The sequence below is a fragment of the Lynx canadensis genome, chromosome B3 (assembly GCF_007474595.2).
Source record: "Lynx canadensis isolate LIC74 chromosome B3, mLynCan4.pri.v2, whole genome shotgun sequence".
NCBI lineage: Eukaryota > Metazoa > Chordata > Mammalia > Carnivora > Felidae > Lynx > Lynx canadensis.
Genome location: NC_044308.2, coordinates 106,756,616 through 106,900,794, shown reverse-complemented (window position 1 = coordinate 106,900,794; position 144,179 = coordinate 106,756,616). Strand labels below are relative to the sequence as shown.

Here is a 144,179-nt window from a genome sequence, read left to right as displayed (position 1 = left end):
AGTGTGGTGAACAGAATAATGGCTCCACCAAAATGTTGACCTCTAATCCCTGGAACGTGCAAATATGTTATGTTACATGGCAAAAGGAACTTTGCAAATGTTATTAAATTAAGAATATTGAGAGGGCGCCTGGGTGGCTCAGTCAGTTGAGCGACCGTCATGACCTCGTGGTATGTGAGTTCGAGCCCCGCGTCGGGCTCTGTGCTGACAGCTCAGAGCCTGGAGCCTGCTTCTGATTCTGTGTCTCCCTCTCTCTCTCTCTGCCCCTCACCCACTCATGCTCTGTCTCTCTCTGTCAAAAATAAATAAACATTAAAAAAAAAAAAAGAATATGGAGGTGGGGGGGTGCCTGTGTTGCTCAGTTGGCTGAGCGTCTGACTCTTCATTTTGGCTCAGGCTGTGATCTCACAGTTCGTGGATTCAAGCTCTACATAGGACTCCTCACTGGCAATGCAAGTCTGCTCAGGATTCTCTCTCTGCTCCCCACCCCAATTCAACAGATAAACTTTAAAAAAAAAAAAAAGGATATTGAGGTAGGAAGATTATCATGGATAGCCTGAGGTCTAGTGTAATCATAAGTGTCCTTGTAGGAGTGAATCAGGAGGAGCAGAGTCAGAGAAGGATGTGATGATGGAAGCAGAAGTCAGAATGATATGAAGAAAGGGTCACGCGTATCTCTAGAAGAGGGAAAAGGCAAGCAAACGGATTCCTCCCTAGAGCTTCCAGAAGGAACATGGTGCTGTAGGGAGATCTTACAATTTCTGATCTCCAGAACTGTAAGATAATACATTTATACTGTTTGAAGCCACTGAGTTTCTGATAATTTGCAATAGTAAAGCAAATTTGCAATTTGTAAAGCAGCAACAGGAAGCTAGTGCATATACTTTACTTCTTTCGGATCTAAATTTGCTTCTTATTGTAATCAGGCCATATTTTCAAATCTAATTAAATAATGGCATTTTATTACAGAAAACCAGCTGACTATCAAAATCATTTGGAAAACTTTTAAGAAATACATTTCCCTAAGCGTCATCCCCAGGGATTCTAAGGTGGGAATTATTGCTACAGAATGAGTATGGCTAGAAGGGAGAGCCCCCTTTAATGGGGTGGGTGGTTAAAGTGTAAATGGCAACTTTAAGTGCATTTATGGTTAAGATATATTTTTAATGAGACTTTTATGATCAGACCAATTATTTTTTAAACCTATTTTTTAATCCTAGGTTTCCTTTTCCAGCATTCAAAGATTTCCCTTCTGATGATCTCTGATGAATGAACTTGGCTGCAAGCATTGCAGAGAGAACCTGATTGCAATCCAGTGATGGTAAAACAAAACAAAAACAAAAACCAAAAACCCTTTATGGGACTGAATAGGTACTGACACAGATATACCAGCACCACAGTGGGTAGAAGATTGTATTAGTGCCCTGGGGCTCCCATAATAAAGTACCACAAACTGGCTGGCTTATTGTATTACAGTTTGAGGGCCACAGTCCAAAATCAAGATGTCCGCAGGACCATGCTCCCTCTGAAAGCACGAGGGAGGCATCTGTTCTGGGTCTCTTTCCTAGCTTTGATAGCTTGGTTTGTGGCAGCATAGCTAAAATCTTCACATGGCATTCTCACTGTGTGTGTCTGTCTCCAAATTCCCCCTCTTTATAAGGACACCAGTCATACTGGAATAGAGGCCCACCCTACTTCAGCATGACCTCAGCTTAAGTCCTTACATCTGCAAAGACCCTATTTCCATAGAAGGTCATATTTTACAGTACTGAGGGCTAGGACTTCAACATATGAATTTGGGCAGAACACAGTTTGACTCAAAACAGGGATGTAGGTCCTGGGAGACTGAAAACAAGGCTTGTCAAGGAGATGGTGGGGTAGTAACAGCTGCCTTTTTTTCTCACAGAGACTCTCAGAGTAGGTGCTCTTCTCTCTCGCTCAGAGATGATGAAACAGAGACTGAGGAGGACTAGGCAATTTCCCTGAGTTCGCACAGTTAGGGGCAGAGCTGGGTGCCTGCCCAGGCTTATCTGGCTCCAGAGCCCAAGCTTTCAATCACTCTGCCACCTCCAGGAATAATCACGAGAGCAAAAGCCCTGGTTTGTAGGCCTAGTCCTGCCACAAAATAACATGAGACATGTAATGAATCATTTAACTTCTCTAGGGCTTAATTTTCTCTCCTGTAAAATGAGCCTAATAATAATATATGGGGAAGTACAAGTGCTTCATAAACTGTAAAGCACCCTGCCATTGTAATAAGTGTTATTAAGAGCAGCATCAGCATAAGGCAAAGACAATTAACATGTTCTCAGTGGAGAATGAGGATAGATTTCTCTTCCCTGGGTTTTTAGACTCTGTATTGCTTTTATGACCCTCCACCTTTCCTATGTGGGCCTCTCCCTCAGTCCATATACCTATCGTCTCATCTTTCTCTTAATTCAGACCTCCTGCCTTGAGTGAACAAATGAATTCCAGGCTCCTTTTTGTTTTGTTTTAATGAAGTTTCCTAAATTAAAATCATTGTTTCATTGAGACAGTTCTTTGGGTAGCTGAGAAAAAAATATAGTGTCTCAGTTCAGGCTGTTAAAACAAAAGTACCATGGACCCGGTGGCTAATAAACAACAGAAATTTATTACTCACAGTCCTGGAGGTTGGGAAGTCCAAGATCAAGGTGCCAGCAGATTAGGTATCTGGTGAGGCCTGCTTCCTGGTTCAGAGATGGCTGGCTTATTCCTGTTTCCTCACATGGTAGAAAGGATGGGGGAGCTCTCTGGAGTCCCATTTATAGGGGCAATAATCCCATTCATAAAGCTTCCACTTTCATGAGCTAATCTCTTCCTAATACCATTACTTTGGGGCTTAGGATTTCAAAATATGAATTTGAGGGGGATACAAGCATTCAGTCTATAGCCTACAGAAAATGGGGTATTAGATCTCTTCAGAAGCTTGTTAAATTCTCCCCCATTCTTTGCCAGTTGAATATCTACTATCAAACTGCAAAAGGGAAACACAACTAAACAAAAGACCAATTTACCCATTTGATAATTTCAGGTAAATCTATTTTGTTTCCTTATTTAGCTTTTGTTCGCTTTTTTGGATATCAGCAAAACAATACATGTTCATTATAGAGGATTATAAGTTACCCAATACAGGAGTGCCTGGGTAGCTCAGTCAGTTGAGCATACAACTCTTGATTTCATCTCAGGTCATGATCCCAGAATCATGGGATCTGGCCCCACTGCATCCATGCTGAGCGCGGAACCTGCCTAAGATTCTCTCTCCCCCTCTGCTCTACTGCCCTGCTCTCTCTCTCTCTCTCTAAAATAAAAAAAATAATGAAATATAAATTAAAAAAAAGAAGTTACCCAATACATACAAAGAAAACTTAACCAATAATCTTATATCCAAAAGAAAGAAGCCATTAACATTGTGGTTATTTGTGAAAAACTGGACTTTTACCGAACATTTTGCTTTTTAAACTTAGTATTATGAGTATTTATACATCTGTTAATATTCTTTAAGAACACAATTTTTAATCACTATATAATATTCCACACATATTTTCCCTATTGTAGAGAGATTGTATTCAGATTGTTTCCATGTTTTTGCTCCTCTCAACAGGGCACAGAAGGAAATCCTTTACTTAAATGTGCACATCTAGTTATTTACCTAAGATATGTCCTGAAAGTGAAATGATAAGGTTGGAAAGCTTTACAGTATATAACACTGTATCAGTCAAACAACAGACACTACTGTGAGATTTGATTGCAAGGTGTTGGGCAGCCCACAGATTTGTCAGGAAAGTTAGAACCTAAGGCTTAGGTAATGGGCAGCAATGGAGGAAGGCTGGGCAGCCGGAGCCCCAGCCAATGGCTCACTACTGACCCAGTGCAGCAAGGATTCCTCTGCTACTGCCACTGAGGCAGAATGGGAGCCTGCACTTGCTGCCACTACTGGCCCTGGGCCTGGACATCAGACACCATGCTGGCATCACTACCTCGGCAGCTCCCGGAAACTGGATGTTGCTGTGGCAGCCAGAAAGAGTTCTGCTCTCTTCCAGTTTCTAGGCATGACAAGCAACAGATGCACAATCTTGGGTCATTACATCTGAGTGCCCAAGCCTAGAGGCTGGGAATGAGAGTAGCTGGTGTGTGTACCTCTCATAGGAAGGGATGGGCCATGCCTCCCAAGACTCACAAGGTGGGAGAGCCCACTCACTGCCGGTTTGATAGGCAAAAATTAGTATCTTCATCTTAACTTTAATTTGTAGTTATTTGTTTGCTGGAGATGACGGATCTTTTGGATAGAACTATTGGTGGTTTGTATTTTTCTTTTGTTAACTCCTTAATCATACCTTTTGATGCTTTTTCTGTAAGAATATTTCTGTTGGGGTATATATATCTGTCTTTTTTGTGAGTACTACTTTTAGTGGTAAGACCATGAACACATTGAGAGCCAAATCTGTTTTATCTTTTCCCCAATTTGACCTTTCACTTCACTTAGGAATTTATAATTTTAGAAAAAGTTACATCTACCGCCTTTTCTCATTAGGACTTCTTACTTTGCTTTTAAACTTAGGCCTTCCCTAATCAGGAGTTAGGTAAATATTCACCTATATCTTCTGGCTAATGCAAATAAATCTAATTTTTAAATCTTCAGGTGAACTGGTCAGACTGCCGTAAAGTTGCAGAAGGGAGATCTACATCCTAGAATAGGGGAGGAATCCCCCAATATTCGGTAGAGGTAACACAGGAGGGGTGTTCTTTTTCCCTTCTGACTCCTGAGGGCATGTGAAAGCCTACTGTACAAACTGTAGTTAGAAGTAGATAGGTTAGTTAATAGTGCATTCTACCATGACCTTACTTTGGTGAGTTTCCATGTTGTTAGAAAGTGAAAAAATGAAGTGGCTTCTTATTCAGAGTAGTGGAGTTTTACTTTTTTTTAAGGTATACTATTGTATAACTATCTGACATTTGAGTCTCCATAGCAGAAACTCCCTTTATCCCCAGACTATATGTGTATGCCCTCAGCATGGTGGGATGGATGTAGGAAAATACTGAAGAAGATTTGGAGAACATTAATGCTGCCAGACAAAGACAGTGAGATATTTAATAATTACTTGTTATTGACTGGAAGAAGTGGCTCCTGAATCCTTTCCATTTTGTTGTTGGTATTGCAAGAGCCAGTAACTGGCTCAGTGTGAAGAACTGAAGGTGGGTAAGTCTGGGGAAATGCAGCAGAGAGCCCTCCAGAAGGTCAGCAGAAGAATCCAAAACTCCACAGGGAACAGGTGCATCTTTAGAGTTCTGAGAAACAGGCACAAGAACTAATAGCCAGAGGATTCACTTCAGGAACGGGGTGGGCGTAGCTGTTTTAATCGCCTCCACTTCACCCCATCAGTAAGGGGAGGATTCCCGCCCTGGGATTATGGGCATGGCTGTGACACCTGACACTGAACAGACGAGATCAACAGCAGTTTATAGGTCATATATACTTAGCTTGGGGGAGGAGGATACTCCATGCCACACAGAGTCACATGAGGGTTGCACTTGAAGTTAGGGTGAACAAGTGGGGGCTGTGGGAAGCAAACTTTGTAGTATCAAGACAGTGAGGTGCCCCCTGGCTCCCAAGAAGGATGTGATTGGCTTGTTTGAGTAATTCTGTGGGCTGACAGGGAACTGAATCCTGCACACGATGAATGATAAACAGGTGGTGTGCCTGGTCCCCATGATGAAGAGGGCTGTTTGGCTAAGAGACATCTGCATGAAGAGACAAGGGATGGGAACTTGCAGTTAGGCCACCCGGGAGCCTCTGGACTTTATAACATGCTAAAGCAGCAAATAATATTGAGCCTCCATTTCAAGCCTGACACAATAGCGCTTCAGGAGATTGGTTGGTGTGGGCTCTAGTGGTTAGAAGGAGAGAAAGTCAAATCCTGGGCAAAAGTTACTTTATGCCTTCAGAAATCAGGGATCTCAACACCAAATGGCACAAGCAAGACAGATTATTAGGACAGGTTGGGAGTCAAAGCTTTGAGCTATGAAGGATCCCACCCATGGTGGCAGTCACGAGACTGCTTGTTGTCCCAAAGCAGTGCCTGGTGCTGTGAGTAGTGAAGACAATGCCTATGTGTAACTTAATCTGCTCTCCATAAAACATACGTTATCTTTCAGCCAAAAGTGAGCATGTTGCTCTGTGAGAAAAGGAGAAGGCAAAGTCTCTCTCTGGAGACCCACATGTCACTCAAGTGATGGCAACAACAGAAAACAACCAGACAAACTTCTGGGGGCTTCCCAGGGATATTTTGTCATAGTCTGACATAAGGTACAGGGGTGGTACTTTCCACAGAAGCCAGCCCTATCTTGGACCTGGAGTTAGGAGCATAAAGTACAAGGTCCACAATATTCAATGTTCCATGAAGTATTTGATGAGCACTTACCAAACACCCAGAATTCCACATTGGTTGCATAGGATAGAATCCCTTCCCTCAAGGAGCTCCTAATCTGCTCAGTGGCATAACAAAATTTTTATATGAAATGACAACATTAAAAAGTGTATAAATATGTTGAAGAGCATGGGGCAAAATGCTATAATAAAACTCAGAAAATTTTCCTTATAATTGTATTGCTTGTATTCTATACTTTAAATAGCTTACCATACAAAAGACATCATATGGTGAAACACTTTCTTGACCTGTGAGCTGAATCTCTTATGTACCTACAAACTAATAGTGGCTAAAGTTTCTTCATGCCTTAGAATGTGTCCGTTTTAGTCCAAGTATTTACAGGCACCAGTTAAGTAGGGTTCGGTAGAGAAGTCTCCTCACTCACTTTGCACTTTGTTCCAAGTACACTGTTTGACAGCCCTTAAGCCTGACAGTGTTCAGTCTCTCCAACCCTTCAGCCAACCTTGCTGTGGCCATTTTTCTTGCTCCCACTGAGACACTTCGGAGATACCTAGGGGAGACAATTAGAGGAATACATTGAGATTTGGTCATTTTGGATGTTAAGTTGGATAAATCTAGAAGGTATAAGTCACTTGGAGACTTTCCTAATATATTGTTTCTTGTTCCAGACAAATTCCTATCCAAGGGTAGAGTTTGAGTCAGACTGGGTAGGGTTCTGTCCTTGCCATCCATAGAACTTGATCATATCAATAGCCCCAGAGAATTCTGCCCCAACTCCAGGTCATTCTTGATCCTTAGGTCAGTGGTGAGCAGTCTTGCCTGTCCTGCAGTCACCTGTGGGCCTGTAAATATATAAGCCCAGCTCCTATCCTCAGAGATTCTGATTTAATCTGGGACTTGTGCTACAAAATCCGTGTCAGGGTTGAGACGAAGACCAGGCATCTGCTTTAATGTAAAGGGAAAACTTCAAACAGCTATAACTGATCAATAATATGATCCTTTCTGTGAACTCATTGTTACTGGAAGTTTCCCAGCAGAGGCCAAATTTATGAACAATTACTTCTCTGTCTCCATCATAAAACATAACTATACCCTAAAGCACCTTTTTACATTGTCTCATTGATCTGCACAAATGCACTGTGGGAGAGGTGTCATCATTATTCTCATTTTACAAATGAGAAAAGTGAGATGCAGGGAGCGTAAATTATTTTTAATATCATGAAGACAGAACTATTGTGAAGATAATTCCTGATCTACTACCCCTCATGGCCTCAATTCTGAAGACACACCCTGGCTCAGGGAGATGGCTGATAACCCAGACCACCTGTCAGCCCATTCAGGAACCCTTAGGTCTAACTGGAGGTTAGAGTGGGTAGAGGTAGGGTCACCAGAGCCAGAGATTACACAGCTGCAGACTTTCTTTGCTAGACCCTTCTGCTTACTCATCTGGGGCCCTTGATTTCTTCTGCTTGGTAGTCACTGAGGAAATAATTACCACCATTTATTAAGGACTTACCATGTATCCAGGATTTTGTGAGCTGATTTATATGTGCTCATTTAATCATTGCAACAGTCCCAGCAGGAAGGTATTAGATCCATTTTAAGATGTAGAAACTGAGGCTGAATGTCTTGCCCAGGATCACATAGCAAGACCATGAATCAAATTCAGATCTATTTGTTGTGAAAGACTGTGCCCTACAAAGAGGTCCCTCTTTGGGTGGCAAGGTTCCAAAGGGCAGTAGGATCTACAGGAGTTAGCTGCACCTTCAGAGTCTCCCACTATCTCCCTATGGAAGACAGTGGGTATTCACATGGCTAGCCCAAGGGAGCATCCTGAAGGCTAGCCTCAAAGATGACATTTCATTGGGATATCTCCAACTGGGACCATTATTAGATTTAAGGAGCCCTAGGATTCCTGGAATTTAACTGCCTTTAGGGTTATAGCTGGTACAAGGCACAATGTACTCAGTTGGAAAGCATAGTGTATGTGTGCACACCCAAGCACGTGCATGCACACACACGATTACATGATATAGAGGATGTCAGGAGCATGGGGTTCTGGCCCTGTCTGCCACTGTACATTTAAGAAAGTCCAGAGAGGAAGTAGATCAGACCTAGGGATTTTTGAGGACACGGTTTTACTTATCAGATAAAGCTTTAAGTCTAAAAATCCTAAAACCAACTCCTCCTTGCCTCACCATCCAACCTCAAGCACTTTTTGGCAGCCATGAATCTCCTCAGGCATATTCACATCACCAAAAACTTTCTCTAAGGGCTCTGGGGCTTCCCAGAGGGGGTCTGGGGTCTGCAGCACTGGCATGGAGGTCCGTGAGATGACACAAGGCTTCTGCTCCTGGGGCATTTAAAGGCCACTGCCACCTTTCAGGGTCAGAGCCATGGGAGCATCAAGACCTCCGAAGGGCACCCTGGTCTTCCTTTCTGAGCTTGGGTGTACAGCCTACTTTAAAGCATTAAATGGAAAATTGTGTCCACTTTTGGCACTCACAGTTATACTCTGAGTCCTGAAAGGTGCCTTTTGGTGTCCCACTCCAGTGCTAACACTTAATGTGACATGTGTGTGTCATATCCTCGGGCTGTGCCCTCCCCAGGGCACAGAAGCATTTAGGAACTAGGTGCTCTGGAGAGGCTATGCATGACGGTACAGGCAGCTGTCTCCAGGGCGTTGTTAGATTAGCACAAGGCTTTGGACTCAGACAGACTTGAGTTTAAATCCTGACTCTGACCCAAGTGACTGTATGTTCTTGGGAAGGTCACATGCTTCTCTGACCTTTGTTTCCTCCTCTGGAAAATGAGGGCATTGATGCCTGTTGTGCAGTTACCTGATAGAGCCTCTGCCTGGAACCTGGCAAGTGCCGAGTGGCACAGAGGTGGTGTGATTTTAGTGGCACTGGGAAGGACCCTCAGGCCCAAACAAATCCTTTCCCAACCAACTTCCTCACTAGATCTGGCCTCCACCCCCTCCACCTCCAACAGGGGGAAAGCTCTCACTCTGCTTCTTGAAGGGCACCATGCTTTCTCCTAATGCCAGATATTTGTCCCTGTGTTCCCTGTTCCTAGAATCTTGTTCTTCTTGTACTTCCTACCTGTTCATCTGGTTAGTATCTTCCTTCAGATGTCTTCAGTCATTGGCTCAGCCACATCCTCACCTGAGTGATTATATTAGTAAGGTGGGGGAAGACATACATTGTTTAAAGAATATAAGCTTCATAACGGTGCCTGTTTTACTCACTGGTGCCCAGCATACACTGTGCCTCAGTGACTGTTGGCTGAAAGAATGACAGAGGTATTTGTTTAACCTAAAGAAACACGTTTCTCACAAGGCTAGTTCCCTCTAAAATAATGTTATTCAGAGGGCACAAAAAAGACCATGGTCAGATAAGTTGGGACACTGTGGACAAAACAAAGTTAGACAGGTTCCTTCTCTGTGGGACTTCTCAATACTCCAGTATGATAATGTGTATTGTGAATTTCTGTTAGGAGAAGGGTCAAAACCAAACAAGGAGCTACATTTGTCATTTACACCCCACTGTGAATGAGTTTAATCAAAACCTGGCCTGGGAGTGAGTGAGTAAGTGATGAAGTAGAAGAAGTTGTGGACTCTGAAGATGAGGAACTCTGCCTCTCTGCCGCCTGCTCCCAAAGTCAGAGCCCATGGGCTCCTGGGAGCAAAATCAAGTCAAGTCTTATACATCAGAGGTAAGGGAACTATTCCCAACTCCCCCTTCACATCTGAATCTTGGCCTAGCAATCTCAGCCAGGACCTGAGTTTTCTTTATTTCTGTCCTTACCAAAAGACTTCTTTCTTACATCAGCTATGGAGGGATTTTATCTGTTTGTCATCTTCAATAAAAAGTGACTCCGGCAACGTGGTGTAAGGTTGATGTGTCCCAAGAAACAGACCTGCTCTCTGTCTGGTTTTGTTTTCTTTTATTGCTTTTGAAATCTCACATTCCTCTTTTCATTGCTGGCTTGGGCTACAGGGCAGTACTGGTTTCACTCAAATGGAATATCTATTTGGAGCTGATTGAAAAAACAAAGCTGGCTAAAAGAAGGGTCAGGCCAGTCCTAAAGACAATTGCAAAAGAAATAAAAGGGCGACATATAAACCAGACGGGTATCCAAAACTTGGTTGGTTTCTATATTCCCAATACTGACTTCTGGGAAACTGTGTTTGAGCACGAGCGTGGGGCCAGGCCTGAAACCTCACAATGGAGGCAGCGTGTGAATGAGGTTGAATAGAACAGAACTGAAATGCCTGCTCTGATTCTTAGCGCTCCCAACACATCCCCACAGTGACAGGGATAGTATTGAGAAGCACAGCAAAACTGCTAGTAGGAAGGGTTTGTCTCCAGCCCTTCTTCTCCACATCTAGCCGGGGGACTCAGCCTGCTTCCTCACTAAAGGTTCCATTGCTGCTTCCTACCCCGGCCAGCTGGAGGATCCCACTTATTTCCATCCCATTCATTCAAGGTCCTGGTCCTGCTTTTAAACTAATGGTTTAAAAATGTGACTTCCTCCTATGTAAAGTAGTTGGATTTTAACAAGGGTCTTCTGGCTGACACCAGACAGTGGGAAGTCAGGCACTGGGTGGATCCTTCAGGGTAGATTGTCCTTCAGTTCCCTTCGAGGGCTGCACAGAGGCAGCTGTCTGCTCTGGCTTGGTAAACCTGGCACAGTTACAGGTCTCTGCTGTGCGGCAAAGGTGGGTGAAAGGGCGGCAGTGCACCAAGTGGGACCGAGAATAGAAAACAGCGCATGGAGGTGGTATTTTGTCCATGGATTGGGGATTACTATCCTAAGCAGCCAGGATTTTTCCAGTAGGGTTTTACACAATAAAATAAACGTGTTCTGCACTTTTAGTGTTTAAATAAACATGAAGGATTTATTTCTAGCCATAATGTAAATTGGTGATGTGGAAAGTTATGGAAAGAGAATGCATGCTAAAACTTCAGACCTCCTGGTTTCTGTCACTGCTCTGTGTGCTTAAACAACACTGATATCTACATAAACAACTTACCTCTTATATAATATCTGTAAGATATTTTATTCTAAGAATTTATCCCTTTTTTAAAAAAGATACTGTTAATGTGAACAAAGTTTATGGAAACCAGCATGAGTAAACCAAGGGCAAAGTGCAATATCTATCTATCTATCTATCTATCTATCTATCTATCTATCTATCTAATTTTTTCCTGCCAGTGGAGTTTCTGATTTCCTATAATTTGTGTTTAAAATTATAATTGGACACTGTGACCCAAGATATACATTCCTAAAATATACCCTGGAATAGTGGCTTTCTAACCATTTTTTACTTTGACCTGCAATAATAAATCTATTTTAACTTGTAATCCAACACACACACACACACACACACACACACACACACACTAAAAGTTTAATGAAACAAAGCTTACATTTACTTGTTACATGCAATGTACTCTAGTATTTTATTTTATTCTCTTCTATTTATTTTTCTTTCTTCTTTTTTAAAAAAAATATTATTACTACCCACCAGCAGATTGGGACCCCCAGTTTGAAAACACTGCCTTAGAGAAACTCTTCATACATATGTAAAAATGTTCACAGGAGGACAGTTCAAAGTAGCAAAAAATGTAAGAAAAGTAATCTGGCTGATGATAAACATTGTGGATAGAGTAGTGAAAGGGGTAAAACTTGGATTGTGGCATTAGGAAAAGACTTTCTGAGGAAATGACATTTAAATTTAGACTAGAAGGCAAAGCCTGGAAAAGAGCATTATACACTGAGCAGGCCTTGAATAGCAAAGAACTTGGCACTCTCAAGGAACTCTGTCAAGCAGAGACAGAGGCTAATGTGGTTGGGTCACAGTGAGCCAAGTGGAGAGACATATGATGAGATTGGGATGGTAGGAGGGAGATAAATTAGGTAGTGCTTTATAGGCAACATCAAAGGTAGTAGACTTTTTTACAGAGAACAAACTGATGGTTGCCAAAGTGGGGTGGAGAGTGGGAGGCTGGGCAAAATGGGTGACAGGAAAGGGAGATACAGGCTTCCAGTTATGGAATCACTAAGTCACAGGAATAAAAGGCATACCATAAGGAATACAGTGATATTGTAATAGCGATGTAACTGGACAGATGGTAGCTATACTTGTGGTGAACATAGCATAATGTATAAACTTGCCAAATCACTATGTTGTACACCTGAAACTAATGTCACATTGTGTATCAACTATACTAAAAAAAATACATTTATGGTGATGAGCACTGAGTAATGTATAAGATTGCTGAATCATTGTATTGCACACCTGAGACTAACATAACACTGTATATTAGTTATACTTGAATAAAAAATAAAGAAAAAAGAAACAAACATAGCAGAGTTTTATCCAAGTACAACGGGTAGCCATTGAAGGGCTATTTCAAAATGGGAAATGACATGATTAACTTTATCTCTTCAGTCATTGCCTGGCTCTTTTGTGAAGAACGGATTAGAGAAAAGATTAAGGAAAACCAGGTAAGAAGCTATAGTAAAAGTCTTTGGTGGCTTAGATTGTTGCTAAAGTGGAAACAACTAGAAGTGAATTGATACAGGGGTGATTTTAGAGGTAAAATTGATAGGACTTGATGATGGCTTATTTGGGATTGAAATTGGGGTTGAAGGAGAAAGAGGTGAGATAGGATTAGGGCTATGTCAGGGATGATGCACTCAGTATTCTAGCAAGACCATCTGCAGAAATGAAGATGTCATTTATTGATGTTTACATCAATACCAAAGGGGGAAGCACATTTGAGTGAGTAAAGATTAAGAGTCTGGTTTTGTAAATCATACGTCTGAGGTGCCTGCGAGCCGCCCAAATAGAGTCAAGTTAGCAATCACTTATGCAAAGGTGGAGCTCAGCAAAAAGATTGGACTGGAGATACACATTTGAACGTCAACTGCCCATACACATGAGATCATTCTGGGCTGACAGAACAGAGCACAAGAAGAGGAGAAAGACAGGGAGAGAGCCACAAGGAGGGCCAATATTCAGAAGCAGTTTGAGAAGGAGGAATCAGAACAGGAGTCTGAGATGCCATGGCCACAGGGTGCAGGAAGCCAGGAGGGTGTGGTCTGATAGGAGACAAATGAGAATGGTTTAAGAACTGGTCAGTAATCAACAGTGTCGAATGCTGCTAAGAAGTTAAATATAAGACTGAGAAGTATCTGTTGGATTTAGTGACATAATTGTCACAACTGTAAGAGCTGCTTTTATAGATTGGTGGTGTCCAAGAAGAAAAGGAAGCAGAGATGGTGAGTGCAGTAAGTCTTGTGAGGCTTGGCTGGAAAGAAGAGCAATACAAAGAATACAGGCAGGGGAGCTGGTGTCATCAAGGGAGGTATTTTTTGTTTGTTGTTTGCTTGAGGTGGAACATAGAAGAATGCAGAGTAAGAGGCTAAAGATGCAAAACAGAGAGGGTAACTACCAGGGCAAGGTCCTCAGTGGCAGGCAAACCACATGTGGCTGAATGGCCTTCACTCAGAGGAAAGACGTCTCTTCCACTGTGGGAAAAGGAGAGAAAGAGTGTGTGGGGGTCCAGGAAATTCTGTGGGATTGATGGTTGGGAGGCACAGTCTGATGAATGCAATATTCTCTGTGAGAAATGAATTAAGAGGGGGAGTCAGTTTGGGACGCTTTGGTTGCAAATGACAGAATACCCAACCAAAAGCCGCTTCAACAAATAAAGGTTTAGTTTTCTCCCTTCACATAAAGTCCAGGGCTGAGCAGTTAGAATTGTTTGAAATGAATACCTTAATGTGAGAGGATGGAGATAGCTTTACATCCTCATTTGCATTTAATGAACTTACTGTCCTAAACTTGTACCTGAATAGAAATTCTACTTTCCACAGTACAGTTAAATCTGTTTTGTGCAAATTTACAGAAAATAAGAGAGAAAGAGGAGCAGAAGATAATGGGCCCTTGTACATTCAGGCTTACAAAGGATCAGTAATGATTGTTGTCAACAGGACTGCCTAGGAATGGCGCTCTCCGGGGTTGTACAACGTTGTAGCAATAGGTGTGAAGTGCATACTAGAATCCACTGCATGTTTCTGTTGGGATAGTCCAAAACATGTGCAACGATGGTAGGTCTAAATAAACTAGTAAGTAAGTGTTTGATGCTGATAGCCAGTTGGAGATGTTCACTTAAGGAAAAGATGAATGTGGATTTACAACACTCAATAATCTTTGGGTAAATAGTAGTGAAGATGTTTTCCTACTAGTCTGGACAGATATATAACATTAACTTTGATTCATGTTTCTTTTACTCTAAGCTGTATTGCTTACCTGTGAGAGGTCAGTATAGAACTTTTCACCTCTTCCTCCCTGAAATCCAACAAAATATACAACTGAGGACCATCTGTAGACACAGATAAAAGGAAAGTATTCATCTGATGCTTTTTCACTACTGTGAATGGTGAAGATTCAGAGACTAGCTTTCCCGCAGATTGGTACTGGCCAGCATGCTTTTTACAATCTTGAATACATGAATCCAAGATAGAGAAATCCTGGAATCTTGCCACAGATAGAACAAGGTACACCGCCTTCAACATTTCTTATACATTATTAAATGAAAATTGTCATCCCTCCAACTGTCACACTCTATATCACAATTCAGAATATTTTGATATGGGTCAAATGCCCCATTTCTAAACTTATGCATCACTTCTAATGGAAACATGTTATAAAGACATGAATTCCTATCATGAATTTATGGTGCCTTGATTAAAGAAAGCTTCTCTGATAACATTTCAGACTTACTGCATTAGAGCTTGCAGCACTGCACAATGTCTCAAAGTAAGACTTTAAAGCAGTGAAATGCATGAATTTCTTTTTTATTTCTTTTTTCAAATTTTTTAATGTTTATTTATTTTTGAGAGAGAGAGAGAGAGAGAGAGAGAGCACGAACAGAGGAGGAGCAGAGAGAGAGGGAGACACAGAATCTGAAATAGGCTCCAGGCTCTGAGCTGTCAGCACAGAGCCCGACATGGGGCTCGAACTCACAAACTGTGAGATCATGACCTGAGCCGAAGTCAGACGCTCAACCAACTGAGGCACCCAGGGGCTCCATGAGTTTCTTTTATAAAGTCAAAGAAGGAATTGCCAGAGGGAGGTAAGAATAGAGGACCAACAGGACATTTTCAGGTGGATCAGTGCAGAGAAATTTACACAAGGTAATTGAGGATCAAAGCTCATCTTCCCTCGGAAAGGCTTTGTGTTCCCCTGAAGGTTCACATAACAGGCTAAAAACTGCTGGCTTAGCCCAAATGTGATTCCATGTCACTGAAACAAAACCAGGATTTCATAAATAAGGACAAATCAACAATGTTTGCAACAGGTGATCTTCTGAGACTGAGGGAGTCAGAGAAATAGTAGTTGGGAAGAACAGGAACTCAAACTTTCTAGAGAACAAAAGTAAGATTGCTGGGCCATGTAGACTACCCACTGAAATCTGTAATTGAGATTTTACTGTGATACTAACCTGAATTGGTTTTTTGACTTTTGTGACAATACTCAGTTGCTCAGGCATCGACACAGGGGAGGTGGATGGTGAAGTTCATCCAGGACTGGGGGCCTGTAAGTAGATTCTATGAAAGAAGAGGTTGAGTAAACCTAGCATATTTGCAACAGGGTAATTATAATGATGAGCCCAGGAATCTAAGCTGGTATGGGGGAAGGGAGGGCAAAAGTACAAACAAAAACAAAACAAAACACCCCAAAAAAACCAAGGCGCAAGGATCCATGGATCTAAAAGCTCAATAAAGCCAAGCGAGAAAGCTGGAGGGGTGAGATCATGAATAAGAAATGGGATGTTTGAAACTGTGATTTGTGAGGTGATGAATGTTTGGCGGTAGCAAGTGCAGGGTGTAACCAAGGGTGGCTGTGGAGGAATGGAGATAATCAGGAATCAGGAGGTAAAGGAACTGAGATGTAGGGATACTGGGTAGGTCACGCCCTTGCATAATGAGATCTTCAAGGGTAATGGTGGGAGCCATGTAGACAGGAAATTCCTTCATTTGGTGGGAGCAAGAAGCAAAGAGGTGATCAGCAGAGTGTTATTACAAGGTGGGTAGGGCATGTCTGTACAGTGTGAACCAAAGAGCAGAGGTGTGTGTTTTTTTCATTTATTCATTTTGAGAAAGAGAGAGAGAGAGAGAGAGAGAGAGAGAGAGAGAGAGAGAGGAAGAGGCAGAGAGAGAGAGGGAGAGAGAGAATCCCAAGCAGGCTTCTCACTGACAGCATATAAGATCATGACCTGAGTCAAAACCAAGAGTTGGATGCTCAACCAACTGAGCCACCAGGCACCCTGAGAAGTTTTCGTAAGAGTGTAGGATGAAGGGGAATAGTGTGAAAGTGTCTCTGGAGAGCGAGAATACTTCCACTTCCTAACTCTGAGGGGTCTGGTGTTCATCAGATCGCATGAGCTCTTTGTATGCTAACCAGGATTCCACTTGCTCTCCTACAGTTGAAGCAACTTTGTGATTGTTTATAGTTCTCCTGAGTGCTCTCATGGGGTTAACCCTGAAACTTTGCATACCCCACATTGAGAAATAAAACCAAAGTGGAAAAGATGCAGTTGATCCTTGAAAAACACAGGATGCTTGAACTGCAGGGTCCACTTATATGCAGATATTTTTCAGTAAATATATGTACAGTACTGTAAATATATTTTCTCTTCCTTATGGTTTTTTTTCATTATTTTCACAGTTTATTTATTTATTTTGAGACAGAGAGAGCATGAAAGAGCAGGGGATGGGCAGAGAGAGAGGAAGAGAGAATCCCAAGCAGGCTCTGCATTGTCAGCGCACAGCCTGATTCTGGGCTCAGTCCCACGAACCATGAGATCATGACCTGAGCTGAGATCAAGAGTCAGACGTTGGGGCGCCTGGGTGGCGCAGTCGGTTAAGCGTCCGACTTCAGCCAGGTCACGATCTCGCGGTCCGTGAGTCCGAGCCCCGCATCAGGCTCTGGGCTGATGGCTCAGAGCCTGGAGCCTGTTTCCGATTCTGTGTCTCCCTCTCTCTCTGCCCCTCCCCCGTTCATGCTCTGTCTCTCTCTGTCCCAAAAATAAAATAAAACGTTGAAAAAAAAAATTAAAAAAAAAAAAAAAAGAGACGCTTAACTGATTAAGCCACCCAGGCACCTCCCCACCTTATGAATTTCTTAATAATATTTTCTTTTCTCTACTTTACTTTTTTGTAAGAAAAGAGTATATAACATACAAAATAAGTGTTAATTGGTTATTGTTATTGGTATTGGTAAGGCTTCCAATCAATAGTAGGCTGTTAGTAGTTATGTTTTGGGGAGTCAAAAGTTATATGTGGATTTTCTGCTATTCAGGGATCAGTGTCCTTAACCCCTGTGTTGTTCAAGAGTTGACTATATTTAAAAATTCATATTTTCCAAATGCATGGTTGCTTATTTTATAGAGAAAACAATGAGAAGTTCCCAACATTTTTCAATTTTCAGCCACTGTTTTGATACCCTTTTTTCCCGGGTTTAGGTAAGATGTAGGCCTTCTCACTCTGTAGAAAAATATTGAAATATATGTATTTTCTCAAATTCTACCAACAGAATAATTTTGGATTCCATGGACCATACCTACTTTTCCTGTACTTACATGAACATAGTGCCAGGCACAGAGTCAATGGCTAACAAAATATAGTCCTTCTCCCTCCAAGGAGATTAATATGAAAAGAAAGATAGTGTAAACTGCCATTAGATACCACATTCATTCATTTATCCATCCATACATTGACTTATCCGTCATTTATCTATTCATCCACTCATTAGCAAACATTAGTAAGCATCCAATTTGGGTGTAACCCTGCCTTAGCAACTTTGACCATTGTGTACCTGTGGAGATCCATAAACTATAATTATGGGTCTGATCAGTAATTTCTGGTATTCTTTAAAGTAAAAAGTACATTTTATTAATACTTGACATTTGATAAGAGGCATGCATGTGACCACAAAAATGCTCTAAGAGGCAGTATAATGTGGCTAAGAGCTGAATTTTGAAGTCAGATAGATTTGGCAAACTTCAGGCAAGTTTAATCTCTGTGCTCTTCAATTTCCTCATCTGTAGATTGGGAATAACACTTATCTCACAGAGGTGTTGGAACTGAACACGGTAATATCCATATAGTGCTTAGGAAATGACGTGATGCCACTGAAAAATAATTATTATGCCAAATAGAAACAGACAAGACTGTACGTCAGCACTCCATCACTTCCTCCTTGCCTTCCTTACTGTAAAATTCAATAACAACCATTTTGAAAAGAAAGGGTATGAAAACACAAGTATGCACACAAATCTGTGAACCTACAGGCAGAGTGGAGCGCCCACTCTGAACCAAGGGGTTCTTGTAGCTTTTGTGACAAAAGGCTATCTTCATTTTACCAAGGAATGAGCTGTTGAGAGCACTAGTCATAAAATCCAGGTGTCTAACAGAATTTGAGTTACTTTGGTGAGATTCTTTACCTGGGGCTGAGAAAGCCACTGGTTCAGATCTAGCAGTGTCAGAATTTTGCCATGTGTCAATTAGCAGGTGCTTCAGTAGAAGCCATTGTGGCTTCACCTGATAATGATAGCAATGAGTGGAGGTTGTTAATTCCTCCATAATGTAGATTAATTAATGCATGTGCTTCCTATTGAACAGAGCTTTTTAACTGCCTGCACATTGGAATGGCTGTGGAGGTGTTAAAATGTTCTGGTGCCAGGTTCTCACCCCCAGAGATTCTATTAACTGATCTGGGATGCAACCTGGGCATAGGGATTTTTTTAAGGTGCCCAAGTGACTCTAACGAACAGGTGGTGTAGAGAATCCTGGCCCCGGAGCTTAAGCTTCAACTTAGGTCACAGAAGAGTTCCCATCTACATTGTGAGAAGCAGATGGTTCCTGCACACACACACACACACACGCACGCACGCACACACACACACACACACACACACACACACACACACACTCTCAAGCCACCTGCTATCCTTGCAACCTCACCAAGAAACCACAGATTTCATGTTTGGTTAGCAAGGTGGCAGAGTGCAAGACTAAGCTTTTCTATCTTGTTGTTTAGCACCCCGGAGCAGAGCTCAATGCATTATATCATTCTTAGGCTTTTTTCCTGGGCTACAATTATGAAAGTGCCACAGGCAACAGTGCCATGGGCTCTCATCATATGAAAAGTCACCAGAGTCTGTTCACAGGCTATGGTGAAGACAGGACATCATGTGGATTGCAAGGTCCAGATTAGGCTGGAGAGAGGAGTGTATGCTTGCTTAGGTCATGAATGGGAACCACTTACTTTGCTCAGAGCTGGTCACAGTTGTTTCTATGGTTTACACTGTGGAAAGCTGCTGATGCTCATGAGGGTAAACAATTGCTACAGTGGAGGCTTCAGATAATTGTGTGTGTAGAAATCTCTTGGGAGACTTGTTAGTGTGCAGATTCTTGGGCCTTGGTCCCTTTCCCATTCTGATTCATTAGGTCTGGGACAGGGTCAAGGAATCTGTATTGTAACAGGTGCCATAGGTAGTTTTCATGCAGGTGGTCCAGGATCCACTGATATTTGAGGACCATAAGCAAATTGGTTGTCAATTATATTTAACAAATCAAAAATACGAAGTTGCATTGAAGGCGCATATAGTCTAGTTGCTGTTAGAAGATGTGTGTATATGCATGTAAGAAACAAGGACCTTATAAGAGGAGATAGGATATTTACTGCTATTCAGAGATGCAAACCAAGCATGTGGGAACTGAAACAAAACAGATGTCACATTTGGCTGAGAGGATCAGCAAAAACTTCATGAAGGAGGTAGTACTGAATTGGACTTGGAAGTATAGATAGGCATTCTGTAGGTGGCAATGGGATAGAGCAGAGAAGAATATTATTGTACTGGAGATGTCAAGTATTTCCTGCCTACCCATAGTCCCTTCTAAGGAGACCTGGTGCACCCACAGCCCTAGCTGATTGGACAGTAGATCTCACCCTCTGATCAGAGTTGATTGGACCAAGTATTGCCATCTGATTAGGGTGAGCCCACTTATAGGCTTGCTGCCTATCTGCCTTTGATATGGCCTGCTCACAAAAATGTGCTCTTCTCTTGGGAATAGGGGACTGGGAAACTGAGAGACTGAGTGACTAAAAAGAAAGGTTATGTCCAGGTAAGTTGTTTGGAGTTATTGGGAATTGTTTTGGGGCATAAAAAAACCCAATTTGTGTTTTGGAGGACTTTCAAAATTGCTATTCAGTATATTAAAGTATACAACTTTATTTATTTTTTTTTTTAATTTTTTTTTTTCCAACGTTTATTTATTTTTGGGACAGAGAGAGACAGAGCATGAACGGGGGAGGAGCAGAGAGAGAGGGAGACACAGAATCGGAAACAGGCTCCAGGCTCTGAGCCATCAGCCCAGAGCCTGACGCGGGGCTCGAACTCACGGACCGTGAGATCGTGACCTGGCTGAAGTCGGACGCTTAACCGACTGCGCCACCCAGGCGCCCCTATACAACTTTATTAAACTAGGTTTAGTGAAATATAATGAAGTGGAATGGAGGATGGATTAATGATGGCAGGACAATTAGGAGGTTACTTTGACCATATAAGGAAAAATTAATAATAACAGCTAGCATTTATCTAGCATTTATTAGATTCTAGGCACAGTACTTGACAAGTATTATTTCATTTAATCCCAACAACAGCCTTATTAGGTAAACATTATTGGTATTCCCATTTGAAGTGGGAAATGAGGCTCAGATGAGCTAAGCAACTTGCCCAAGGTTATGGCTTATAAGTAGTGGAGGCAGAACCAGAGTCTGAACTTCATATGCCTAATTACAGAACCTCTGCTTTGAACCAGTACTCTATGCTCCCCACTTGGCAAAGTGAGGGGCTTATGGCAATGGTGACAATGGGCATGGAAAGAAGAGCATGATGACTGGAGGCAGCATCTACTGCAGCATTGGCATCTATACAATCATGGAATGTTGGGGTGGAAACAGATCTTAGAGATCATTTAGTACCATAGCCTTTCTATAGACAATGCTTTGAAAAGGAGAACATTTCTTCTCCTGTGAGTTCATCAGGCTACAGGCAAAGTTTTAACATGGGAATTAATGTCAAGGAGAAGGGAGAAGAAAGAATCAACAATACTTCCAAAGTTTGGCATCCAGATGGCGAGAGAACAGAGGCAGGATCAGGTCGCGATGCTGAGTTTGAGGTACTGATGGAACACAAAGATGAAGATGTCCCATAGACCATAGGCTAAGTTTAAAGATTGGCTGAAGTCATAAGAGAGGGTGAGATCATTAGAGAGACCTTAAATAGAGAAATGAAAGTCAAGACAGAATGAGAGACAATGAGGGAAATAAAATAATCCACGAAAAAGTATAGAGAAGGAATAGTAAGAGAGATAGGAGGACATTCAGAGAGTATATAGTAACTAAAGACAATATAAAAGAAGTTTCAGGAGGGAGAGGAGCCAGTTTCAAATGCTACAAAGGGCTAAGGGAGGATGCAACTCAGAAGGGGTCTTTGCATGATGAGGACATCTTTATCAGTCAGGGTTCGTGGTGGCAAGCAATACAAACCAACTCTGGCTAACTTCAGAAAAGGGTGCGTTGGAAGAATATTGGATAACTCAAAACAGTAAGAATGAAGAACCAGACTAAGAACACTGGCAGGAACCAAAGAAGCTGAGAATTAAGGAACATGATTAGGGTCTTGCCCAAGGAAAGGTCTCGTGAAAAATTGCCATAGGCTCCCGCACTCTGAGGTATTCACTGCATTTAGCCAGAAAGTTCAACCTCACCCTTGCTTCTATGAGTAATTTCTAACTGACCCTGTCATTGCTTCATTCTTTCCGAAATCAAAGTTCCTTTTGCCTTTTTGGCCAATTCTATTGGCCAGACCTAGATTATATACTCTCATTCCCATAAGGAGAAGGATAAGTCTGATCCTCTTCAACTTGCATAAAGGGTCAAAGAAGTCTGTATCTACTAAGCTTCATGAATGGGAGAGTTGTCACATATGAAGGTAGTTCTGTGCTGGATATCCGCAAATGGCCATCACATCACTTGGAACATTTGAGACCATGGTTGCAGAAAAGGCTTTAGTGGCAAAGACTGGTTAAAGAGTGAATGAATACTAGGGTGCCTGGGTGGCTCAGTCGATTAAGCCTCTGACTCTTGATCTCAGCTCAGGTCTTGACCTCAGGGATGTGAGTTCAAGCCCAGCATTGGGCTCTGTGCTGGGTGTGAAGCTTACTTAAAAAAAAAAAAAAAAAAAAAAAAAGAGTGAATGGATACTAAAACAGTTTTAGCTATAGTATAAACTATTCCCCCAAAAAATGAAAACAAAGGAAGAAACCCTTTAGAATGGGAAAGCCAGAGATAATTTGTCAGTAAGGAAGGAGGCTTTCATAGAGACAGAGAAGTGATATAGGTCTCATTTGCCACTGGCTTTTCAGCACCTATGACAGGAAGAAGGAAGGTAGGAGAGGGAGCAAGAAGAGAGAGAAAGAGATGCAAGAGAACAAAGATGTACACATATACAGAGCCTGCTGGGGAGGAGAGAAGATCCGGTTGGTTCTAGGCACATATTTGTTGGGTTCCTATCACTTTCATTTGTAACTTTCTTTTGTAGCCACATCCCAACACTGTCATGGAAATCGCAGCTCTAATCCCTGACCCTGACTCACATATTTTCTGTTTCTTTTTCTTTTCCCACTGATTTTACAACAGGCACCATGGCCTGATTCTCAGCCTAGTCCAGCACAGCCTGCAGTCGCGAACTAAGGGTAAGGCATTCTAATTTGCTCTGACGTTTTGCTGCTGCTCTTTGAGTGGGTTAATAGATCTGCCTTAGTGCCATTTACATGGTCTTGGTTGGTCATAATCTCCAACTCTCATTTGTTAAGTCCAGCTAGGTTTAAAAGTTCAGTAGGCATTGATGAAGAAAGTACAGCTAAGTGGCCCTGGAAGAGATTGTATACAAGACTTTGATCTCTTTATACAGTGTTCAACATAAAGGGAAAGGGTAGTCCTTTGTTGTCAGTAGCCCCTTCCCAGATTCTCTCTTGCGATCCAAAATAATCAAGCCTAAAAATGTACACTTTTTCTACCTAATTCATTTTCACCAAAATGTTCATAAGATTTAATTACATGACAATGAACACCAAGAACATAGAGCCTCACTCCTTTGTTATGGCTGTCTTTTCATGGAAACTTTTCATTTGCTAGTATCTTGAGGTCTGATGATCCTAGAAAGATTTCTTTAAGATCTAAAGAATAAAAGATGCTCCAAATATGAGAATCTGTGAGTTCCCTATTAGCCTAACACACATTTCTCTCAATTGTGAAATGGAATCAGAAACAACAGGGCAGGAGAGGAAGTTAAGATGGCCAAGTAGTAGGGGGACCCCGTTCCTGCCTCATCCCTTGAACACACAGCTGGATTAACATCAAATCATTTTGAACACCTAGGAAATCCATCTGAGGATTAAGAGAACAATCTGCACAATTAGAGGGAGAGAACATGGCCCGTATGAGGTGTGGAGAAGCGGACTGGGGGAGAGAAAAGCCGTGGTACCACAGAGAGGGGAGAGAGAGAGAAAGAGAGAGGAGAGAGAGCAATGTGTCAGGTTTGTGCAAGAAAAATTCTTCCCCAAAACCATTGACTGGAGGATCAAGAAGAACTGACTATTGCAAGTTTTCACAAGTAAGTAGTGGAGCTCAAATTCTAAGGTTTTAGAAGTCTGCACCATTCTCCAGAGTAGAGCCAAGCAGTTGTAGTGGTGCTCCTATGGAGAAGGAGGGAGGAGGCCCGGAAGTGGACAGTGTGGTGTGGGGATCCCTTAGGTCACACTGGGAGAGAACGTTCCCCTTCCTGGAATACATTTGGAAGAGGGTATATTGCCTCTCCAAGGACAAAAGACCTGGTGGGCACCACTGAGCAGCCATTCATCAGCAAGGGACAGAGGTGTGTGCAGAGGGCAGATAAACTGGTCGCTGCTTTTCACTGTGCTTCACTATAAACTCCAAGCACCTGCACGGCCATGTGACTGCTTTTTTGGGACAAAACTGCATGAGACACAGTGTGCCAAGGCTCTCCTATGGAGGAATGGAGCAGGTCTGTGCTGTGCCAGGTCCTTTAAGATTTGGAGTTTTGAATCCAAGCCACTTGTCAGAGATAAAACACAGAAGAACTGTGGCACCAGCCGTGTTGATGGCCTGGGCACAGATAGGGTGAAGGCAGAGATCTGATAGAAGCCTGGGACATTAGAGGTGATACTGTTCGGTTTTTTTTGTGAGGGATTCCTGAACAGCAGCTGGCACGAAGTCCCCGCTCCAGGGATGAGACAACTAGGTGATACCATTTCCACCCCACCTCCCCTCCCTGCCCCCCCCCCCCCCCAGCATGGTCTGACTTCAGTGTAGCAACACAGTGCCCCCAGTGGAGGTTAAAGCTGCTTAAACCAAACTCCACCCCTCTGTGCCCTGCAGGAGCAACTTTACTAGGGCAGGTCTGACGAGAGCCCAGGACCTCTCCCCCAGAAGACCAGTGCAGGCCCCCTGCACACACCAAGTCTACTGATCACAGAGTGCTCCAAAGCATCAGCTTCAGTTCTGGTGGAAATAGGACCAGGTTTGTTTTTTTTTTTTTCTCCCCTTTGGAATCAGGCTTATAGTTTTTTGTTTGTTTTAATTTCCCTTCCTTTTTTTTTTTTGGATCAGGCTTTCTTTCTTTCTTTCTTTCTTTCTTTCTTCTTTGGAATCAGGCTTATAGTTTTTTGTCTGTTTGGTCTTTTTGTTCCTTTTCCTTTGTCTTTTTCTTGGATCAGCACCCCCCCCCCCTTTTAAATCAGGCTTATTTTAACAAACAAAGCAAAGCACACCTAGTTAAAGGTCTAAACATTCCCCACTGCAAGCAAGGAGGAACTCTGCAGAGGACTGACCTGTGGGAAAGAGCTGGCAACACACAACAGCAGAGTACACACAGCATATACCGGAAACACTCCTTGAAGTGCCAGGCTCTGGACAGTATAAGACCCCTTCTTAATATAGCATTACTCTTCGGGACAGGAAACATAACAAACTCTCATAACCTGCAAAAGACAGAAACCTAGACAAAGTGACAAGGCAGAGGAATTCCCCCCAAAAGAAAGATCAAGAAGAAATCACAGCCACGGATTTACTCAAAACAGATATAAGAAATATATCTGAACAAGAATTTATTTATTTTTTAAAGTTTTATTTATTTATTTGACAGAGAAATAACAGGGGAGGGTCAGAGAGAGAGGGAGAGAGAGAATCCCAAGCAGGTTCAACACCAGCAAGCAGCACAGAGTCCGACACAGGGCTTGTACTCATGAACTGTGAAATTATGACCTAAGCTGAAACCAAGAGTCAGACACTTAACCAACTGAGCCATCCAGGCACCCCATAAACAAAAATTTAGAAAAATAGTCATAAGAATACTAGCTAGACTTGAAAGAAACATAGATGACACCAGAGAAACCCTTGCTATAGAGATAAAAACCTAAAAGCTAGTCAGACCAAAATAAAAAATGCTATAGCTGAGATGCAAAACTGACTGGATGTAATCACAACTAAGATGGAAGAAGCAGAAAAACAAATAGGTGATATAAAAGATAAAATTATGGGAAATAATGAAGCTGAAAATAAGAGGGAAAGAGGGGCACCTGGGTGGCTCAGTCAGTTAAGCTTCCGACTTTGGCTTAGGTCATGATCTCACGGTTCGTGAGTCTGAGCCCCATGTTGGGCTCTGTGCTGACAGCATGAAGCCTGGAGCCTGCTTCGAATTCTGTGTCTCCCTCTCTCTCTGCCCCACCCTTGCTCACACTCTGTCTCTCTCTCTCTCAAAAATAAATAAACATTAAAAAAAAAAAGAAAAGAAAATGAGGGAAAGAATGATTAGATCACAAATGTAGATTAGGGAACTCAGCCACTCCACAAAGCACAATAATACTCCTATCATAGGAGTCCCAGAAGAAGAAGAACAGGAAAAGTGGGTAGAAGGTTTATTTGAACAAATTATAGCTGAGAACTTCCCTAATCTGGGGAAGGAAACAGGCATTCAAGTCCAAGGGGCACAGAGAACTCCCCTCAAAATCAACAAAAACAGGTCAACACCAAAACATATCATACTGAAACTTGCAAACTACAAAGATAAAGAGAGAATTCTGAAAGTGAGGAGGGACAAAAGGTCCTTAACCTACAAGGGTAGACACATAAGACACAGAAACTTGGCAGGCCAGAAAGGAGTGGCATGATATGGTCAATCTGCTAAATGGGAAAAATATGCAGCCAAGAATACTTTATCCAGCAAGGCGGTCATTCAGACTAGAAGGAGAGATAAAGAGTTTCCAAGACAAGCAAAAACTAAAGGAGCTCTGCAAGAAATATAAAGGGGACCTTTTGAATGGGAAAAAGAGACCAAAAGCAACAAAGACTAGAAAGGAACAGAGACAATGTACAGGAATAGCAACTTAACATGTAATGCAATGGCACTAAATTTATATCTATCAGTAATTACTTTGAATGTAAATGGACTAAAGACTCCAATCAAAAAACACAGAGTTTCAGAATGGATAAAAAAAAACAAGACCTATCGATATGTTGCTTAAAAGACATTCATTTTAGAAACAAAGACACCTCTAGATTTAAAGTGAGGGGATGGTGAACCATTTATGATGCTAATGGACATCAAAAGAAAGTTGAAATAGCCATACTTATATTAGACAAGCTAGATTTTAAACCAAAGACTGTTACAAGAGATGAAGAAGGGCACTATATCATAATAAAGTGGTCTATCCAACAAGAAGATCCGACAATTATAAATATGCCCCAAATTGGGAGCAGACAAATATATAAATAAATTAATAACAAACTTAAAGAAACTCATTGATAATAATACAATAATAGTAGGGGACTTTAACATCTCACTTATTGCAATGGGCAGATCATCTAAACAGAAGATCAACAAGGAAACAATGGCTTTTGAACCACACTGGACCAGATGGACTTAACAGATATATTCAGAGCATTTCACCCTATAGCAGCAGAATACACATTCTTTTTGAGTGGACATGGAACATTCTTAAGTAGATCACATACTGGGTCACAAATCAGGCCTCAACCAGTACAAAAAGACTGAGATCATACCATGCATATTTTCAGACCACAATGCCATGAAACCTGAAGTCAACACAAGAAAAAATTTGGAAAGACCACAAATACGTGGAAGTTAAAGAACATCCTATTAATGAATGAGTGGGTTAACCAGGAAATTAAGGAAATATAAAAATACATGCAAGCAATGAAAATGAAAACATGACAGTCCAAAACCTTTGGGATACAGCAAAGGCAGTCAAAACAGGAAAGTATATGTTAATACATGCATTCCTTAAGAAGGAAGAAAAGTCTCAAGTACACAACCTAACCTTACACCTAAAGGAGCTGGAAAAAGTACAAATAAGGCCTAAACCCATCAGGAGAAAAGAAATAATAAGGATTAGAAATTAAAAAATTAGAAATAAATGATATAGAAATTAAAAAAAAAACAGTAGAACGGATCAATGAAACTAGGAGCTGGTTCTTTGAAAGAATTAACACAATTGAGAAACACCTAGCCAGATTGATCAAAGAGAAAAGAGAAAGGACTCAATTAAATGAAATCATGAGTGAAAGAGGAGAGGTCACAACCAACACCTCAGAAATACGAACAATTATAAGAGAATATTATGAGCAATTATATGCCAACAAATTGGGCAATCTAGAAGAAATGGATAAATTCCTAGAAACATATAAACTACCAACACTGAAACAGGAAGAAATAGAAAATTTGAACAGACCCATAACCAGCAAAGAAATTGAATCAGTAAGCAAAACTCTCCCAACAAACAAGAGTCCTGGGCCAGATGGCTTCCCAGGGGAATTCTACCAAACATGTGAAGAAGAGTTAATACCTATTCTTCTGAAACTGTTCCAAAAAATAAAAATGGAAGGAAAACTTCCAAACTCACTCTACGAGGCTAGCATTACCTTCATTCCAAAACCAGACAAAGACCCCACTAAAAAGAATTACAGACCAATATTCCTGATGCACATGGATATGCAAAAATTATCAAGATACTAGAAAATCAAATCCAACAGTACATTAAAAGAATTATTCACTATGATCAAGTGGGATCTATTCCTGGGCTGCAGGGGTGCTTCAATATCCACAAATCAACCTAATACACCACATTAATAAAAGAAAGGTTAAGGACCATATGATCATTTCAATAGATGCAGAAAAAGCATTTGACAAAACACATCATCCTTTCTTGATAAAAACCCCCAAGAAAGTAGGGATAGAAGGAACATACCTCAAGATCATAAAGGCCATATGCAAAAGGCCCACAACTAATATCATCCTGAACGGGGAAAAACAGAGTCTTTCCCTGAAGGTCAGGAACCAGATAGGGATGACCACTCTCACCACTGTTACTCAACATAGTGGTGGAAGTCCTAGCCTCAGCAATCAGACAACAAAAAGAAATCAAAGGCATCTAAATAGGCAAGGAAAAAGTCAAACTTTCACTCTTCACAAGACGACATGATACTTTATGCAGAAAATCTGAAAGACTCCACCAAAAATTGCTAGAAATGATACATGAATTCAGCAAAGTTGCAGGACATAAAATCAATGTACAGAAATCTGTTGCATTTCTATACACCCATGATGAAGCAGCAGAAAGAGAAATCAAGGAATCAATCCCATTTACAATTGCACCAAAAACATAAAATACCTAGGAACAAAGCTAACCAAAGAGGTAAAAGATCTGTACTCTGAAAACTATAGAACACATGAAAAAATATTAACACTATTCATTATCAGGGAAATACAAATGAAAACTACAAAGAGAACTACCCCATACCTGTCAGAATGGCTAAAACTAACAACTAAGGAAACAACAGATGTCCATGAGTATGTGGAGAAAGAGGAACCCTCTTCACTGTTGGTGAAAATGCAAACTGGTGCAATCACTCTGGAAAACAGTGTGGAGGTGCCTTGAAAGCTAAAGATAGAATTACCCTACAAGCCAGCAATTGTACCACTAGGTATTTACACAAAGGATACAAAAATACTAATTTGAAGGGGCACATGCACCCCAATGTTTATAGCAGCATCATCAACAATAGCCAAATTATGAAAAGAGCCTAAATGCCCATCAAATGATGAATGAATAAAGAAGTGGTGTATATATGAATATTACTCAGCTAACAAAAAGAGTAAAATCTTACCATTTGCAATGATGTGGATGGAACTAGAGTGTATTATGCTAAATGAAATAAGTCCGTCAGAAAAAGACAAATACCATATGATTTCACTCATATGTGAAATTTAAGAAACAAAACAAATGAGGGGCACCTGAGTGGCTCAGTCCAGTTGGGCATTCGACATCAGCTCGGGTCATATCTCGCAGTCCATGGGTTCCAGCCCTGTGTCAGACTCTGTGCTGACAGCTTGGAGCCAGGAGCCTGCTTCGGATTCTGTGTCTCCCTCTCTCTCTCTGCCCCTCCCCTGTTCTTGCTCTGTCTCTTTCTGTCTCAAAAATAAATAAAAACATTTAAAAAAATAAAAAATAAATTTAAAAAAATTAAAAAAAAGAAACAAAAGTGAATATAGAGGAAGGGAAGGAAAAATGAAATAAGATAAAAACAGAGAGGGAGGCAAACCATAAGAGACTCTTAATTATAGAGAACAAACTGAGGGTTGCTGGAGAGGAGGTAGGTGGGGGGATGGGCTAAATGGGTGATGGGCATTAAGGAAGGATGAGCACTGGGTGTTATACATACGTGATGAAACACTAAATTCTACTTCTGAACAAAAAAAAAAAAAAGAGAGAGGGGAGAGAAATTTAGGGACATGTCCAAATTTTACATAAGGACAACCCAGAAAGATATATTAACCAATGTAATCACTTCCAATTATATAAAGAAAGCTAAATTGGTTACAATAAAAGATGTTCTGTGAAAAAATAAAATGTTTTACAAGATAAAAATAAGAAATTTAAGATACTTGAATTTTACATAAAGACAACTCAAAAAGACATATTGACCAATGTAATTGCTTCCATATTATATAAAGAAAGCTAAATTGGTTACAATAAAAGATGTTCTGTGAAAAAAAAAAAAGAATGCTTTACAAGATACAAAAAAAAAGAAACAATAGAGCAAGTTTTAAAATGATTTCTGAACAAAGCTGAATACCACGAAAAGACATAGTAAAGGAAAAGACATGGTAAAGCAAGTGGTGGAGGTATTAAAAGGTACAATAAAATATAATATAGCTCATATACATCCATTTAGTGTCCTACATAGTGTCACTTAGCTCAGCAACTCTTTTCTTAGGAAATTAATACCTTGGGAGCAATTAGTGTGAGGATAATATATAATGGAAAGAGATTGCAATGATCTCAGTGTCCCATCTGTTCCGTTTGTTGAATAAATCATATGCAGCAGAAAATATAGTGGGATACTATGGAGCCAATAATTGGGGTGCTACATTTATTGACACAAAGAAGTGTCCACAATAACATGTTAAGTAAAAATTCAAAACGGTATCTCACTAAAGGGAACCCTCTTGTACCATTGGTGGGAATGCAAACTGGTGCAGTCCCTCTGGAAAACAATGTAGAGAAAGGTTCCTCAAAAAATTAAACACAGGACTACCCTACAACCCAGCAATAGCACTACTAGGAATTTATCCAAAGGACACAGGAGTGCTGATTCATAGGGGAACAGGTACTCTAATGTTTGTAGCAAAGCTTTCAGCAGTAGCCAAATTATGGAAAGAGCCCAAATGTCCATCAACTGATGAATGGATAAAGAAAATGTGGTTTATATATACAATGGAATACTACTTGGTAATGAGAAAGAATGATATGCCATTTGCAGCAACGTGGAAAGTATTATGGAAGGTATTATGCTGAGTGAAATAAGTCAGTCAGAGAAAGACAGATATCATGTTTTCACTCGTATGTGGATCTTGAGAAACCTAACAGAAGACCATGGGGGAAGAGAAGGGGAAAAAATAGTTACAGAGAGGGAGGGAGGCAAACCATAAGAGACTCTTAAATACAGAGAACAATTTGAGGTTTGATGGGGTGGTGTGGGAGAGGGGAAAATGGGTGATGGACATTGAGGAGGGCACTTGTTGGGATGAGCACTGGGTGCGATGACATGGGAATCTACCCCAAAAACCAAGAGCACAATTTACTCACTGTATGTTAGCCAATTTGACTATAAAATATATTTAAAATCAATCAATCAATCAATAATAAAAGAATTAAAGAAATTAAAAAAAACCAAAATGGTATCTCACTGTTCTGCCATTGGCAAAGTTTGGAAGGCACACTGCAGTGTAGCAGGGTGAGAGGAGAAGCTCACTCTCTTCTTTCTCTACATCACTGATTTTTTACAATAAGCACCCATTGCTTTTATAATCAGCATACCCATTAAACTATTCCACTCATACCTCCCATAAAACACAAAGCAATGAAAAATATTTGTGTGAGCTAGTAAGAATTTACATAAAAGGAATGCTATTGAAGCCCCCACCTTTTTCCCCTGGTATTGGATTTCAAGGTCAGCATCATTGTGGCAGTGACAAATGGGGGAAGGTTTGGTAGAGGCCATGATGTTGCAAGAACTTTGTTGGAGAAATTCACAGCCGTGAGGATTTGAGGAAAGTCTACAATGCTGTCTCCTTTTATGGTGTTGTATGTGTATGCTTGCGTGCCGTTGGACATAGCTTCTCATGCAGCATTTCCAACGAACCTCAGAGCTTCTGAGTGAATGTCAAGGGTGTGGACTCCTTTCACAGTCCCTTCCTGACTCCCCAATCCCCAGAGGAAGTCCTCCTTTTAGAATGCTCAGCTGCACCCAGCTACAGTCCTGGGAAAACTTTGAGGAAAGGAGTCTCTCCCCACCTCCTGCCTCTCCATGGGACCCTCTTCCACCTTCCAATCTCCTTCTGTCACTTCTGTCACTTGAGGCTACTGGCCAACTGCCTCTTTTTTAACTGTGGTCTCCCACCACCCAATCACTACTCTTAACAGCCTTCCTTCTCTCCAGGCTCCAGAAGAACATTGCCTTCTATTTCCATCTCCCCTTTGGACTGTGACAACTTCTATTATGTCAGGGCTAGTTTTAGGAGGAATTGGAATCACACCACAGTATAGATAATAAATACCCTGACAAATATTATATCACCAGGGGCTATTCACACCTTAGAGAGTTAACCTGGAGCAATGAATCTGTAATAGTGGAATTTTAGACAGAGTTACAAACTAATAAGGAAGATAATTTTAGTGATGGCTAAGCTAGTTAGCATCAATAGAAGTACTAATAGTTTGCTGTCTCCTGTTTTCTCCTTTGTTGAGGTTCAGAACTCTTAGTTCTATTTTATAATGTAAAGAAAATTTCCTTCATCACTCTAAAGGAAAATATATTTTGCTATAGAATATGCATACGAAGCTGCTTTGAACCATGTTTTTAGTCACTGTGGTATCTCAGGCTTATTACCTCATAGTATTTCCAGTTTAAAGCAAAAAAAAAAAAAAACAAAAACAAAATCAAGATAATATTCACCCTAGCTATACTGTTTGACAGAGAGTGAGCTCTGGAGCCAAACTGCCTGGATTTAGTGGGCATGTTATATGCAACAGCTAGTTTAGCCACATACTAGCTATGTGACCTTGGGCAAGTTTACTTAACCTCTCCATGCTTCTACTTCCTCTTCTATAAAACACAGACACTGAACATACCCACCTTATAGGGTCACTGCTAACATTAAATGAGTTGATGTGTGTAAAAATACTTGGAACAGTGTCTGGCACAAAACACTCAATAGATGTTCTCTATTATAATTTAGCAGTTGGAGAAGTGGAAGGACAGGTCATAATCTACATATACGTTTAGTTGGATGCTCACATCAGCAAAAAAAATGTGTCAAATATATTGTTGAAAATAGTCAGGAAATATTAAAAGAACAGTAATAAAATGAGAGCTTGCATTTCTTTTTTTTTTTTTAATTTTTTTTTTTCAACGTTTATTTATTTTTGGGACAGAGAGAGACAGAGCATGAACGGGGGAGGGGCAGAGAGAGAAGGAGACACAGAATCGGAAACAGGCTCCAGGCTCTGAGCCATCAGCCCAGAGCCTGACGCGGGGCTCAAACTCACAGACCGCAAGATCGTGACCTGGCTGAAGTCGGACGCTTAACGGACTGCGCCACCCAGGCGCCCCGAGAGCTTGCATTTCCAGGCATTATAATATACAAGTGCAATCAATCAATGCAATCAAGAAAACAAAGTGAGACTATTCCAACAGTAAACACAACAATGAACAGAATAGAAACCTTTGAAAGCAATATCAAAACACATAAAAGTTTGGTACTTGACAAAAATGACATTTAAAATTTGAATTTGAAGAAAAGATAAGCCCCCCAATAAATAGTGGTGAGAAAAATGGTGAACAATTAAGAAAAGGTGTCATATCTGTATCTATCTATCTATATGTATTTTTTAAGAGGGAGAGAGAGCACAAGCAGGGGAGAGGGGCAGAGAGAGAGAGAGAATCCAAAAGAGGTTCCACACTCTGCACAGAGCCCGACATGGGGCTTGATCGCACAACCCTGGGATTATGACCTGAGCCAAAATCAAGAGTCAGACACTCAATTGACTGAGGCACCCAGGTGCCCCATATTTTTTAAAATTTACACCAAAATTCAGGCGGATTAAAAAAATTAAATATAAAAACAAAGTGAAAATATAAAAAGATGAAAAATAAATATAGATGATAAACTATTAACCGGCCATCAAGGTGAGAAGGGACTTTATAAGCTTGAAATTAAAAGGAAGAAGCTACTAAGAAACATCTTGATTTGAATACAAAAAATGTGAAAGCTCACTTACAGTAAGGAAATACAGTGCCTACTGAAACAGAAAAATGAATAAAGGACACGGGAAGTCAATTCCCAAAAGTAGAATTGTAATGGCTAATATATAAAAAAAAAATTAATTGAACTAACATTTAAAGGAAACAAAGTTTCAAAATGAGATACTATATTTCTCTTAAAAATTTTATAAAAAATTATCGACTTAAAAATATTGTTTTTAATGCTTATTTATTTTTGAGACAGAGAGAGAGAGAGAGAGAGAGACAGAGCATGAGTGGGGGAGGGGCAGAGAGAAAGACACACACAGAAACTGAAGCAGGCTCCAGCCTCTGAGCTGTCAGCACAGAGCCTGACGCGGGGCTCAAACCCACGAACTGTGAGATCATGACCTGGGATGAAGTCAGACGCTTAATGGACTGAGTCACCCAGGTGCCCCCCAAATTATCAACTTTTAATAAATTATAATTCTTATTATCTGTGAAGATTTGGGAATAAATATTTTACTGTTTATAGGAGTGTATTTTGCTACAACTTTTTTCTGGAGCATTTTATTTTATTTTTTTTACTTATTTTATTTTTTAAAGTTTATTTATTTATTTATTTTGAGAGAGAGAAAGAGAGAGAGCGAGAGAGCATGAGTGGGAAGGGGCAGAGAGAGGGAGAGAGAGAATCCAAAGCAGGAATCACACTGTCAGTGCAGAGCCCAACACACGGCTCGATCTCATGAAATGTGAGATTTCAACCTGAGCCGAAATCAAGAGTTAGATGCTTAACCAACTGACCCACCAAGACCCCACTTTGGAGCATTTTAGTGATAAGTGTTAAAGGTCTTAAAAATGCTCATACTCTTTGAGCAGTAATTCTACTTCCTAAAACTTATCTGAGGGAAATAATCAGGGATGTGACCAAAGGGTTATCCTCAAAGATATTCATTGAACATTTCTCATCAGAGAGAAAAATAGAATAAAACCAGAGATTGGGTAAATAGACTGTAGTTTTTCTATATGAAGGAATTATATGCAGTCATTAAAAATAATTTTATAGGAAACTATATAATGATACAGAAAACTTCTCACAGTATATTAAGTGAAAATACTAGCTTATAAAACAAAGTGACACCAATGTTTTTAAAAGACTTCTTCAAAGGCTGGAAGGATTACTTTAAAGTCTTAATAGTTGTTTATTTGCAGGTGATAAAATTGAGGATTCTTTTATTTTTCTTCACACTTTTTCTTTATTTTCTGTATATTTCTATACTAAGAGTGTGCATATTATATATAATCATGAAATGTTAATTGAGGTAATTGTATGCCCATGTGCAATTGTAAGAAATAACACAAGAAGATCCCAGATACCCTTTATACAGTTTCCCCCAAAGGTAACATTTTGTAAAAAATAATATCACAACCAGAATATTGACATTGATGCAATCCACTGATCTTGTACAGATTTCTTATTTCATTGTACTTGTGTGTATGAGTGTGTGTGTTGGGAGGGGGTTCTACACAATTTTATCACATCTGTAGGTCATGTGTCCACCATTATAGTCAAGATACAGAACAGTTCCTTTATAGTAAGAAGCATCCTTCCTGTTCTCTTTTATGCCCACACCTACCTCCCTCTCCTCCCACCCTCCCTCTTGATCCCTAATCCTGAAAACCACTGATCTGTTCTCTACTTCTAAAATTTCATATTAAATAGGGCAAATAAATGTTTCAACTTGTCAAATAATTTAAAATATGGAAAGTTAAATAAATGGAATGTTAAGTGTTCAAAATGTTAAAGTATATTAAATATTGAAATATTAGATGTTAACATTTAAATGTTAAGTAAATAGAATAATACAGTACGTAACCTTTTAGGACTGGCTTTTTTTCACTGAGCATAATTCCCTGGAGAGTAATCCAAATTGCTGCATGTACTAATAGTGTCTCATTCTTGTTCTCTTTTTATTTTCCTGCTGAGTAGTATTTATGGTATGGCTGTGTCACCATTTAACTATTTGTCCGTTGAAGGAAATTTGGGGCTATTATGAAAAACATTTGAAATGAACATTTGTCAACTATGAACATTTGTGTACAGGTTTTCATTTGGACATAAGTTTTCATTTCTCTGGGATAAATATCCAAGGGTGCAATTGCTGCATCATCTGGTTTTTGTGTGTTTAGTTTTCTGAGAAACTACCAAACTGTTTTCCAGAATGGCTGTACCATTTCACATTCTCATCATCAATGTAAGAGTGATTTCATTTCTCCACATTCCTTGCCAGCATTTAGTTTTGTCACTAATTTTCACTTTCACTATTCCAATAGGTATGTAGTCACATCTCATTGTGGTTTTAATTTGAATTTTCCTGGGAGCTCCTGATGGTGAACACTTTTTCATGTACTTAGTTATCATCTTCAGTGAAATATCTGTTCAAGACTTTGGCCATCTTCTTGGATTATTTAGGGTGCTTTTTTTAGTGTTGAGTTTTCATTTTTTTTATATATTCTAGATACCACTCCTTTGTTGGATATGTGGTTTGCAAATATTGTCTCTCCGTCTGTAGCTTGTTTATCTTATTCACACTGTCTTTCACAGAGCAAACATTTCCTTTCCCTTCCTTTCCCTTCCCTTCCCTTCCCTTCCCTTCCCTTCCCTTCCCTTCCCTTCCCTTCTCTCTCTCTCTCTCTCTCTCTCTCTCTGCTGCCCCTCCCTTCCTTCCTTTTTTCCTATGATTGTCCAATTGATTTAAAAGCCTATCTAAAGAGCATTTGAGAAATTAGGTATTTTTGACAATGCTAAGATTGTTGAGTTATATACAAAAGCAGTTAGTGTCCAAAGAGCCACATATAATTTTGGGGGTTACCTGTTCCACAAGACAGAAATTATTTGCATCTCTATTAGACAAGAATCTAGAAGTTCATCTCTACTCCTACAGAGTTGCACATCACCTAGACAATAGTTAAGTCAAGCTCAGCATTACAATGCAAGAGCATCGAGTAATCTCTTTTGCTTCTTCTCAAGTTTAGTAGCGTGCCAGGAACACAAAATTAAACTAGAGCCTGTGAAAACTAGAACCATTTAAAACTCAGGTTTGAGTTTTAAATGATAGATTTCAAATGCACAAGTAATCGATACAAACTTCTGGTTCTTGGTAGCATGTTTGGTTTGGGGCAGACCATCCATGCAATCAATTGATTGGTCAAATTGTTAGGTATTTTGCTTTCCAAGTCAGTTGGAAGAAGGCTTAATAGACTTAACTTACATCTTCTTGGGCAGCAGTTCATAACCAAGGCAGTGATTCAGGTGGCCTCACTGGTCATGGCAAAATGTAGGGACAACTCTTTACTCCTCATTACTCTCCCATTCTAGGTTCCATTTAAAAGTGTTGGAATCCTGCCTCCAGGCTAAGAGTCCCTGAAACGCTTTCCCCTTCATCTCAAAGAGCTTCTATGAGTCACAAGCCCTCTGGGGACTGGCCAGTTAATAAACATGCCCGTTTTCATGACTCTTCATGACAGTGATGGACACCCTAATTACAGATCCAGAAGCTGCAACCTCAGCGTCTCTGTGGCAGAAGGTCCTGGCCTGAACTAAAAGGGGACTCCTCCCAGTGCACCAGACTCTAGGACCTGCAGAGAACTCTCATTTCCACACAACATACACAAAGGAAGGAATGTAAAACACAAATGTACCACTATCTAATGCAAAATTATGAAGTGATCATCTGCAAACACCATCCAGTCAAGAAAGAACACTTCCAGGCCTGAAGCCACAGTGTGCCTCTTTCTAAGCACAACTACTTCTCCCCTTCCCTTCCCAGAGGCAGCTACTATCTTGACATCTGAGTTAATCATCTCCTTACCTTACTTTATAGTTTTACCAATTTTCTATGCATCCCTAAATAGCACAGTTTAATTTTGTCTGCTTTTAAACTTATGAATGGAGTCATACCATGAATCTTGCCTCTTTTATTCATTGTTATGCTTATGAGCTTTGTTTGTCTGATTGAGTCTAAAAGTAGTTTGTATACAGTCACTATCTAAAAGTAGATACTATTATGTACTATTATATAGTATCATGTGATTACACCATATATTTACCCATTTTTAAGAATCTATTCTGCTATTAATGAACACTTAAATTGTCTTCAGTTTTTGGTGAATAGAAATAGTGCTACCATAAATATTCTTGTATGTATCTACTGGTGCATGTGTGCCAATCATCTCGCCACGGTAAACACCTAGGAGAGGAATTTCTGGGTCACGGTTGAGCACATCATTTCTCCATGTGAACAGGTGTGTTTTTAAAGTTTGGGTGGAAAGACCTATGTGGCTGGTGATTTCTTAGAGTGTGCCTTTTACCTTTGGTCCTGTGGATCCACACACACCAAAAGTAGCTAAAGCCCACGTTGAGTCTAATTCTGCCGGAAGACAATAGGTATCAAAGTCATCTTCACCGAGAAGGTGGCTGTATTGCCATAATACCACTGAAACATTGCCAAAGAAAGGATATTATTTTGACCACAAGACGATTTTGTAAGGCATAAAAATATTTGTTGCATTGAATGACATCAGCAGAAAACAAGAACAAAATATTTATTGACAATTCTGTCACTCAATAAATCACATTGTTTTTCTGTGTTTCCTTCCAAACCTGGCTCAATTTACTAATTCAACTGTAGTCACTACATAGATATACTTGTTTTTTGCTCTATTCCCTAATAAAGATATCATGAGCATTTTTTTTCCTACTGTGCTACATAAGTTCCTAAAAATTATTTTACTTTATTTACTGTGTCATTTTCTGCTAATAGTGGCAGGTCTAGGGGAGATAGCTGGGGAAGATTTTAGTGCCCCCAATCCCATTAAATATTCCCCACAAGCAACCCCAAATAAATATTCAGTCTAAGGGAAAAGAGCAAGCTCTCTGTCTAAATGCAGCTTCAAGCCCCCTGGCCTCCCTCCAACAAAATTATATATCCTAAACCCTTACATGTGGAAATTCTGGCATTCTACTGAGTGTGAAGGGCATGCCATAACTGACTTAAATGTTCCCCATGGGGCACAATTTCCTTTCAAGGTGGCGATCTTCAAATTGTTTCTAATGCCTTGAAATTTTAAATTGTGTCCATTCATACAGCCATTTTCCTTCCTTTAGATTATTTTCTTAGCATAAATTTTTAGAAGAAGGTTAATGAGTCAGAGATGAAGATTTTTTTCTGGATCTTGATATATATAATACCAAAGCACTTTACAAAAGTGATGTTTCAGTTCATATTTGCACCAAGGATGTATGAATGTATATAGTATATTAATCAGCATTCTTAGCTGTAAACTAAGGAATTTATTGGTTCAGAGGGTAAGTCTGGAGGCTCCACAGTCATGAAGGAGTGGAGTTTACCCACACCACACTGTAGGGCTGTTCCAGAGAAGATTGTGTTGTTATCAGGAGACACCACGCCAGTTTACCTGCTGAGTCTGGGCAGCAGCTAGGTACCAGAGCCCTCAAATCTGGACACCTCTGCTATCATCTCTCAGGAAATGAATTCTGCGCATCATGTACTTCCTCCTATTTCCCTCTTCTTATCAAGCTCTTAATTGGATATATTTGTAGGTTACATGTCTATATCCTTGCTGAAAAGGAACTTGGGAAAATGAGTTCTGTATTATAAGAGACGGGACTTATAATTTGACAACTTTCCCAAATATAAGTTTGTTTTAAAAAAATACAGGTGGCCGCAAACATGAGACATGTCTGCCTCCTTTTCCATAGCAGTGAGCATTCAATAGATAATTGAACTGCTTTTGCTAATTAGATATAAAATGGTATTTTTTGCAGCAGGGGAGGGGTGTACCTGGATGGCTCAGTTGGTTGAGCATATGACTCTTGTTTTTGGCTAAGGTCATGATCTCATGGTTCGTGGGTTCCAGCCCCACTTCAGGCTCCATGCTGACAGTGAGGACCCTGGCTGGGATTCTCTCCTCCCTCTCTCTCTCTGCCCCTTCCACTCTATTTCTCAAAATAAAGAAATAAACTTAAAAAATAGTTCTTTTTTCATTTATCTGATTATTAAAATTTCCTTTCAAGTTTCTATGTACCAATTTTATATCCACTCACAGAAACTATAAGTCCATCTTCTTCATCTATTAGAAATATTAGAAATATTTCTATCAGAAATATCTGTGAATATATTTATTAATATTTATTTATATTTACCCTAACTGTGTAGGAACTTTGATATATCATAGAGATTAAACTTAGTTGTCAACATTTTGGTCTTTCAACATCTAAATGTCAAAATCATTTCTATGCCGGGTGAAGGTCAGGTAGGCCCAGTTTGTCTGGTCTTTATGCCCTTTCATTGCCATGATATCATTTATTCTAAGAAGCAGTGGGCTGGTCTCTTGACATATGCCCAGAGAATTCCCAGTAACCCAAAAAAGGGAAGACGAAAAAGAATAAAACAAATATTTATTTTGTGCCTTTGCACGTGTCATGACTCCAGTTATTTGTAAAGTATGAGAATATTATGCCTATAAGTGGCTGACATAGATACTCAGATAGATACTGAAATAGAATGAACAAAAGAGACAGACATGACCTTGACATTTTTTTCCATCTTCATCATGCTTGATGAAACAGGCAAGGGAAATATTTATTATGTCTAATCTTTCATCCAGAGGATCGTTAGTTTACAAACACTGACCTCAAACTGAACCCAAGCCTTAACTGTACACTCCAGAAATGCCCATTTTACATATGGGGGAGAAACAGCTAAGGTATTTTATTAAGGCTATAAATACTTTACCAAAAGAGTCGTAAGTTGGATATTTCTCATTTTTTGTCCCTTATTGTTACTATCTCATACTCCCTCTATACAGAACTGTACAACTGCCAAGTCACATTTTCAAGAGCCATGACATTAGGCAGCATTCTTTGGTGCACTAGGCCACGCCCTTTTCTCCTCCACCAACAAAAGTACAAAAAGTGTAGGTTACCTCATAGGCCACTGGGCAAATGCCTAAATCCTTCTGGATCAATCTGCCCATGCTTTCTGATGCATACGGATTTGCCCTTGCTAATGCTGCCTGTGATTATAAATATCTGTGGAAGCACTTTGATGGATGAATGGCACTTTCCACTACTTGGTGAATTGTGTGCTCTCATGGATAATAAAAATAAATACAACCAACATGATTGCATTTCAGAGAAGGGGTGTAGAGCAAGGAACAACCAATCAAAAGTATGTAAAGCACCAAATTATGCCCCTGAGGAGTCATCTTGCATATCCTTGGTTCTGTTTCCATGGTAGTAAGGATTGCTTGGGATATTCAAAGGCAATTTAAATGCATTTAGGCCACAGCTTACAAGGGGATAATCTTAGGAAAATCAGAAGTGAGTAAACATTAACAGCTAGGAAGAGAAGCAGTATTAAGAACAATGTTCCATCTTGCTTGCTTTTTTATTTAGTGAAAAATAAAAAATTTTTGACATCTGGAAATTATCTCTGCTTCTAACTTGGGTTTAGGATGACTCATTTCAAGAAAGTGCCACAATTTCCATATGCTAGCACAGAGACATTTGAGGCTGCTTGTTTTTTAAATTTAACTTTTAGGTTCAAAGGTATGAATTTGCATTATTCTCCCTGGGCCAGCCTCAGGAGGGTGCAGCCCAGGTACAGAAGGATCCCCCCATCTGAAAATACAACTCCACCTTGACATGTCAGCACTGCAGATTCATTTCTTTACACTCTGTTGACTTTTCAGCCTTTCAGAGTCTCCAAGGGGAATTCAAAGGCCCCTTGGAAAAGGAAGCTTAGATGGGCAACCTTAAACATCACCAACTGTGATCTGCTAACACCCTGGTAAGAACTTGAAAAGGGGGCTCAAGTTGAACATAGAAAAAGTAAGAAGAGACAGAAAGAAGGAAGTTCAGGTAAGAAAGACAAGACACCTATTTCTTAATTTTCCCCTAGGGCATGGTTTGTTTGCATTAATGGGACAGAAGCCTCGTGTTTCTCTATTTATTTTATACTTTTGGTTAATAAATATTTGCATAGCACTTGCTAGATCTTAGACACCATTCTATGCACTTTATTATTTTTTAATGTTTACTTGTTTGTTTATTTATTTTGAGGGAGAGAGAGAGTGCATGCACACGCACAGGGCAGGGGCAGAGAGGAAATCCCAAGCAGGCTCCACACTGAGTGTGGATCCATTCCACAACTGTGGGAGATCATGACCTGAGCTGAAATCAAGGTCATCCAGGACCTACAGAGCCATCCAGGCGTGCCTATGCACTTTATAAATAATAATTCATTTATTCCTCATGAGCACCTTAACAAGTAGGCACTTTTGATTATTTCCATTGGCTAGGTGAGGAAACAGGCACAAAGCTGAGGTAAGGGTCCCAAGGGTCTCCCAAGAGCCAGTAAGTGGAGAGTTGAGATTCTGGGTCCTGGTCCACATAGGGCTCCAGAGTCCCCACTCTTTTTTTTTTTTTTTTTTTAATTTACGTCCAAATTAGTTAGCATATCCTGTAACAATGATTTCAGGAGTAGATTCCTTAATTCCCCTTACCCATTTAGCCCATCCCCCTCCTACAACCCCTCTGGTAACCCTCAGTTTGTTCTCCATATTTATGAGTCTCTTCTGTTTTGTCCCCCTCCCTGTTTTTATATTATTTTTGCTTCCCTTCCCTTATGCTCATCTGTTTTGTTTCTTAAAGTCCTCATATGAGTGAAGTCATATATATGATTTTTGTCTTTTTCTAATTTCACTTAGCAGAATACCCTCCAGTTCCACCCATGTAGTTGCAAATGGCAAGATTTCATTCTTTTTGATTGCCAAGTAATACTCCATTGTATATATATACCACATCTTCTTTATCCATTCATCCATCGATGGACATTTGTCCAGAGTCCCCACTCTTAACCACTCCACAATACATATACATACCATAAAGGTTTTCAATTGTCTTCGAAAGCTTTGTTATTAGGGGATGTGAGTCAGGAGAGAGGTCAATTTAATGTAACAGCTAGCCCCCAGAATTCAGTGTTCAAGTGGAGAATGTATAATGCTTACTGAGGACTCAGGACAGAAGAGTCTTGAAATTTGATTCCTCAGCCTGCTTTGTGTAACATTTAGAAAGCTACAGCAACTCCTGCCTCTATATTCATCTTTGAATGGAGATTTTGATGTTGATCAGATAAGAGTTCTAATTTTCATATAAAAGAGAGGTTGAACTCCCCCATGGGGCAATTGGGCATTAGCTTGATAGCCTGTGAAGGTAACCACTTTTTGTTCATTTGAAAGCAGAGAATAATGGGATGGGAGAAAAAAGTAGGGGATTCAGATTATTTTGTGGAATCTGAAACTTCTCTTAGCATCATGGGAATTTTCTTGGTCTGTGCTGTGAAGGTAGTATGACCCTCCCCTCTCTAAGAGGGATGTGAGTTACTCACTATTTCCAATGGTACAATTGCTTCATTATGTCCACACCCACAGTTTTCTGTTTACAGTCAAAGAAAAGGCCCATTGTTGATTCCAAATCACCACCTGAAAACAAGCATATCATAATTCACCTAAAAATCTTAGACTGTTCTGGGGAACAGTATATTTTACGACACTGGAAAGGAATTTTTGATCACACTTTACTTAAGAAAATGGTATTGAATCTTTCTAGGTATTAAAAAGACTGAGATATTTAAATGTCTTAAATCTTTGAAGGATTTCCAAATAATCCTCATAACCCTCAAGACTTGTGTTTTACTTTTTAAAATGTTATGTGTCTTTGTATATTAAGAGTTTATCCGTAGAAAGCTGGGTTTCTGGCCTTTGAGAGCTACAGAGGACTGAAGTGGTTGTAAGCCATTGTTCAGAGACCACTGCATTCCAACGTCTCAATGGAGAGTGATTTTGGTCCTCCAAGGGACATTTTCTTTGGCTGTAAACAGAAAACTGGTGCTGGGATGTTTTTATAGGCATTTTGTGGGTTGAGGGTAGCATGCTACTAAATATCCTACAATGTGCCAGAGAGTAACCTACAACAAAGAATTATCTAGATGAGAGTGTTCATAGTGCTGAGATTGAGAAACCCTGCAATGGAGATTTTTCAAACCTTATTTGTAGGGCTTTTCATATAGATCCTTCATTTTATATTACTTGCCTTATAAGCCCCTGTATATGTAGCTAGTCAATCCATCTTGGAACTTACCAGCTTGCGATGGTGGCCAGGACCATCAGGGACTCAATATTCACAGAAGATCAGAGAAGTTCTACTTCAGGGCTTAAGCTTCCAAACCCACGAAAAACAATTTTGTGAGGTTGCCCAAGAGCCTAACTTTCGTTTATAGTTTAGAAAAAAAATATTTGCAAAGTTGTAGTCTTGGAATGAATTTTTTTTTAATTTTTAATGTTTATTTATTTTTGAGAGACAGAGAGAGAGAGACAGAGAGAGAGAGAGAGAGAGAGAGAGAGACAAAGTGTGAGTGGGGGAGGGGCAGAGAGAGAGGAAGACACAGAATCCGAAACAGGCTCCAGGCTCTGAGCTGTCAGCACAGAGCCCAACGTGGGGCTCAAACCCATGAACCGTGAGATTATGATCAGAGCCAAAGTTGGACCCTTAACCAACTGAGCCACCCAGGCGCCCCTAGTCTTGGAATGAACTTTTGTACCTGTTTGAAAACTGGGTAGTGCCTTGATCGCATTTCTCAGCTCACATTTGCATTGTTTGCATTGTTCAACTTCATGCTCTTTAGCTCCTGGGAATACTACAGAATAAGTTACTGATACTAGGATGTTCTGTTGGCAGAGTACAAAGTATCATGGAGCGGTGGTACGATAATGGACTTTGGATCCAAGTGTCATTACTTATGTGGTCATCCTGGCTCTAATCCTCAGTATATTCATCTGAAGATAACCAACTTTTACAGATTTGTTTGAACGACACGAAGTGGTTTATCCAAATCATGTATTCCAGTGTCTGGCACATAGTAGATATTCAGTTAATACTAACTCTCTTCTCCCCACCTATTTTTCTTTTTTAAAAATTTTTATTTATTTATTTTGAGAGTGAGCAGAGGAGGGGCAGAGAGCGAGGGAGAGAGAGAGAGAGAGAGAGAGAGAGAGAGAGAGAGAGAGAGAGAATCCCAAGCAGGTTCCACTGTCAGCATGAAGTCCAACATGGGGCTCGATCTCATGAACTGTGAGATCATGACCTGAGCCAAAATCAAGAGTTGGACGCTTAACTGACTGAGCCACTCAGGAGCCCCAACCCTCATTTATTTTTCTTAGGGAGAGCTCTTCCCTTCCTTTCCTAGCTCATCAAAATTAAATGACCAGCCATTTCAAATGGAGCTTTGTGTCCCCTCTGGGTAGACACAGCCCTCAGGGGGTGACTACAGGGCTTGATAAGCAGACAGTATCCTTATGCAACACAGACTCAAACCAGCATGCCCCACTTGGCTAATGGAGTGTGAGCTGAATTTCAGGCCTCACCTGCCCCTCAGCCAGCTCCCTGTGCAGGGAACAACTTAAAGTACATACATTCTCCTTTTTAGAACTGCCCTCCCTGCAAGGAGCACAGATTTTCCTTTGCCCCTGATTCAGTAAGCACAGCTGGGTCAAGGCCCAAGGGTGGGCTTCTGGGGGCAAACTTGTCTCACTCTGTGTTGGACAGGTATGAGGCAGGTGCCTGCTCGGCAAATCTTGCCTAACTTCCAGAGTCTAGAAATCTAAATTTGAGGGGAAGGACTAGGAAGCCTGATTTTGGCTAGTCGGGCCACATGACATTCTCTATCTGACTCCTAACTCTATTGTTCCATAGAAGAAAGGAGTAAGATGAGCATTTTAGAAACTCCAACAACATATTAATTCATGAATCCATTTTAACATTTATTACACAGATGTTTTTCAGCATGTTCCTATGGCAGGTGCAATGCTGGAACTTGGGGGTAAAACTCTGAATAAGACACAGTCTCTGCTCTAAAAGTACCCATAGCCCAGTGGGGAAGAGAAATGAGTCACCACAATGTGGGGTAACTAGTTCTTTACTAGATGTACATATGGGGAGTTTGGAAACATGGGACAAGATCAAGAACTTAACTCAGCCTGAGAGGAGCAGAGAAATCCAGGCTTTTCTCAGGAGAAGTGACATCTGAACTGATTCTCGCAGGCAGAAAAGGAATTTTTAAAGCACATGTGAAGGAGAAGGGCATTCAGGGTGATGTTCAAGTGTCTGACTTGGATAACGAGGTGAATAATGGTAGCCATACTTAGGAAAGAAAAGAGAGAGGGAGAAGAGTTTTAGACATGTTGCTTGGAAATGATGGCCTGTGTGTCACCTGGAGTTGTCTCGTAACTGGGTGGATATAGGAGTTTGGAAGGAAAATAATGTTTTTATTGAAACCTAATGTGTGCCAGATACTGTGTTAAGTGATTTGCATGCTTCATTTCATTCAGTTTTTGTCAGACTCTGTGAGTTACACATTATTGTCTCGACCTTACAGGTAAGGAGAACAAGGCCTTGAGTTGGAACGGCAGAGCTGGAACTTGAATCCAGGTTGTCTCTGCCAAAGCCCGTGCTCTTTTCAGGGTCTCTGGGAGAGATAGTGGAGGTTGGGATTGGAGAGTTTGGGTTGGGAATCTTTAACCCAGAAATGATAGCTCATTCTGCATTGGCATATGTTTTATTAAGACTGCATCTAGGTGTTCTTGTAATTTATGGCATAGGTATTCCTTTTTTTTCCCTTTTTCTTTACTTTTTTTTTTTTTTTGCTTTGTAAGTGCTACTCAAGTAGTAATATATATTTTTTTAATGTTTATTTATTTGAGAGAGAGTGTGTGTGTGTGTGTGTGAGCTGACAAAGGCAGAGAGAGAGGGAGACAGAGAATCCCAAGCAGGCTCACTGCTGTCAGCACAGAATTAAATGCGGGGCTCGAACTTATGAACTGTGAGATCATGACCTGACCCGAAATCAAGACTTGGATGCTTAACCGACTGAGCCACCCAGGTGCCCCTCAAGTAGTAATATCTTTTAATTACCGTTTATTTTTTCTTGCCTTATAAGTCAAAATTTGGGCTGGATTTCAGTCAGTTTTAATGCTATTACTATGACAGGTATAACAGCTTGCTGGCTGACTTGCAACCAACCACAATTTAATCTTCTCTGAAAGGAACCTACATTTTCACAGCGGGAGTACTGATCATTATAGTTGAGTAAACTAACTCAGCTTAAATTTTGTCTGAAGAAGATAAAAAGTTTATCCCCTGAGCTAGAATTAGCATACACATTAGAAGAACTGCAGCTGGTGATGTCACAAAGAAAGCATTTCCTCGAGTTTATTTTGGGGGTTGCCAAAGTAAGAAATTTACCCATTTATTCTGATGAGAATTTATTTTCTGCCTCTCCCTCTCCATCTCCCCTTGATCTTTCTGTCTCTCTGGCTTTTTCTTTCTTTGTTGTTAATGTATTTGAATTCATTTTTTAAACGTATAATTCTCAAAAGTAGAAAAAGAAGACTTTTTTGGAGGAACTTTTTATCTAACCATTTTAATAGGCATGGAAGAATATCCTAGTTTCCATTCATTTTTTCATCGAAATTCAGAAAAAAATATCAAAAATCCTATTTAAGTCATTTTGTGCACAATTATTGAGTAATGAACACAGATCATCCAGTAGAGGGCAGCGCTGACCTATTCATGGATGCCTTCAATAGAAGATGCAACATTTACTACATAATAAAAGCCTTAAAATGTTTTATAATTTTTTTTTATGTTTTATTTTTGAGAGCGAGAGAGAGAAAGCGCAAGCAGGGGAAGAGAGAGAGGGAGACACAGAAGCCAAAGCAGGCTCCAGGTTCTGAGCTGTCAGCACAGAGCCTGACATGGGACTCGAACCATAAGATCATAACCTGAGCTGAAGTCTGACGCTCAACCGACTAAGCCACCCAGGTGCCCCAAGCCTTAAAATGTTTTAATTGACGTATAGTTAACACACAATATTGTATTAGTTTCAGGTGTCCAACACAGTGATTGGACAAATCTATCCCTTATGCTGTGCTCACAAGTGTAGCTACCACCTATCACTGTAGACTGCTATTACAATATCATTGACTAACCTGTGCCTTTTATTCCTGTGACTTATTCACTCCATAACTGGAAGCCTGAATCTCCCACTCTCCTTCATCCATTTTGCCCATCCCCTCCCCCTCCTCTGGCAACCATCAGTTTGTTCTCTGTGTTTATGGGTTTGTTTCTGCTTTTTGTTTATTCATTTCTTTATTTTGCTTTTTAATTTTTTAAAAGGAAGCCTCTGACAGACAATAGGTAGTTTTACCTAAGATGCTTTGAATTCAGCAAAAGTGCCTTTGGTACAAAGGAGAAGCATGGTCATCAGTTTTGCTGTCTAAACATCCAAGTTTCTGTGCTTCCTCAGCCTGAGTACGGATGATGAGTTACCTTTCTGAGTGCAGAGCCAAGATCAAGGTAGTATAGGCACCATGCCCCACTCTCCCAGGCCCAGTACCCATCACTGTTCCTTTATGGACTCTAGTTTCGGGTTTGTGCTGGGGATGGTTCAGAGTATCAGTGGTGTCTGCTCTCCCTAACTGGTCCTCAGGCTGGTCTGTGGCTCCTATGGAGAGAAGGGTTTGAGGTTGGTAGGACCTGGTGGGGTTACACAAGCCTCTGTAAGTAAGATCACATGCTATTTTTTTTTCTGTCTCATTTCACTTAGTATATTGCCTGCAAGTTCCATTCATGTTGTCACAAGTGGTAAGATTTTATTCTTCTTATGGCCAAATAATATTCCATTCTATGTGTATATCACATTTTCTTGATCCATTTATCCATCAATAGACACTTAGGTTTCTTCAAAGTCTAGGCTATTATAAATCATGCTGAAATGAACATGGGAATGCATATATCTTTTCAAGTTAGTGTTTTTGCTTCCTTTGTATAAATACTCAGAAGTGGAATTGCTGGCTCATATGGTAGTTCCATTATTAATTTTTTGAGGAAACTCCATGCTGTTTTCCATATTGGCTACACTGACTTACATACAACCAACAATGCACAAGGGTTTCCTTTTCTCCACATCCTTGTCAACATTTATTATTTTTTGCCTTTTTGACAATAGCCATTCTAATAGGTGTAAGGTGACACCTCATTGTGGTTTGGTATTTCCCTGATGATTAGTGATGTTGAGCATCTGTTCACCCATATGTTGAAAGATGTTGAGCATCTTTTCACCTTTCATCTGTACCTGTTGGACACCTGTATGTCTTCTCTGGAAATATCTATTCAGATCCTCTGCCTATTTTTAGTTGGATATTTGTTTTGTTTTGTTTTGTTGTGGTTGAGTTATAGTAGTTCTTTATATATTTTGGATATTGTCTCCTTTTCAGGTAACATGATTTGCAAACGTTTTCTCCCATTTGGTATGTTACCTTTCATTTGTTCATGGTTTACTTTGCTGTGCAAAAGAATTTTAGTTTGATGTAGTCTCATTTGTTTATTTCTGCTTTTGTTGCCTTTGCTTCTGGTGTCAAATCCAAAAACCCATTGCCAAGGCCTATGTCAAGGAGCTTACTGCCTGTTTTCTTCTTGGAATTTTATGGTTTCAGGTCTTACATTCAAGTCTTTCATCCATTTTGAGTTAATTTTTGTGTATGGAGTGAGATAGTGGTTAGTTTTGTTCTTTTGCATGTAGCTGTCCAATTTTCCTGACATTAATTGAAGAGATTGTTCTTTCCCTTTTGCATATTCTTGGCTCTTTTGTCATAAATTAATTGATTATATATGTGTGAGTTTTTTTCTGGGGACTCTATTCTGTTCTATTGATCTATGTGTCTGTTTTTATGCCATACCATACTGGTTTGTTTAAAATGGCTTTGTAATATAGTTTGAAATCAGGAAGCATGATGCCTACAGCTTTGCTCTTTTTCTCAAAAGGCCTTCAGCTATTCAGGGTCTTTTGTGGTTTTATACAAATTTTAGGATTGTTTGTTCTATTTCTGTGAAAAATGGCTTTGCAATTTTAATAGGGAAAATTCTACTAAAATTTTAAGGAAGAATTAACACCAATCCTTCTGAAACTCTTCCCAAAAAATGAAAAGAAGGGAATCCTTCCTAACTTATTTTATAAGGCCACTAGTACATTGAACAAAGCCAGAGAAAGAAACCATAAGAAAAGAAACGATAGGCAAATATTTTTTATGAATACTGATGCAAAAATCCTTAACAAAATACTAGGAAACCAAATCCAACAGCATATTATGAAGATTATACCCCATAATCAAGTGAGGTTTATCCCAAGAATGTTTAACATAACAAAGCCAATCAATGTAACACACTGCATTAATAAACTGATAGGGAAAAAAACCCCCATGATCATCTTAGTTGATGCAGAAAAAGCATTTAACAAATTCAACATCATTTTATGATAAAAAACACTCAGAAAACTTGGATTAAAAGGAAACTTCCTCAGGGCGCCTGGGTGGCTCAGTCAGTTAAATGTCCGACTTTGACTCAGGTCATGATTTCGCAGTTCCATGAGTTTGAATCCCACATCGGGGTCTCTGCTGTCAACGTGGAACCTGCTTTGGACCCTCTGTCTCCCTCTCTCTGCCCTTCCCCCACTCACGTGTGGGCTCTCTCTCCCTCAAAAATAAACATTAGAAACATTTTTTTTAAAGGAAACTTCCTCAACATGACAAAGGGCATTTATGAAAAATCCATAGCTAACACCATAATCAATGCTGAAATACTGAAAGCTTTCCCTCTAACCTTAGGACCAAGACAAGAAAGCCTGCTTTCACTATAGCTATTCAATTTTGTACTGCAATTGCTAGAGCAGTAAAACAGGAAAAAGAAATAAGAGCCATCCAAATTGAAAAGGAAGAAGTAAAACTTTCTATTCACAGATGATATGATCCATTTCTCCAAGAATCCACAAGACACTATTAGTGCTAATAAATACAGCAAAATTTAAAAATACAAAATCAACATGCAAAAATCCTTAAATTTATATAGAATTGTGAATTGCCTGGAGTAGCCAAAACAGTTGAAATGAAAAAAGGTCTTGTGTAGTTTATAACAGATTAAGAACAGAAGGCTAAAAAATGGTAAGGCTGTTGGAGCTGGTCACAAAGACTTGAACTAAACAAATACCACTTATATGCTTGCTATATGACAATAGATACCAGGCATTGGAGAGACAACAGCCCCTGTCCCCAAAGAATCTGTGTCAGGGGTTGGCAAACAATAACTTGGGGGACAAATCCAAACTTACCTTTTTTTTCAATGAGGTGAAATTCACAATTTTAAAAAATTAGTAAGTTTTATTTTTTTAAGGATAGTTTTAGGCTGACAACAAGATTGAGCAGAAGGTATAGAGAGTTTCCATCCATGCTTTGTTTCACGCATGTACAACATCCCCCACTATCAACATCCTGCAGCAGTAGGTACATTTGTTACAATCAATGAACCTACTAGCACATCATTATCACCCAAAGTCCATAGTTTGCAGTAGGGTTTACTTTTGCCATTGTACATTCGATGCGCTGTGACAAATGTATAACAGAATATATCTATGATTATGATATCATACAGAGTATTTTTACTGCCCTAAAAATTCTGTGTTCTGCCTGTTTTTACCTACCCCCACACCCTCAAACCCAGACAACCGATGATATTTTTACTTATAGTTTTGCCTTTTCCGAATGTCATATAGTTGGAATTATACAGTATGTAACCCTTTCAGATTGGCTTCTTTCACTTAATGATATGCATTTAAGTTTGCTCCATGTCTGTTCAGGGCTTGATAGCTCACTTTTTTTTAGTACTGAATAATATTCCATACTCTGGATATACCATAGTTCATCCATTCACCTACTGAAGGACCTCTTGATTGCCTCTGAGTTTTGGCAATTATGAATAAAGCTGTGAAAGATTTTGTACAGACATGCATTTTCAGTTCATTTGAGTAAATACCAAGGAGCATGATAGCTAGACCATATGGTAAGTGTACGTTAAGTTTTGAAAGAAACTGCCAAACTCTCTTCCAAAATGGCTGAACCATTTTGCATTCCCCCTAGTAATGAATGAGTGAGTGTTCCTTTTGCTCCACATCCTTGTCTGCACCTGGTATTGCCTGTGCTTTAGATTTTGGTCATTCTAATAGGTATGTAGTTGTATCTCATTGCTGTTTTAATTCACAATTCTCTAATGGCATATGATGTTGAACATCTTTTCTTACGCTTGTCATCTATATATCTTCTTGATATACATCAGTTCAGATCTTTTGCCTATTTTTAAATTGGGTTGTTTTTGTATTGTTGTAATTTTGTTTTGTTTGTTTGTTTGTTTGTTTATTTATTTATAGAGTGAGAGAAAGAGGGAGAGAGAGAGAGAGAGAGAGAGAGAGAGAGAGAGGCAGAATACCAAGCAGGCTCCGAGCTGTCAGCACTGAGCCTGATTCAGGGCTCGAACTCACGACTGTGAGATCATGACCTGAGCCGTAACCAAGAGTCGGACACTTAACCAACTGAGCCACGCAGGTGCCCCTGTACTATTGAGTTTTAAGGGTTCATTGTATATTTTGGATAACAGTCCTTTATCAGATGTGTCTTTTATAACACTTTCTCCTTGTCTGTGGCATGTCTTTTCATTCTCTTGACATGGTCTTCTACAGAGTAGATATTTTAAATTTTAATGAATTCCAGCTTATCAAATATTTCTTTCATGGATCATACCTTGGTATTGTATCTAAAAATTCATCACCACACTCAAAGTCATCTGTATTTTCTCCTTGGTTATCTTGTAGGAGATGTATAGTTTTGCATTTACATTTAGGTCTATGATCCATTTTGAGTTAATTTTTGTGAAAGGTACAAGGAAGGTCTGCATCTAGATTCATTTTTTTTGCATATGGATGTCCAGTTGTTCTATACCATTTGTTGAAGAGATTGTTTTTGCTCCATTATCTTGCCTTTGCTCCTTTCCTAAAGATAAGTAGACTATATTTGTGTAGGTCTATTTATAAGCTCTCTATTCAGCTCCATTCATCTGTCTGTTCTTTCACCAATACCACACCATCTTGATTCCTGTGGCTTTCAGTAAGTCTCGAAGTCAAAAAGTGTCAGCCCTCCAGCTTTGTTCGTCTTCAATATTGTGCTGGCTATTCTGGGCTTTTGCCTCTCCATATTAACTTTAGACTCAGTTTGTCAATTTCCACAAAATAGCTTGCTGGAAGTTTTGTTGGAATTACATTGAACCTATAGATCAGTTGGGAAGAACTGACACCTTGTTGAGGTTTCTGGAAGAGATTAGCATTTGAACCAGTAGACTGTGTAAAGATCACTTTCACCATTACAAGTGGGCATCATTTAATCCTTTCAAAAAAGTAGAAGGGCAAATTTGTTCTCTGCTTGAGCTGGGACATCCATCTTTTCTTGCCCTTGGACATCAGTGCTCCTGGCTCTTGGGCATTTGGTCTTTTTTTTTATTCTTATTTTTATATTATTTAATCTTTTTATTTATTTTTCACTTTTTTTCATTTTATTTTTTAAATTTACATCCAAATTAGTTAGTATATAGTGCAACAATGATTTCAGGAGTAGATTTCTTAATGCCCCTTACCCATTTAGCCCATCCCCCCTCCCACAACCCTTCTAGTAACCCTCTGTTTGTTCTCCATACATAAGAGTCTCTTATGCATTGTCCCTTTATTATTTAAAAAAATTTTATTTTAATTAATTAATTCATTTTAATTCACATACAAGTTAGTTAGCATATAGTGCAACAATGATTTCAGGAGTAGATTCCTTAATGCCTATCCTCCCTCCCACAACCCCTCCAGTAACCTTGTTTGTTTCCCATATTTAGGAGTCTCTTATGTTTTGTCCCCCTCCCTATTTTTATATTATTTTTGCTTCCCTTCCCTTATATTCATCTGTTTTGTATCTTAAAGTCCTCATATGAGTGAAGTCATATGATATTTGTCTTTCTCTGACTGACCAATTTTGCTTCGCATAATACCCTCTAGTTCCATCCACGTAGTTGCAAATGGCAAGATTTCACTCTTTTTGATAGCCAAGTAATACTCCATTGTATATATATATATACCACATTTTCTTTATCCATTCATCCATAGATGGACATTTGGGCTCTTTCCATACTTTGGCTATTGTTGATAGTGCTGCTATAAACATGGGGGTGCATGTGCCCCTTTGAAACAGCATACCTGTATCCTTTGGATAAATACCTGGTAGTGCAATTGCCGGGTCATAGGGTAGTTCTATTTTTAATTTTTTTGAGGAACCTCCATACTGTTTTCCAGAGTGGCTGCACCAGTTTGCATTCCCACCAACAGTGCAAAAGAGATCCTCTTTCTCCACATTCTTGCCAACATCTGTTGTTGCTTGAGTTGTTAACGTTAGCCATTTTGACAGGTGTGAGGTGGTATCTCATTGTGGTTTTGATTTGTATTTCCCTGATGATGAGTGGTGTTGAGCATTTTTTCATGTGTCGGTTGGTCATCTGGATGTCTTCTTTGGAGAAGTGTCTGTTCATGTCTTTTGCCCATTTCTTCACTGGATTATTTGTTTTTTTGGGTGTTGAGTTTGAGAAGTTCTTTATAGTTCTTTATAAAGGGATCCTAACCCTTTATCTGATATGTCATTTGCAAATATTTTCTCCCATTCTGTCAGTTGCCTTTTCATTTTGCTGATCGTTTCCTTTGCTGTGCAGAAGCTATTTATCTTGATGAGGTCCCAATGGTTCATTTTTGCTTTTGTTTCCCTTGCCTCTGGAGACATGTTGAGTAAGAAGTTGCTGTGGCCAAGGTCAAAGAGGTTTTTGCCTGCTTTCTCCTCAAGGATTTTGATGGCTTCCCATCTTACATTGAGGTCTTTCATCCCTTTTGAGTTTATTTTTGTGTATGGGTAAGAAAGTGGTCCAGGTTCATTTTTCTGCATGTCACTGTCCAGGTTTCTCAGCACCACTTGCTGAAGAGACTGTCTTTATTCCATTGGATATTCTTTCCTGCTTTGTCAAAGATTAGTTGGCCATATGTTTGTGGGTCCATTTCTGGGTTCTCTATTCTGTTCCATTGATCTGAGTGTCTGTTCTTGTGCCAGTAGCTTACTGTCTTGATGATTACAGTTTTGTAATACAGCTTGAAGTCCTTTGGGCATTTGGTCTTGAACGGTGACTTACACCATCAGCTCATTTGGTTCTCAGACCTTCAGACTTGAACTGAATTACACCAGTTTTTCTGGTTCTCCAGCTTGCAGATGGCAGATCATGGGATTTCTTGGTCTCCATAATTGCACAAGTAACTCCTGTAATAGATCTCTTACACACACGCGCGCGCGCACACACACACACACACACAATCTTACTGGTTCTGTTTCTCTGGAGTTGTGACTAATACACTCTTCTTTCTTAGCATATCAATTATACTCTTTATTTCCTTTTTTAAGTGGTTGCCCTAGAAGTTGCAATATACATTTATAATTAATCCAAGCCTACTTTCAAATAACACTATTTTGCTTCACAGGTAGTGCAAGCACCTTATAATAACAAATTATTTCTACTTTAAAGCATTAAAATTTTTTTTAATGTTTATTTTATTTTTTGAAGGAGAGAGAGAGAGAGACAGAGCATGAGCGGGGAAGGGGCAGAGAGAGAGGGAGACACAGAATCCGAAGCAGACTGCAGGCTCTGAGCTGTTAGCACAGAGCCCAATGTGGAGCTTGAACTCAAAGAGCACCGAATAATGACCTGAGCTGAAGTCGGATGCTCAACCGACTGAGCCACCTAGGTGCCACCTAGGAACAAATTATTCCTACTTTAAAATAATTAGAGATTTACAGGAAGTTGCAAAAATGGTACAGAAAGGTCCTGTGTATTCTTCATTCCATGTTCCCCACTGGTAACATTTCATATAATTTCAGAATAACAGATCCAGAAATTGTGGTTAGCACTATTTATAGACTTTATTAAAATGTCACCAGCTTCACACATATATATCTATGTGTAGGTGTATGTGCGTTGCGTATAGTTCTATGCAATTTTATCACATGTGTAGATTTGAGTAACCACCACCACTGATTAGAACATTTACTGCTAGGGGCACCTGGGTGGCTCAGTCCATTTAGTGTCTGACTCTTGATTCCAGCTCAAGTCATGATCCCAGGATTGTGGGATAGAGCTCCATGTCAGACTGAGCATGGAGCCTGCTTAAGATTCCTTCTCTCTCTCTCTCTCTCTCTCTCTCTCTCTCTTTCTGTCCCCTTCCCCTACTCTTTCTCTCTTAAAAAACGTAACAGGAAACAAAAAAAATTTACTGCTTATATGTAAGGGGAAACTTCAAATGAAGCATTTAATGAGACAGAAGGGGGCAGGGACTGAGATAGAGAAAGAGAGGGAGTGAGAGAATAATATAGTGAACTGTTCATGTTTAAGAGAGTCAAGATAATGTGGAAATCTGCTAATCTCAAGAGACAATCAATTCAGTGACATGCAAAACTACATGCGGCCAACAGGGCAGTGAAATTTTCTTATTGAGGAATCCCGTAAGATTACTAAATATAAATAATTTGTATGAGACAGAAGACTATTCAAGTAAGACCATGTCTGCCTGCAGAATATCAGAATACTAAACAATGACCTGAATGCTTATATATGGAGTATAGGCAAACAGATGCAGAGGGATGCAGGAATGCTTCCATTAAGCAGGGAATAGATCAAGGAGCGCTTGTCCACAATGGCTACAAGATTTCTGTACAAGAACACTGTGGGCTTTTGAGGCCAGACAATTCTTGTTGGTTATGCCTTTACATGCTGTCCAGATCTTTAGAACTCCTGGCCTTAGGTCACCTGGCACTATGAAAAAAAAGCATATCTTGGGGTGCCTGGGTGGTTCAGTCAGTTGAGCATCCGACTCTTGATTTTGGCTCAAGTCATGATCCCATGGTTGTGGGATCGAGCCCCGCATTGGGCTCTGTGCTGAGCATGGAGCCTGCTTAAGATTCCCTCTCTCTCTCCCTCTTCCCCTCTCCCCAGTTCATACTCACACTCTAAAAAAGAGAGAGAGAGAGAAAGAGAGAGAGAGAGAAAGAAAAATAAAACAAAGCACATCCAACAAAATTTCAAAAGTATCTAGAAGGTTGTGATAATATCCCCAATCAAAACCCACAAATCCTTTCTTGTTCTTCATGAAGAATATTCTTCTCCCAGACTTCCTTAGTCCCTGTTTCCACTCATAGGGTCTTTTTTTTTTTCATCCCCCAGAATTGCCAATAATGGAGGATCTGGGTTTTTAAAGTTATTTTTATATGCCCTTTTATTATGGAAAGTGAGAGTTTCTTACACACAACTGCTTTCATCCTGGTTGACTTCAGTAGGCCTCAGCCCATACCATCAAAAGTGACCATTATTTAAAAAAAATTTTTTTGTAATGTTTTTATTTGAGACAGAGAAAGACAGAGCATGAGCAGGGGAGGGGCAGAGAGAGGGAGACACAGAATCTGAAGCAGGCTCCAGGCCCTGAGCTGTCAGCACAGAGCCCGACGCGGGGCTCGAACTCACAGACTGTGACATCATGACCTGAGCTGAAGTCGGATGCTTAACCGACTGAGCCACAAAGGTGCCCCCCAACAAAAAAATTTTTTTAATGTTTAATTTTGAGAGAGAGAGAGAGAGAGAGAGAGAGAGAGAGAGAGACGGAGGGAGGGAGGGACAGAGTGTGAGCAGGGGAGGGTCAGAGAGAGAGAGGGAGGCACAGAATCTGAAGCAGGATCAAGGCTCTGAGCTGTCAGCACAGAGCCTGACATGGGGCTTGAATTCACAAACTGCAAGATCATGACCTGAGCCGAAGTCGGACGCTTAACTGACTGAGCCACCCAGGTGCCCCAAAAGTGACCATTATGACCATTACTAAAAGGAGAGAAGGGGGTACTGTTCTATCACAGCTGAAATTTAAAGGGTACCAATTATACCAAAGGCCTTGGTTGGAGCTTTATTCAAAGCATTTTAGTGACACTCAGGAAGATTATTTGTTAAGTTCTAGCAACTTTTATTCTAATACCAACTTTATTTCAGAACTTCAAGGAAGTTTAACTTTCAAGGAAAAGAGAATTCAATTCAATGTGGGCTTATCATTTGTTGCATTAACACTAAACTAAGTACTGGGACTTTTCAAAAGAAGCATTAGCTTTGCTACTTGATCTCAAGGAGCTTAAAGTTTCATTAGAGTAATAATATATTAGCCCTGAAAATAATTAGAGATATCACAGATGTCGTTCCCATCAGAAGTAATTCTAAAAAGAGGTGAGACTAGGTAAGGGATGATTATGTCTCTGGAGAGCCACAAAAATCTTTCTAGAGGGGGATGGGAGTGGGGAGCTGGGGTGGGGGTTTGCAATAAGATTGGAAAGGGAGAAGGAAGGGCTGTTTAAGGAAACTTAATTATTGCAAGTAACAGTCTTCAAACATTTCAAGACAAAAGAAAGGGGAAGCATGGTAGGCAAGACTGGAAAATAAAACATTGTGGAGGGGAGCCGCTGTCTTTTACTTTCATCACTGTTTTACAGTTATATTTGGCTTATGCCAAGGAACAGCCTTTGACATCAGAGCATACAAGGTATTTCAGAAATTAGAGAGGATGGAGGTTCTACTGCATCAACACCTAGCATGTTCTCCGTTTGACCATCCATTATTCTCAGCCATGACCTAATTTCTATGCACTCTACCTGGGCCCTATGAGTCTTGTGGATTGAAAACCCTCTTGTTTTTAAATTCTTAATTCTAGGGGGTTCCTGAGTAGCTCAGTCGGTTGAGTGGACAACTCTTGATTTCAGCTCAGGTCATGATCTCGTGGTTCATGGGATCCCAAGCTCCTGCTTGGCATTCTCTCTCTCCCTACTGACTGCCCCTCCTCTGCTCACATGATCCTCTCTCTGAAAATAAATAAACATCAAAAAAAGTTCTTAATTCTAACACATGTAGGCATTTAGTAGGAAGCAATTGTTTCGAAGCTCATTTCTAGTGGAAATTAACCAAGAATAATATCTTGATATTTTGTGTAATTAGTGGTGTTTTGATTATACTGTTTATTTATCTATTTATTTATTCTCTCTGTTTTTAATTGTGCTGTTTACTTTGGGATGTAAATCACGGCTTTGGGACAAGGATATTTAGCACCAAACTACGATTTGGTTTGCCAAAACAGTTCAGCTAAGAGTAAGTCTGTGTGCTGTCAGAATCACATTGTAAGGTGCTGCTGAAATACAGCATATGGTGTTCATCTTTTTTCTCTGTGAAAGGACCCTGTCCTGAGGGGCCATTGCTTCGGCTCCTGGGGACTTACTTGATGGTCACTTTACTTCAGCGCTGCCCTGGCTGCATGAAAAAATACCAAGATGTGTGCAGAGGGAGCAGCCAAAGCTCTTTCCAGATGGGAATGAAGGAGGGGCCCAGCTGAGAGTGCTTTTCTCCTTGACTCCGTTAAGTTTCTCTGGTCATAGAGGAAAGAATGTAGCTTATATTTGAATCAGTTTTGTTTTTTTTATTATTGGAATTTTATGACTGGTTGAAATTCTGTCTGCTCCTGAAGGGACTAATCCAGGAAAGGCCAGGGTTCCACTGCTCTGCCTCTTCTGCCTCTTGAGCCTCTGGGGAGTCCCTTTATTTATTCATCTGTCTTTCATTTGCTTTGAGTACTTTGGTTCCAAGTTTTGAGATACATTCCGTGCAAAATGGGAAGAGGCAATCCTGACAGATGCTACTGTGATAACTAACAACTTGCTGAGTGTCTTCACCAGAAGCAGCATATTCTGAGGTTGGATTTTTCCCACTGGTGAACAGGATAATTATGCACTGCAAAGATACTAGCTATAACTGTTGCTTTTCTGATCACCGTGACTGATTCTTTAATAAACATCTAATTGAATTCCAAAATGAATGATGCTTCTTTTCAGGTAAGATGAAATACATGATATTGAAATTTTGTATATTAATTTGTTTTCATTTTCCAGTGCAAGAAGTGCTAGTGAGGTGAAAAGACTGTGTGGTTTTATTATAGTTTGTGTATTAGTTACAATTCTCCATGGAAACAGCTCTGTTCCCCTTTCAGCCTCCCCAAAGCTGGAGTGTGTGATGGAGAATCCAGGTATACATACATGGCATGGTCTGGCTTGGGACACCAAATCTAATTCAGTCCTTACATTTTACGGAAGGGGAAACGAGCTCAGAGAAAACTCTTGGAATTTTTTCATGGGAGTGAGACTCAGTGTGGTATTTTTAAGCACCTTATTTTAAAACTCACTTATCACAAGAAAAATAAAACCCATACTGCAAAGGTAACAAGTTAAGAGGTCAGCTCTTGAGCAATATTATACCAAGTTATAAGAGAGGTAAACAATCAGCCAAGATCCAAGTTTAGTTAGTGTACATCTTCCTCGGAGAATCAGAACCATATCATCACAATTTAAACATTCTTACTGCTTTCACATGCAAGGGTAATTCTATAGGTCCAGGATATAGAAGTTTATAAACAAAACCCTTGTCTTTCAGGCTGGACTCTAAGATGTGATAATTATAATGGAAACAATAAATAATAAATGAGAATGAATTCTCCTAATTATAAAAGAATGAATTATTGTGTATGAACTACTGTGCCCTTTACATTTTTTTATTTAAACCTCCCTACTGTTTGTGAGTACATAAAAATAAATAATTTACTTAGGGTTGCTGAGGACGGAACCAGCTTGGCTCAGGTCCCCAATCCTGCTCCTAGAGCTGGTGCTCATGGACAATCTTGGCCGAAACTGCACTTTCTCCTCCAGCAAGAAGGCAAGTGTCTTATGCAACATTGTTTTCCGTATTTAAATCAAGGGGCCAACTCCAGAGACCCGGTTAATTGGGGGTGGGGTGGAAAACAGTTTGATAGTTTGTTGGGTTTATTTAGTTAAGAAAGATGAGGACGGAGGAAGTCGCATTCATAGGTTGGACTCTTTGTGCTCTTCCTTTTTTTTTTTTTTTTTTTTTTTTTTTTTTTAATTTTTTTTTTCAACGTTTTTATTTATTTTTGGGACAGAGAGAGACAGAGCACGAACGGGGGAGGGGCAGAGAGAGAGGGAGACACAGAATCGGAAACAGGCTCCAGGCTCCGAGCCATCAGCCCAGAGCCTGACGCGGGGCTCGAACTCACGGACCGCGAGATCGTGACCTGGCTGAAGTCGGACGCTTAACCGACTGCGCCACCCAGGCGCCCCTGTGCTCTTCCTTTTGACACAACCCGAGACTTGGAACTATATCCCCTCAAAACAACTGTTAATCCTTCTTGATATTACAAACCTTGTGGCTACGGTAGTAACAGCAGTACCGCCGAGTCTTTAAGTCACCCACGCCTGGCGTCTCAGCAGCAACCCTTCCTTAGGCGTACACGCAGACGAAGCAGGCTCAGCAGTTGCAGGGCACGGGGCACTGGGCGGGGCGTGCGGGCTTTTCCCGCCCCCTCCACGCGGCCCGGGGCGCGGCTCCCAGCCGGGTGGTGCGGCGCGCCCAGACCGTCCCTCCCTCCTGTCCATTCTCTGGGCGGAGCCGGGGCGGTGCGGCTCTCCGGCCCGCTAGGAGGCTGCCGGGCAGATTTCTGTGCGCCGCGCCGCAGCTCGTACGGGTTCTGTGTTTCCCCAGGCAGGGCCGGGCTTGCGCGGCCGCGATGAGCTGGGAGTTGCTGCTCTGGCTGCTGGCGCTGTGCGCGCTTCTCGCGCTCGTGGTGCAGCTGCTGCGCTTCCTGCGGGCGGATGGCGACCTGACCCTGCTGTGGGCCGAGTGGCAGGGGCGACGCCCAGGTGAGGACCCGCAGCCGCGCCTCCAGAGTGGGAGGTCGGGCTCCGGGCGCCCGTCCCCGCTGTCCCCGCCTCCCTCCGGGTGGCGTGGAGCTTCCGCGCCTTTCCCTGGGACTGCCGGTGGGGGAGGAAAAAGCCGGGGCCCAGAAGGCGGGTCTGCCCCTTTGTCTTTCGTCCGGGTCAGGGAGGACGCGCCTGGTTGCCAAAGTCAGAGGGCTCTGGAATGGGCGGGGCGCCCTGAGTGCTGGAAGTTCTTAATCAGGCTCCCAGGGATTCTGCTGCTGCGTGCGCGGACGACGATATCGAGAAACACTGCCAGTCCCCTGAGTTTGTACGGGAGCCTCCTTTCGAGAACTGGAGCTCGGTTTTTCTACATCCTGAAGTTGTTCCCTCATTCTGAGTTGTGAAATAAAATGAAATAACCCGGAGTTACCTACCTACCGACTTATCCCCCTAGAAAGACCTGGATTGGCATTTTGCCCCGAGATAGATCATTACAGGCACATTGAGGGGCATTCTGCCTATCCCACTTTCATCTGTGCCCTGCTTGAAATTTGGTCGTCGTTTACTACTGCATTCTTTGCGCTAAAAGCAATGGGCATCGCCCTTTACACACGCGACCTCCAGGCTTTACAGAGACTTACAAAGTAGGGGTTATTGATCTTATTTTCCAGGTAGGGAAACCAATATTCAGAGACATTAAATGACCCAGCCAGAGCTAGGCTTTGGATCCATAAGGGCTCAGGGAAGTGGACTTTCCCTGGACCTAGTTTCCTGTGTGAAAATACCCAAAAAGCACGCGAGGAAGTTTACTTGGAAGTGATAGCTAGCAGTTCAGAAGATAGACTTTGCTTTCAAAACGGGTCTGGGAGGGGAGGGGAGCCATATGGCTTTCAAGGATGTCAAAACAGGTTCTTGAGGACCAACAACAAACCAACCAACCAACCAACAAAAACTTAGATGGTACAGTGTTTTGTGTCCCTTCAAAGCTCAACTGTACCTGACAAAATCTTATTCCTTAGTATTTCATTTCTCTCGTTGCATTTTCTTGGGTATAACATCTGGAGTGCTGACATTATTGAGTTCATGGAAAATACACTACACCTGTGCAAAGTCAACGTGTGGCAGGCAGATAGATGGCTGGGATTGTCAGACCCTCTTTTGATCAGACCTTCTCTTGCCTGATGGCTGCCTTGTGGCTACATTGTGGATATTTACATTTGATCCTGAGTGCTTTTATGTTAACTTGGACTTTGAGAATTACATACAAATGATTTCCTTTTAAAACTTAATTCTGTAGAAGTTATTTGATCCGTTAGTCATGTCAAGTGCTGAAAAGGGAAAACGTTGAGACAATGTCTGAATGAATATCTAATAGCTAGTTAAATTACAGGTTATCGCATATCAAGCAAAAACTGAAAGTTAAGGTGACCAAAAATAATTTTTAAGAAATTCACTTAATTTTTTCAGTGTTTTACTTTGGCTGGAAAAATAGTTTTGAAGGATTTTAAGATGCATTTAATTACATTGCTATTATTATTTACTTGTATAATTGACTAATTTGCATATTAATTTGCTACATTATTTATCTAAGTAAATAAATCACATTAAAAGTTATTCAGCAAATAAAGTTGTAATGTTAAATGGTGATGGCTTTTAAATTTTAAATTTTAACTTAACTTTTAACTTCATTTTTAAATTTAGTCATTCTTAAACCTGCATTGACTGAAGAGTAAGCTTTCTAGAACTCCTTTTATGTATAAAGCACAGATATATGTGAGGTACACAGTGTATCTGGAGTTACAATTTCACTGGGGGAGTTTTTTAATGTTTATTTATTTTTGAGACAGAGAGAGACAGAGCATGAACGGGGGAGGGTCAGAGAGAGAGGGAGACACAGAATCTGAAATAGGCTCCAGGCTCTGAGCTGTCAGCACAGAGCCTGATGCAGGGCTCGAACTCATGGACCGTGAGATCATGACCTGAGCCGAAGTCGGACGCTTAACTGACTGAGCCACCCAGGCGCCCCTGGGGGAGTTTTTAAGAAAAAAATGACTAGAAAGACTACTGGAGGTTGGGGGCTGGTGATAATGAAACAAATTTAAAGGAACATGGAGATACACTTAGGTTCCCATCAGGTTCCCAAAACGGTTTAGATTGGAAAGATAGGCAGACTCTATTAAGGTAAAAAAAAAAAAATTTTTTTTTTTTTTAATAAATCCTCCTTGTCTTCTCCATAGGTTTATTATTTTTGTCACTTTAAAAAATAGACAATATTCTTATATACTACAGAATTTAAAGATACAAAAGGAGGGGCTCAGTTGGTTAAGCATCCAACTCTTGGTTTCTGCTTGGGTCACGATCTCACGGTGTGTGAGTTCGAGCCCCACATTGGGCTCCTGACTGACAGTGTGGAACCTGCTTGGGATTCTCTCTCTCCCTCTCTCTCTCTGCCCTGCCCCCACTTGCGCTCTCTGTCTTTCAAAAATAAATAAATAAACTTAAAAGAAAATAAAGATACAAAAGGACTTATGGTGAAAAGTTGCCCCCAGCCACCAAGTATGCCTCTCTGGAGGCAACCAACATTTCTGCTTTCATATATCCTCCTAAAGAAACTCTCCATGTTCCCAAGCGTATATCTTACATGGTGAAATCTAAGGGTGACTAATCATAGATACTGCACATAGATCCAGAAAAATCCATGGCACAAGTCCAGAGCAGGAAAAGTTTCCAGCAGCAGCACATCTGGGGAAAACTCGGGTTTTTGTTGGCAGTAACCTCGATAGGAGTGAACTGTGAAATGGCTGCCAGAAAAGATTAGGCAAGCCTGGGAGGTGTGTAGTCCCTGAAGCAACGAATAGCAGTCCACAACAGATGTCTTCTGAATAAAGGCTTGTCTGTGCTGGCCTCTGTGCTGCACACTGGGGATACCACAGTGGCTCAACCAGCCATTGTCCAGACCCCACGGGAATCCTGGATCCTTCTGCGGCTAGTTCTCTTCAATAGGAACATTGACCAGCTAGAGTTTGTGCAGTGGGGTGTGAGCCAAAGAGTGAGGAAACCTGAGGCCATGTCATCTGAGGGAAGGTCATAGACACTGGAGGTGGTTAGCCTTAGAGAAGCAAGAGATGATGAGAGGATTTAGGGAAGACACGTCAGCTGTCTTCAAATATACAAGGGATTGTCATGTGTGAGGCAGGCCTGATTTATTCTTTCTGTTACCACAAGGCAGAACTTCTGCTGACTGCTGCTGGGTAGCAGAAATTGAAGGTATATCACAGTAGAAGAAAGAATCCTTGGGGTGCTTGGGTGGCTCAGTCAGTTGAGCATCCAACTCTTGATTTCAGCTCAGTCATGATCCAAGGGTCATGGGAACGAGCCCTGTGTGGGGCTCCGTGCTGAGCGTGGAGCCTGTTTAAGATTCTCTCTATCTCCCTGTGCCCCTTTTCCCTTCTCATGCTCTCTCTTTTCTTTCTCTCTCTCTGTCTCTCAAAAAAAAAAAATCCTTGCCCCCCTTGAATGATTAGACTAGTCTAAAAAGGAGGGGGTGCTTTGGAGATAACTAGCTTCCTCATTCTGTGAGGGAATTAAGTAGACATTAGTCTGCACCTTGAGAGAATTCTCAAACTGGGTTGGGGGTTGAACTGCTAAGTTTCCTTCCAGCTCTGAGGATCTGCTTTCAGAGACTCTGTAGGGGAGACCATGATTTATGCTATATTCTGTGGAATTGGTAAACAAGAGTTGGTGCTAAATACAACAGTTTTCCTCTCCATGGTGGGAAGAAAGGGGCCAGAAGTGCAGGTGTACTAAGGTACACCTGAGCTAAGGGGTTTTCATTGTTGGTTTTAAGTAATATTTGCTTATTGGTGTGAAAATGGAGAAATTTTTATTCTATGCAAGTTAGTAAATAGTTACAAACAACTAGAGTCACCCTGTAGACTGAGTATTGCAGAACTTTGGAACAGTGAGTAGTCAGTGAGTGAGTAAATGATTATTATCTGAATATACACTCTACCATTCCTGATGAAGTTCTCGCTTGTGCATTTCCATAAAAGTACACCATGTGATGGGAAAGAATTACAGCTTAGACATAGTATTCAGGATGGTTGCAACCTTAGTTCAGATATTTACATGAAACCTTTTAACTGAAGACAAGCTATAGTTTCTTGAATGGCTAAGAAACAGTTGGGTTTTAAAATTTTGATCATATTCTCACAGTTTGTAAAATCAAGCCCCATGTCCGGCTCTGTGCTGATGGCACAGAGCCTGCTTGGCATTCTCTCTCCCTCTCTCTCAAAATAAATAAATAAACTAAAAAAAATAAAATAAAATATTGATCATTTTAAAATGTGAGCACCATAGGCTAGTGGTCAGGGTGTGGACTTTGGAGCTAAATGTACCTGGGATTTTTTTTAAAGCTTATTTATTTATTTTGAGAGAGAGAAAGAGAGAGCGTGCGTGCAAGAGAGACCACCACTGAGGGAGGGAGAGAGGGAGATAGAGAATGCCATGCAGGTTCCGCTCTGTCAGCAGAGAGCCTGATGAGGTACTTGAACTCATGAACAGTGAGATCATGACCTGAGCTGGTATCAAGAGTTGGATGCTTAACTGACTGAACCACCCTGGTGGCCCTGTACCTGGGTTTATGTCCCAGCTCTCCTAGGGTTGTTGGGTGTTTACTGAATAGTTATTGATGGAGTTCTTTCTATATTCCAGTCTCTGTGCTAGGCACTGAATAGTGAACAAGGCAGATAGGGTCCCAGTTTTAAGGGAATTTACAGTCTAGTGAGGTAAATTAATGTCTGTAATCCTCAGCTTCCTTTTTTATAAAATTGAGATAATTCTTATTTCATGATTTCTTGTAAGGGTTTTAATAAGGTAATGTGTTTAAGCACATAGGGAATAATAAAAACATATAAAGCCTTTATGGTTAGTAACCCCATTGCCCCTTGCTAGAGAAATTAGAACATACGTTATTGGGTGAATATTCTATGTTTTGCTGCTGAAAAGTCTATTTGTTAAACAATTTTAGCAATAATGAGTTGACATTTTATTAAGCACTGAGTATATGTCAGATACTGCTCGGGGTACTTTACTTACTAACTTACTTTTCTCAACAATGCTTTGAGGGAGGTTTTGTTATTAATCCAGTTTTCCAGTTGTGAACATTAAGGCACCAAGTTCTCACATGGGGGCATTTCACTGCTGTGTGTGATGGAGCCGGGATTTGAACCCTGGCAGTCCAGAGCTCGTACTGTTAACCCGACAGTTAGGTTTTAGACTTGTTTGACTAAAACAGTAAACTGATTTCCTGATTTTAATGTTTATGATCTAAATCAGAGGTGTGTGGGGCACCTGGGTGACTCAGTCGTTGAGCATCAGGCTCTTGACTTCAGCTCAGGTCATGATCTCACAGCTCGTGGGTTGGTGCCCCACTTTGGGCTCTGTGCTGACAGCGCTGAGCTTGCTTGGGATTCTGTCTCTCTCCCTCTCTCTTTTCCCCTCCCCTGCTGGTACCCACATGCATGCACATGCTCTCTCTCTCTCTCTCTGTCTCCCTGAAAATAAATAAACTTAAAAAAAAAAAAAAAGCCCAGGTACATCTAGCTCCTCCCCTGCAATTCAGATCGACAGTGGCTCTCACATCCTGCAGTGCAAATAAGCTTTTCATTGGAGGAAAGGAGAATATACCACTCCTCTTTGCTTTAGAGCTGTAAGATTTTTATAGTTTTTCACAAGAACATGATTGGGCAAGCAGAGTACAGCATTTCATTTCTCTATCGTGTGCATTTAATCTTGGGTGAACTGGGTGAACTTGGGTGAACTTCAAGAAGAAAGCTCAGGCATTTGAGGAGCAAGCACTTTTATAAAGTGACTTTTAATTGATAGGCATCAGATATGATTGACAAATGAGGAAAACAAAAATCCAGAATGATACCACCATACCTTAGAGTAGAGCTTGGTATATTCAGATTCATCATCAATACCTCCATTGCAAGAAATTAGAATAATAGAATTCAGAACTGGATGGGACCTTTAGTGATCATCTTTATCTGAATCCCTCATTTCATGGATAAGGAAGTGAGAAAGCAATTCAGATAGACTTTTTATTCACTTAGACTAATTTTTCTCAATTGAATACATAAATAAATAGAGCCTGGGAGTCAGATCATCAAGTTATAAGGCTTGTCCCAGAGTAAAGTCAGGAAAACTCACCCAAGAGTCGGGAATATATAATACAATGTGTTGATAACTGTTACTAATATATTTGTATTCATGCTTTTTAAAAAAAAAAATTAGGTAGGAGGTGCTTTCTGAGGATATTTAATTAAAAAAATTGATATCACTTTATTGAGGTATGAGTAGCATAAAAACTACATATTTAAAATATACAACTCAGTGAATTTAAGGTAGGTATATACCTGTGAGAACATCACCAGAATCAAGCCCATAAATATAGGCTAGTGAAAAAAAAGTTTTTTTTATTTTAGAGAGAGTGTACAAGCAGGGGAGAGGGGCAGATGGTGGGGGAAAGAGAGGGAGAGAGTGAGAGAGAGACAGAGAGAAGATTCCAAGCAGGCTCTATGCTGAGTGTGGAGCCCTATGTGGGGCTGGATCCCACAACCCTGAGATCATGACATGAGTCAAAATCAAGAGTCAGATACTCAACTGACTGAGCCACCCAGGCACCCCTAGGCTATTGGAATTTTTAAACTCCGCACATTATGTCTTCATATTTTGTGGTATTGTTTAAGACTGTCTTTTTGGTAATCTTTGATTTATGGGTGTAATCCAGAGCTTAGTTTCTGCCCTCAATCTGTACTTATTTCTCACTAGAATGGGAGCTGACCGATATGGTAGTATGGGTGACTGGAGCATCGAGCGGGATCGGTGAAGAGCTGGTTTACCAGCTGTCTAAACTAGGAGTCTCCCTTGTGCTGTCAGCCAGAAGAGTGCAGGAACTGGAAAGGGTGAAGAGAAGGTGCCTTGGTGAGTAAATCTAAAACCACAGCAGCTTCCTGGAAATCAACCAGAATTCACATTCAAATACAATTTTGAGATTTTTAGAAGTTAAGAGTGGGATTTTCCTGGGCATATTATCTGCTCTGGTTCCAGATACTCCAAATGCTTAGATCCAAATCCTCTTTCTTTGGGCATCTCTTCAGTAGCTGCTCTTGCCCCTTCCTTTTCTTTTCTGATGTCTTTCTACTTTTCTTCTTCTTCTTTTTTTTTAAGTTTTTATTTTACTTCTAGTTAGTTAACATACAGTGTTATAGTAGTTTCAGGTGTACAATATGGTGATTAACACATACATCATCTGGTGCTCATCACAAGTGCACTCCTTAATCCCCATCCCCTATTCAACCCATCCCTCCACTCCCTCCCCTCTGGTAACCATCAATTTATTCTCTATAAAAGAGTCTATTTCTTTGTTTGCCTCTCTCTCTCTTTTTTCCCTATACTTGTTTGTTTTGTTTCTTAAATTTCACATATGAGTGAAATCATGTGGTATTTGTCTTTCTCTAACTGATGTGTTTTCCTTAGCATAATACTCTGTAGCTCTACCCACATCATTGCAAATTCTGCCCCTTTTTTAATTGATTTATTTGTTTTGTGGGGGTTGAGTTTTTGTAAGTTCTTTGTATATTTTGGATACTAGCCCTTTACTGGATATGTCATTTGCAAATATCTTCTCTCATTCTTTTAGTTGCCTTTTAGTTTTGTTGATTATTTCTTTGGCTGTATGGAAGCTTTTTATTTTGATGTAGTTCCAATAGTTTAATTTTGCCGTTGTTTCCTTTCCCTTGCCTCAGGGGACCTATCTAGAAAACAGTTGCTGCAGCTGATGTCAGAGAAGTTACTGCCTGTATCCCCTTCTAGGATTTTGATTGTTTCATGTCTCCCATTTAGGTCTTTAATCCATTTTGAATTTATTTTTGTGTATGGTGTAAGAAAGTGGTCCAGTTTCATTCTTTTGCATGTTGCTGTCCAGTTTTCCCAACACCATTTGTTGAAGAAACTGTTTTTTTCCCGTTGGATATTCTTTCTTGTTTTGTCAAAAATTAATTGACCATGTAATTGTGGATTTACTTCTGAATTTTCTGTTTTGTTCCATTGATCTGTGTGTGCCTTCTATTTTTATTTTGTGCTGACTCTTGATATTAGAGACTGATCACGAATTCTTTTAAATGTTAGTGGATTTTCTTTTTTTTTTTTTAATGTTTATTTATTTTTGAGAGAGAGAGAGAGAGAGAGAGAGAGCGAGCAGGGGAGGAGCAGAGAGAGAGGGAGACACAGAATCCGAAACAGGCTCCAAGCTCTGAGCTGTCAGCACAAGGCCCAATGTGGCGCTCAAACTCACGGAACTGTGAGATCATGACCTGAGCTGAAGTTGGGCACTTAACCAACTAAGCCACCCAGGCACCCCGGATGCTGGCGGATTTTCAGTGACCACGTACTTTATACTTTTGTCTTAGAGAAAGAACAGTTTGGTTCTTATATATGGCATTCATGTGTGTAACCATAGAAATTTAACTAGAAAGGATCCTTCTTCATTTTGCTGAAATAGCAGATATTAAAGTCATATGGGACACTATAAGATTTTTGTTATAAAAATGAAAGAACAAAAAAAATGAAAGAACAGGAATTGAATTAGGTTTTAAAATGCAGCTTGAGGTAATAGTCATATAGGGAGCAACAATGTTAATTTTTATTTTTTTATTTTTATTTATTTTTAATTTTTTTTTGGTTTAGGTTTTGGTATAGATGTGTTCACTTGAAAACAAGTTATCAGGGGCGCCTGGGTGGCTTGGTTGGTTAAGCATCCGACTTCGGCTCAGGTCACGATCTCACGGTCCGTGAGTTTGAGCCCTGCATTGGGCTCTGTGCTGACAGCCCAGAGCCTGGAGCCTGTTTCAGATTCTGTGTCTCCCTCTCTCTCTGCCCCTCCCCTGCTCATGCTCTGTCTCTCTCTGTCTCAAAAATAAATAAACGTTAAAAAAAAAAAAAAAGAAAACAAGTTATCATCTGTCATGAAACAGTACCTAAAATGAGATAATTTTGAATTTTCAAGCAGACCATTCTTTGGGTCATTTCTCTACCTGTCATTCTTGAAACAATTTTCTTTCAGTTTGCTGATGGAGTTAACCATGCAGAAAAGAGAGTCAGTAGCAAGGCCACAAGGCCTCTTTCACAATATTGCCTTCAGAGGCCTCTTATGCTTTGCACTGGGACACTTCCTCTGGCTGTTGAGACTTGCAAGTCCTGTACTGGCAGAAAGGAACCATGTCAGCATGTGTCTGCTAGACTAAGGCTGACTTTTCCTTTTATCTGTCAGATCACTGGTGCAAGCATTTCCATTTCTTTTTTAAAACAGTTAATGTTTCACAGCTTAACAGTTTGTCCATAAAACCTTTGTACCTCATTTATTTTCTCTACCTGCCTTTCTTATTGGCTTTACTGGTTGTATTTCAAAACGTACTCTTTTGATGAGTAGTGACAGAAAGGGCCAACATGTTTCTCAATTGGCAGTTTGAAGGTTGTGTCCTGTTCCATGTTTGCATCCCTGAATCCTTGTCTGGAAGGAAGCTTCTGTGTGTCATGTGACTGGGTTAACTCTGAATGTCTTACTAATGTGAAGCATAAATTGTTTTTATGTTTTAATGTGTGTAAAAGAGAAACTATACTTTCTGAGCCTATAATGAAACAAATATATCTCTGTACTTCTAAAGAAAAAGCTCTAATTTTTTTTTTTTTAGCTTGTAGTATAATCATGGTTTCTTGTAGAGTCTGCTCCAATGTTAGACTGTCCGTATTCAAGTTGAAGAGAGCCATACTACTTCCTGTGTACCCAGCCAGCTTTTTGTCTGATTAGATATTGCCTTATTACTGCCAGTCCTCTTGGTCACTGAGAGAAATTCTTCCACAAGGCCACTCAGAAATGAGTTTTTGCCAAGTCCAGTTATAGGGTGGGTATTAAACTTAACACCAAGTACCCGGAAGCTTGATTGGACTATCTTACAACTTCTGCACTAATTTTTAAATGTCTTTATTTAGAGAATAACAATTTAAAAGACAAAGATATACTCGTTTTGCCACTTGACCTGACTGACAGAAGTTCCCATGAGGCGGCTACCAAAATGGTCCTCCAGGAGTTTGGTAAAGTAAGTAGCCATTTTGAATTGGTAAGTCTTGCTTTGAAATAGGTAGCTACAAAAGAGATTCCCTTCTTTGTGTGCTGTCATTTAAAGGGTTTTAGGCAAATGGGTCCATGCAGTGAGATCAATGCCCATGAGTCTTTTATACTTTAAGTCTTTGGATTTATGTAATTAGTACTTTCCATACCTTACTAAGTACTAATTCCTTCATGTAGAACAAAAGAAGGTAAAAATTCACTGTGCCTTTTATTTTTATGATGGGAAATTAATTCTGTAGGTGAATTGTGGTTTTTATTTTATCTCTTTATTGCTGACTGCTAGAAATTCACCATTACATTCCAATGATTCTTCAAGTTAACAATATAACCAGCCATCCCTAAGAATTGTTATCAGTCCATTTACAGGTCATCCCCAAAGTGCCCCTTTTCTGATTTTATTTAACTAGATCGACATTCTGGTCAACAATGCTGGAAGATCTCAGCGTTCTTTGTTTGTGGAGACCAGCCTGGACGTCTTCAAGGAGCTAATAGAGCTTAACTACTTAGGGACGCTGTCCTTGACAATGTGTGTTCTGCCTCACATAATCGAGAGGAAACAAGGAAAGATTGTTACTGTGAATAGCCTCCTGGGTATCATATCTGCGCCCCTTTCTAGCGGATATTGTGCCAGCAAACATGCTCTCCGGGTAAGACTGCTCAAACTCAGCTCTGATCTAAATATGTATATGGGAGACACGGCCATCACTGCAAGAGGTCATTGGAACGGGGCAGTGATGTAGGGGAACAGCAAGAGAGACCCAAGGAGACCTTGGGTAGAGGACATCCCCAGAAGATGCTAAAAAAGACTTGAGTCTCACACGCCTCTTCCTAATTCAGCAAACATGTACTGAGTACCAACACTGTGCCATGCTGTGCATAGCAGTGGATCCTGGGGATATAAAGATAAGAAATGGTCCCCACCCTAAAGAAGTGTATAGTCTGCTCAACATGTCACCCTCATCCTCATTTCTATCACATCTTCATGGAAACTCTACCCCCATTTCTTCTGCACACACTTGATGTACTTACCCTTCCCATTTCTCTGACTTCTTTCTCCTTCCCCGTTGTAGTTGGCATTTATTTTATCTAGTCTAAATATATTTGCATGTCAGAAGTAGGAGCTCCCCACTGGATGATTAGACCTGGGCTTCGTATCCCTACTGGGACTAGTCTTGACCCTATTTACTGTGGCTTCACTGAAAGAAGAAAATCCAGTCAAGGCAGAGGCTGGGAGAAAGCTTGATTTGGGCTACAATAACTTACTAGCTGTGACTATAAAAACAAATGACTTTTTAATATTGGCTTAAGAATGGATATGAAGAAATATTATTAAACTGTAACATAGAACAAATTAGATCCTAAGGCCAATAGGAGACACATAATTTATAATTAATGCTGTTGAAAGTCCGCGTAAGTGGAATGTTTCGCTGTTGGAATAATGAGATGCAACAGCTGAATGGCCTTCACAGATTCATGAGGATCTGAAGCTTTGGTTCTTTAGGGTATCCTCTTTCTGCTGTGGAGAGAGACGGTTGCGGAGAGTGATGAAACAGATTGCTACACTGATGATTTCCCCATATTTGGTAATGGGGTAGTAGTTACTTCCTGTAGAGCAGATGGGCAAGTCTCAGGCAGGTGGATGAGGGAAGACAGCCCAGTATCTTCCTGACATGCAGAGTGCTTTCACTAAAACGCAACCTGAGCTATCTGGCCTGCCTTCCAGGACTCACTGTTTTATTACTGGATTTGATCCTGTTATACAGTGTGGCAGGTTGAGACTCCAGTTAGTTAAACCAGTAGCTGAACACTAGGACTAGGAAGTACTTTTGGAAGAACACATTTCCTTCCCTGATTCCCAACAAGCTATAGAGTGAATTTATTTATCACTGAAAAGTTCACACACTATACTAGATGTGACTTCAGACAAGGAGAGGTGTTTTTTGTGTTTTTTTTTAAATTTTTTTAACTTTTATTTATTTTTGAGACAGAGAGAGACAGAGCATGAACAGGGGAGGAGCAGAGAGAGAGGGAGACACAGAATCGGAAGTGGGTTCCAGGCTCTGAGCCATCAGCCCAGAGCCCGACGCGGGGCTCGAACTCATGGACTGTGAGATCGTGACCTGAGCTGAAGTCGGACGCTTAACCGACTGCGCCACCCAGGCGCCCCAGGGAGAGGTTTAACATGATGTATTGGCTTTCATGGTGTCCTCTCTCCTCTTTTGCTGTAGAGAGGTTAAGGATACGAGAGTTCATTGATTTACAAAGACTTTTTTCATGTCCGTCTGAGGCAGGCACTTTGTTGGTCCCTGGCAGCGCAAACCCCTATAGCTGCTATTTGTTAGTGGTTGGCATTAAGAGCTGGTAACTGTTTTAATGTTGGATCACACTCCAGATTAGCTGTTTAGGCTTTTCAATACTTATCTCAGCTGATACCAATGTAATCTTGGAACATTTCCTAATTTAGGAAAAGAGAGGAGGGGAAGTAGATGTTTACTCCCTATTTGTTCAGAAGTAGCCAGTATCTTCAAGTCTAGAGGGTCTAGCTTGTTTTTATGAAAGTCATTGAGGAAGCAATTCTATTACATTTTTAACCAGCCACGGACTCGCTTGCTAACCCTAAAAGTAAATGCTGAAACAAATTGTCTGTTAAAATAGTCATATAAATAGAGAAAGTTGAATTCTTCCTCTATGATAATTTCTGTCAAGTATTTAATCCCTCTTGCTCCCTCTTGCGCCAGCAGTGGCACTTGAGACTGCTTTGAGGGATAAAAGAAGCAGGGAGATGGGGACTGGTGTGGGGATAGTTTTTCCCCTGTCCTGCGCCTACTGTGAGACATAACTCGTGGTGTCAGCCACCACTGCCAGAAGGTGTCAATTATTCCTACCAGAAGATGGTGATGCCTGAGGATGCCTGTTCTAAATTGCCCCCAGTCTTTTTTTTAGTGTTTAGTTATTTTTGAGAGGGAAAGAGAGAGAGGGAGGGAGAGGAGAATGTGAGCAGCGGAGGGGCAGAAAGAGAGGGAGAAAGAGAATCCTAAGCAGGCTCTGCCCTGTTAGCACTGAGCACGACATGGGGCTCGATCCCATGAACCGTGAGATCATGACCTGCACTGAAATCAGGAGTCAGATCCTTAACCGACGGAGCCACCCAGGTGCCCTAGATTGCCCTGTCTTAGAGTTAAAAATGTTTAATAAACTTGCCCAGTGAGATTTCCTGTCCTTTACTTGGCATTTAAAAACATGTTTTGATAATGTGCTAGTGTCCCACATAAAAAGTTGAAGAAAAGTAATGTCGTGCTAATAGCAAACATGAGATACATGTATTTAATTTTATTTGTTGCCCTCTTTCATTGTTTTTGTTTTTTTTTGTTTTTGGCCTATTAGGGTTTTTTTAATTGCCTCCGTACTGAACTTGCTACATACCCAGGTATAGTAGTTTCTAACATTTGTCCAGGACCTGTGCAGTCAAATATTGTGAAGAATGCCCTGTCTGAAGAAGTCACAAAGGTAAAAAACTTCTAGTTGGAGGATAATTTGAATGCTTTAGTAGTTATGTATTGGTATTGCATCACTGTGCTTAGAATTTTTTCTAACATATTACACTAACATGTTACTGTGTTATGAATTATTTGCAAAACTTAACTCATGGCAGTAGGAACGCTGTTAAGTTTAGCTGCTAGTGCTTTGGCATTCAGTTTTAATAAACGCTAAAGAAGTTGATAAGATACTGCTTATAAGTAATCCACTATGATGTGGGCTATCAACATTTTAAAAACTCAGTTTCTATCACTTCACAAATTATAGCAACATTGAAAGGATTTGTGTGGCTGAATCTTAGCACATTAAATCTTACTGGGATTTTAAAGAAGAGCTATGGTGAAGGAGCTTAGAAAAAGCCTGGCTGGATTGCAATAATTTTAGGTTAGCTTCACCTGTGCCTGACCACACGCCTGTGCTTCCCTCAGCTCTTGGACTGCACATGGTGAGTTGCCAAGTGGATGACAAATTTCTTGCGATGAGTCCAGTATCACCCAGTGATACAAAATCCCACTAAAGACCGTGAAATTTTCCTCCTTCTCCACGAAGATCAATTTCTGCTGAGACATAAATCTGTTTATGCTTCTGTGTAAATGTTTACAGATATGATTTATATTTTCACATTTTCTGTGGAGACTGTAAGGTAAACTAGAAGCAGCACGCTGTTTTGGGAATCAAGTGACTTGGAAGATCTGGTTACTGCTAGTGATCTGTGTGAACACAGATGAGTTACTACCTTTATGGGCTTCAGTTTATTTATTTGTAGAATGGTAGTGTGTTAACTGGATTAGCAGCACCAGATTTGTTCACTATGGACTCCATGGTTTATAGAATTTCATTTGCTAAATATATGTATTAGTAATTTATTTAAAAATCTTTATTGCTAAATTGATATATAATTTTCATTAAATTAAAGGGGATGTAAATAAAAGCAAAGAACCTTCATCTTTTATTTAGCCTGCATGATCTTATCTGGTCATGTATGATTTGTCTAAGGCTTTTTGAAACATTACAGTTTATATACACCCATCAGTACCAATGACGTCTTCTAAGGGGCATGAGGTCCCAGTGAAAGCGTCAACTACATGACCTCTGAGTCCTTTATAGCTAAAAAGTTTTGTGAAATATCTCGGATAAATACTCAGCATTCACTTACTTTTTTTTAACATTTTCTTAGTCTGTAGGCATTGATGTAGCCCAGTCCCACAAGATGGCGACCAGTCGTTGTGTGCGGCTGATGTTAATCAGCATGGCCAATGATTTGAAAGAAGTTTGGATTGCGGATCACCCTTTTTTATTAATAACATATTTGTGGCAATATATGCCAACCTGGGCCTGGTGGCTGACCAACATATTAGGGAAGAAACGAATTGAGAACTTTAAGAAGGGTTTGGTAAGACCAATTTATACAATTCTTAATACATATCAGTCTTGTAGAAAGTATGAAATTTTTGAGCGCTTGAAAACTTTTCTTACTCCCCATCAACTTTATGACATAAATACGAAAGATATAAGAAGTATTGTATTCCCCAGGCATATCTGTTGGTTTACTATAAATTACTACTGGTCTTAGAAATTTCTACAAGGTAAACTCAAATCAGAGATTGTCATTTTATCTTCTAAAAACTTACTGATTGACCAATGTATGTCTTCTTTCTCCACTGTTTTTCATCACAAATTCCTACCTGGTACCATCTCCTTGGAATGATAATGGCCTCCCCTCCAGTTTCTCTCCAGGATGAGGCCTCAGCCCGTGCTTTACTCTGTCAAAGCACTTACCATGCAGTGAAAAATCATGCACTCTCTCTGTGTAGTGCTGGTTCCTTTGGCCTCATTCTGGAAGCACTGTGCACATGAGATGTACCAAAATGTCCATGTCTGAAAAAATATGGTGATTGTTCATTCTTTTGGCACTCATTCCTACAGCTAAGTGAGGAATATTATGAGCTATTTCTGAGAAAATGGTGACCATCACAAGAATTTAATGTTTGAAGAACAAGAAAATGTAATGAGTTAAGCCAAAAATTATGGATAGGATTATGCAAAGAAAGGCTATTTCTGTGGATGTTTTTTATTGTTAAATTATTTTCAATGACTACTACGTTCTTTTAGAAATGTTAGCAGGGATTGATATATAAAGAGCATTATTCAGTGGGAGCATACCATATGTATCATTATGTAACCTTCCACTATTTAAGCAGTCCACAAATTGTTAGGCACTTAATTTGTTCCCAATTTTTGAAGGATCCTGAACATAAATTAGTGAAAAAAATAAAACAAAATGCTTAAAGAGACTTAAAGGTTATAAAACTTCCATGATGCACCAAGTCCAGAGCTTGAAAAATGAAGGGGCTATTTATTTTCTACTAAGTTGTAATATGGACGAGTTTGCTTGGTACCAAGCCATTTATAAGTGTTTTGGTAATGTTGGGATGTGGTGGTGTGGGTTGGTTCTAAAGGTGGGACTTCTGGGGCACCTGGCTAGCTTAGTATGAAGAGCATGTGACTCTTGATCTTGGAGTTGTGAGTTTGAAACCCATGTGCAGAGATTACTTAAATAAAACTTTTTAAAAAAAGGTAGAGCTTCATCAAAGATTTACATCTGAATTTCAAATTTGGAGGGCAGCTGGTATAGTGGTATTGTGCCCAGTGATGGATAAGAGTTGGGAAAGAAAGTCCCCAGTATTAGGGAGGTGATAGCTCTCTGATTAAGATCATGGAGCCTCTTACCAGGCTACCTGGGTTGAAATCCCAGCTCTGTCCCATGACCTCATCCCTCAGTCTCAGACTTCTTTTCTATGTCAATCTCCCCAGCTACAAAATGGAGATTAATGATGCACTTAGTCATAGGATTGTCACAGAGATTAAGTGAGTACATGGAAAGCCCTTAAAACACATCTTGGAATGTCCTGCTTGTTAAGTACTAGCTGTTAATGTTTCTGTTTTGATGGTAGCAGGATATTTAACTAATAGATAAAGATCAGAGAGTTAAGCAATAGGGTGGAGAAAGAATACATTATAGAAATTACTTTTTTGAGGGATGCGGGAGTTGGGGGGACCGGGGCTAGACTTTTGGTGCTATTATAATAGTTGTACTCTTTGGGACATCTACAAGAATGTGAATTTGTTTTCTTTATAGATTATATAACTGTAAAATATAGACATTACTCAGTAAGTCAAGCATTCGATTACATCTAGACTTTGCTAAAATGATGGCCTTTCTCTTACCACCATCTTTAACATATTGCTCATTACATGGTCTTGTTGCTAATCACTTTTTTTTTAATGAGAAACTGGGCATCCTTTCATTTCTGAAGACCATTTCTGAGATCAAATTCCTCATTCTTTATGTAAAACCATATAAACTTTCAAAAATTGTTCCTCACTTTTTTTTTTTAATGGTTTTCTCCTCCTGCTTCTTTTCTATTATTTTCTATTTGCTTATAAGGCATCTATGTTAAGATAATGCCAGTATAGCTTATCCCAAACTAAATGTACTTGTTGATAATACTTGAGTTTGTTTCTATTGTTTAGGGTGGGAACATTATGTCTGGAACTTTGTTTTTATGAATATATATTATTTTCCAGGATCAAGAACAATAGCTGCACTGAATTGTTACATATTTTTTTTTGTCTTAGTGCAAATTCTTGGAAGTAGTAAATGCATATCTTCCCAAATGAAATATCACCTCAAGGATTATTGGGTTGCCTCGTTTTAGTCTTTAAGCAATGTACTAGAAATAACTAGAAATAATTTTAGAGTTATCTGTCAGATACTTCAATCCTAAATACCCTGACCTATTCTTTGTATTTATTAAGGCAAGTTAGTGTAGGTATGATATGCTGGTCTAGAAGAGTAATAATAGAGATTTCAGCATTTAAGAAATGGCATGAGCAGATGCTAATCAATGATGTTTATACCTGATACAGGAGATAATGATACTAAGATATAGAGATATGATACAGAGATATGTTTGTGTAGATCTAGAATTCTCACTATGATTTCTATTCTAATTTAAACCTTTGCCCAGGTTTTCTTTGCCCAGGATTCTTTTTTTTTAAATTTTTTTAATGTTTATTTATTTTTGAGAGAGAGAGAGAGAGAGAGAGAGAGAGAGAGCGGGGGAGGGGCAGAGAGAGAGAGAGAGACACACACAGAATCTGAATTAGGCTTTAGGGTCTGAGCTGTCAGCACAGAGCCTGACGTGGGGCTTGAACTCACCAACCGCGAGATCATGACCTGAGCTGAAGTCACTTAACTGACTGAGCTGCCTATGCGCCCCTAAGAATTCTTAACAGTGAAAAATGATATAGCTTTTTTTTTTTTTGTAAAAACAAACAAAACAAAAAACAAACAAAACTGGGGTAAATATACAGAGTGATTCATGTTACTGTCTCTCTGTTACAGGATGCAGATGCCTCTTACTTTAAAACCTGGAAGACAAAACATGACTGAAGGAGGAGTACTCGCATTTTTTTTTTTTTTTTTAAGCTACTGGAGGGAGAATGAAATCAGCAATCTTTATATACTGAAGACTAACTTCTGATTTTACTTTTTTTTTTTTTTAATTTTTTTTCAACGTTTTTTTATTTATTTTTGGGACAGAGAGAGACAAAGCATGAACGGGGGAGGGGCAGAGAGAGAGGGAGACACAGAATCTGAAACAGGCTCCAGGCTCTGAGCCATCAGCCCAGAGCCTGACGCGGGGCTCCAACTCACGGACCGCGAGATCGTGACCTGGCTGAAGTCGGACGCTTAACCGACTGCGCCACCCAGGCGCCCCTGATTTTACTTTTTAATAGATACAACTTTCAACATGTAATAAATAATAGAAGATTTCCATGAATCTTGCAATGAAGGTATTAACACATACCACATTCTTGGATTAAAAAAAGCATTTTAGGGGCGCCTGGGTGGTGCAGTCGGTTAAGCGTCCGACTTCGGCCAGGTCGCGATCTCGCGGTCCGTGAGTTCGAGCCCCGCGTCAGGCTCTGGGCTGATGGCTCAGAGCCTGGAGCCTGTTTCCGATTCTGTGTCTCCCTCTCTCTCTGCCCCTCCCCCGTTCATGCTCTGTCTCTCTCTGTCCCAAAAATAAATAAACGTTGAAAAAAAAAATTAAAAAAAAAAAAAAAGCATTTTACTGTAGCATATATACTTAAAATCTAAGTTAGCAGAATGCTAACCAAATAATTATAATAACCCATTAAACGTAAACGAATGGAACATTACACGAAACAGTGTGGGGTAATGAGCAGATATAAAGAAGTATCTGAAATAGTCCTGTCTCTAAGATCCTTACACTCTTAGAAGAGCTGATAGGTCCAAATGCCTGTAGTTTGAAACAGTTGGTAGGGCTCATAGCAGCCATTATTCAACACCTGTCATATGCCATTTGCTGTTCTAAGTTGCTTTGTATGAGTTAATTCGCTTATTCTTCATAACAGCCCGCTAAGGTATGTGGTTTTATCCACTTTTATAGAAGAAGAAAGAGATGCTCAAAGCAAGTAGGTATATTACTTTCCTAAGTCACACAGCTAGTAAGGGGTAAAGCCAGGATTAAACTCAGCTCAGGAAGACTCCATTGGCAACTCCTTATTTTAGTTATTATTATTAATTTTACTTTAATCTTCACCACTTTACATTAGAAAACATATATAGGCCACAATAGAAAATTAGCAAATATTCCTTGACAAGAAAAACATGTTCCTTTTTTATGAGCAGTTAATAGTTTAGCTATAGTCCAAATAACATAAATAAAATAACTAGAACATTTGTTGGGTAAGTTGGAGGCCACCCTAGTGGCTATCTTTACAAAAGGGGGAAGGTGACAGAGGTACACCATGGAGTACAGCAGCCATGGAATAAATGAACACATAGCAACACTGATATATCCTAGAAGCATGGTGATGAGTGGAGAAAAGTAAAGAACTATAATAACTAATTCTGTTTACATACACTTAAATCTATGTGCTTAGAAGGTAGCGCTCATTTGGAAGAAAACACAGTGAAAAGATATACATTAGATTACTTGAAATGGTAGCTTAGGATGCGGAGGGCATGGAGGGTGCAGTGTGGGGATAAAATACACGAGAGAACTCTTGCACAACCAGAGATGAAAATGGGAATTATGATTAATTGAATACACTGCACCTGGGGTAAAAACAAAAAGATGAATTGTTGAAACAGTTCTAGAGGACTACAAAATAACATTGTCATATGGCATGGTATAGATTGTAAGCACAACCAGTTCAGAAAAGGGAGAGATGTGCATATAGTGTGAAATGAATGTGATAACCACTACACCATGGAAACCCCTCCATCACATTTAGAATAGTGTGGAAGTCCTTTGTGGAGAAGGTGGTTTGCACTGAACCTTCAAAGGGTGGGATTTACATGAAGGTTTCAAGAGATTGGAGTCCAGGTCAGTTTTGTTTTATTTGTCATTGAATCTCCAGACCTTGCCACTGTGCTTGCCAGTGTTTAGGGTTTGCTGAGAGTATGCCAGACCTCCACAATGCCATGGATGAAAACTCATAGACTTAAAATAGCATGGTATCGGGATGAAGGAAAAATGAATTCAGTTTGCTCAATTGTTCCAGCCAATGAAGAGGCATAAATAAATTAAAATTATCTTTAAAAATTCATCTGGTGTTTTTCTATGACATGTATAAAGACATGCTTTTCTGTGTATAAACCCTCTCTTCCTTGGTCTTTTTTGTGAGCAGCCCTAAATGGAAAGGCAGCTTTTTGTCAAAGTTCATCACGAGCTGTGAAACCCAAGTGTTCACATACTGACTTTTTAAAAAGTGTTTATTATTTTGCACTGACCCCTCATTTCCTAGCCACTAACTCAAATCACCCTTTGAAATAGGAAGGAAACTGTGTGCTTATTCTATCAATGCTGAAAGTGGGGCAGAGATGGGGTTGTGCAAGGTGATAGCTGGAGAGTTGGTTAGAAGAGTTACCAGTAGAAGCTATCGCTTTAGGGTTAGTCTGCCCAACTACTGGGTGCACAGTAATTCACGTGACACCTCAGTCACAATCAGTTATTCAGAGGCTGAATAAACATATCCTATTAAATAATAAACATTATTTCTAACACCTCTATGTAAGTATAATTGATACACTTAAAGTATACATAAAGTATACAGTTTGATATGTTTTGACATATATGGCCACACTTATGAAACCATTAGCTCAAAAAAGAGAGCAAACATCAGGCCCCGAAGTTCTTTTGTGACCCTTTGTGACTATTCCCCCTGCCTATCTCATCCCAGGTAACCAATGATATACTTTCTGTCACTATAGATTTGTTTGCATTTTCTAGGGTTTTATATGAATGAAATAGTTTATATACATATACTGCTGGTGGGAATGTAGAGTAGCACAATTGATTTTTAAAAGTTTGGCGATTTCTTAAAAGTTAAACGTACACCCCATATGATCCAGCCATTCTAGTCCTTGGTATTTTCCCAAAAGAAATGAAAACAGTCCGTACGAAGACTTGTAAATGCATGTTCATGACAGCTTTTACATAATAGTCTCCCAAATTGTGAAAAGCCAAAATGTCCATCAACGGATGAAAGGAACACACAAACTGGGAACTATTCCATATAATGGAACAAAAATGAATGACCTACTGATACATGCAACAACATGTATAAAAATATTTACAAAAATAAAGAAGCCCGAGTATCTGAGCCTGGATTATTTCTTTTTCAGGAGATTTTAAATTAAAAATGTAATTTCTTTAATGGTTATAGGATATTGAGATTGTCTATTTCATCTGTTTTAGTTTTGGTCGAGCTTTAGTAGTTTGTGGTTTTCAAGAATTGAGTCATTTTCTAAGTTGTCAAGTTTATGAATATAAAGTTTATAGTATTTCTTTATTATCTTTTTAAAGTCTGATTTGTAATGATACTTTTTTATTTTAAGTAGGCTCCATGCCCAGCATGGAGCCCAGTGCAGGGCTTGAACTCATGACCCCGAGATCAAGACCTGAGCTAGGATCAAGAGTTGGATGCTTAACTGAGCAACCAGGTGCCCCTATTTGTAGTGATATTCTTTATTTCATTCTATCAATTTTATTGAAAATTTTCAAAGAACCACTGCTTTCAAAATTTTCTCTGTTGTTTTCCTATTTTCAATTTCATTGATTTCTACTCTTTATTATTTTCCTCCTTTTGCTCACTTTGGTTTTATTTTGCCCTTTTCTAGTTTCTTAAGGTAGGAACTTAGATTATTATGTTAAGACCTTTCCTCATCTTTTTTTATATTTTTTTATTTTTTAAAATTTACATCCAAATTAGTTAGCATATAGTGAAACAGTGATTTCAGGAGTAGATTCCTTAGTGCCCCTTACCCATTTAGCCCATCCCCCTCCCACAACCCCTCCAGTAACCCTCAGTTTGTTCTCCACATTTATGAGTCTCTTGTTTTGTCCCCCTCCCTGTTTTTATATTATTTTTGTTTCCCTTCTCTTATGTTCATCTGTTCTGTCTTAAAGTCCTCATATGAGTGAAGTCATATGATTTTTGTCTTTCTCTAATTTCACTTAGCATAATACCCTCCAGTTCCATCCACATAGTTGCAAATGGCAAGATTTCATTCTTTTTCATTGCTGAATAATACTCCATTGTGTGTGTGTGTGTGTGTGTGTATGTGTGTGTGTGTGTGTGTGTGTATATATATATATATATATATATATATATATATATATATATATACACACATATATACACATACACACCACATTTTCTTTATCCATTCATCCATCGATGGACATTTGGGCTCTTTCCATACTTTGGCTATTGTTGATAGTGCTGCTATAAACGTGGGGGTGCATATGTCTCTTTGAAACAGCACACCTGTATCCCTTGGATAAATACCTAGTAGTGCAATTGCTGGGTCATGGGGTAGTTCTATTCTTAGTTTTTTCAGGAACCTCCATACTGTTTTTGAGTGGCTGCACCAGCCTGAATTCCCACCAACAATGCAAAAGAGATCCTCTTTCTCCGCATCCTCGCCAACATCTGTTGTTGCCTGAGTTGTTAATGTTAGCCATTCTGACAGGTGTAAGGTGGTATCTCATTGTGGTTTTGATTTGTATTTCCCCGTCCTCATCTTTTTTAATAGCCATACTATAGTAAACATTTATGTCTGCCTTAGCATCCTAACCGTTCATTTGTAATATTGTTTGCCATTGCCTCATAGAAGTATAGGAGGTACACTCTTCAGGAAAAAAAAAAAAAAAAACATAGAAAAATAAAACCTTATAATGATTTTTAATCAACTTCCAAGGTTATTCTCTGAAGCAAGAGTCAGTATTGTTTTCTATTAAGATTTGTGAATCTTAAGGCTAAAGATCAAAGAAAATTTCATCATCCCTTATCTTAAATCTTATTATCTAATTAGACAATAAAGCAAATCCACATGTATGTTTTTCCAAAGGGACGACCTTGGAAGCATGTTTTAATATCTTTATTGGCTACATTGATCACGTTTATTTATTTTTGAGAGACACAGAGCACAAGCAGGGGAGGGGCAGAGAGAGAGGGGGACAAAGAATCTGAAGCAGGCTCCAGGGTCCGAGCTGTCAGCACAGAGTCCAACAGGGGGCTTGAACTCACAAACTGAGATCATGGCCTGAGCCGAAGTAGGACACTTAACTGACTGAGCCATCCAGGCGCCCCAACTTAACTATTTTTTTTTAATTGAGCTATCACTGACAGATAACATTAGTTTCAGATGTACATAATGATTTAACATTTGTATATATTGTGAAATGATCACCACAGTAAGTCAACATCTGTCACACTTAACAAAAATTTTTCTTGTGATGAGAACTTTTAAGAGCTACTCTTAACAGCATTCAGATGAGTGATACAGTATTAACTATAGTCACCGTGCTGTACATTATATATTTATATATATATGCATTGTATATTTTATAACTGGAAGTTTATACTTTTTGATCCCCTTCACCCATTTCATCTCCCGCCACCCTCCTCATGCAACCACCAATCTTTTCTCTGTATCTATAAGCAGCAAAAGAATGAATATCCTGATGTTATGAAAATTTTTCTACCATTTCTTTCAGTCTTTAGTTCAGATACCTACAACACTAGTGCCCATTAGTCCTATTGGGTAAATCGTTCTTCAGAAGCAGTATATTCAACTGAAAAGAAATGCCTGGGGTGCCCGGATGGCTCAGTCTGTTGGGCGACCGACTTTGGCTCAGGTCGTGATCTTGGAATTTGTGAGGTCAAGCCCTGCCTCAGGCTCTGTGCAGACAGCTCGGATCCTGGAGCCTGCTTCGGATTCTGTGTGTGTCTCTCTCTCTCTCTCAAAAATAAACAAACATTAAAAAAAAAAAAAAAAAAAAAAAAAAAAAAAAAAGAAATGCTTAAGGAGCCAGATCAACAGAATGCCCTCTAGTAGTGAACTCATTATGTTGTAACCAAACACTATTAATCCTGAAAAACAAGTTAAACCCAGTTTCTTTCATGTATATCAAAAGGATACAGGGAAAGGAAAAGAAAATATTTTATTGTAAGAGATTTTACTAAAGGCTTTTAAGGTTTCTGAATTGAAGTATATGAAAAGAAAATGAATAGATTATATGAAAATACTTAGACCATGTTAAATGTTAAAACGGCATCAAGTTTGAAAATACTATAAAATTTAGTATTTCAAATAAATATATATACATTTTGCAACTTTCAATAGGATCCATTACCATTACTTAAAAGCACTGATACGTATGTGTGTCTTCTGAGTACGTAAAAATCACATAGCTGCTGACTTCCATAAGGCAAGTCACCTACCACATATTTAAGAAGGCATTAAAAAATTCATTATCTAATCTTACACAAATGTTTTATACTTGCTAAAGCCTACCACAATCCACAGGGCACAAATACTGGCCGACTAGCTCTAACTTTCACATCAGATCAAGTTTGTTTGATTTTTTTTTAACCATTAAGATAGCTAAGAGAGTCAACTTTACAGAGCTTAGCTTTTCTCAGGCATCGGACTTGGAGGAAGAGAGAGAAGTCCAGTGAAGTTATGAGGAATCACATTGTTACTTTTCTAGAATGGAAAAAAAAAAAAAAAACCATCTCATGTGATGACAATACGTTTACAAGTCAAAATGGGCTCTAATACAAATGTATGTGGAGAGGTTTTGAAGAATAAACTGGATATCCCAGGGGAGGATCAGCTGCTTGTACCGTAAGGTTTCTCAAAAGTAGTGGATGAGCTTGGATACTGTATCGTTCCTCATCATCGTTTGTGGCATAAAGCAATTCCCAGGAAAGATTGGCCCACTGGCCTCTAACAGCTTCAGCATTTAACTTCCCAACTTGGACCAGCAATTCTTGAAGGCTAAGTACTCTCCCAGTGTAAACTCCCTTTAAAGTATAAAAGGGGGACAGGAAAGAAGAAGAAGAAAAAAAAAAAGAGATTATGTTCAGGTCATTACATTTTATTTATAAACTTAGAAAAAAATTCCATTGTGCTTAGGCAAACTTAAACAAAGTGGTGTATTAAAACGTACACATGAGTTGCTTGTCTTCAGAATCAAGAATCACCTCTCTTTGGTAGCTCTCTGAATAAGCTTGAAATGATAGCCATTCATTCAATGACCCAAATGACAAAATCTCAGCTACTTCTATTTCGTTTCCTTTTCTATTCCTTCACCCTATCTGGCCTCAACAATGCCTAAGTCATAAATCCTAGTTGTTGGACAATCACACAATAGGCTCTTTTTAAAAATAGCTTTATTGAGATATAATTCACATTTCCATACAATTTACTCATATAAAGTGTGTGATTCAGTAGTTTTTTTAGTATATTCAAATGTATACAACTATCTCTATGACTTCAGGACATTTTCATGACCTCAAAAAGAAACCTTGTACTCTTTAGCTATCACCCTCCTATCCATTCTCCCAGTCATAAGCAAACACTAATGTACTTTCTATCTCTATAGTTTTGTCTTCTGTGGAAATTTCATATGAAAGGAATCATATACTATGTGGTCTTTGGGACTGGCTTCTTAGCATTATGTTTTCAAGGTTCGTTAATGTTGCAACATGTGTTAGTACTTCATTCCTTTTTATGGTGGACTAATATTCTATTGTATGGATAAACCACAATTTACTTATTCATTCATCACGTGATGGATAGTTGGGTTGTTTCCACCCTTTGTCAGTCATAAATAATGCTGCCATAAATATCCATGTACAAGTTTCTATGTGGATCTATGCTTTCATTTCTCTTGGGTATATACCTAGGAGTGGAATTACTGAGTCAAATGGTAACTCTAAGTTTAATCATTTAAGAAACTGCTAGAATGTTTTCTGAATGTTGTACCACTTTACATTTCTGCCAGCACCGTATGAGAATTCTAATTCTCCATATTCTCATCCAACAGGTATTATCTGCCTTTTTGATTTCAGCCATCATAGTATGTCCTTGTATGAAGTGATACCTCATTGTGGTTTTGATTTGCATTTCTCTCAAGACAAATGATGTTGAACATCTTTTCATTGGCTTATTATTGCCCCATTTGTATATCTCCTTTTGAAGAAATATCTATAGAGATCCTGTGCTCATTTTATAATTTGCTCAGATTTTAAATAAAAATTTTTTTTATTATTGAGTTGTAAGAGTTCTTTAAATATTCTAGTAACAAGTCCCTTATCAGATATATGCAAATGTTTTCCCCATTCTCTGAGTTGTTTTTTCACTCTCTTGATGGTGTCTTTTGAAGCACAAAAGTTTTTACTTTTGATGAAGTCCTATTTATCTATTTTTGTTTTGTTTGCATGTTTTCAGTGTTATATAATGTTATAATGTTACTGTTACTTGCTTAGTTTAGTGAGTGGCTGACTGACCTTAGTGAAGTTAATCCCTACCTCTCCCACAAGGGTGAAGCCTTTGATGTGGTTCCTCAGGGAGTGCAGCCCGTGAGTGTCCCCAGTTACCATGAGATGGCAATGGGTTTAGCAGGGCTCTCTCCATCTATCAAGTGCTCACACCCAGCTGCTAATAAGCTCCTATGATTGCCAGGCGGCTGCTTTGTTTTCAACAATGACCTGCAATGTAAATCGCTTCACAGATTGACCCAATTAAGCTTGGCTCCTATTTTTGATCACAGGAAGGCTCTTCTCTATGGTTTCTTTCCCTGGTTTTGTTCATCTACCCAGCCTACAGTTTAGTTTATATCTCTAACAAATTTACCAATAGCCCCTTAATGACTTTTTTTTTAATGCTTTATTTATTTTTGAGAGAGAGCATGAACAGAGGAGGGGCAAGAGAGAGAGAGGGAGACAGAGAATCCTAAGCAGGCTCCGCTTTGCCAGTGCAGAGCCCGATGTGGGGCTCAAACTCACTCATCAGCCAACTGAGCCACCCAGGTGCCCCAATCCCTTAATTACTTTTTACCACAAGCTCCGTTGTTTTTGAGAGCATCTTAGGTGTCAATGTCTCCACACTGTTGCAGATAAAATAATTTCCTTTGGGAAGAGAGGTAGAGATTTCTCTTTTTTTTTTTTTTTTAATTGTTTTTTTTAACGTTTATTTATTTTTGAGACAGGGAGAGACAGCATGAACGGGGGAGGGTCAGAGAGAGAGGGAGACACAGAATCAGAAACAGGCTCCAGGCTCTGAGGCGTCAGCACAGAGCCTGATGCGGGGCTCGAACTCACAGACCGCGAGATCATGACCTGAGCCGAAGTCGGATGCTTAACCGACTGAGCCACCCAGGCGCCCCGAGATTTCTCTTTTTTAATGATCTGCATCTCCCACTGGGCAAAATCTGAGAGCCAGAGCTCTTTATCTGGGGGTGAGATAATGGCATGTATCTCTTCTGAGAGACAGCTGTTTTAGGACATAGAAGAAGGGCAGTAACCTCAGATCTTCCTGGTTTGCCTCTCCCAGTGTGGAACTTCCACCTGCCAAGCAGGTAAGGGTGGTCAGGTCCCCATTATTCTCAGTGGCACGAAGTCCAGAGTAAAGCCTCCATCCAAAGAGATAGGCTGGCCAGAAAGGAGTTCTCACCTCTTGACCACACATGCCCAGAACCTAGCCTCACAACAGGTAGCTGGAAGTAAGGTAAGAAGTGCTGAAGCCCTGCCTCTCCCAGGAAAACAGTCCTCCAACCAGGAGCTGAAGTGAGAGGGAACCCTTCTTGACTGTATCAATGCGAGCAGAGCTTGTCTTGCTGAGTTGGGAAGGAATGGGTCTTGGTTCAAATACTGCAGTCTCTCACTATTCTTACTGGGTTTTAGTTAGTACTCTTGAATAAATGTTTCTTCATTTGCTATATGCTCTTAGCACCATTTCCAAGTCTTTAAATGGTTTTTCAATGTTAACTTTCATCATTTTTGATTGGGAGCACATCTGTGAAGCTCCCTAACCTGCAATGCCAGGTGTGAAGCCTACAATGAGCATGTAACATTGACTCATATTGTGCACACTTGATAACATTTTAAATGTAATGAAAACAGGCACTATTTTCTTTAAAAAAAAAAAAAAAAAAAGTCATTATTTGGAGTCTCCCTGAATTTTCACAGGTTAGATTTGCTTCAAATAAAACATGGATGGTGGCAAAAGGAATGCTTTGCCACTTATAAATTAGTTTTTCTTCTAGGAGTCCAATCCAAAGTGATACTCAAATTTGGCATAGGAATCTAATCCATTTAGTCAAATATGCTATAGTAAATTAAATGAACTTTACTTGGCTATCCTATAGGTCAGTTACTGCACAATGGCCACACATTTTTAATTAGGTTTGCAAAAGTAAATAACCATTCTAGGATTGTACTATGTTGGCCATAAAGTCATGACTACAAATACTTTAATAATATGATTAATGTATCCATCCCAGAATGTTATATCTCCATCACTTAGTTCAAGTACTTTATAACTGGTTTCCATTCCTTAAGGCTAATATATGAAATGTTTAAAAACACATTTTTAGGGGCGCCTGGGTGGCGCAGTCGGTTAAGCGTCCGACTTCAGCTCAGGTCATGATCTTGCGGTCTGTGAGTTCGAGCCCCGCGTCGGGCTCTGGGCTGATGGCTCAGAGCCTGGAGCCTGTTTCCGATTCTGTGTCTCCCTCTCTCTCTGCCCCTTCCCCGTTCATGCTCTGTCTCTCTCTGTCTCAAAAATAAATAAACGTTAAGAAAAAAAAATTAAAAAAAAAAAACAAACACATTTTTAACCTTACCATATTAGAGTCATACCCCAGAGAAAACAAGTATGGTTTTTCTTGTACAACTGCTTCCTTCCACTTTTCATCAGATACCAAACCAATGTACCAGTCAGTTTCATATTCTTCAAGGCAGTTAGTCAGCTCTTTAAAGTCTTCTATTGGACCTAAACTTGCTTTATCAATCATGAGTTTCAGAGTATACCTTAAAAATGGAGAAACAAAGAATTTTAAAATTTTTAATAAAATTTATAAAATCCACTTTATAGACAAAATAGATTTTATTCAATCAATATTCTTAAGACATTGAACTAAAATCCTACATATTTCAGGGAGAAATGATGGCGTGAAGTGAAAATGAAGAAATTCAATAAGCCATACGAAAAATAGGTTCTCCACATAAATAAAAGGATGTAGAAATTAAAGTACTCTTGATATAATCACTATACGTACTAAGCATTTGTTTTTCATTTTTAGGAAAGTGATTATTTTTTACAATTAGAAAAAGTTCCTCCTTCTAGGTTATTTGAAAAATCATTTTTCTGCCAGTTACAATTTGTATATAATCAAAATAAATTACCTGAAAGCTTTCAGTGCTAGTTGGAACAGTTCGGGCTTTTCTGTAAGCCAATCCAAGGCAAGGGACCAAGGCAAAACACCACTATAAACTCTCAATATATGACCAGGACTGGGAGCCATAGTATCTACTCCAAATAAACTAAAATAACAAGTCATTACGGCATGAACATAAAAGTCTCTTAAAACTCTGTCCTTTGCGATTTCTTCCAGTACATTTGAGGCATTTTCTTCTGAATGAAAACATTCCAACTGCTTTAAAACAAACCGGTACCACTCTTCTGGAAATAATGAGCTCATCTCCCTCATTTTGGAGTTAGGCAAACAGTTAGACGTCCACTCTTCAGGTAAGCTTAACAAGTGAGAATGAGAACAACTGAACTCCATGAGAGGGATATATGCCACGTCTTCTTGTTTTCCTTTGTCAACAACAGGATATCCCAATATAACTGCCTTGTAAAGATTATTTTCAGGAACTGTGCCTACTGAATGATCACCGACCCCCTGTGATTCTACTGATCCCGGAATAGGCAAATTTACACCTGGTACAACTTTCAATTGATCTTTTTCTTCTTTTCCTTTTTTGATAGTTGGCTCATCACCAAAAACATTATCATCAGACCAATCATCCAAAATTTCTGAATTTAAACTATCTGTGTCTTCTAGGGATTGGGTTTGTGGTGAAGCATTCAAAGCAGGCAGGATTATTAGAGATTCTTTCCCTTTATTTTCAGTTTTGTGAATAACCTCCTGCATGCTGGGCCTTCTGGAACAGTGTTGAAGAAGTATCCACACAAGTACCTTAATAAGGTCACCTTTAAATTCTTTTAAGTTATCATGAGAATCGATTATGCCAGATAGAACATTCCTGGAATCAGAATAGACTTTTACTGGCAAAAGAATACAGGGTGTCAAGACATTTCCAAAGTGTTCATTAACAGAACATACTCTTGCATATTCTTGTTCAAAGGCACTTTGAAAAACTTCATCAACTCTTTGAGCTTCAGCAGTATGACAGGATGTCTCTTGCAATTCTAAGCCCTAAAGATGAGATAAAAAGTACTTGAGTTTATGAGTACTTATTACATAGAAAAAAGCAACTACTTTTGTATATGCCCGTGGATTGGATTCTCATAATGAAAATATGGAAAATGCAAAAAAAACCTCTTTAACTCAAGAGCTACACCTTCACTCAAACTTATTAGTACTTTAGCAATTTGTTGTTGCATATAGAGATGAAAAGTAGTGCTACTATTTTAAAAGAAATCATAGAGATGCCACTAGAAACTGGCAAAACAATTTAATTGACTATAACCACAATTTTTAAAGACTATAGGTATGTACAGTTGAGGTTGAATCACACTTAAAGTTTTTTTTAAATATAAACAGTTTTTTAGAGGGCAAAAGGCAAAACTGGAATTATATAGTATATACAGTAGTTTTGTATCCTACTTTATGAGAACATTATTCTATTGTATGGATATGCCATAACTGATTCAACTATTTTCCTGTTCCAGTTTTTTAATTATAATAACATCATCATTATCATACAGATTTATGTATTCAGTTATTGTCTCCTCCAACTATAATGTAAATTCCATACAACAGCTATCTTTTGGTTACTATTATATCTGCAGTGCCTAAACCAGTACTTGGCACACAGCAGGTATGCAACAAATATATGTTGATAAAATGAATATTATGAATGTTTTTATATGAATTTTATTTTATTGCATGAATTTTAAACACATTTTTATTACTTTCCTAGAAGGAATCCCTTGAAGAGGATGCACGAAGTCACTGTTTATATTATTATTAATATTGTTGTTTATTTACACATTTTTACAAAACTACCAGTGCCTTTAGTAAAAGGCGATGCTGTCAGGGTGTATTAGGATCCAGGGAAAGAACATGGAATGTGACATCAAAACCCATCTTAAAATCATGGCTCTACCAGGTGCTAGTACTTAACCTTGAGTAGGTCACTTATCTGGAGATTCCTTTTCCTTGTCTTTTTTTTTTTTTTTTAATTTTTTTTTTTCAACGTTTATTTATTTTTGGGACAGAGAGAGACAGAGCATGAACGGGGGAGGGGCAGAGAGAGAGGGAGACACAGAATCGGAAACAGGCTCCAGGCTCTGAGCCATCAGCCCAGAGCCTGATGCGGGGCTCGAACTCACGGACCGAGAGATCGTGACCTGGCTGAAGTCGGACGCTTAACCGACTGCGCCACCCAGGCGCCCCTCCTTTTCCTTGTCTTTCAAAGAAAAATAATCCTAGCACACAGGGGTGTGAAGATTTAAGTAATAAAAGTGCTTTGTAATATTTAAAGCATAGAACATATAAATGTTGATAAGATGGCACTAAGCCACGTTGTGTCTGAAAAAATGAAAAAGAAACAAAGATTGCCACTGAAAAGTGTATCTTTACACTACATGTATAACAGACCACAAAAGAGCAATAAAGGACCCACATTATTAGGTATTATAAAGCATCCCATTTTAAAAATAGAGCCTAAATGAAGCAATGAAAATGCCTTCAATATTTTGCATGGATTTTTGCCTTCTCCTATTTGTACAGGTTAGACTAGGTTCTCAAACTTTAGGTGAGTCAGAATCACTGTGGGTCAGTTAAAACACAGATTGCTGGGTCCTCCTCTAGAGTTTCTGATTCGGGAGGTCTGAGGTGGTGACCAAGAATGTCCATTTCTAACAAGTTCCAGTAGATGTTAATATTACTAATCTGGGGAACTGAATTTGAGAACCAATGAGCTAAAGAAAAAGTTTTTTAGTCACCAGCAATTTTATCCAGTCTGTGCTAAGACAAAAAAATTCATTCATTCATTATTCATTCAACAAATATTTACCACAGGCCTATTATGTGCCAGACAGACACTGTTCCAGGGGCTTAGGATATACCCCTTGAAACGGAGATCCCTGCCCTTGTGACACTTACATTAGAGAGTAAAGGGATACAGTCAACAATGAAAATAATAAGTAAATTACATAGTTTGTTTGAAGGTATAAGTGCTATGAAAATAAAGAAAAAGTAAAGCAAGCCAAGGAGGACTAGAAGTGCTGGATGGTAGTGGGAATACATATGGGAATATATGGGAGAGCCATAGCAGACTTCACTGAGAAGGTGACATTTGAGCAAAGACTTGAAGGTGGTAAGGGAGTTGACTGTGTGAGTACAATTGAGAGGATTCAAGTAGTAGATGAGGCCAAGAGGAAATAGGGAGACTGACCATTCAAGGCCCTGGCTTTTACTCTGAATAAAAAAAGAAAAAAAAAAAAAGATTTACTGTAGGGTTTTGAGTAGAGAAGTGACATAATCTGACTTAGACTTTATAAAGATCACTCTAGTTGAGAACAGACAAGAGAGAGGCACAGGTAGAAGTGGGGAGACCAATTAGGAGACTATTGCAATTACCCAGGAAAGAGATAAAGATAGCTAATAGCAGGGTGATGAGAAGTGGTAGGATATAGGATATGGCTTAACGACAGAGCCAACAGGATTTCTTGTTGGACTGCATATGGGACATAGAAGTAAACAGGTGTGAAATGTCACTGAACTAAAGTTCAAATGTTTTGGGGCTGAGCAACCAGAAGGATGGAGTTGTCACCAAGGATTGCTGGGCTCTGGGGTACTCTGATGTCGAGGTCATCTGATGTCAAGAGATCAAGGAAAAGAGAAGGAACCGTCAAAGGAGGCTGACAAGGAATGACACATGAAATAAGCAAAAAGAAGACATAGAGTGTGTCAAATGCTACAGACAGGTCAAACAAGACCAGGTCTGAGAACTGATCATTGGATTTACCAACGTGATAGCCACTGGAGACATTGACAAGAGCAGTTTTGGTACAGTAATAGGTAATAGGGTCAAAAACCTAGAGTAAGTTGAAGAGAGGAGAAAAGAAATTTGAGATTTGATTATAAGCAATTGTTTTAAAAAATTTTGTTTTAAAAAGAAGAGAAAAACATGCTGTAGCAGGTAGGGTAGTAAGGATCAGAAGAGGTTTTTTTTATTAAGTTGAGAATGCATATATAATATAGGGAAAAAATATTACTGAGTCACACTTTTGAGATGCTCAACCAAGTAGGGATAAAAAGAATAGGTCCAGACAAAAAGGGGGCTGGCAATATTTTGTTACTATGCTCTATTAAACAATCAGTACTAGCCTACCTATCAATATGTGCTAATTGAAATATACTTTAAAAATCCTTAGGCGTTTTCACAGGTAATTAATTGATACTCTTAAATTCAGCTATTCAGTGTATGATGTGTCTATAAGAGGTAAAATTTTACACATGTACTATAAAAAAACTAGAGGTTTCAAATGTACATTGACCTTAATGTTAATACAGCAGTAAGTATAGCCACATTCTAGAATCATTATCCATATTAAACGATCCTGAAAACGGCCCAAGTAATGAGACCCAGGTAAGAGGAGACCTAAAACAAATTAGAAAAAAAAAAGTAAGTAATATTCAAGCTTGCTTTATTTTGCCATGTGAATTTTCAAAATTGGTAACACTCTTGGAACTGATTCATAGCTCCTTTTATGCTGTCTTCATGTCAAGAATAGAAACAATTATTCATTGCATATTAGGAGGCATTAAATTAAGGTCTTTATAGGAACAGGGACAGAAGAGAAAATTTATAGGTGATAATACATAAAAATTCAAGGATATATTTTTCAGAGAAACAACAGATTAGAACCTATGTTATATAAAATCCTAAATACATGTTAAATATAGTAGGATAAATATTAAATGTATAAAAGCCAACTTCACATTATTTAAAGCATTTTGGACATTTTTATAAACACACATATAAAGATGTTTTGTGGTATTAAAATTTACATACAATGCTACCTGCCACACTTGTACAAAACCTTTAGAAATTAGTTTTCTCTCAACATTATGTCTCTGAGATTTGACCATGTTGACTGCAAATAGCTTAAAAGTCATTAATTGTACCTGTGGTTGAGAATTCATTGTATGAATATAGCTAAATTTGAATATTCATTTCCATGTTAATAACTATATCCATATTGTTCTAATTTTTCTCTATTATATAATAATACTGCAGAAATTATCTTTGTGCAAGTCTGCTTACACAACGTATTGTGCAGTAAAGAGTTAAAACAGGAGAACTGACTGCTACCCTTTGAAAGTCCTGCTTACAAAACTGGCTGATGGCTGGCACCTGGGAACTTGTATTTCAGAAGAATCCTCACCATTCTCCCTGATAAAAGTCTCACTGTGTCTAAACAGTTTGTGCAAACAATGCAGTTTATACTGAATACTTGCTTTCCTTCTGTGAGTCTGGAATTTTGGTACATGTTAGGCAGAAGGTGCCTACATGACAAAGCCCCAGTAAAAGCCCAAATAACTGGTAGTCACCATACCACACATGTTGTGACAACATGTGCGTGGGGTCTTAAGCATGTTCTGTGTGACTCCATCGGGAGAGGACATCTGGAAGCTTGCACCATGTCTTACCCCATATAACTTTTCTTGATTTTTGTTCTGCACCCTTTTGCTGTAATAAACCTTAGCTGTGAATACAAATATACATTGAGCTCTGTGAGTCCTCTTAGTAAATCATCAAACCTTAGTAACCTTTGGAACCCCCAGAACACATGTGCAAGAGTTTCTCCACAATTAGAATCTAATTAGAACTATGGAATCTAAAACTGAATCCCTAGGCCACAGGATATGTGTATCTTTACTTTACTACATACTATTAGTTTACCCTTCAAGGTGGTTGTATGAATTTATATTCCCTTCCAGCAAATTCCAGAAAATTCCTGTTCCTCATACCCCAGCCAGTACTTGGTAATGTCTAACTTTTATATTTCTGCCAATCAGATGTGTGTGAAATGTTACCGCATTCTTTACCACTGCCCCCCAGCCCCACCAGGAATACTTTATGACACACTCTTGGCTGAATGTAACTGATTTGATAATAAAGTATAATTTCTACCTTACTGCTAAGTTATTTATTACTTCAAATGTGAGTCAAGCCTCAGGTATTTTTTAAAGTGGCATAGTATTATATAATAAACATTAATTCAAACTGGATGAAAAGATTAAAAATGTAGAATACTTCCTATGAAAAAGAAAAAAATGATTATTCATTAAAAAATTTGTACTACATGGGGCTCCTGGGTGGCTCAGTCGGTTAAAATCCGACTTCAGCTCTGGTAATGATCTCACAGTTTATGGGTTTGAGCCCTGCGTTGGGCTCTGTGCTGACAGCTCGGAGCCTGCAGCCTGTTTCAGATTCTGTGTCTCTCTCTGCTGTGTCTTCCCTGCTCGTGCTGTCTCTCTCTGTCTCTCAAAAATAAGTAACGTTAACAAATTTTTTTAATAAAAAAAATGTATACTACAAAGTTTTTCCTAAATTAGTTCACATATTTTATTTAAAAAATTTTTTAATGTTTATTTTTGAGAGAGAGACAGACAGACCGTGAGAGGGGTAGGGGCAGAGAGAGAGGGAGACACAGAATCCCAAGCAGGTTCTAGGCTCTGAGCTGTCAGCACAGAGCCCAATGTGGGGCTCAAACTCATGAACTGTGAGATTATGACCTGAGCCAAAGTCGGACGTTTAACTGACTGAGCCACCTAGACGCGACACCTCACATATTTTAGGTAACAAATAGATAATTAGGAAATTCAATCCAAGTAAGCATTTCATTAAAATTCTAATTTGAGGAGTGCCTGGGTGGCTCAGTTGGTTAAGCGTCTGACTCTTGATTTTGGCTCAGGTAATAATCTCACGGTTTGAATTCAAGCCCAGCATCGGGCTCTGCACTGACAGTGTGGAGCCTGCCTGGGATTCTCTCTCTGCCCCTCCCCAACTCAGGTGCATGCTCTCAAAAATAAATAAATACACTAAAAAAAAATTCTGATTTGAAATTAACCTTCTTCCTAGAACCAGTTTGCCAAGATGTCACTAGATATTTCTAAAACAAGTTTCAAGGGCTAAGGTAAATAATGGTAGGAGATAACACACCTCTGGCATCAGCTTGTACTTTATCTAAAACCAACCTCAAGAAGTGCAATATAGTTGAATTTTTAGTTAGTGTACAATGAAAGCATTAACTCATAAAATTAGTTTATCCTCATCAAAAATATTTTTTCTTGCTGATATTTGCAAAGTATTTCATTTTGGGAGGCTACTGATCATTGGCCATAGCTTTTGTCATCTTGCCCTGTAACCTCATCAGACTGCTTACATTGTTATACAATAACTAATAAGGTATGAACAAACTCCCTTAAACCCTTCAATCTGATATTACATAAAGCTAGTTTTTAATCTTTATGGATCTAAGCCATTGCATTTGCTTGATGTGAACTCACTATAGATTCATGGAAGTTCTGGTAGATAAGGTTTTTTCATGTTTCAGTGGTAGGACTATAACCTGATTTTATCCAAGAAAATGTTTTAAAAAAACTGTCAAATCACCTTGATGAAATTTTCCCTTATTATTCTTATTTTGTGACTTTATTTACACCTCAAAATAAGAAGCAAGATATACACTTCTATTTCATATTTAGTCCTTCTGCCATATATCATAGTATTAGAATCTATATAATGGTTGGATCAAAAGACTTTTTCTGTATATTCATTTTTTTGTACTTTAAATACATTGGTGAAGATTTTGTGAGCACAGCCCATTTACTTACCTAAACTTCCAGCTGCCATTGCAGACTGCAGTGCAGTGGTCAAATGTGGGACCATCTGGTAGTAGTATACTGTATCTGCACACATGCAGGCTGTGGTGCCCACTGCTCCTGGCCAACTCTGAACAGGTCGGGGAAAGCCCACCAAGAACAGAGGAAGGGTGAAGAGGGGGAGTAATGGAGAGGAGAGTAGTGTAGAAAAAACTATGAAGACCAGCACAAATGGAGAGAAGACAATGTTGAGTATACATAAAGTGGTGGTTGACTTCCGACGTTTTTTCTCAGTCCACGATGCAAAAAGTACAGTCACGGCAAACTGCAGTTTAGAGATGAACTGAATCAGACGATCACGCATGATACCAACCTGCAGAGATGGAAAAATGATTTTTCTATTCTTAAAGACTTCATGAATTTTCAAGGTCATGTAAGAAAAACTGTATGATTTTATTATTGCTGCAATATTTTTGAGGAAATAGCTCTTGTATGAGATACTTGTTATAATTTTCTCCAACCTCACAAGTAATAAATGAGTCTACATTTATTTTTAATTAATTAATTACTTCTCTTTGAGAGAGAGAGAACATGTGTGAATGGGGGAGGGCAGAGAGAGAGGGAGAGAGAGAATTCCAAGCAGGTTCCGCACCATCATCACACATCCTGATGCAGGGCTACAACCCAGGAACCACAAGATCGTGATCTGAGCCAAAATCAAGAGTCAGTCACAGAAAGGACTGAGCTACCCAGGTGCCCCATGAGTCTACATTTTTAAAAGTTTGGGCTCTCGGGGTGCCTGGGTGGCTCAGTCAGTTAAGTCTCTGACTCTTGATTTCGGCTCAGGTCATGATCTCATAGTTTGTGGGATCAAGTGAGCCCTTCATTGGGCTCTATGCTGACAGCATGGAGGCTGCTTGGGATTCTCTCTCTCCTTCTCTGTCTGCCACTCCCCTGCTCACACATGTGCGTGTTCTTTCTCACTCAAAATAAATAAATAAACTTAAAAAAAAGAGAGAGAAAAAATAAAAGTTTGGGCTCTCTATAAAAAACTAATACTAAAGAGAACCAATAGAGTGCTAGCTAGATCTTTTTTTTTTTTTTAACGTTTATTTATTTTTGAGACAGAGAGAGACAGAGCATGAACGGGGGAGGGGCAGAGAGAGAGGGAGACACAGAATCCGAAACAGGCTCCAGGCTCTGAGCTGTCAGCACAGAGCCCGATGCAGGGCTCGAACTCATGGACCTCGAGATCATGACCTGAGCTGAAGTCAGCCACTTAACTGACTGAGCCACCCAGGCGCCCCTTGATCTTAAGGTTGACTAAGTTTTGCATTACATGCTTGTTAAATCATGAGAACCAGAAGTGGTAAATAATTAAGCATCTATCCTTAATTTATCATTATTTTAGAGAGTATTCTATAGATTAAGAAACAGAAGTCATAACTTAAGACAAACCTTAATAGATTGAAATCATACCAAGTATGTTCATACAAACCATGCAAAGTATGTTCTTTAACTAAAACAGAATGAAGTCAACAACATAAATAAATAAATAATTAAAAAATCTTGAAATTAAAAGACACATCGCTGGGGCACCTGGCTTGCTCAGTTGGTAGAGGATGCAACTCTTTTTCTTTTTTTTATAATTTACATCCAAATTAGTTAGCATATAGTGCAACAATGATTTCAGGAGTAGATTCCTTAGTGCCCGTAGAGCATGCAACTCTTGATCTTGGGGTTGTAAATTCAAGCCCCACAGTGGGTGCAGAGATTACTTAAAAATAAAATCTTAAAAAAAATTAGAAGACATATTGCTAAATAGCCAATGGGTCAAAGAAGACATCACACAAAAAAATGAGAAAACATTTTGAGATGAATGAAATAAAAACACAATATGCCAAAACTTGTGATACAGCTAAAACAGTATTCAGAGGGAAATTTATAGCTAGCTTTAAGTGCCTATGTTAGCAGAAGAAACATCTTAAATCAATAACCTACTCTTCTACCTTAGAAACTAGAAAACAAAGAGCAAACTAATCCTCAAGTAAGCAGAAGGAAGTTAATAATAAAGATTATTAGGGGCACCTGGGTGGCTCAGCTCGTTAAGCATCCGACTTCAGCTCAGGTCATGATCTCACAGCTCGTGAGCTCGAGCCCCACATCAGGTTCTGTGCTGACAGCTCTGAGTCTGGAGCCAGCTTTGGATTCTGTGTCTCCATTTCTCTCTCTGCCCCTCCCCTGCTCACGCTCTGTCTCTCAAAAATCAACATTAAAAAATTTTTTTTAATAATAAAGATTAACAAAAATTAATAAAATAGAGACTATTTTAAAAAATCGAGAAAATCAATGAGACCAAAAGCTGGTTTTTTGAGATCAACAAAACTGACGAACCTTTAGCTATACTGACCAAGAATAAAATAGAGAAGACTCAAATTACTAAAATCAGGAATGAAAGAGATAATTTTACCACCAATCTTACAGAAAAAAATTAGAAGGATTATAAGAGAATACTATGAACTGTATGCTGATAAATTTGATCACTTAGATGAAACTGACAAGTTCCTAGAAAAACATAATGCAACTCAAGAATAAATAGAAAAACTGAATAGACCTGTAACAAGAAATTGAATTTGTAACTTAAGAGCTACCCACAGAGAAAAACTGTCTCAGATAGCTTCCATATTACAAAATACCACACACTACAAAATATTTAAGATACATATCAAATATGATCAAACATTTAAGAATAACTAGTATGAAATTCCTAACTCATTCTACGAGGTCAGTGTTATTTTGATATCTAAACCAAAGACATGACAAGAAAAGACAGCTACAGATAACATATAAATATTAACCACACAAAAATACTAGCTAACAAATCCTGCAACATATAAGCAGGATTATACATCACAACAAATGGGATTTATTCCTGGAATGCAAGATTGGTTTAACAACCAGAAGTCAACTTATTATACCATGTTAACAGATTAAAGGACAAAAATCACATGACCATTTCAATAGACACAGAAAATGCATCAGACAAAATCCAATACCCTTCATGATAAAAAGATTAACCAGAAATAGAAGGGAGCTGTCAACCTGAAAAAGAGCATCTACAATAGCTGATATCATGTCTAATGGTAAAAGAATGACATCAACTTAATAGAGAAAGATGGAATATGCTTTCCTCATAAGATGTCCACTCTTCTATTCAACATTATACTGGAGGTTCTGGACAGGGCAATTAGGTAAGAAAAAGAGATGAAAGATATTTAGATTGGAAAATAAGTAAAAAATACCTCTACTATGAACACCTGGTTGGCTTAGTCCGTTAAGCATCTGACATCAGCTGAGGTCATGATCTCATGGTTTGTGAGTTGGAGCCCTGTGTCAGGCTCTGCACTGTCAGTGCACAGCCTCCTGGGATTCTCTCTCTCTCCCTCTCTCTCGGCCCCTCTCCCACTCTCTGTCTCTCAAAATAAATAAATAAAAACCTTAAAAAAAATTCTACCATATCTAATTTGCAGATGACATGATCTTATATACAGAATGTCTTAAGAATCCACTAAAAATCTATCAGAACTAATAGAAGTGAGGTTTTAGGACACAAAATCAGTATTAAAAAAAAATCAAGGGGTGCCTGGGTGGCTCAGTCAGTTAGGCGTCCGACTTTGGCTGAAGTCATGATCTTGTAATTTGTGGATTTGAGCCCCGCCACAGGCTCGGTGAGGACAGCTTAGAGCCTGGAGCCTGCTTTGGATCCTGTGCTCCCTCTCTCTCTGCCCTTCCCCAGCTCATGCTCTGTCTCCGTCTCTCACTCTCTCAAAAATAAATAAACATTAAAAAAAAAAATCAATTGTATTCTATACTCTAGTAATGAATTAAAAAAAACAAAAAATGAAGAAAACAATTCCATTTATAATATCATCAAAAAATATATACTTAGGAAAATTTTAATAAAACCTGTAAGACTTGCAACACTGAAAACTACAAAACATTTTTGAAATAAAGATCTTGAGGGGCGCCTAGGTGGCTCAGTCGGTTAAGAACCTGACTTCCACTCAGGTCATGATCTCACAGCTTGTGAGTTCTGGCCCTGCTTTGGACTCTGTCCTGACAGGTCAGAGCCTGGAGCTTGCTTCAGATTCTGTGTCTCCCTCTCTCTCTGCCCCTCCCGTACTCATGCTCTGTCTCTTTCTGTCTCTCAAAAATAAATAAATGTTAAAAAATTTTTTTAAAAAACTATGAAAACATGCCATGTTAATGGATGGGAAGAATAAATATTTTTAAGGCGGCAATACTCCCCAAATTGATCTACAGATTTGAGGTAATCTCCACCAAAGTTTCAGATGCCTTCTTGCAAAAACTGAAAAGCTGAAACTAATATTTACATGGTAATACAAGGGAACTGGAAGAATCAAAACAATCTCTAAAAGAACAAAGTTAGAGGACTCACACTTCTCAATTTCAAAACCTACTACAAAATATAGTAATAAAGACGGTATAGGACTGGCATAAGGATAGACATACATGAATGGAAAAGAATCGAAGAGTCCAGAAATAACACATTTGTCATTTGATTTTTGACCAGGATGCCAAGAAAAATCATTGAGGGAAGAATAGCTTTTTCAATAAATGGTGCTGGGATAATTGTATGCCCATATACAAAAGAATGGATTTGGAACTCCACCTCATATCATACACAAAAATAAACTCAAAGTAGATCATAGACTGAACTGTAGCAGCTAAAACTGTAAAACTCTTAGAAGAAAACACAGTAAATATTTATGATTTGGAAACAGGCAGCAGTGTTTATTAGATGTGACCCAAACAATACAAGTGACAAAAGAAAAAAGAGATAAATTGAACTTCAGCAAAATTTAAAACTTTCTTGCTTCAAAGAATATTATCAAGAAAAAGAAAGCCTACAAGATGGGAAAAAATTTTTATTTATCATATATTGTCAAGGAACTTGTATCCAGAATACATTAAAAAAATACTCTTAAGCTCAACAATAAGGGCAATCCACAGACAGCAGACAAAGAATCTGAATAGACATTTCTCCAAAAAATACACACAAATGGCTGATAAATTTATGAAAAGATGTGTCATTAGCATTCAGAGAAATGCAAATGAACATTACAATGAGACAGCATGTCACACCCATCAGAATGATTATAATGAAAGAGTCAGATAATAACAAGTGTTAGTACGTATGTAGAGAAATTAGAATCTTCATACGTTGTTGGTAGAAATGTAAAATAGTGCAACCACTTTGGAAAAATGTTTGGCAATACCTTGAATTGTTAAACATAGACTTACTATGAACTGAAATTCCAGTCCTAGGCAGATATAGTTAAGAGAAATTAAAACATACGTCCAAAAACACATGTACAAAAATGTGTACACAAATGTTCACAGCAGCATTATTCATAATAGTCAGAAAGTGGAAACAACCTAAAAATCCATGATCTGATAAATCAATCAACCATAGATACAGAAAGTATATTAATGGTTGCTGGCACTGGAGTGGGGTTAGGACAGGGAATGGGGGAATGACATTAATGTGCATGAGGTTTCTTTTTGGGATGTTGAAAATGGTCTAAATTAGACTATGGTGATGGCTGTAAAATTCTGTCTACTACTGAACTGTTTAAGTGGGTGATTTTATGGTATATGAAATAGATCTCAATAAAGCTATTGAAACGTATCCTTACCAGTAAGAGTCTGATACCTGTATCCAGGCTTCTGTTCCACCACACATCTGTACTGGAGATTAATAAGTGCACTGCTGATATGATGACTGTCTCCAATAAAGCATTTTCTGTATTCTGCCACACCTACAGTACAAAAATTATCCACTTTATTAGGCAGAATTGGATAATTTAAGTAAACTGTTAGAATAAACAAAATCACAAGCTTAGCAATAGGAAAATACTATTAAGTGCTTATTAGGATTACCATTCTAAAAGCTCTTGTGAACCCAATGGAGACAGACACAGAGTGGAGCTCTTGTAAGGAACTGTCCAATGAAAGAAATGCTATCATAGCGAAAGGCGACACTAGGACAAACAAAAAAAGACATTATTTAATTAAGGCAAAGTAACCTCTTCTACCACATTTTATTTTAGCTGATATGTGTTCTTCTATGAGCACATTTAAGCAATTAACTGAAAAAACTAATAAACAAACCAAAACATAAAAGAATGAACGCCTGTATGTTGTATATTACAAAAATATGGGAATATTTTTGTACACTTCCTAGCTAAAACACAAAATTAGTAGATTTTATCTTCTTACCTAGATTTAGCAAAATCCGTCTGATAACACCAATCTTCATAAGCCTTCTTTGCTTCTCTAAGAATAAAGTCACAGTTTGCACATTCTTTGGATAGAAAGGGTTTTGGAAAATTCCAAAGATACAGACACTCTGAATTTCTCTAAGTAGCCACAGTATTATAAGCAATATCATCAAAATATAGCCAACAATAGCCTGAGGACTGTTTTTGGAAATCTGTGGGAAACCAGCAAAATGATGCAGCAAACTAGTTTCTATGAGAGCCAAGACTAATATAATAATATAGAAAAGGCATTCCTTCCAAGTAAACTGTTTTTCTGACCCATTGGGTAAAGCCCTAGATTTGGTTCCAACTCTGTGTCCAGTCGCACTGTGTTTGAAGAAAAAACCCATGTCACTTAGGTTAAGACTCAGCAAGAACCCAAGTGCAGTCATGAAAAGAACCACACCAACAGTGCTGGGAATGAAATACGATGTTACCACTGTTCCAGCAGAAATGATGAACATTATTAATAACCTGCAGAGAAAAAAAGAAAGATTTGATTGAAAAGAAAAATTATACTTTGTTACACAGAACCTTAATATTTAAAGTAATTACCGTAAATGGGTTGACATAGATGAGCCTCCAAGGCCAAACTCTAAAATCTGCTCCATTGCCCATAAGAAAAGGGCATCAGGTGGGGGCAGAGTTCCGAGTGCCCACAGAAAGGGTAAAAATATAAACAAGATGTGTAAAATCTGATTCGTTTGTTCTAGAGCTGGTATGTTTACCGTAAACCTATAAGAAAAGGGAACATTTAAATCATACAAAATAATATAGAGAGAGGATCTTCCCAGGAAAAATAAAACACATGCAACCCACTCCCCCAAAACAAAGGAACACTTACAAAAAGATCCTAGTCCCAAACTGCAAAATATCAACATTTGTAAATTGTGACCATTGTCCTTCTCCCATAGCAGCTACTACCCCTACTCAATTGTGTACAAGATTAGCACTTAGAAAATATGTGGATTCCAATGTGGAAAGAAGTAATTAAAAGCAGTTTACTGAATAATTGAATTCAGGGATTTGTAAAACTGAACTGAGTCCAGAGCAAAAATATTTCTCGTGTAATTGTCTAACCTACATTGGCTAAAATTCTACCAATGATTGTTGAGTTTAAAATTTTCTAATTTAAAATTGTAAGTAACTCTAGGAAAGCCAAAGCCTTACTGATGTTCATAACGTTAGTAGCTAGCAAAGAGAGCTCTTTTCTTTTTCCTACTCTCCCAGTACTGTCTTACCCCCAGGCCCCAGAACTTGAAGTCAGTAGAATCAATATCAGAAGTTGGCAACATTAGGCTTATGAACGTGTCTCTGTGGATTGGTGTGGGAACTTAACTAGCATTTATAATATTGTTTTTATTTTATAGAGAATACAAACTTGTAAAATACAATTTCATAAACTAGAGATGATTTCTATAAAGTGGAGAAATTTGTTCTTCGTACAGCATTTACCAGTTAAAAATTAGATGGCTTTGAATGACTTAACAAAAACTCAAAGCACAGAAGCATAAACACTATCAAAATATAACTAATTTTTTTGAAATAAGGCTGACCATACTTTGTCCAGAAACCAATAATGTCCTAGTACTTACAGTGTTCAAAAGATAACTTATAAAAAACTAAATGTCAAAACTCACAGCATAATTGTACTTGAATACCTGAGCTGCTAGGAATCAAAGTCAAGGAGAAAGGCACCTTCTGTAATAATTATCCACTTAAGCATATGTTAACAGCCCAGAAGCAAATGTATAGCAACTATGGATATAATAATGACATAATGTGTTTGCTCCGAAGCTATCAAGACTATGTCAGCTAATGCACTGTCTCATAATGTATGTCCTTCAAATTTTATAAGCAGAGAATTAATGAATACAAGGTTAACAATATGATGCTAAATTAGAGGACAATACTTTTTGTAGTGTAGTTTTAAAATGTATTTCATTCTGGGAAGAAAATACTCAAGTGACAAAAAGGAAAATCAAACCACACATAATAAACCACAGGAAGGTCAAGGAAAACATGCAGATCTGTAGTTATTTTTCTTGTTAAAGACAACATTTCTCTTCCTAATATATTTAAGTATAGTATAATTTGTGTAAAAATAATGTATACTCAAGAATATTTTACCCAAGTTTGATTTAACCTCCCTAAATCTTTTTGTTCTTAATAAACAATGACATAGAAATTTTATTTATATACAAGAATACCATACATAAATATAAGCATTCGTATTTTGAGCAACCACACATCATGATCACTTTCCTGTATGACTCAGACCCAAATAATGATTATTGTGGTCAAGTCTTTCACATGGAAAGTATGTTTAAATTCTATTTCTGATAATGTAATAGGAATCTTCTAGGGCAAAATATCTAAGACCTCAAGAAAAAAAAACAACTTTGACTCTAACAGCTATAAAAATATTTCAAATTCTGTACACTATATCCACGTCCAGCAAAAAGATGTTTATAGTGGCTAAGATGAAATAAATATGCATCATACGTTCAAACAATTCCTGAGAGTCTATGAACTATAAGCACTGTAGATTTAATACCAGTCTTTGATGAAAATGTACAGAAAAAGTAAATTATTAATACACAGTGTACTGGGTAGAATAAAGAATGGGGAAAGAGAAAATATTATACTGTGAGGCTTGTCTCTTCAACTTTTACATTCTCTGAAATAAAATTAAGAAACAATTTGATATATCTGACAACTGTTCAAATTTGAACAGTGCACACATTTCATACATTTTTATCTGCAGTATCATATCTACTGTATAAAGATCATCTTCTTTATTAGTTTGTTAACCAGAAGCTAAAAATTTCTAAGTCAAGTGAGAGGTAATTTTTCTGCACAAATATGTCATCTTCTTCTATATGAACAGATTTGGGCCTGCTTTTGTCTTTTCCTTTTAGTGGAAAAAAACAAAAACCTGTTTGTAATGATCAAACCGTAAACATTAAAACTGTACATTAAATCCAACTATAATGTACTAAAAACATTTATGTCCTTTCATTCAGAAATGAGTAATGCAGAAATTCAAGGTAATCAAATTATAAATTAACTGAGATTTAAAAAAGAAATTAAAGAACCTGGAGCATCAATTTAAATGCAAAGGTGTATCATAGAAGGTATATAATTTCTGATTTCAGAAATAGCACAGGGAGACAGTAACTCAAGAATCTGTATTGTGAAAATAATCTTATAAACCTCCATCTTTAAAAAGGGGTCAAATGTATACATACACATGTAAACTTAATTTTATTCCTAACTTTTCAAAACCAAGTATTTAACTGTAACATATTTTACAGCTAATAAATGGTAATGGTACTAACAGAGCAATTATAGATGAATTTCCCATAAACTAATTTTTCCCTTACATATTTGATTGGATTAAGAAAAAGGATATTATAGTGTCCTCTGGTCCACAAATGTAGCACAATGAGAAGAGATTAAGATTTAAGGAATAGCAATTGGATACCTAAGAATAGGTCAGTTTCAGTATACAAAATAGCTAAATATTTTTAAATGTCTTATTTCAGGCTTCCATAACAAATACCGCAGACCAGGTAGCTTAAATAACAGAAATTTATTTCTTATAGTTCTAGAGACAGGAAAATCAGTGCCATTATGGTTGGGTTATGGTGAGAACACTCTTCCTGCCTTGCAGACAGCCAACTTCTCACTGCATCCTCACATGGTGGAAGGAGAGAGATCAAGCTCTCTGGTCTCTCTTCTTATAAGGGCACCAATCCCATAAGAATAGGACTACCCTGATGACCTGATTACCTCCCAAAGACCCCATCTCTAAATACCATCACATTGGGAGTTAGGGCATCAACATACAAATTTTGAGGGGGCAGAAACATTCAGTCCTTAACATTCTAACCCAGTCTCCCAAATTCATGTTCTTCTTACATGCAAAACACATTCATTCCATCCCAACAGGTCCAAAAGTCTTAAAAAATTCCAGCATCAATTCTACAGGCTAAAGTCCAAAGTTTCATCTAACTACCATCTAAAGCAGATATGGGTGAGACTCAAGTACACTCCATCCTGAGGCAAAATCCCTCTCCAGCTGTGAACCTGTGAAATCAGACAAGCTATGTACTTCCAAAATAAAACAGTGGGACAGCCCCAGAATGGACATTTTTTTTTTTAAATATTTTTGAGAGAGAGAGAGAGAGAGAGAGAGAGAGAGAGAGAGAGAGAGAGAGAAATAGAGCACGAGCAGGGAAGGGGCAGAGAGAGAGGGAGACACAAAATCTGAAGCAGGCTCAAGGCTCCAAGTGGCTGTCAGCACAGAGCCCAACACGGGGCTGGAACCCACAGACCGCGAGATCATGACCTGAGCTGAAGTCAGCCCCTTAACCGACTGAGCCACCCAGGTGACCTCAGAATGAACATTCTTATTCCAGAAGGGAGAAATAGGAAAGAAGGAAGGGGTGACAGGTTCCAAAGAAGTCCAAAACCTAGCAAGGCAAATTCTATTAGACCTTAAGGCTGAGGAAGAATCTTCTTGGTTCCATATTTTGCCCTCTAGGCCCCCAGGGTTGCCATCATTACCCAAACAGCTCTAGGTGTGGGTCCCACCCCCAACGCTTTGCAGGGCAAGTACTAGACCCAAGGCTTCCAGCTTCTAGTTTGTTGAAACCAAGGAAGTAGCCCTGACAATCCCTGAATCACTTTTGGGGTCATTTTTCCCCTCTTCTTAAAGACCTGTCAAATCTAAGAAGTCTAACAGCCTTAGTTCATTTCATCTGGTCTTTGACTGCTTTAGTTCAAACTGGCCTTATTTCTGGTCATATAACCCCTTGAACTCTTTAGTGTTAGTCCAGTCACACTCTTGGTGCTCACTTCAGAACATGCTTTCTCATTTTTTTTGCAATATGGCTACGCTGAAAATTTTCCAAATCTTCTAGTTCTGATTATTTTTTGCTTAGCAATTCCTTCTTCAATTCAAGCTGTTCTTTTAGCCACTTGCTTGGAAATCTCCTTAACTCTCTATTCAATTTCATCACTTTCAAGTTCTACTTTCCATAAAAATTAGAACAGTTTTGTGCCACGTTATACCAACAATCACCTTTCCTCCAGTTTCCAAGAACATGTTCTCATTTCTAAGACCTCACCAGAAATGCCTTTAAGTCCACATTTCTAGCATGAACCTCAAAACTCTTCTAGCCTCTACCCATTACCCAATTTGAAAGCCACTTCCACACTTTTAGGTATCTGTTACAGGAGCAACCCACCTCTTGGTATCAAAATCTGTCTTAGCTTGGGCTGCCCTAATGAAATACCACAGACTGGGTGGCTTACACAACAGAAATTATTCTGGAGGCTGGAAGTCCAAGATCAGTGTGCCAGCATGGTCAGGTTCTGCTGAGAACTCTCTTGCTGGTTTGCAGACAGCAGCCTTCTCACTGTATCCTCACATAGTGGAGAGAGAGAGAGATCAAGCTCTCTGGTGTCTCTTCTGATAAGGGCATTAATTCCATCAGACCAAGGCCCCACCCTCATTTTCCTAATCACCTTCCAAAGACCCCATCTCCAATCACCATCACACTGGGGGACAGGCTTTGATATATGAATTTGAAGACATTCAGTCCATTAAATGCCTTTACATTTCTATCTGGACATAAACCCGTGAGAGAGAAAGCTGCAATCTACAGAAACAGAGAAAGAAAAGTCAGATTTATAAAAGGTGAGCAAAGGGGGTTATCCAACAATTTTGTAAACAGTTTGGTAAACAGTTTTGTTAAAAAAAGTCTATTTTTCTTCTATAGCAAATTGATTTTTAAAAAATCAGTATTCATCCTACATAGTTATTATAACAAAATTAGAAACGTTACTCATCTTAAATTCACTCAATTTGTACATAATATTTATAGTATAAATTTTAAATTCTTCATTATACCCTCATAGGAAAATTCCATCTCCCTTTTCACAGGCCTCAGCCAGACTATCTTATAGCACATAGCTCCTTATTTAAAGTGAAACACAGAATTGAAATTTTGCTGATTTCTCTTACCAAAGAGTTTTCTTTTAACTCCTCAATAAGGTTTAATTACTACGTTAGTATGAATGTTTAACAGAGATTACTCCGAAGAGATTAATCATCAGAACAACTATCACCCAATGGTTTGGTCTTGATGACTTTCATAGATTCAGTTTTTTAATACTAAGGAGAGCTCATACTGTGTATGTATGCTTAAAAACAAAGCAAGTGACAAAGTATTTGGTAGCTTATTACCTGTGTGCAAGATCTACAGAAACAAAGAAAAAAATATAAAGAGGTCTCATAAGAGGAGTGATTTCATAAGTATCCTGGGTTTGGAAAGTCGCAGTCTCTGCAGCTGTGTTTACAATTAATGAATATTCTCCTATACATAATGTCATCCATCCGAAGACAAATTGCAGAACAGCGCCTCCTGCACTGCCATACAGCAGGGACATTCTATTTGGAAGCAGATACCATGTTCCAAGACCACACACTAACCCAGCAAGAAAAGAGTGAAAAACTGTATTGGCTATATATTTCTTGCCAGGAATGAGAAATTTGATAGTCTCAGCACCAGCACAACTTGTAAATTCATGTTCATCTTCCTCTGCTAAGATATCTGTGGTTAGCATTCTTTCTATGGTCACCGATTTGTTCCTGGCATATAAACTTGTGAACTGGATGATAAATGCAGTGAAAAGCATCAGTCCACCTGAAAGTGCTGCTGTGTAATAGTCTTCCAAAATCCCTAATTGATACAAAAGTGTCCCTAATCCACCCCAAACCCATGGCATCAGGAAAAGGATAATTTGATTAACATATATATAAGGAGGGGCACAATAGCCTAGTTTGAATCGAGGGCCTCCAAGAACGGTCTGTGGAAAGCGCTTCAGAAAGAAGTCCTGTTTGTAATCATTCAGCAGAGGCACATCTGGACTCATCCTTCTCATTCAGGATTATTCTGAAAGTTACATCCTCTTCTGTAACACAGCAGTCTCTAAGAAAAAGAAAAAGTCACTATTTGAAAATGTCATACTTAAAAGATGGGGGGGGGAACTCCACATTTCTATTTTATCTCCTTAATTCCTTCAAGGGCAGGATTTATAATTTCACCCGCTAGCTCCTCCCCATTGCCTGACATACATGCAGCACTAAACAAACAGTTGAAAAGTTGTTTTTTATTTGGGAAAAAAAGGATATTCATTATAATTTATCTAGAACTTATTATTTGGGATTAGATCTTAAATTAATGGAAATCAGATCTAATTAAATTAGATCTTAAAATTGACATTTTTAGATTTTGAAGGCAAAGAAACGTTCAAAAAGCCAGTGCTTTCAACTCAAATCTGCCAGTGGTTTAATCATTTTCCTAAGAGTTTTCAATGTTTGGTTTTAAACTTTTCCTCTATTATAAGGGTCAGCAAAATTTTTCTCTAAGGGCAGAAGAGTAAATATTTTGGGCTTAGTGGACCATATAATTTCTGTTACTATGACTCAATTCTGCTACATGAGTCAGTTCTGCTGTTGTAGCAGAAAGCAGCCATAGACAATACATACATAAATGGGTATGAGTGGTTGTGCTCTGATAAAGTGTTATGGTATTTTTACCCATACCTGTGGGCCAGATTCAGTCTGTGGGCCATAGTTGGCCAAACTCTGCTCTATAAAATGAACATATTCTCGTTGATTCCTTTGAATTGAAATGAAAATAGAAATAGAATATGGAAACAAACACTGTTAGTCATATCGTCTAGCAATTATAATAAATTTAGGATTTTCTGATAATTTAAAGAGTCAAATCCTGCTAAAATAGTAGCATTTGGGGGTGCCTGGGTGGCTCAGTTAAGCACTGGACTTCAGCTCGGGTCATGATCTCACAGTTCTGGGGTTCAAGCCCCACATTGGGCTCTGTGCTGACAGCTCAGAGCCTGCAGCCTGCTTGAGATTCTGCGTCTCCCTCTCTCTCTGCCCCTCCCCTGCTCGCATGCTCTCTCCCCGTCTTAAAAATAAACATTAAAAAAAATTTTTTAAATAAATAAATAAAAATAAAATAGTTACATTTCAATAAAGTCCATTGACAGCTCAATATGCAGTAGAAAGAACAATAAACTGGAAATTAAAAGACTCTAGGTGTCAGAGTAAATGCTTATTATTAGCTATGTTACCATAAGCAAACCACTTTCTGATTCAATTTTTAGCTTCTCTTTCTGTTATCAGTTTCCAAAATGTACCAAAACTAGGAAAACATGAAACAATAATAGGACCTATATGTGTTTTAATCTAGATTATTTCCATTTAAGGGCCAGAAAAATCGAAGTACCAAATAACGTGGATTCTCCACCTTCAACTTTTCCTTTTCCTGGGATATACTCAGTAGCTTATTCTGAAAAACAGTTGCCTGACACAAGATAGCTAGCAAAGTACTACCTCAGAGATCATATGTTGGGTTGGGAAAGAAAAATTATGTTTAAAGCTGTCTTCAAAAAGAAAGAGACATAGACCAATAAAATAGAATAGAGAGCCCAGAAATAAATCCTCACATATATGGCCAAATACGTGACAAAGGTAATAGGGAAAGGATGGTCTTTGCAATAAATGGTGTGAGGAAAGCTGAGTATTGACATGCAAAAGAATGAAATTAGGCCTTTAACACTATATACAAAAATTAACTCAAAATGGACGTTATGTGTAAAACCTAAAACAATAGAATGCTGAGAAGAAAACATAGGATAAAAGCTTCCAATACTGGCTTTGGCAATGACTTCTTGGATATGACACCAAAGGTACAGGTTACAAAAGGAAACCAGACAAATTAGATTTCATGAAAATTTAAATACTGTGTACACCAAAGACACTATCAACATAGAAAAGAGGCAACCCACATAATGGGAGAAAATATTTACATATCATATATCTGTCTGATTAGGGATTACAATCCATAATATATAGAGAACTCCTAAAACTCAACAATAAAATAAACCAACTCAAAAATTGGCAAAGGGCTTGAATAGACATTTCTCCAAAGAAGATATACAAATAGCAATAAACACACGAAAAGATACTCAACACCACTAATCATTAGAGAAATGCAAAGCAAAACTATAACAAGGTACCACCTCACACCCATTAGGATGGCTACTATAAGAAAAACAGAAAACAGCAAGTATTGGTGAGGATGTGGAAAACTGGAACCCTTGTGCACTTGGTGGGAATATCAAATGAGACAACTGTTGGGGAAAACAGTATGGTGGTTCCTCAAAAAATTAAAAATTGGATTACCATTTGATCCAGGAATTCGACTTCTGGATATATACTCCAAAGAAGTGAAAGCAGGTTCTCAAAGAGATTTCTGTAACTCATGTTCACAGCAGCATTATTCACAATAACTAAAACACAGAAGTAAACCCAAGTGTCCATCAAAGGAGGAAAAGATGAACAAAATATTACTCAACCTTAAAAAGGAAAAAAAATCCTGCAGTATGCTACAACATGGATGAACATTAAGGACAGTATGCTAAGTAAAAAAAAGCTAGTCACAATAAGACAAATCCTGCAGAATGTCACTAAGGCAAGATACTTAGAGTTGTCAAAATGATAGAAAGTAGAATGGTGGTTGCCATGGGCTGAGGGAAGAGAATGGCAGTCACTGTTGAACGGGTATAAAGTTTTACAAGATAAAAAGAGTCAGAGATGAATGATGGTGATGACTGCACAACAATGTGAATGCATTTAATACCACTGAACCATACACTTAAAAATGGTTAAGACAGTAAATGTTGGGGCGCCTGGGTGGCGCAGTCGGTTAAGCGTCCGACTTCAGCCAGGTCACGATCTCGCGGTCCGTGAGTTCGAGCCCCGCGTCGGGCTCTGGGCTGATGGCTCAGAGCCTGGAGCCTGCTTCTGATTCTGTGTCTCCCTCTCTCTCTGCCCCTCCCCCGTTCATGCTCTGTCTCTCTCTGTCCCAAAAATAAATAAACGTTGAAAAAAAAATTAAAAAAAAAAAAGACAGTAAATGTTGTATGTATTTTACCACATACACACAAATTTAAAGCCATCTTAAAACAGCCTTTCTTTTTCTCCTTCTTTCTTCTTCTGTTCTTTCTTCAGTTTAAAACAGTCTTTCTGAAAGTCAGTCCTACCCAACCAATATCAGCCCTAGAGACAGTTTTCAGGCATCATGAAAGATTTGGAGGTCACCATTAAGAATGACTACTTTAGAACACCTCTTGTTATGCTGTTAGGAAGTTCTTTACTGTAAACACCATATTTAGTCTTCTAGTCATTGGACTTAGTTCTACACAGAACAAGTCATAGCTTTTACTTACATGACAGCCGTGCAAATACTCACAAAATAACATAACCGTAGGGCCAAATGGAACCTTAGTCATTGATGGTTCAATCTTAAGGAATGAAAAGACTGCTTCCCTCCCCTCTGAATAAGCTTATCTCCTGTCTTGATGTCAGGCTCAGTGTACTTTATTCTGGTATGTTGTTCCGTACAAGCCTAAGGTAAAGGGCATATTCTTGTGAGCAGGTGTAAGTATTCTGATTTCAATTATCCACAGAAGATGCCATCAGAAAGGAAAATGAACTTGGATGTCTGGCCTGGGATTTTTCAAGAGACTGGAAGTGCCTGAAATTTTCCCAGGGAGTTAGGTAAAAGCTGGTCCCTCCTGCTCCACTGAGGCAAATTAGAAACAAGGTGAAATGGCTCACTGGGCCAGAAAGCCAGAAACTGAAGACACCTTACAATCAGATTATCTGGCTTCATGTTACTATCCATATTCATTTACCTTTTAGTACTTCTGAATCTTTGGTAGAGTTTAGTTTAAATGTTCTTACCCATTCAATGGAATATTCTGTGATTATATTCCGAACAGTGAAATACTCTGAAGATCCGTTGTTGATATGGAAACAGAAAGATGCCATGACATGTTGAAAAGTAAAATAAACACATTGATGATCCCATTTGCATTTTTTAAAAAAGGAGTATATATACCTGTGTGTATACATGATTGTATATAGTTTGTATAGGTGTAAAAAGTTCCAGACAGCATACATACTACAATGTGATTGTGTGTCTGTGTATTTTACATAGAACATTTTGATACCTCTTCAAATTATCAAATAACCTCTAGAACTCTCGGCCCCTTGCCCTGCAAACACATCCCACCCTTTTCTCTCTGGTGTCTCTGCTCATGTTCTTTCCATCCTAGGATGCCCTTTCTTCCCTTCCCTAATTAGTAATTTTGGTCAACTTTAGACATTCAGTCTAATCCTTTCTGCAAATTCCCCAGAACGCCTAGGTCAAACTGTGCCTCTCTTTTCTCTGTATAACAAATATTGCTTGTCCATACTTCTCATCTTGTAACATGTATCAACATAGGGCACTTCTTGTATTATTCACCTCTTTACCTGTTATTTTTTCATTTGTACTTATTTTCTCTACTAACTAGTTATTTGTGGGCTGGGGCCAAATCTTGAGACACTTCCGATTCTCCGTAATATTTAGTAAAATATCTTGGCATGGAGAGGCATGTAATACATTAATGGTATAAATAAGATGATTAAAATTAAAAGACAACACTAAATACTGCTGTTTAAAAGGGAAGTTGGGAGTGTTTACTGTTCGTTTTTTTTTCAAAACCTTCTTCCTGCATATCCTGCCCCACTAACAGTAAACTTGCAAACTCTTTATTCTCAGTTTTTAAATGTTTAGAAAATAATTTATTGATAATATGGAATAAATAATGGCACTTATTGATAGTATTATTGGGTCAGAGAAGATTTTGCCTAGAGCAGTATATTCCAAAGCAGTATGCTCCTACAGGAACAGGATGAGCCTGAGGGAGAGCCTGAGTTTCTGGGACAGAGAAGGAAATGGCTGTAGAATTTTAATGTGACAGAAATCCAATTGTAATTTGCTCTCTATCTTATGCAACATTTTAACTTTCTTCTTTGTCAGGAAGAAGGAGCTAGTTCATACTAGGAGTGAAAGGCAGAGATAAAACAGCAGGTAACAGAGTCAAAATAAGGCAAGATCAACCACAAAAGCAGTGAGAGCACATTATGAAGTATTAAGAGAATGTTCACACTTGAGTCCCCTCAAGACAGATTTGAATTATTTTCATGTGATATTAAAAGAAAGGCTGAAGGATACAGAATTATTTGCCCTACACAATGTTTCTTAAAAGGGAGTCCATGGTCAAAGAAGCTTGATAAATAACACACTAGGACATCATCTTGAAGAGTCACAGTGGATATCAGCAAACTAAAGACTCAGAGACATCTTTGAAGTTAAAAAAACAAAACAAAACACGACTGCAAACCTGCTTAAAATGTATCATTTGAATTTTCCAAACTTACTCGAACAGGAAACCTAACTTTCCCACCATATCTAGCAACAGATCATGTGTGTAGTGTTCTCTGTAAATTGCTTGAGAAATACTGGCCTCAGCTTCAATTATGATCTTAAAGATTTAGCTAAGCCAAGAGAATTAAAAAAATATATCTATCTTGGGGTGCCTGGGTGGCTCAGTCGGTTGAGCGTCCGACTTCGGCTCAGGTCATGATCTCACACTCAGTTCAAGCCCCGCATCGGGCTCTGTGCTGACAGCTCAGAGCCTGGAGCCTGCTTCAGATTCTGTCTCCCTCTCTCTCTGCCCCTCCCCTGCTCATGTTCTCTTTCTCTCTCTCAAAAATAAATAAACATTTAAAAAATATATATATCAATCAGGGGGCACCTGAGTGGCTCAGTCAGTTAAGCATCAGACCCTTGATCTCTGCTCAGGCTATGATCTTGCGGGTTTGTGGGTTTGTGACCTGCGCTGGGCTCTGTGCCTACAGTGCAGCACGGAGCTTGCTTGCTTGGGATTCTGTCTCTCCCTCTCTCAAAATAAATAAATAAACTTAAAAAAGAAAAGATATACCAATTGAGGAATGTCATGAATAACGCTACACAAGGAAAAAGATTATGAGGGAAATTTGTCAAGTAGCAAGTATATCAGATTGCTGAAAAGCTTACTTCTAGTATGGATATTTTTTTTCTAATATCTTAAAGATAAAAGAGGATTGTACGGGGCTGCCCCGGGTGGCTTAGGTGGTTGAGTGCCCAACTTCGGTTCAGGTCATGATCTCATGGTTCATGAGTTTGAGCTCCATACCGGTCTCGCTGCTGTAAGTGCAGAGCCTGCTTTGGATCCTCTTAAGATTTTCTCTCTCCTTCTCTCTCTTCCTCTCCCACTCACACTCTCTCTCTCAAAGATAAATAAAACACTAAGTATATATAAATGTATATTTATACATATATGAAGGATTGTATGACAGAAACTGGAAATTCATTAAAGCAAAAAAAAATAAACTGATACTGTGAGATATTTAATTTAATTACAGATCCTGGAAAAATTTTTAAATATTTTCTTTATATAGAGCAACACTTACCATTTATACCAAGAAATCTCCGATTTTTAGAGAGAAAGAGAGAGAGAACACGCACACGAGCAAGCGGGTGAGGGGCAGAGAGAGAGGAAGAAAGAGAATCTTAAAGCAGTCTCCACGCAAGGCAAGGAGCCCTATATGGGGCTTGATCCCATGACCCTGGGATCATGACCTAAGCCAAAATCGAGTGGCATGCTCAACTGACCAAGCCACCGAGTACCCCCAGAGAGATCTTCTAAATTCTAATCTGGATTACTAAAATGGAAAGTAAATTCAGACTAATTAAAACTTACTTCCTGAATGGGAATTTGGCATACATTCTCAGAGACAATTTCTAAACAGACTGATGCATTTGTATGGCTGCAGCCTCCAACATGTTAAAATGAAAAATGGCTCAAGGCTTAGGAGGAAAAATGCTGTGAAAATAAAGATTAAGGGATAAAGATGGCATCACAACATTGATTTTGGCCATATGCTGTTTTCATATGCTACTCTGAAAGTGGGCCAACAAAATAGCCATAGAAACGCTGCTTTATTTGGAATTTGAGCATTATCTAGAAGGGTGAGAAACAGATCAATCTGGCAATGTACTAGGAAGGAATTCTTATTTTTCAACTTTAATGCAGGAATCAGGCAAGATACCAACCTGAAAAAAATCCCTTAAAGGAAATAATAAAATAATAATAATAAACAAAAAGTGGCAGTTTGCAGGGGATTACAATAAATTTAAAGTTTTCTTAGTCAATTGTCTAATTTTTGTTTAGTAAAGTCTACTTGTTTTTAATCTATCATTATTTTTATTGATTGGCTAATTTCATTCATTGAATCCACACTTTTTTTTCTGTTCTATTGGATTCAGATTTTTTTTATGGTAAGAACACTCACCATGAGATCTACCCTCTTGACAAATTTTTAAGTGTATAATACAGTATTGTTAAGTACCAATACAATGTTGTACAGAAGATCTCTAAAACTTACTCATCTCACACAACTAAATCTTTATATAGCAAGTCTTCCTCCTGTTTCTTCCTCCACCAAGTCCCTGGCAACCTTCATTCTACTGTTTCTAGGAGTCTGACAATTACAGATACCTCATTTAAGTAGAATCATGCAGTATTTGTCCTTCTCTGACTAGCTTATTTCACTTACCATAATATCTTCAAGGCTTATCCATGTGATCACATGAGGCAGGATTTCCTTCCCTTTTTAGGGCTAAATAATATTCCATTGTGTGTATATACCACATTTTATCCATTCATCTGTTGATGGACAATGGGTTGCTTCTGTCTTTTTGGCTATGGTAAACAATGCTACAATGGACATGGGAGGGCAAATATCTCTTTGAGATTCTGATTCCAGTATGTGCAGATATATACCCATAAGTGGGATTGCTGGATCATATGGCAGTTCTATTTTTAATTTTTTGAGGATCCTCCACATGGTTCTCCATAGCAGATGCACCATTTTGCATCCTACCAACAGTGTACAAGGGTTCCGATTTTTCCACATCCTTGCCAACGCTTGTAGTTTTTCTTTCGTTTTATTTTATAATAGCCATCCTAACAGGTATGAGGTGACACTGAATCCACACACATATGTTGAGTATGTCTGCCCTGTGTGTCAACTATATTTTTGTTATACTTTCAGGAAACTTACTATCTCCTAGTATATTTGTCAAATTTTATTAAATCTTTGCTCTCATATATTTAATTTCTAAGAGTACATCTTTAATGCCTGGATGTTCCTTTTTATAGAATCTTATTATTTCATTAATATGGTCTATCTTTCTGGGAATATTCACTATACATATGTGTGTACATGTAGATAAACATCATCTAATTCCTTTGTAAATTGCCTCTTTTTAAGTGTTCACTTCTTGGGGCATCTGGGTGGCTCAGTCAGTTAAGCATTCGACTTTGGCTCAGGTCACGTTCTTATAGTTTGTGAGTTTGAGCCCCACATCAGGCTGTGTGTGCAGGCACAGAGCCTATTTCAGATTCTGCGTCTCCCTCTCTCTCTCCCCCTCCCCACTCAGGCTCTGTCTCTTTTAAAAATGAATGTTAAAAAAAAAAAAGTATTCACTTCTCATTAATTTCAAAGAACTTTTTATATATGAAGGATATTAGCTCTGACATACATTATAATCTTTTTTCTCTCCCTATGTTAACTTGTACTTGAAGCACTGTCAGAAGATGTTGGTGAGGATTAAAGAATTCATTTTGATAGCTGTTAATATAAACAAATGTGTTATCCTTCCTTTTATAGAGAAATAGTTAAACGAAATTTAGTATTTTGATACATTTAAACTTCTGAATACCTACAATGTACTAGGTAATGGTAATAAGGCTACTGTCTGATCCAAAGAAGATTATAATCCAGTAGGGTAGAGATCATTTGCCTGTCAAATAATTGTTACTGGTAAAAGTAACTCTGGAATTATTTTAACTTTCATTATGAAGAGAATAAGCAATAAACAAAGTTTACAAATAACATAGAATTATTAAAAATAAACTTTTCAAGAAAAAGTAATTGCTGCTTGTTTAAAAAATGCCTACACAAACTTTGTCAGTAATAAATAGAATGCCTCATCCGTGTTCCTCAAAAGTATTTTAAAAAATTTGAAAGGAGGGGCACCTTGATGAAAAAATTTGAAAGAAGGGGTGTCTAGGTAGAGCAGTCTGTTGAATGTCCAACTCTTGATTTCAGCTGGGGTTGTAATCTCACAGTTCATGGGATCGAGCCCTGCATCAGCCTCCGTGCTGACAGCATGGAGCCTGTTTGGGATTCTCTCCTTTTCTCTCTGCCCCTACACTGCTCACACCCTCTCACTCTCACACACACACTCACTCTCTCTCTCTCAAATAGAGACCTAAAAAACAAAATGAAAGGAAATATACTGAAGTTCTACTTTTCTAAGCATCACCACCTTTATTAATATGGGAAATAAAAAACTTCATGCATGTCTAGAAAAGAAACAACATGGCCTACATCTTGAGTACTCAAAAAGCATGCTATGATTAAGTAATTCTCATTTGCTCTGGATCAAATGACCTGTTACTATCAGAGCAGTTTTTTTTTTTTGAAAGTTTTATTTATTTTTTATTTGTAATTCTGAAAATACATTACGAACGTTAACTAAATGCATACCATGGACAAACAGCTAAATTCCTGAAGAGCCTTTTGAAAGGCATTTGGTGCTAAAACATGAAAAACACATTTCATGTTATAGTTTATCACTTACTATAGTAAGTAGTTTCTTCTCACCACCAATAAAAGGAAAATCTACTCAAGCACCTAAAAAGAGTCTTGGGGCACCCGGGTGACTCAGTCAGTTAAGCCTCATGACTTTTGATTTCAGCTCAGGTCATGATCTCAAGGTTTCTGGGTTTGAGCCCCGCATCAGGCTTTGCGCTGACAGCATGGAGCCTGCTTAGGATTCTGTCTCTCCCTCTCTCTCTGCCCTTCCCCAGCTCATGCACACTCTCTCTCCCTCTCAAAAATAAATAAACATAAAAAAAAAAAAAAACGAGTCTTAAAATGAAAGAACAAGCACAAACACATCTCTCTGATCAACAAAATGGTATTTATTCAAATTCCAGATTTGGGGAGGATCTTTGAATCTATGAGTTTTCTGTAAATTCATAGGAATTGGTCTGTAAAGAAAACAATGAATGGAAAGGGTAACTAGATAGATCAAAGGATCATCCTTCCCAAATGTATAACACTAGAATATGAATGGTTAGCATTCCATACTCTTGGAAAACTAAAATGGTAGAGAATAGCCAAGGTCACATCAGTGCATCACAAATGTGCCAGGCCAGCTGACACTTCTGCTTCTATCCCAATCCACCTCTCCCATACTGCACACATCTTACCAATCACAAATGCAAAGTGATTAACAAGTTTTTCTTTCAAAATCAAGTATCAGGTGAATGAAGTCTACCATTCACAGGGATTACCAGAAATAAATCAACTTATTTTACAGAAAAGAAAACTGAGAACCAGTGATAAGAAGTGACTTAATCCACACATAATGTCAGTTGGTGGCTGACCGAGTTTTTCGATCATACCAAGCCATTGTCAAATGAAAGGCAATTTTAGAGGTTAGAGAAATAGAAGGATAATTTGGGAGAAAGAGTTTTCAGGGAAAAGTGGACCTGACAGGAATCTCCAAAATGTCAAAATAGGAAACTTCTGTTAGCCAAGCCAGCCTGAGGATACTGGCATGTAGGACTCCTTGATAAGAGATAAACACAAGTGGGAAAGTGTCTAGAAGAAAAGATTCTCACCATCAAGAAAATGAACAACCCCCAGAATGGGAAAAAATTTTTGCAAATCATATATATGATAAGGGACTTACACCTAGAATATATAAAGAACCCTTACAACTCAATGGTGACAAAAACAAAGAAATCAATTTAAGGAATTTCAATAGACATATATATACTAATATATATACTAATATATACTAATAGCCAACAACTACACAAGTTTCCACATCACTACTCATTCATTAGAGAAATGCAAAGCAAAACCACAACAAGGTATCACTTCAAATCCACTTGACTGGTTACCAAAAAGACAGAAAACAAGTATTGGTGAGGTGGGGGGGGGGGGGAACGGAATCTGCAAGTAGTTTTGTAAAAGGGTGCAGCGGCTTTGAAAAACAGTCTGGCAGTTCCTAAAAAGGCTAAACAGAGAGTTACCATATGACCTAGCAATTCCATTCCTAGGTATTTACCTAAAAGAAATGAGAGCATAAGTGTACACAAAAATTTGTACATGAACATTCATAGCAGAAATATGAATTTTCCAAAAAGTAGAAACAACCTTAATGTCCATTAGCAGATTAAATAAAATGTGGCACATGCATACAATGGAATATTTTTAGGCTATAAACAAGAATGAAGTACTGATACAGGCTACAACACGGATGAACCTTGAAAACATAATGCTAAATGTAAGAAGACAATCACAAAAGGCCACATATTGTATGCTTCCATTTATATGAAATGTCCAGAACATGAAAATCTATAAAGACAGAAAATAGGTTAATGTTTGCCTAGGGCTAGTGGGGATAGTGACAAGTGGGGTAGGGAATAAGGGAATAATTCCTGAAGATTACAGGGCTTTTTTTTTTTTTTTTTTTAAAGCAGGTTCCATGCCCAGCAGGGAGCCCAACATAAGGCTTGAACCCATGACCCTAAGATCAACACCTGAGCTCAGAATCAAGCGTCAGATGCTCAACTGACTGAGCCATCCAGGTGTCACCCTTTTCTTTAATTTTTCATTTGTTTTTACTTTTTAAGGGCCTTCTTTAGCAGTGATGAAAATGTTCTAAAATTGACTGCAGTAATCTTGCATAATTCAATGAATATACTAAAAACCATTGAATTGTACACTCATTAAAAATCTTTAATATTTTTAAAACTTTTTAAAAATTTAAATTCCAGTTAGTGAACATACATACAGTGTAGTATTAGTTTTTACAACAGAAAAAGAAACAGAAAAGTTCCCCGACCAGGTATTGTCCATTAATAACTAGTAGGAAATTTAGGAATAGCTGACAGGTGCCCCGGTTAAATTACTAAAATGGCATTGTCTGGTCATAGAGTCAGGCTCTGGATGCTATGATAAAAGTCTGGAGATTTGGCATGGGTGGCAGTGGACACCAAATGACACAAAGGATGGTCTGTGCCCTAATTATATGAATGATTTGGGACACCTGGGTGGCTCAGTCAATTAAGCCTCTGAATCTTGGCTTCAGCTCAGGTTATGATCTCAAGGTTTTATGAGTTGGAGCCCAGCATACACTGGCAGCCATGAGCCTGCGTGGGATTCTCTCTCTGCTCCTCCCCCACCCGCACTCTCTCTCTCTCTCTCGCTCTCAAAATAAACAAACTTTAAAAAATGGTTTAACAAAACGAACAAACAAAAAGAACGTATCTAATGTCAGATAGCTGAATACAAGAAAAATGATTGGTAAAGAGCAAATAATCAATTCACAGGTCTGATAGATAACCTCTGTTGTAGATTTCGTTGAAGTAAACACTGGTCCTTGACAGAGTTTTGAAAAAAGGCAGATTAGGGGTGAAAGAGTTATTCATGTTCAGGGGGACGTAAGTTGACCAGGCCGGGGCAAAAGTGGTCTAGCTGGACATAAGGAAAGAGTACAGGACTATCTAAGGGACGCAGTTTGTAAACTGTATTGGTGAAACAAGGACATCACTCAATCAAAACCCAAAGGACCGTTTTCCATCTGACCAGTGTCTCTTAGAGACAAAACGCTGTAACTCAACAGGCTAAAGCAGTTTTCTGAAAAAACTTAAAGTCACATTGATTGATTCCTCTAAGCACGGAGTTCATCTTCCGTCTAAAAAGTGCAATAATAGCATTTGAAGGTTTTATAGCGAAGAACAAGAAATGTGCGGCAACTGAAACTGCAAGAACGTGACTCTGCAAAGTCCTGGAAATTAAGGTGACCAAGAAATCCCCTGGTGGATGTCGGGGTTCGAACGTACCTCGAGTCACCCGAGGGCAGAGGCGGTGCGAAGGCATCCTGGGGACTGCATTTTTGCAGGTAAACCCGGGTTGGGCGATCCCGCCCAGAGGCTGCCGGCGACCCGAACGCGAAGGCATAGAAGCTGTAGCGGCCAGGCAACCAGCTCCCCGAGGTCACGCCTGAGCCAGCTCCGCGTTTCCATGGCTAACGTCAACTCCAGCGGGTGCCACCGCCACCGCCGCGGAACCGAGATCGCACTCGGGGGCGGTTCGGGCCCCCAGCTCGCCCCGCCCCCGGCTCGTGCTCGCTTCGGGGCTCTTACCCCACCGCCGGCCGAGCGAGGCGGAGCTGGGGAAGAGGGGCGCTTTGTTCACTCCAGGCCTGGGCCCACGCTCCCCTCACCCGGGGCCGTGGGAGACTCCGGGACTCTGGCCTCGCCTTGCGCCCACAAGCATCCACAAAGGGACAGGGGCGGGGGTCTCCGGTCCAGCCCTGAACTTTCACCCGGGCCGCGCCCCTACGCAAAAGCGCCGTTTCCCTGGTGACGTGACGTGCCCGAGGGAGGGAGTAATGCTTTCTGGCCGATTGACGTGCGGCAGCCATTTCGCGAGCGTTGGTTTACCGGTGGTCTGACCGCCGATTCTGGAGTGTAGGGTGACTCCACCGCTCGGTGTTTTGCACTTGTATTAACCACATCCGCACTTTGGCCATCGCCACTTGGCACACGGACGGTAGTAAATATTTTTAGTGATACTTCATACGCCCTCTTCAGCTTGGAAGATTTGGAACTGGCTATACGTCCTAGCTATTGCCCTTTTATTGCATACTTTTTCTCCCCGAGTGGATTTGTGGCTGCATTTTTAAATGCGAGGAACCAAAATGCCCATCATTGAATCATGCTACGAGGAAGGTATCTGTTAATAAAATGAGGCAAGGTCCCCTATCCTAATTGCGGGCGGGGGTGGGGATGGGGGTGGGGTTGTTGAAAGCCCTGGCCCACTGTTACTACTTAGTGGCAATGTAAGATACGGGAATCTTTGGAAGGTAGCCACAAACTCCTAGTTTTGCCGGTTTAAAGTTACATGCCCCGCGCCCACCGCCTCCATTTTCCAAGAAGTTTGATTTCTTACTCATCTTCTGGACACCTTCTGGATTGCTTGTTGGAAGTCTACAAGGTGGCCCCTTAGAGCATTACATTGGAAATTGGTCTCAAATGATTTAGAGGCTCTTTAAGGGAACTCCGAAGCCAATTTGTCAGTATTAAGGTACTTCTGTTTCCTGTGTGATTGACACTAGCAATTCTGCATACTCGGGACTTCTAAGTGCTCAAGGACTGTCTTGTTTGGATCTCTTTACCTCGAAACTATAAATGCGGCCCTTTTTTGGTTTGTTTTCTGGTTTCACTGGAAATGGTGGCTTAGTTCTCAAGCATCTAGGTTTTCAAGCTGTAAGGAAATTTTTGTGTGTGTTAATATGAAAAGAAAACCAAGGATTACTCTATTCAGAGGGAAAGTGTAGTTTATTGTAGTTTATTGTGGGAAGAAAACCCTGTGCAGTTTCAATAACGTACATGTACTTGACACAGTTAGCAGGTAGAACCTTTCATAGTTCAGTGTGAGGGGGAGAGGTACTCTTGGTCCATCCCTAATGTTTCCCTCACTTTCAGGGAAGACATACTAGCCTTAGTCATCATGGGTCAGGATACCACTTGACATCTGCAGTTGCTAGAAGTCAGCGTAGTGTGATTAGCGGTACAGGCTCTGGAATTAGGAAGTCCCAAATTATTGGAATCTTGACATCGCAGCTCCCTACTTGCGTGATCTAGGGGTTACCTAATCTTCCTGGTGCTCAGTTTTCAAATCGTGTAAAATAAGAGAGAAAATTTATCGCACAGGGAGTTGTGTAGATTGGATTAAATAACCAAATCGCTCAGTTAGGCACAGTTTAAGTGCTTAGTGAGAACGAGCTGTTGTCTTTATGAGGAGAGGCTGCATTTTTGCCACCTTCAGTTACATAGAATTCGATCAGAATATTTTTGTTGTTGTGATACCTGCTGTAGATATTTGGTTGTTAATTTTTTCTTTTTTCCAATGTGTTGGTTACTTTGCCCTTAGAATAAGATTGGTAAAGCTTATGGTACAAGGCCTTTGGTTACTAGTGTATAAAAAGTAGTCGTTCAACATTTACTGAAGTAGTGGTTGTTGTTTGCCAGGAATCACACCTATTGCTGCAGATTCAAAGTCAAATAACACATGGATTCTATCCTCAAGGAATTTACTAAAATATAATGAGAGACTAACAAGGACATCAGTAATACTGAGTGTGTGATAAACAAATAGGCACTGGGGCCATAAAATAAGTACAAGTTAGCTGGATAAAGATCTGGGAAAGGAGGTATTTCAGGCAGGAGAGCACCATTCATTCAATTAACAAATATTTAGAGCATAAGTCAGGTACCTATGGACCCTATTTAATGTTAACCGTATGAGATAGCTTATTATTCTCATTTCAAATATAAGGAACTGAGCTGCAGAAAAGTAAAATAAATGAGATTTAGAACTGAGCGTTTATCTGTATGTCTTCAAGATCCGTTTTTTTGTTTTGTTTTGTTTAAACAAAAAAATCCGTGTTTTTGTTTTGTTTTTTTCTGTTAACCCTGCTGATTGATATACAAGGAAACATTACCAAAAATCTGGACCTGCTTCAGCCAGAGAAAATGTTTACCCAGTCATTATCACGACATACCTGTTTTTGTGTAATGGTAATGCTCATTTTCAAGTTACTCCTCTTGCCATAAAGTAAAACAGACAAACCTAAAATCCTAAAAGCCTCACTCTGCCCCATTGCTCACAGGTCATGGACCAGAGGACTCTGAAAATAATGCAGAGCTGCAGCAACACAGGGTAAGATGATTTAAAGTGGAGAAGTGGCTGCAGAGAATTTGAAAGTTGAGCTTCCAGGGCAAGGCAATAGAACAGCTAAGATTTGGTAAAGGATTGGATCAGGGTGGGGATGGTTGGGGGAGTTAAGGAGACCAAAGAAAAAAGATGAGCCTAACCGTCAAGCTGTGTGACCACAAAGTTTGAGGAACCCTAAAGTAAGCATACGAGGAATAGGTTTGAGGGTGAAAGAAAGATAATCCACTTTGAGGCGTTACGTGTTTTAAGGACTTGGGGGATATGTCCGGTTGCAGATATAGGATTGGACCTTGGGAAACAGGTCAAGACATAGAGATTTAGGAGTATTCTACATAAAGAAAGTTATTTGAGGGGTGCCTGGGTGACTCAGTTGGTTGAGCATCTGATTCTTGATCTCAGCTGGGGTCTTGATCTCAGGGTCCTGAGTTTAAGACCTGTGTGAGGCTCTGCAATGGGCGTGAAGCATATTAAAAAAAAAAAAAAGTTAGGGGCGCCTGGGTGGCGCAGTCGGTTAAGCGTCCGACTTCAGCCAGGTCATGATCTCGCGGTCCGTGAGTTCGAGCCCCGCGTCAGGCTCTGGGCTGATGGCTCAGAGCCTGGAGCCTGTTTCCGATTCTGTGTCTCCCTCTCTCTCTGCCCCTCCCCCGTTCATGCTCAGTCTCTCTCTGTCCCAAAAATAAATAAACGTTGAAAAAAAAAAAGTTATTTGGAATCATGAGATTTGAAAGAGAATGCCAAGGTTTGGGTATTACTGAACGTGAAAAAAAAACATCAGGAGAGAAAAAAAGGGACTATAAAATGAGATCTAAGTAAGAAATTACATGTAAGAAATTACATGGCTCATTTCATCTAATTTCTTTATGTCACAAAACATGATATGCATCTCAGTGTGTATGAAGACCATGTGAATGGGCATGTGGTGGGTAGCAATTTTAGTATGTTTACAGGCATATGGGTTGGGTGACGTTGAGTTATGAGGCTATTACAGATAAGGAGTAGGGTATTATGGTAAGTGAAATAAGTCAGAAAGAAAAATACCACATTCTTCCACTTATATGTGAAATCTAAAAAAAAAAACAAAAAGCAGAAACAGACTGATAAATACAGAGAACAAATTGATGGTTGCCAGAGTGGATGGGGATAGTGGCATGGATAAAATGGGTGAATGAGAGAGATTCAGGCTTCCATTTATGGAATGAATACGTGGCAGGGATGAAAAGCACAGCATAGGGAATATAGTCAATGGTATTGTAATAGGGTAGTATGGTGACAGATGGTAGCTGCACTTGCAGTTGGCATAGTCCAAGCCTCTGTGTTGTACACCTGAAACTAATGTAACATTGTATATCAACTATACTTCAATAAAATTAATTAAAGACAAGGAGTGACTAATTGTTAACTTTAAAGTTTAATATTGAAACTTCCTTTAATATAGAAAAAAATTTCATACTAGGTAAACATTCGTAATTAGGACCATAAAATAAATAATGTATACTGTAATCATAGCTTTGCCATTAATTGGTTTTAAACTTTGTTGGAAATTACAATATATTCTAAATGATAATTCTGAAAAATGTATATTAATTTCTGATGAGTGTACAGTGGGAAGGATAGAATTTCTCAGATTATGGTTTTAAGAATTTTTAAGGGGGGCCTGGGTGGTTCAGTCGGTTAAATGTCTGACTTTTGATTTTGGCTCAGGTCATGATCTCATAGTCCTGAGATTAAGCCCTGCTTTGGGCTCCATGCTCAGCATGGAGCCTGCTTAAGATTCTCTCCCCACCCCCTCTTGCCCCTCCCCTGCTAGCTTGCTCACTCTTGCTCTCTCAAAAAAAAAAAAAAAAAAAAAGTTTTAATTTTTCATATAGTTCTTAAATTTCATTATTATTTCATATCACTAATTTCACAGATTAAAATTTTAATTTCAGGAGTGTTTAAATTAATATTACTTGAGAAAGTTGTCACCAATGGAAACTTCTTTTAGGTATTTGTTTGAAAAGAGCACAGTAGAATTTTTGGTAGACTGAAAATCACTAAATTGGAATATTTAAAAGGCTAGAGTTTCAGTTTTTAATTACGTTAAATTTCATAAGAGTTTGTGACTATAGCTATCACTGAAAGATCAAACTCTGTAAATATCCATATGCGCATTCATTTGACTCTACTAAAAATTAAGGTACACATAGATCTCAATTACTTACAATGATTTCCCTTTATATTTTGGTACACATAAATAAGAGCTGACTGTGCAGATTTCATAGTGTTTATTCCCAGTGTCCTACACTAAGATTGGAACATAAATTAACCTCTTCTATTGACACTGTTATCAAGGATATGTCTTAATACTCATTTCGAAAGCTAAAGCTGAAGTTTTTAGATGTCCTTTTCCTGGCATTTGCCTGCTAACTCATTTATTTGTAAATGTACCAACTGTTTAGGATCATGTGAACATTATCTTCACTTTCCTGTAGAATGAACGTATAAGGAAGTGCAATGAACAAGTTGCCTTATAAAATTTTGGTTGAAATTGTAATTGAATGTGTGTGGAGTGGGGTGGAAAGGGAGTTAGTATAATTCGTCTGAAGGTAGAGGAAAGTTTATATGCCTTCTCACAATCTTTCCAGACTCATGATGATATTATTGCTATTGAATGGAAAAGTCCACACTGGTTAGAGTTACTTCCTACAGCTTAAATTGTGATGCCCTCTTTAGGTTAATATATTTAAAAATATGAAAACTAGAGGTTACTCACAGATAAGTATTTATAGGAAATGAAACCACAGTTTGGAAAAAAAAGACAACACCATACATACATAAAAAACACACGACCAAAAAAAAAATAAAAACCCGACCAAAAAAAAAATAAAAACCTTGTACATAAACTAAGTATCAACGACAAAATGTATACATAAAATATAAATAACAACAACAACAATAACCAGTTTTGGTGGGATAGTAGATTGGAGATACACTTTGAAATTTTGCTTGGCTCTGCAGTTGCCTTTAACAGAAATTTCATGTCTAGAAATATACTTAACAGTTATCCCACCTTTACAGATTTCTCACCTAAGTATGCAGCAATATTTGTACAAAGATGTACTTAGAACGTTTCTAATAGCAAAATACAAAACAGTCTTCAATAGGGAACAGGTTAAATAAATTAGGTTAAAAAGGAGGTATATCTATATGTATTGCTATGCAGACATGTCTAACTTAAGTAAAACATTTAAAAATTATAGTTTGTATAATTCAAAAATTATAGTATGATCTTACGTTAAACCTAGATGTATGCATGAGCATGCTTTGTATAATTGTATTTTTGGAGGCTACCTGAGGAACTATGATAGAAGTTAAGGTTAATTTGGGGTTTGATGGGAAGGGGAACTTTTTATATTACTCTTTTGTGCTGTTGATATATTTTCAACAATACATATTGTTTTTTATAATACTTAAATATAAAATTATGTACAAAATTAAATTGACAGTAAAAAAATATCTTTATCCCCCCCCCAGAAAAAAACCCACCAAGCTACCATATACCAAGAAAAGTGGCATAGTGGGTTTTTGTTTTTATACTAGTTCCTTTATCTAGAAACTAATTGGAATATGTAGTTACTAGTTTCTATGAGTAAGTGGTTACAGTATTGATGCTTTCACAGGGAGAGAAATGTTATATTATTTTTAAATGTTATATTTCAGTTGAAAATTACAAGAAGTTATTTGGCATATCGGTAAATTTTGAGCTCTGGTAATCAGAGACTGCTTAGAATCTGGACCACTTCAGTGATATATCTGTAGGAATCCTTTACGTGAGTTTATTTTATAATAAATTAGAGCCTTTGCTGAATTTATATATACATTATCAAGATTATTAGAATTTCTTTGTAATGTTGCATATAAAATTTTAATTTTTAGTGTATGTGTGAAGTATACATGTATTTTTACAGATATGTGTATATGTAAAATACTTGCATCTATACAAAGTGTATGTTATATATAATATGTAAAATAAAATATATGGGAATCTTATTTTATTGAACTGGCAATAACTAAATGTTAATGGAAGAAATTTTCATATCTGGCTCATCCTTAACAATATAATTTTAAAGTACAGCAGTTTTTAATAAAACTTATGCCAGTAATTAATTTTTTTTTTACCAGAGCTGCTTTTATGCTTTTAGTCTCAATAAAAACCAATGTACAGAAACAAATGTTAGAATAATTATCAGTCTTCAAAGTTAAAATTCTGTTACATATGAACTTCAAGCCAAATATTGGATTCACATTTTTACATAGAAATTTTCCTCCTAAAATACTTTGTAATTAGTGGAAAATGTAACCAGAAAGAGCAGCATGCCAGAAAGAGATGCATTAACTTGTGGAAGCAACCGTGTATTAAGAAACAAACAGGAGAGATGGGTTGGGGATTGGTTAAATAGGTGATGGGGATTAAGGAGGGCACTTGTGATGAGTACTGAATGTGTTAAGTGGTGAATCACTAAATTGTACACCTGAAATGAATGTTAACTGGATGAATGTTAACTGGATGAATGAATGTTAATGTTAAATGAATGTTAACTGTATGTTAACTGGTATTAATAAAAACTTAAATAAACTATGGATCATTTTTATTTGTGGTTTTTATATAAAACTAGCCTATGGATTTTTTTTCCCTGTAAGTCGTTTCCCTTATAACTTTTTCTCTTGGCAAAAATAATGAATAAAATTTTAGAGACAAGCTTTTTTTTTTAAGGGCACATATGACCTAACACATGTAATAAAACAAAAAAAAAAACTCATGTTCTATGTTGAAAAAATCAAATGAAAATATTTTTATTCTGAATTGCTCAATTAGCTTACAGGCATACACTTTTAATTGCACAATTCAGTCAGTATCCCTGTGCAACTTGTTCTTCTATCATTTGCACGCCTAAATATACTCTGGTCTAGAACACTGGACCGTGAAATCCTAAAAGTTACACTTACTCTATGAAAAGACTTCTTTTTAAATCTGTGTCTCTTTTCCCCAACATTTTCTTTAAAAATATACATCCTAAACATATATACCTGAATGTGATGTGGAATCCTTCAGGAAGAATTTTTATCCTTTTTCTTCTGGAGCACATAGTGAATATTTGCCTCATGAGAAAGTGAACAAGGAGAGCCCTAAGCTAATTTCCTTTCCTTTTGATTATAGCACGAATATCCCATCCATTACTATTTCCTCTCAAAATGACTCATTCTGTTCAGAAACAAAAGCAATGCTACCTGAGAACATTCTGAAATATTTTGTCCTCTTTTCATAATCCCTATTTACTAGACTCTGCAAATATTTTCTTCACCTCCTTATCAAATTTTAACTCAATAAGTGATATCTTCCCTCTTGGATAAATCGACATGGGAACTTCAGATTACAGTAGTGGAAATTTAAAAAAACAGTGCTTTTTAGTGTGAAGGAAATTCATGCAAATTTTTAATGTGTATAAGTTTTCTAAGTAACCACACATTAAGTATGAGAATGGACTTTATTATTAAGCAGGACTTAACAAAACATGATTATCATTGGAAAACTAAATTCTGCTGACTTTAGTATTGACCGCTTTTCCTGGGACAGTGATTTATGTCAGTGTTAACATTAGGTAATTTGTCACTTTAATCAGAATTCATTAACAATTTACTTTTTGAGGGCTCTGTCTTTAAGGTCAATTAAATAAAAATGTTAAAGCCAGTGTTGTTAAGATTTCTGCTACCTAATAGTCACGTTATTTTATGTTCAGCCTCTTGATTAAAAGTAATGGTCAAAGATGTTAAAGCCCTGGAAGGTGATTTTGAAGATGGAGAAGTGCTGGAGCTACCCAGGCAGCAATCAGAAACAATTAGGAAAAATGTACCAAATGCTTCATTCTTTCTCTAGGCTGCATGACAAATTACATTTAATATTTCAGGCTTGTTGCATTTTAAAATAAGGCCTCCAACACAAAGCAATTTTCAAGACAACTCCAATCAAAAGATATTGCTTAAAATTTTCCTATTGCCATAGAAATGAAAAGAGTGATTGTCTATGTTGATTAACTTGAAGATTGCTTTGGGAAGAATTTGACAGTTTTGTAACATTCCCATTATAATTTACAACCCGTGAAGAATTGAATACTACACTGAATATCAGGATACTTTGTCTTCCTTTTTATCTGATAATTTTATTCTAGTACTTTAACATGAAGAGGATGTCCTTTTAATGTGTATTTTAATGCATATATAATTTACATTTACCATGTTCTTTAAAATCCTCAATTAGATTAAACAAAATAAATGTATAGCATAATATATATATTTATATACAAAAAATATTTATTGATTCCTACTGTGCAAAATTTTATACAAAGATGGAAAGGAAACATTTAATGTCAAAGAACCCATGGTTTAATGGATAGAAATTCACAAGAAAAATGAACAAAATAAGATAAAACTTAGAGTCAAGTACATTTTGGTTTGGAGTTGAGGATGGCTGATACTATTTTGTTTGCTGATCCATAAATGCTAAGTAAAGGTTTAATCCACCCAATACTACAAAAGATGGCAAGCTAGGAAAGTGATCCCACAATACTATTTTATGTTTAGAATGAAAGATTATAATTGAGTGAAATTACATTACACTTGGCAATGGATAGGAAAATGTTTAAATACCAAGAAAGACCTTTATGCTGGCATGATTCATTTTTTATGAACCTTCCGATTTGCAAGCCAAATTTTTCATTGCTTTAAAATAGTTTAACCCCATCTAAAATGCACTGTCTGTCATAAATTAGCAACCAAATAAGATTGGGTAATGGTGAAGATTCAGTTAAATGTCATTCTTATTTATTCATTCATGAATTCAATTGGTAAACACGTATTGTGTGTTTACTAGGTGATAGCTTGTTAGAGAATTAGAGATGCATGGAAAGATAACTACCTCCTGTCAAGGGTCATTCTGGTGAGATAGCTAGGGTAATAGAAACCGTTATGACCCCTTTGGAAATAAATGTAGTAATATTTGTCAACAACTCTATAAAAACATGTAAACTTTTTAACTGATTAATACCTTCCTACAGAAAGTATTCCTCAGAAGAAAAAGGACTTATGAACATATGTTGTTTATTGCATACTTTTAATGACATAAAATTGGAAGCAACTTGAATGTTCAAATGTCTAATGATTAAGAAAAAAATAGTATTTCCCTTTGGTTGAATATAATACAGACATTAAAATGATATTTTTGGGCTTTGTAATATGGAAAATGCTCAAGATGTAGAATGCAGAAAAAATCAAAAATTGTATAAAGTATTACAGTTCTGTGAGATATACAAATGAGAAGACTTAGATTTTAGAAAATGATAGCTGTATTAGCATGGTTAGATGATCGTTTCAATGTTTTTGAAACATATTTAAAAATAATAAAACATTTCAATGTATAGAAGTAGTTCTCAATTGGAACACTTGTGCATTATTTGTAGGAATATAAAATGGTGCAGCTGTTGTGGAAAATGGTATGGCAGTTACTCAAAAAATTAAACATAGAATTACCATAAAATCCAGAAATTCTACTTCTGGGTATATTCCCCATGATGCGAAAGCAGGGATTGAAGAGATACTTGTACACTGATTTTCATAGCAGCATTATTTACAATAGCAGCATTATTCCATTCAAGGTGGCAGCAAACCAAGTGTCCATTGATGGATGAATGGATAAGCAAAATGTGGTATGTACATACAATGGAATATTACTCAGCCTTGGGAGGAAATTCTGATACATGCTACAACATGGGTGGACTTTGAAGACAATGCTAAGTGAAATAAACCAGTCACAAAAAGACAAATACTGTATGGTTCTATCTATAGGAGAGTAATCAAATTCATAGAGACAGAAAGTAAAGTGGCTGTTGCCAGGCTGTTGCCTTAGAAAAGGAGGAATGGGGAAGTTATTGTTTAATGGATACAGAGTATCAGTATTGGAAGGTGAAAAGAGATCTGGAGATAGATAGTGGTGATAGTTACACAATACTGTGAATATTCTTAATGCCATTGATCTGTACAATTAAAAATGGTTCATATGGTAAATTTTATGTGTTTTTCACCACAATTCAAAAAAATAAAAGATTAACGTGGTAAATTTTATGTTCTGTATATTTTATTACATAATAAAAAAATTGTAAGTGGTTGCAGCTATGGATTGATTACTAGATATACATCAAAAGTTGAAATAAGAGTCAATAGATTTAAAAGTACACTACAGTGAAAAAATGAAATACATAAGGCAATTGGAAAAAGAATTTTAAGATGAGTATCCTCAAATTATATGGCGTTATGCTCGAATGTATGATTTGAAATTTATCCTACTTTTCATGCTGTTCTAAGCTCATGTATGTTGGCAGTAGCAAAAAAATGTAACTGTCAGACTGAAATGAACTCTTAATGTTCAATCACAGTTTTAGAGATGCTGTGTTAGAGGTGAGACACCAGAGTTTCCAGAGAAGTTAGGATTTTATAGATATATAATGATAAATCTGACAATGGATCCTTTGACTTTTATTATGACATTATTTAAGCTTTATACCACCTGATGCAGGCCAGATTCTAATTTTTAAAATAATTAACCTTATTAAAAGAATTAACCTTATGAAACATTTATTTCCTTTTTTTAAAATTTAAAAAAAATGTTTATCCAGTTTTGAGAGACAGAGACAGAGACAGAGTGCAAGTGAGGGTGGTGCAGAGAGAGAGGGAAACACAGAATCCGAAGCAGGCTCCAGGCTCTGAGCTGTCAGCACAGAGCCTGACATGGGGCTCAAACTCACGAACCATGAGATCATGACCTGAGCCAAAGTCAGACACTTAACCAACTGAGCCACCCAGGCACCCCTCTTACTTCTTTCCTATTAAGAAATTCTTGTATCAAACATGGATTTGATGGCACGACTTTAATCTAGGATTTTTACTCCTGCTTTTGACTTTCTCAAGCAATTAACAGCTTTTCTTTCCCCAGGCCATAGTTCCTTTGATTCTAAGAGGAGTTGCATTTTCTTTACTTTTAAAACTAATCTGTTTTATGAATTGATGACCCAATATACTTCCTACTCCTGCTGTGGGAAGTGGGGATACTGTATTTCTTCATTACTCTTTGTTAGAACTCAAAACAGAAAGTATATTTCTTCTAGATCCTATGCATTGCACTATGTCAGAATACTTTGGGTTGCAAATGACAGAACTTGAACTCCCCAAAAGATGTATTAGCTCACATAACTGAGAAGTTCAAGAGTAGATCTTAAGACTGCATTTAAAAAAAAAAGCACCCAGAGGCTCAAAGACCACTATTAGGACTTTCTCCACTCTTGGTTTGCATTGCTTTATTCTTCAAAGAGATTCTTCCCTAGTGGCAGGAGGCAAATGCCTTCAGAGGCTTCATACTCACACATCCTTCCAGTTAAGAACAACAAACTGAGGGTTTATGGGGGTGGGAGGGAGTGGTGGGTGGGTGATAGGTATTGAGGGCACCTGTTGGGATGAGCACTGGGTGTTGTATGGAAACCAATTTGACAATAAATTTCATTTAAAAAAAAAAAAGAATTGCAGTTGAAGAAAGAAATCACTCTGCCAATGTCCATGTCTCAACTTCAGGTCCTGTGTGCCTACCCCTGTCATCGGCAGCCCCCACACTAACATAGAGTTGAGGAAGAGTTTACCAAAGGAATCTGAAGAAAGAAGGTAGGAAATTACCTACCTTACAAAATAACAAACTCCCATAGTTTACCCACCTTCTAGTGAAGCCACTTTTTAAAAACTTCTAGATAAACATCAATATTTCTGTTCAACTCCATTAACATAGTTCAGGGGTGCCTGGGTGGCTTGGGTTAAGCATCTGGCTCTTGATTGTGGCTCAAGTCATGATCTCATGGTTGTGAGATCACTGCGTTGGGCTCCCAGCTGAGTGTGGAGCCTGCTTGGGATTCTCTCTCCCTCCCTCTCTCTCTGCCCCTCTCCTACTCATGCTGTCTCTTCCTCAAAATAAATAAAATACAATACAAAAACATAAAATAGTTTAAATCATTTCATGTACTGCATATTTGTCATCTTTCAGCTGCCCACTCTGTTTTATTTTTGAGAAAGCGAGAGTGAGAGTGGAGGAGGGGCAAAGGGAAAGAGAGAGAGAGAAAAAGAGAGAGTGAGAGAGAAAGAATCTTAAACAGTCTCCATAGCCAGCCAAAGCCTAAACACAGGGCTCAGTCACACGACCAAGTACCAGAAGCTTAACCAACTGGGCTGCCCAACATTTGAATCCTTTTCTTTTGTTTGCCACTGTGGAAGCATCAGTGGGCAGGCCACAACTCTCACGGAAAGGTGAAAAATACCAATGCTTATTTTAAACTCTCCTAATTAAGGTTTTGGCAGGCAGTGTAAGTTTGGCCATCTTCCTGGGGCTTTCAATGTAATCATGGGCAGTGAAGCAGTAGGAATAGTTAGAATCCATTCTAATGGCAGCAGGAACATGCAAGGCCCAGTAACACCCAGGTAGCAGCAGGGCATTGGTACCCTAATTTATTCCAATGTCATGACAACACCTGTGATTTTAACCACTCAGCTCTCCATGGAGCTCATTCTGTGAGCCTGGATTTCTAGCCTTCCTATTGATTGTGTGAGCTGTTCACATTGGTGAATACTGTTAACTAATCTACAGACGTTATCAGATTTCACTAGTTTTCCCACTCATGTACTTGTCCTGGTCCAAGATCCAATTCAGAATCCCCATATTACACTTAGTTGTCATGTCTCCTTAGTTTTCTCCAATCTATGGCAATTTCTCAGTTTTCATTATTCAATGCCCTTGACCTTTTTATTTGTATTTTTTTAAGTTTATTTATTTTGAGAGAGACAGCATGAGAAGGGGAGGGGGAGAGAGAGAGGGAGAGAGAGAATTCCAGGCAGGTTCTGCATTGTCAGCTTGGAGCCAGAAGTGGGGCTTGAACCCATGAACCGTGAGATCATGACCTGAGCTGAAATTGAGAATTGGATGCTTAACCCACTAAGCCACCCAGGTGCCCCTCAATGCCCTGACCTTTTTAAAAAGTCATTGGCCTGTTACATGTAGAATGTCCCTTAGTTTCAGTTTTTCTGGTATTTTCTCATGATCAGATTATGTATTTTTGGTGAGATTATCACAGAACTGATGTGCTCTTATCAGTGCATTACATCAGGGTATTGATATATTTTATTGGTGACATTAAATTTGATCACTTAAAGTGGTGTTTACCAGGTTTTTCTACTGCAAAGTTACAATTGTTCTATTTGTGGTTAAAAAGTATCTTGTGGGGCAATTCTTAGAGGCCATTCTTTTTTTTAAAATTTTTTTTTTTCAACGTTTTTTTAATTTATTTTTGGGACAGAGAGAGACAGAGCATGAACGGGGGAGGGGCAGAGAGAGAGGGAGACACAGAATCGGAAACAGGCTCCAGGCTCTGAGCCATCAGCCCAGAGCCCGACGCGGGGCTCGAACTCACGGACCGCGAGATCGTGACCTGGCTGAAGTCGGACGCGTAACCGACTGCGCCACCCAGGCGCCCCTCTTAGAGGCCATTCTAATATGCTGCTTATACGCTGCTTATACTGACATCTGTTAATTTTATCCAGAGATGATTTATCTAGTATTCTTTTCATATTCCAGTGTGTTTTTTCCACACTCCCAAGCAATTCTCCCAATTCTCAGTAAACCAACTAGGTGTTTCACAAATTTAACTCAGTTTTGACACCGTCTCTCTGGATATAGCTTCAGATCCCACAGGTTGAGAGCTCAATCTCACAAGACTGGCCCTATTTCAGACACCAGCCTGAAGTTCAGGTTGTTACCTGTGCTTTTGACTCTTTGGCTATAAATTGGAGGTTCCCACAACCCACTCCTCAGATTTGACTAATTTGCTCAGGTAGCTCACAGAACTCAGAGAAACATTTACTTGCGTTTACCAGCTTCTTATAAAAGATATTATGAAGATAGAGACGAAGAAGAGGTACACAGAGCAAGGTCCAAAAGTGTCCCTAGTGTAGGAGCTTCTGTCCCTGTGGAACTGGGTGTGCCAACCATCCTGCCATGTGGGTTTAACAACCTCAAAGCTCATCAAGCCCTCACTGAAGAGTTGTTCTAGATCTCTACTCTCCAGCTTTCACACTGCTTCCCCTTCCCAGAGGTTGTAAGTGGGGTTGAAAGTCCCAACCCTCTAATCACTTGGTCTTTCTGATGACCAGTTCCATCCAGATGCTCTCTAGGAGCCCCACCCTGGGTCACCTCATTAGCATAAACTCGGATGTGCTCTAAAGGGGTTCCTTACGAATGACAAAAGATACTCATATCACTCAGGAAATTCCAAGAGTTTTTGGAGCTTTGTGTCAGAAACCAGGGAGGAAGATCGAATATATTTCTTCTTATACCACAGTTTATTGAGTGCAGGAGACAATTATGTACTCTGATTAGAAACAAAGATTTTGTAAAGGTGAACCTGATTAGAAATTCTTTTCATCAGTAAGTTAAAGATATGGCTGAGATGTTTGCAAAAGTCACAGGAAAAATTGTGTGCAAATGTTAAATTATTTGTGGCATTTTCTACTGCTGCTGAGAAGAGCATAGATGTACAATCCAGTTATCTCTATTTGTGGGGTCAGTATGATTCTTGATGGGAGCAAGGAACTTCTGTGTTGACTCTTCTAATCCCACTTTTTTCTTTGTGCAGAGTAAACCTGGGCCCACAGCAAAGGATGGGGAAAGCTATGTAAACAAGGAACTACAATTCCTTCAATCCCCAGCCATCTTACACTTGACAGGAAGATAATAAGCAACTACATTTTCTCCATGCAAAAACCCTTCCAGGTTGTGAGTGCCATAAATATAACGGGTAAGTTAGTATGGATACATAGCACTTAATTACCTTATCTGATTAAAAAGAGTACAAACCACTCTCAAACAACATCCCTAGACATTTTCCCAAGGTAGAGCTAGCCAGACGGTGAGTTACTTTGCCTGTGATTGTCATGTACTTCATGTGCATGAGTTTGGTGTTTTGTTTTTGTTTTCATTATAATACCACTTTCATTGGTGAGGTTCCCATTGCCAGGACAATTAAGAGCAGTCATGAGGTTAATCTTTACCAAAACCATAATCCTTGGCAGGTAGTATTCTTAATTTTCTTACTCCTTGGGTTGAAAAAATGCAAAACACTCTTTACTTCTCTTGGATCTCCTATTTTGTCTAACTTTCCTCAAAAGTTTCTATGTATATACTTCTTGAATTTACTAATCAAACTCATTTTATTGCTACTAACTTTGATAAAAAACAATCTTTAATACACTACATTCCCTTGGGGCGCCTGGGTGGCTCAGTCGGTTAGGCAGCCGACTTCGGCTCAGGTCATGATCTCGCGGTCTGTGAGTTCGAGCCCCGCATCGGGCTCTGTGCTGACAGCTCAGAGCCTGGAGCCTGTTTCAGATTCTGTGTCTCCCTCTCTCTGACCCTCCCCCGTTCATGCTCTGTCTCTCTCTGTCTCAAAAATAAATAAACGTTAAAAAAAATTTATTAATAAAAATAAAACTTTACTCAGTGTTTTGGACAGTAAAGTAGCATGTAAATTATTTTTGTGTTTGGGAAAGACATGAAAATCTTCAGGTAGGAACTTCTAGATTAAGATAGGCAAATGAATCACTGTCCCCCAATTTCTAACATAATAATCAACAACTACAACAGGAATAATAAAAAAACCCCACCATCAGCAACTACAGAGAAGGGCCATTAGCTTCAAACACTGGCCGCCAATAAAAGAAAGAGAAAAATTCTGAGCATAGCATAGAGCAATAGTTAGTAAGATTTAATAATAAAGAAAAAGAATTCTTTAGGCTTTCAGCCCCAAATAGAAAATTACCTACAATCGAGGGGGAAACTCTACAGTACAGGTGGGGGTGGAATGGAACTGAGAACTTAATGAACCAGATCCACAATACTATAGGTTGTTGTGCTGCACAATATGTTTGGTGCTTAGTCAACCACGGTTTTGTAGAGAGTTTTTTCAACCAGGAAAATTGATTTGTGCAAATCATCCACAAAATTCTTGGCTCAGATCACTAGTGAAGATTGCTTTAAGGACAGCCTTTTGGGCCGATACTACATCTAAATGCTCTGAAAATTTCTCTGGAAAAACATTCCCTAGTAGTTACTCAGACATATTGTTTACTTTACTCAATCCTAGAGAAATTTTATCTTTGCAAGTTTGATAAGAAGTAATCTAGTCCCCTTACTGAGGCTAAAATGTATTTCCAGAAAAGCAAATGGTGGCCAGCATGACACTTCTAACAATGGGGAGTTAAAGACTAGATTGCAATGTTTACATGATTTCAAACTTTATGAACATGAAATAATTGTGCAGTTAGTTTTCCCAATTTTGATAACGAGAATGAATTGTTATAAATGGAATTTAGTGAATTGAAAAATAAAGTTTCATTGAAATACCAGAATTTTATAGACATTGCAGGAGTAGTATGTAAAAACTGCAAAGATTTTATCCATAATTAGTTCCTATGTTTGTGAACACATTTTTTTTTTTTTTTTGGCCACAATACTAATTAAAAAATGTAGTTCCTAGAATTCAAGTCTGTATTTCATGCTGCGCATCACAACTCCAGCCTTACATTAACATCTTGCTGTAGGGGCGCCTGGGTGATTCAGGCGGTTGAGCATCCGACTCTTGATTTTGGCTCAGGATCATGTTCCCAGGGTCATGGGATCAAGCCCTGCATTGGGCTCTGTGCTGAGTGTGGAGCCTCCTTGGGATTCTCTCTCTCTCTCTCTCTCTCTCTCTCTCTCTCTCCCTCTTTCCCTCTCCCTTTCCTCTCCCTCTCCCTCTCCCTCTCCCTGGCTCATGCACATGCAATCTCTCTCTCTAAAATAAAAAACAAAACAACAACAAAAAACACATCTTTCTGTGGAAGAAAAAGGTGTCAGGTGTCAGTTTCAAACCAGATGAGTAATCATAAAAGACCAGCATTGGTGATACCTTACGAATCTGCAACAGCCTCAGGCTTGAAGTGTAAGAGGTGGGAGTTTGTGAGAATCCAGAAAGTTTTAGGAGAGCGCAAGAGGAGCTGGGGCCCTTGTAAAGGAATACAGTTACTACTAAAGCCTAAATTTTATTCATTCTTACTCTCTTTGATGTACTGCAGTGTCTTCCATTGGCTAACCCAACTGCCAGATAGAACAAGAACCCTGGTTGATGTTGTCCATGAGTCATTCTCCAGAGTCACAAATCAGGAAAAAGGTGCAAAGTAGATATGGGAGGGCAAATGGAAACTAGCACATTTTATTTTGGTGAAAGTGCAGTTGATTATATTTCTGGCTGTGAATTTTTCTTATATCTGGTCTCCTTAATATTTGGCAGGTCCCTGAAGTCTTCTAAGTTTGTAATTCCTAGAGGAAATAATTTCATAGATCT

The 144,179-nt window shown here is 38.7% G+C and overlaps 2 protein-coding genes across 2 annotated transcripts; one reads left to right on the top strand and one right to left on the bottom strand.

The window, feature by feature from the left end:
- Positions 1-62,028: 62,028 nt before the first annotated feature.
- On the top strand, positions 62,029-80,604 carry DHRS7 (dehydrogenase/reductase 7). Its single transcript, XM_030319240.1, has 7 exons — positions 62,029-62,268; positions 69,103-69,255; positions 72,322-72,428; positions 72,868-73,107; positions 75,845-75,967; positions 77,175-77,390; positions 80,406-80,604. Exons 1-7 carry the CDS (start codon positions 62,136-62,138, stop codon positions 80,451-80,453), a joined length of 1,020 nt encoding a protein of 339 aa, XP_030175100.1. The 5' UTR covers positions 62,029-62,135; the 3' UTR covers positions 80,454-80,604.
- Positions 80,605-86,519: 5,915 nt separating this feature from the next.
- On the bottom strand, positions 86,520-126,222 carry PCNX4 (pecanex 4). The gene is made up of 11 exons (XM_030319239.1): positions 125,784-126,222; positions 112,078-112,822; positions 106,377-106,556; positions 105,781-106,295; positions 105,442-105,542; positions 105,198-105,320; positions 99,490-99,850; positions 96,144-96,247; positions 91,796-92,832; positions 91,234-91,420; positions 86,520-87,409 (listed from the first exon to the last, which is right to left on the bottom strand). Exons 2-11 carry the CDS (start codon positions 112,773-112,775, stop codon positions 87,158-87,160), a joined length of 3,558 nt encoding a protein of 1,185 aa, XP_030175099.1. The 5' UTR covers positions 112,776-112,822; positions 125,784-126,222; the 3' UTR covers positions 86,520-87,157.
- Positions 126,223-144,179: the final 17,957 nt, after the last annotated feature.

What these genes read in the sequence shown, in the direction of transcription:
- DHRS7 (XM_030319240.1), top strand. Translation starts at nt 62,136, where the DNA reads ATGAGCTGGGAGTTGCTGCTCTGGCTGCTGGCGCTGTGCGCGCTTCTC. An exon ending in GGTGAAGAGAAGGTGCCTTG is followed by an intron (nt 69,256 to 72,321) that starts GTGAGTAAATCT and finishes GTCTTTATTTAG; the next exon opens with AGAATAACAATTTAAAAGAC. An exon ending in TGTCTGAAGAAGTCACAAAG is followed by an intron (nt 75,968 to 77,174) that starts GTAAAAAACTTC and finishes ACATTTTCTTAG; the next exon opens with TCTGTAGGCATTGATGTAGC.
- PCNX4 (XM_030319239.1), bottom strand. Translation starts at nt 112,775, where the DNA reads ATGAGAAGGATGAGTCCAGATGTGCCTCTGCTGAATGATTACAAACAG. An exon ending in CAGGTATCAGACTCTTACTG is followed by an intron (nt 99,851 to 105,197) that starts GTAAGGATACGT and finishes CCATCTCTGCAG; the next exon opens with GTTGGTATCATGCGTGATCG. An exon ending in CTAGCACTGAAAGCTTTCAG is followed by an intron (nt 91,421 to 91,795) that starts GTAATTTATTTT and finishes TCCATTTTTAAG; the next exon opens with GTATACTCTGAAACTCATGA.